The sequence below is a fragment of the Mustela erminea genome, chromosome 11 (assembly GCF_009829155.1).
Source record: "Mustela erminea isolate mMusErm1 chromosome 11, mMusErm1.Pri, whole genome shotgun sequence".
Taxonomy (NCBI): Eukaryota; Metazoa; Chordata; class Mammalia; order Carnivora; family Mustelidae; genus Mustela; species Mustela erminea.
In genome coordinates this window covers 45,983,325-46,086,342 of record NC_045624.1, presented here as the reverse complement: position 1 = coordinate 46,086,342, position 103,018 = coordinate 45,983,325, and the positions used below count along the sequence as shown (strand labels likewise).

Sequence of the window (103,018 nt, the reverse complement as noted above, 5' to 3'; positions counted from 1 at the left end):
GATATCCAAGATCTATAAAGAACTTCTCAAACTCAATACCCAAAGAGCAGATAATCAAGTCAAAAAAATAGGCAGACATGAGCAGACACTTCTCCAAAGACATACAAATGACTAGCAGACAACGTGAAAAAACATTCATCATCATTAGCCATCAGGGAAATTCAAACCAAAACCACACTGAGATACCACCTTACACCAGTCTGAATGGCAAAAATCAACAGAGCAAGAAACAACAAATGTTGGAGAAATTGTAGAGAAAAGGGAACCCTCTTAAGCTGTTGGTGGGAATGCAAATTGGTGCAGCCACTTTGGAAAAAAAAAACAGTGTGGAATTTTCTCAAAAAATTAAAAATAGAGCTACCCTATGACCCAGCAATTGTACTGTTGGTTATTTACTCCAAAGATACAGATGTAGTGAAAAGAAGGGCCATATGCATCCCAATGTTCATAGCAGCAGTGTCCACAATAGCCAAAATGTGGAAAGAGCCAAGATGCCCTTCAACAGATGAATGGATAAAGATGTGGTCCACATACACAACTGAATATTACTCAGCCATCAGAAAGGATGAATTCCCAAGTTTTGCATCAATGTGGATGGGACTGGAGGAGACTTTGCTAAGTGAAATAAGTCAAACAGAGAAAGTCACTTATCATACGATTTCACTTATTTGTGGAACATATGGAATAGTATGGAGGACATTAGGAGAAGGGAAAAATGAAGAAGGAGAAATCAGAGTGGGAGACAAACCATGAGAGACTATGGACTCCAGGGAGCAACCTGAAGATTTCGGGGGGGGGGCAGGGGGATGGGTGAGTCTAGTGATGGATATAAGGAGGGCAGAGATTGCATGGAGCACTGTGTGTTATACGCTAACAATGAATCATGGAACACTACATCAAAAACTAATGATGTACTGTATGGTGACTAACATAACACAATTTAAAAACAAACAAAAAACCCTAGAACAATAGTTGGGAACATCAGTAAAGCTGCTGAGGTACTTGAAGAATTTTTCACAAAACCAATTACTCCCCAAATAAAGTTTATTTTGAAAATATAACATAGTCATATAAATTTAAATAGGACACATCTAGCAATACTAATGAGTCAAATTATATTACAAGTGAGGTTGCCGTTCATGTCTGATTATTCCAGTGAATGGAAAGACACAAAGTTGCAGCTAAACCAAAGGCAGATACTTAAAAGCATCGTAACTTATTCGTATGTTTTCATTTCATACTTGTGACTACATATTCAGATTGGAATAAATGTAAATTCACATGAGATAAAGAAATACACTGCCCAAATAATGAAAATTATTTTTATTTTTCCTGCTCAACCAATCATGTCTATACAAGGTAGCACCCCTTGACAAGCTCGTTCCTTCCCAATGAACACAGCATAAGGCTTTCAGTACTGTGGTTCCTAACTCCTCCAGGTTGAGGAAAACCGCGGTGACAATTTAAGAGTTTTCTACATATAGCTGATTTCATCAGAAAAAGGTGTTATATATGCTCTTCCCAAGATCTTTATGTTTTAGTGAGGAAAATGCAATATATAACTAGTGAAAATAGCCTGTATATGATATAATAATTATTTATAATTCTCTAAAACAAACAAACAAACAAGAAACCTAGAGGTAAACAAGAATGAAAGAACTAAGACGCATATCTCGACCCTCTCACAGTACAGGGTTTTTGAGGCAATTCAGTGCTAACCCCAACAATGAACCCAGAGCCAGTTCTAGATTAGAGGGAGAATTCAAAAGCACCCAAAACAGCCAGTAAACCATCTTCAAAGGATAAGGACCCAAAGACAAAAAACAGCACCAACTGTTGGGAGTACAAATTGAAGAGAAAAAGAGGCCCAGTGAAGTCAAAGGAGGGCAATATAAGATACTGAACTTGGGGACTGCAATCTTGTTGCACAAGTTAGCTGTAGACCTCAGGCAAAACAACCCATCTCCTCGAAGAATAACTTCCTCATCTATTAAATAGGTACACTAAGATCCACCAGCTTTGTTCATAGGCTTCAGAACAACTAAAATCAAAGACAACAATGCACTTGAGATCACTTTACAAACGATAAAGAACTATTCTTAGTAAATGAAGATTTGGAGGCTTTTTCAAAGTAATAAGAATAAAAGCTAATTTCAGGTAAAATTAGAAAATCATCCATTTTTTGACCCAGGACAGATTTCTATGCACTAGTAGCTGCTGTGGGAGTGTGTCATATTTTTTAAGCAGAAATGGGAAATATCAGGAGGGAAATAAATTTCCCTCATGATATAATGTTATTGTAGTATAATACACTAGTTACAGATTTTATTCATTAGTAAATCAGGAAAGGTCATTGGCTAGACTTAAAAACTAAACACTAACTAAACATACTCTTCCTCAGTTACAAAATTTTGACACATTAATACAAAGACCCAGACATAAATAATTTGTCCTACCAACCATTATAGGTTATCAGTCTATAGGAATGGAACCTTATACAGCTAAGTCCTGCGTAGAAGGTTTCAATGTATACATATTTATAAGTCATTAACTTTGTTACTCACTTCAGCATTGCACATCTCCTCAGTAGAGCAGTAACTACTAACAAGGCCAGCTCAACAACCATTTCCTCTTTGCTTAAGCAGACTCAAAGGCAGTCACAGACACACTGTTTCATTATAACGTGAAAATAGTAAGCCCTGGATACTGCACATGGCTTTTCAAATGTTAGTGTCTAACTTGGAGAAAATAGAGGGAAGTAGATAGGGGGAGCTAATTCGTGCTACAACCTGGTCTTAGGTTGGACATGCTCCCAGCTGCGCTATTTTAAAATTACAAGTAAATAAGTAAAACAGAAGGCTTCATGTGTGAAAGTGGAAAATGGTCCAGAAGTCTTCTATTAAAGACAAATTAATTTTTTCTTCCCAATAACTCAGCAGAAAGAAATAGGCACTTAGGAATCTTAAGGGCTTCTTCGAATAATAGTCAGAAAAATATATAAAAATAAAAAACAGAACAAGAACAGCACATTATAAAAAGTAAGACTTTTTAAGAAAAAATGGTTGTCCTGTCTTTAAGGATGCATGCCATATAAAATGGGCACATGTATCTCTATAACTCATCATGTTTATATGTAAATTCTCTGGCAGATATAAATCCATCTTTGTCTTCATCTTCTTTATCAAAAATATCCTCCACCAAAACATCATGATGACTTTCATTCACCACTGCACCATGCTTTTCAAACTCCTTCTTTAAATACACTTTCACCTACAAAATAATGGGTCTCATTAATAATTCTAATTCATAAGATACCCACATCAATCCAGTTAATATCAGAGTGGACTGGTAGTTCATTTGATTATATATAACAATGACTGAACAGCTACCATATATTTCTAATGACAGTAAAAGAATTATAAGGAATTTTCTCCCCTTAAAAACTGTTGCTATAGTGTTACAGTAGAGACAAAGAATATTGCTCAGAGGCAAAGATAAGGCTTATATTATCTGAAAAACACCCAGTGAAAGCATATTATCTATTCTTAATCAGGGTCTAAATAAAGCCAAGCATTTGAAAGGCTGTGGTCTTTCACTCCAATGAATTATCCAGATCTCATTTTCTAACTAGGGTCAGAATTACAGATATTTCTACTAAAATATGATCAAAGGATTAAAGATTAAAGGACATTTTTTAAAGTTATTTTTTAGAATTTTTTTTAAAAAAATTATTTACAAAATATCCAGTATAACACACAGTGTTACTTAGTTTCAGATGTACAATATAGTGAGTGATTCAATAATTCTATACATCACTCAGTGCTCATCATGGTAAGTGTATTTTTAACCCCCTTCAGTTATTTCACCCATCCCCCACTTGCCTCCCCCACTCCTAACAGCATTTTTAATTTAAGTAAGTGTTTGCTAATAGTTCATGTTGTGGACCTGACTATGATCATGCCTTATGACCTCCCAATCTCAGAAATTAAAGCAAAATCCAGCCTTATGAGTGCTTAGATTAAAATTTTCCACTCTCGTTCAGACATTTAAGGATATAAACATAATGCCGCTCTTAATTACTCACTAGCACCATAATGCAGTTCAACCTGCATTTTCATTTTTCATCAGATCTCTAGGACTCCTTCTGTTAGATAAGTAATTTCAAATCCTTCCCCCCTTATGGCCAATATATAAACATATGACATACATTTACTTTTAAGATTCAGGAGATTTAATGAAGTTGCAAAAAAAAAAAAAAAAGGATGAGTAAAGCTACATGGATTAATATAGAATATATCTCTAGGATTCACTGCAAATAAAATAAGATGCCAAATATTATGTATATCATGTTACTTTTTGTGTAAGAAAAGGGGAAATAGGAAAATGTATTCATGTTTGTTTATATTTGCATAAACACTAGAAAGATACATTAGACCCAATAAAACTGCATGCAGAAGGGGAAAGATCACACAGTAGAATAGGATGTGGGTGGGAGAAAGACTTCCTATTAAACACCTTTTTTAATTGGATTGATTTTTTTTGAACCATGTGAATGTGTTGTATACTTAAGATTGTTTTCACCATTTTCTTTTCTAAATTTTTAAATTTTTATAAACATACAACGTATTTTTAGCCCCAGGGGTACAGGTCTGTGAATCGCGAGGTTTACACACTTCACAGCATATTTAAGATTTTTTTTTAATGAAAGGTAACTAAAATTTATCTTGGACATCAAAAAATCCTATGACTGGTAATAATATAAATAATATAAATTGAGTTACTGTAGCTCATGACTCTGTGAGTTCCTAACAACCGTACTTATTTAAGACTTAATCATTTCCTGGACATTAGAGGGAAATTGATCAAAACATAAAAAGGGACCTGATTTCTGACCAGCCAAGGGAAGATGGAGAACATGGGCAAGCAGGAAAACACAGAGCAGATGTCTACCTCCACTTCTTTCCCCACAGCTGCCAGACCAAGACAGGTATGTGTAAAAATGGCTGCAAAAGCCCAAATAAATGTTAGAAGACTTTTTGCTTTCTCCTTACTCAGATATCAGGATTAAGAGGGGGCTGAGAAAGGTCTGGTTCTTCCAGAACAAAACAGCATGTGGGTTGTTTGCGGTTAATTGCTAGGAAATTACAAGTACATTTAACAGCCAGTTTACAGTTCTAAACAGAAACCATCAACATGAGATATTTCTCATGACATCTATGTTTCTTATATAGCAATTCCAAAATGGGAATTGTCTTAGCAAAATGGATCTTTCAAAAACTCAGGGTGAGGGCAAGATACAGTGAACCTTAAATATGGTATGGATGAGGGCAGGTGGGGGCAAAAGAATGAATGATGTTTCCTAAGTCTCAATATATTTCTCTCCAAAACAAGGATTTCCCCTTCTCTGCACAGCCCTGGGTCAGTCACTAATCCCTATGCACTCTGGTCTTCAGATTTTCAGTGAGGCTTATTCCTATCCTCCCTACTTCCCGGTATTGTTTCGAGAATAAGAAGGCAAGAAGGTACTTTCCTATACATTATCGCCTTTAATCCATAAATAGCTGTTAAAAGTCAATATTTTCAGGTGAGGAAATGTAACTCAGGGAATCTGTGATTTTGTTGTTGCTCTGAGTGGTGGAACGGGGACTCTCACTGGGTCTGCCTGATTCAAACGCTCCCCAACCACTGTATTGCTTCCTGGACCCTTTACCAGAGGAGCTGTCATCCCTGAAATGTCCACATGCACAGAAAAGGGTGGAAAAAACCAACCAACCAACCAAACAAACAAAAACAAGGATTTCCTATTTTTTAAAAAAGCGCCAACATTCAAAGCATTAGTATTTTTAAAAAGCTTGTAAATATTTTATCCAAGTAAAAATAAATTTTCATTAAAAATATATTTTTTAAAAAGTGAGAAGAAAGAAAGGAATATGAGGAAGGAAAGATCACCTCAGCTTTAGAGAGTTTCCAGTCATCATTAAGATCCATTTCTTGGAATGACTCATGGGATCTTGGTCCATTCCGAATCTCCAGGAGATCGATGTTGAATATCAGTGTACTCTCTGGGGGAATTTTACCTGACATGAGACCAGAGGGAGGTTAACTTTTATTTAAACAATCTCAGAGTTTTTATGACAGAAAACTTATGACACTGAAAAATATTCTTTTGATTGAATTAAATGAAGAGCCTTCCTAACATTATCACACATAAATTATTTTATAATTATATTTTACTCAAGTAAATAGAATAGAGAAGGAATAATCCAAAGTAGTAGATCAAAAGCAGTCTGTTTCTGACTTTGCAATTACAAACTGTGTTGTGCACACAAACATACACATACGTACAGATATACCCAGTGGCCTGGTATTGTTTCAAATATAATTAATATATTACGTATTACATGCAAGAATGACTTAAAGGGCTTTAGATAATTCAGAGTTAATTATAGTACAAGTGATTTACTAATTTGAGGGTCACCAAAAGTCCTGACCTAGAATATACCGTCCTGCCATTTTGACCACGGGGAGGCAGTATCTAGCTGAGTGAGAACTGGTGTCACACTAGCTGGTATTAAAGCTTACTCCGGCCCTGGTTTAAGCCTATTTCCTCATCTGAAAAATGCAGAATCTGTCGGGAGGATGAAGGAAGATAAATCCATGCAAAATATTTAGCATAATACTTGGTAAATAGTGAACTGTCAGTATATATTAATAAGACAGAATTCTCCTACAGGCTTAAAAACAATACAGAAAGTTTCAACAATTTCAGAAAGTTAGGCAACATCCCCTCTGATATAGAACATTATACCTATTTTGAAGAAATTTCATTAGAGAAGAAATTAAAACAGATTTCTGAGAAGGGAGATAAAAATCTTTAAAAATGAAAAGAGCTTTGCTAAAGTCGCAGGGACCTTAAAAAAAAAAAAAAAACAACTTTCTGGGAAATACAAACAATTTTTTTCAACTTATTTCCTTACAACTATATTTAACATACAGGTCTGGGTAAACATTACAAATATTTCTTAGTCCACCTCCACTCACCCACCCAAATCCCACATATTTTTATGAAAGATCGTTTGTTAAGGATTAAAGAGAACAAAACTTACACTGTGTGCCCAAGCTTACCATTCCAGATCTAGACAGAGAAGGGGCATATACTAGGTCGTTGAAAAAACTGGTGTCTTTCCAGAGGCATGCAAACATGGTACCAAAGGACGACAAAATTAGTGTTAAAAACATATTAGCACAGTTAGTTTCACGGCTCTCAGTTTGGAGGAAATGACTCAAATTTAGATCTCTACCTGTTATAAAGTAAAATTGAGTTAAAGACAGTACGGAGGAAGAATAATGGACTAATACTACCTCTACATTAAAGGTGAGACAATAAAGATACAGTGGGAAGGTAATAGAACACATCTGAACATCAGAGAAACATTTTCTAGATACTTGATTTTCTTCTCTAAAGAGATTATTAAAATAAGAATTGAATTTGGTTAGTAAATCCCATTCTGTGCATAAGATTTATATAGCAAGTTCCATTTTAGAACATACAATGCTTCACAGATGGCACTTACTTTCTTCTCAGGAAACTGGGGCTAGGATTCTCACTTTGTGAATGGTTAAGCTTAGACCTAAGGATACTGTGCAGTCTGTAAAATCACAGTGATTCTATAAAATCTGATTCTATAGAATCAGAGTGGTTCCCTGTCTGGATCTGATGACTACTCAATATATTTGGGGGGCGGGAGTGGGCACCTGGGTGGTTCAGTCCACTAAGAGTCTCATTCTTGGTTTCGGCTCAGGTCATGATCTCCTGGGGCATGAGATCAACTCCTGGGGAGGGCTCCATGCTCCGCTGGGAGTCTGCTTAAGATTTTCTCCCTCTGCCCCTCCCCCTACTCATTCATGCATGTGTACTCTCTCTCTCCCTAAAACAGACAAGTCCTTTAAAAAATATTTTTTCCGTTCATTATGTAATACACTCCCATTGTAGGCAATTTGGAAGAAACAGAACCAGAAATAAAAATAATTCCCAGCCATCCACTGTCACCATTCTTAATTATTTCCTTGTGATTCACTGTATATGCGTATATACTTTTTCCTAATACTTACTCTTGCATATACTATAGCTTTACTTTCCACTTTTACATATAACATTATATCATACACACTTGGATATATTATTTTTTAATCTTTGAAATGCCATTTTAAAATAACTGGGCCCTATTTTATTTAGCTAAAGCCTTCCCATTATCCACTGAAATTGTTTCCAAGTATTTTTGCTATTAGAAACAATGTAGTACTGGACATCACTGTTCATGAATCTTTCTCCTGACACCTGATTATTTCCTTAGGTTAAACTAGAGAGGATAAATAAATTAAAAAAAAAAAAATCTTAAAAAGAAAAAAAAGGAAGTTCTGCCAAACCTCTCTGCCTATCTCTGTTTGTCAAATAAATAAATTTAAAAAAAAAAAAACAACTAGAGAGGAAATACGGGACATGAGCATATCCTATACAGAAAACATCGTTTGGCCTCTTGTAAATAGCCCTTTGGAAAGCCGCACGGCTTCCCACACCAACCATGAGCGTGCATGCCTGCCTGGCAACAAACTAGCACAAAATCTCCTGGAATAAGCTAGCCCATTTGTTTCTGTTTTATTAAACTCATTCTATGTCACTCCATTCATTTTCTTTTTTTTTAAAGATTTTATTTATTTGACAGAGAGAGAGAGATATCACAAGTAGGCAGAGAGGCAGGTAGAAAGAGAGAGAGAGAGGGAAGCAGGCTCTCCACTGAGCAGAGAGCCTGATGCAAGGCTCAATCCCAGGACCCTGAGATCATGACCTGAGCCAAAGGCAGAGGCTTAACCCACTGAGCCACCCAGGTGCTCCCGCACTCCATTAGTTTTTATAAATGAATGTTTAAAAAGTTACAAAACAACTTTAAAACAAGAGTGAAAACAACTTCCAAAAAAACCCAAAAAACCTTTGTTGTATAAAACTTCAGTTGTAAGTCACCAGCAGTCCACATCTAACCCTCATTCAATACCTTAACCATCTACATTTTACATGTTCAACTCATCAAAACATGTCTGTTGAATAATCTTTCTTTTTGCATTGTCAAAATAAGTTGATGAGTTTCAGCTGGAGAGAATGAAAAAGTTTTGGAAGTGGATAGTGGTGATGCTTGTACAACCATGTGAATGTTCATAGTGTCACTGACCTGTACACTTAAAAAATGGTTAAAAGAGTAAACATTACGTTATGGGTACTGTGCCATAATTTAAAAAAACAAACAAACCATTATTTGGGTTAATATGGTGGTTAATTGTTAATGATAGAGTTGAAGGTTCCAGAACTTTTTATCATTAACTCAATTGACTATTAAGATATAATGGATTTAATTTGACCATTTCAAATGATAATCAAGACACAATCACACTTCCAAAAAAAATACACATCCTCTACTTACTTTTAGGGGGAAAAAAAACCCCATATAGTAGTTACTTTGATTTTGGTCTCCTAATCCAGAGAAGAACTCCAATGCTATAGTAAAAAGGTAGAATTGTTATTACCTTTTCCTTCTTTTCCATAGCCCAGGGCAGGAGGAATGGTGAGCTTTCTCTTCTCTCCTACACACATTCCCTTCAAGCCCTGGTCCCAACCTTTGAGAGCCTCCAAGATGCCCAAGGTAAACCAAATGGGCTGACCATTATTATGTTTGTGACTACAACAGAAAACAACAACAACAACAACACATTAGAACTGTTTAGAAACTTTATTGCTGGTATATATTTTTTCTACCCATAAGTGATTAAATTTGGAAATTAACAAAAATAGTTATATACATACACAAAAACCAAGTCAATTTTGTAATTCACTACCCATATTTCTTGATACAAATTTCACACAATTGACTCAGATAGAGAAGGGCAGAGGGAATAATAATAAAACAGTTAATAACTATTTGTGATTTTTTTGTGTACCAGGTATTACCCTAAATGCTTTGCTTCTTTTAACTCTAACAATGACCATAGGAAGTAAGTACCATTATTCCCCCTCCCACCTGCCCATTGTACAGAGGAAGAAACTGAAGTGTGCCAGTATATAATCCAACTCCAAAGTTCAAGGTCTTAACCACAGGGATGCTGTCCCAGGAAAATTGTAAGGGGGCAGAAGAGGGAAAATGGGAGAGTTGGGGAAGGAAGATGAGAAGCCAAGGAGAATTTACTGCCAAGACACATGGGTTCATACCCACACGGACACTGGAGAGTCAGGAGCATAGCACCTTATAGCTTACCCACAAACTGTCCTGATGTACACCCTGGTGATGGCTCTGATAGATGGAAAAGGCTGTTCTTCAACCCTGAACCCCTAGACACTGGCTGCAGGCATCTTCTGTGGGGCTCTGCAGGGAAGCCTGGAGGAGTGGTCCCTCAAAGACTGAGGGAGAACGAAATAGTCAAAGTATCCTGGCTTATGAGCTGGAGAGAGGCCAGCCTAAGAAACCAGCTGGCAAGCTGCTAGGGGGCTTGTGGGCTGAGCAGGACCTGAGCCCCAAATAGCTCCCTTCAGTGTAATAAGGAAAGTGTTCTCAAAGATATTTTAGAGGTGAGAACAAGAAACGACGCTGCTAGGTTTCATGGGCACCAAGGTTAGTTACTAAATCCAGGTAAAGGCCATTACTTCCTCTTTTCCTTAATTTCCCCCTATTACTAAAGAAACAAACTGCCAACGGTAGAACACTTGGGAAGGCTAGAAAAGAATAAAGTAGGAAGAAAACAATCTGCCACCCAGCACTGACTACAGTTTGAACACATTTATTTTCACAGCTAAAGGATTTAAGCTATTACCACAAGGCTATCGTTCTAGAAATGGCAAATGTGCTTTACGGTGGACCATTTCATGGTCACAATGCTCGGGGTGAGCAGTTCCTGACCATTTACACTGAAGCCACATGACAACAGTCCCCTCATCGGATACTATAACTTTAATGGCAAACTGCTAAATAATGTCTTATGGCTACCATCAAAGTCCACATAAGTTCTGAGACCTGAAAGAAATCAGGCTGTGTCAACATCGAACTAAAAATAAACATGTAATAGAAAATTTAAAACACAAACCTTAATATTGTTTAACATTCACTGTGGTATTGGCTTTGTGGATGAGAAGACAGAGGTGTTGCGAATTCTATGGCAAGCCACTGTTTTGAAAGTTTTAGAAGGGCTAACAGAGTTCAAAGAAGGGTGCCATTCACTTCTCTAAAAACAGACCAGGACTGAATGCTCAATGATGGCAGGTCATCAAAAATCAGATCCAGGAAAGGCCACAAAGTTACACTTCTTTAGTTCATGCCATTCTCTACCTGGCATGTCCTCTCTGCCCCCATTCTCCACCAGAAGGAATCTTTCACCCATCTTTCAAGGCCCATCTCAATTATGGTCTCTGAAAAGTCTTTCTCTTTGTCCACCTCTCAGATCATAAATAAGGATCCATTATGCCTTGTGAACATCTGAACATTCTGTACTATATAGCATGAGTTACTGACTTGTCTTCCTCCCCTCTCTGTAGATGATGTTCTGCTGAAGGACAAGGATCCACTCTTAATCATCTTTGCATCCTCAAGGCCTGACTTGTGGGCACTCAACAAGGGTTTGTTAGATGGACAGATAAATGAATGGACAAGGATGGAGAAGCAAAAATTTTTTAATCTCCCTAGTATCAAGCATAAGACCTAACATAAAAGAAATGCTCAATAAACACTTTTGGAATGGAATGAAGAGAATCAATGCTTAATTAGAAATCAGTACACTTGTAAAACTTTTCCATGTTGCAATTTCTTTGTTTATAGAACAGAAATAATGATAGTGTAACCACCTGAAAATCCTTCACTGTAGGTATTGGATTAATCTTCCATAACCACACCCACACCCATCAATGAAGTCTTTGAATTTCTAGAAAGAAACAAATAATGAAACAAATCATGGTACTGTGCCTTGACCAAAATGTTATCTGTAAGTACAAAGATTAAATAGACCAATGGACTGGATTAGCATACCCTACAACAAGCAAATAAATGATTGTGTATACGTCTCATGAAGTCGCTGTGTAAAGTTTTAAGTAAATTTCACTTACACCAAATAAAAAATGGAATTGAGACCTTTTTCTCTCGGGAATGAAGTATGAAAAATAAGAATTCCTTTTTTTTTCTACGTACCGCCTAACTATACATCTAGATATTTCTGCAGTATTTCAAAGATTCTAGCGCGAATTTTTATAATAAAAAATTAACCCCTTATCCTTACCACGTTTCCAATAAGAACTTCACAGGCCCCGTTATATAAGATTGTGGTTAAACAATTTCCTTTCCCAAAGAAGGAAATAATATATCGCCTTTTTTTTTTTTTTTTTTTTTTTTTTTTTTTTTTTTTTGTAAGAGAGGTGAAAACTTGGTGCAGGCTACCTCTCCTGCCCGAGGTCTGGCATATAGGTGGGTGGGTTCTTCACTACTTCGCCTTCAGGGTACAATTACTTACGTGGAGTGAAATAAGGAGCCATCCTTTTCTAAGTAACCTTCATAGTGGACCAACATCAAATCCCCCCCTTTGGTCTTGCGATGGCAGATGAAAGGTTTCTGGAGCACCTCAATTTTCACTTCTGGTTCAGGGATCAGAGCCCCGCTCAAAGAAGTGACCAACAGCGTCAACACCGCGTTGCACAAGAAAAGCCTCATGTTGCTGGAGCTGGAAAGAAGTTCCCACAAAAACAGAGAAAGGACCCCCCACTTCATAGAGCTAGGAATATAGTTGAAGGCGTAAGGACAACGGCCTCTGGCACGTTCATTATTCCCCGATCCTAGCAGACGTGGCACATTCACTACAACTTTCCCACGCTCGGCGAACCCATCTCTAAAGAGTTAAACTCCAAACCCGGGTCTGACTGGCTCACATAGCTCGGCCGCCGGAGAAAGACGACTTCCCATTGGCTTACGGTGCTGTCCGCTGGAGACCCTCAAACCAATGATGCTGCAACAATTACAGCTGGGCGGAGCTGTCCGCGGGTCTGGCTGCGAACCGCGGGGAGTGGTCCTAGAGTTCGGAGGATTAAAGAATTTCACAATGTCGGACTTCTGGGGACCCGGAGACGCGCGGGGCTAACCGGAAACGCCTCCGCCCGATTTACATCTGTAAAATATGCGGGCTCAGCTTCCTGGGAAGAGTACTGGGCCGGGTGAAAGGTTAGCGGTTTCCGGAAACAATAGTTTACTCTCGCAGATGCTGAGAGGCCGCCCCCAGGATTCCACCCTCCTGCTAATGCGATTATTTAATTTACGGTATAGACGATAAAGACTTTAATAGTTCTGTAGGGTTCGCAGAGCGCGTTGCGTTCCCGTGCGTACACACCTCGCAGCACTGCGGGTAAAGCTGGTTCTTTAATCCCAGTTAAAGGATAAGTATATCTGGGCTGGGAGAGGTTAAGGTCCCGTTTAAAGTTGTTCAGCCTCAAAGCAGTTGAGCTCCGCCCTCAAACCCGATCCGTTGCGTTCTACAAAGCCGCGTAATGTTATGGCTGCTAATATTTATCACAAGGTGGTAACCGTAGTGTAGAGGGTCAATGATAGCTTCTAGCGTGGATAAGGAGGCGCAGACCTCCACTTTAAAAAAGAAACAGTCATCACGGTGATGAAATACATGGGCTTATTTTAGTTAAAATTACTTGTTTTACCTTTTTAGCCTAGTTTCAAAAGCAAAACATGTTCGTTATGGTCGATTTGGAAGAGACTGGAAAACACGAAAGTAGCTTTTCCGGTTAAAATACAGGAGTCGAATTAAATATGAATTTCAGAAAATAACGAATCCATTCTGTATTTTACATGCTAAATCTGGCAATCTTATGCTAAAGAAAAAGAGAGAAAAAAAGATCGTCTGTAGCGCCACCATCTACAAATAATCACCTTAACATTTTTGGTGCATGCTTCCCTGACATAAACCTAAAATAATTTGGACCAGATTGTACACTTTGTTTCGTACTCTGCTCTTTCCACTTAATCTGTTGTTAACGTTTTCCCTGGACAAATATCCTTAGCACAGTAATTTCTCACACTTTAATATGCTTAGGAATCCCCCCGAGAATCTTGTTTAAAATGCAGATGTCGACTCAGGAGTCCTGGGCTGGGGGTGAGATCCTGCGGTTTTGACAAACTCGTAGGTGCAGCCAATGCCGCTGTCCGTGGATCACACTTCCAGCAGCGAGGCCTTAGGGTTTAGACAACATGTTTACTAGCCTCACAGTATCCTATTGTGAAATTCCCAGCAACTCTGTAGGCTCTATTGCTGGCTAGGTCGATTTTGTGGGATTAATTACCTTTGAGATAAGAATTGGACCCTGGGAAGTAGGACGCAGGAGGCACCCCAAGGGGTCACATTGACCCCCAAACACAGAGTGGTGGGTTCTTCCCAATCTATGGTACCGTTAACATGATTGTATGCCACACTGATCCTTCGGATCCTCAGACCCTTCGCTTACTCGCAATCCCGCCTCCCAGGACTCAATTTCCCTGCCTGCCCCTCCCGCTACGTCAGCCCTGCCGCCGCCGCCGCCGCCGCCGCGGTTGCTGCCAAACTCCGGAGTGGATTTTGGGAACGTGCGCGCGGACGGCGCCCTGGGCATGCGCAAGCGGGCCCCGGGCCCCGCGGGTCGGGGACTCAGGTAGCTTGCGGTTGCACCGCCTGCGACCCGCTGCCTAGCTAGCGTCAACTTGGAGGCTGCAGCCACCACTCGGGCCCACAGGGTGCCTTGGCCTCCTCGTGGTCAGTGCGCCGGCTCCACCGCGCGGGCCCCCTGGCCAGCCTCTTCCTCCCGTGCCGAGGCAGCCGCAGTGACCCCGCCCCCGGGCCGAGGATGTGAGAGACTGGCCAGGCGTCCCCGCACCGGGCCCGGGCGCCGGGAGTCGGCGGCTCGGCAGCGCTGGGCTATGGCCCTGCTGCCGGTGCTCCTCGCCTCCTGGGGCTTGGGGCAGTGAGGTGCCGGCGGGCGAGGGGAAACGGCCCTGGCGCGGCGGGGACCAAGGGGCCTGGGGCGCCATGGAGGGGGTGCTGTACAAGTGGACCAACTATCTGAGCGGTGAGTGGGGGACGCGCTAGACGCCGGGTCCTTTGTTTGAGCAGCCGGAGGGCGACGTCGGGACGCGAGTCCTGGGGGTCGGGGTCATGGTCCCTCCTGAAACCAGAGGCCTGCATGGCCCGGGAGTATTTACCCAAAGGTATTCTCACAGGACCGTGTCACCCATGCTCTTCGGATACAGACCTCTGTTGGGGCTCGATGAGGGCCTTGGCTGACCTTTCGCTTCAGGAGAAGCTATGAAATACTGAGTTTTGGGGTCACTTGAAAGGCAGGATGCCCTCGGTGTCAGCGGGAGGGGGCCGCTGCCTTCCGCAGTGGGGTCTTCTGGGAGTCTGTCGAATTCTGGCCAAGGAGCTGGTCTCGCCCGGCCAGCAGATAGGTTGGAAGGTTTCAAATGAATGCCGAAGGTGAGCTGGAATTCCGGAGGTAAAAGGTCCTTTTTTCAAACAAAGTCCCCAGTGCAAACACTTTCTTTTTGTCACCTTCGGAGTCAGCTAGGCGGACCAAGGTATCAAGAGTTCCATCTCAACAGTTCGAACGCTCCAAAGTAGGTACACGGTTTTTGCTTTTCTCACTGAGCATTCTTTTTGTTTTACAGACTCACAAATTACCAAAAAATGAAACCGTAGCAACTGTTTTGTTGCACTGCTGAGCAGAATGGCTTAAAAATAGTACCCCGCCCCCTTTCCCATGTGTGGAAGTACTTTATTTCGTATCTTGGAAGGTCATAACTATTCTCCAACTGTGAATATGATTCAGAACTAGCTTTTTTTTTTTTTTCCCATTTGTGCAACCAATGTTTAGTAAAAGCCTTCTGCTTGCTGGAAACTTGTGTTACTCACCTTTTGGGAACTAAACTTTGTTGTGGAAAATGAGCTGGACACTTATTAATTTTTGTAGCACTGTATTTGAAACCAAAAGTATTCCCTGTATCTCTTATAGTGGGACAGATATATTGTCCCACCCGTTCTTTGATAGAACAGTTTTTTTTTTTAAGATTTTATTTATTTATTTGACAGAGAGAGATCACAAGTAGGCAGAGAGGCAGAGAGGAGGAAGCAGACTCCCTGTTGAGCAGAGAGCCCGATTGGGGACTCGATCCCAGGACCCTGAGATCATGACCTGAGCCGAAGGCAGCGGCTTAACCCACTGAGCCACCCAGGCACCCTGATAGAACAGTTTTTAAACGTTGTAATGTGCTGATGCTCTGGGGTGGTTTAAGGACTGATGTGTCTGGGAGGATCAGTTGGCATAATGACTTTGATGAGGTTACATAGCCCAGCCAAAAGTGCACCTGTTGGGTGTACCCAGAATCTCTTCCTTATGCAAACTATGGTTAGGAGTGAGTCCTGTTTATTTTTCTAATAATCATTAGTAGAGGCTGATTGAGGAGAAGTGTTAAAAGATCTTCCCTTTGCTTTTGAGGACTTTCTTTGATGTCAGAGGATTAAACTAGATGTGAATAACTCGTGGCTGGGCTTTGGTGAATGTCCAATGCTGGTTAACACTCTTGTAAGCTAAAGGGAACATGCTTGATCAGGTAATTTTCCTTTGAGGTATCTCCAATTCCTGACATGTGTGGCTCTTATGTCCTAGAGTAATTTTAGTTCCTGGTCTTTCACTCCTTTCCATCACACTTGCTTTTTAACTTTTTTTCTTTCATCCTGAATACTCATCTTTCTTTTCTTCTACCTCCTCTCCCCACCCCACCCCACCCCCTTTTTTTTTTTTTTTTTTTTTTTTTTGCTTCACCTTTCTTCCTCTCCTCATTTATATGGAAAGGTTAATCTCTGGGTACAGTACCTGCTTCCTGTTGTGAAATGCCATTTTTACCACCCCCCCCAACTGTTGTTATGTATCCTTCAATAAATTGAAATTCCTCTAGAAGGATCTTTTGGAATCTTTATCATGTGATGCTTATACCATCTGTCCTGTTGGAAAAGGCTTTTTTTTTTCCCCTGCCCCAAGCAAATTCTGCGAGTGTGCCAGGGTGAAGCCCTAAAAATGGGGGGCTGGAGCCATTGCCAAAGGCAACTGTCCTTATATCGTGCTGCTTGTTCCCTTGAATCAGGTGCCTCCTCATTGTGGTGAAACTGTTCATAGAACCCCATCACACTGCTGGGTACTTTTCCTGAATATACTTATAGTTATGTTTCAGCACATTGTCTTTCATCAGGACAGCAATTTACTTCAGAAAGGAGCAGTATAGCCTAGGAGGAACAAATGCATTCTTGTTTCTTCCACCCTCCTATGTGAGTTAGTCTCCCAAAAGAGCATAGTGTGACTGTTGTTGTTGTTTTTTAAGATTCTGTTCATTCATTTGTTAGAGAGAGCACACAAGCAAAGGGAGCAGGAGAGAGAGAAGCAAGCTACCTACTGAGCAGGAAGCCTGGCATGGGGTGCGACACAGGGCTTTATTCCAGGACCCTGGGATCATGACCTGAGCCACACAGGCACCCCATGAAGCTTGTTTTTAAAAGTAGTATTTTGTCTTAAGGTTTTCCATGTAGTAATTTTAAAATACATATAATCCGAACTCCAGTTTTTGTTCATTCTGAATTTTTCTCTAAATCATACCTGCTTGTGTAATTTTGTCATGCCCACAGCTTGATATGGAAACCTTTTGTCAAAGTTGAGTGGACCAGTTAAGAAATCAGTTTATTCGCTGATCCTTTGACTACTTGGAGGACATTGTTAATTTCATTCAGCACCTGCGGTGTCCTGGGCACTATATTAACCACAGGTCAAGCAACATTGAGGAAGAGACACAATCCCAGCCTTCCTTGAGCTTATAGTCTAGGGGCGAGAAAGACATTCTTTGAATAAATACTTAGAAGCATGTTCCAAGCGTGTGTGATTTGGGGAAATGTGAAGGAGAAAAGCTAGTCTGTGTCATTGGTGAAGGCTTCTCTGAAGAAAAAACACAAGCAGAGCCTGAAGGATAAATAGAAGCTAGTTAGCAAGGCCAGGGCAGAGCTGCAACTGGAGGTTGCGAAGAATTTTTAGGTACAGGGAATGTCCGTATGAAGGCCCCAAAGCAGCATAGAGACAGGCAAGTGAGGAAAGGAAAGAAGACCCAGATGGCTGCAGAGTTTAGAGTGAGGCTGAGGTTCCAGCAAGGCTGCAGGAATCTGTAGGAAGCTCCATAGGCCCCTGCAGGGCTTCTTACACTGGTTTGAACACTGTGGAGTGGTTGGAGTGTGGGAAAGAGAGAGAGATGATGATAAGATTGTTTAAAAGCTTACTTTGATTGCTTTTATTGTATTTTGCTAAATACTGTATTTTATGAGTTTCTCTTGCCTCTTGAAATAAACTGGTAGGTATCAATTACTGTAAGTTGGAAGCATCATCAAGCCCTGAGAATAACATCTAAATTGTTTGCATGAGTATAGTGCTAAAATACAGAAATAGAAGCAGTCCCTTTTCCTAGTATGCTAGGTATTATATTCAGGTACCCTGTGCTCCTTAAAAGGAAAATGAAAAAAAAGAAGAAGAAGAAGAAGAGAGAGAAAGTGAGAGCTTATGTGTATTTTCTTCTTCAACAGCCCTAAACCAGTCCACTTTTTAAGCATCAGAACATTGGACTTTCTGGGATTTAGTGTCAAGTCCTCTCTTCAACTATTAGATTAAACCTAGAATAAAGAGGAAATGGATCAGACATTTCACAAACACCTGTACTGTGTGAGATGCAGAGCTAAGCATTGTATGTTTGTTATTTGTATCTTTCAAGCCCTAAAAGTTGGTCAAGGAATATTACATATGCTCGGTTGTGAATGAATGCTCTACAGTGGAGCTCTAGTTGAGGAGTCCGCTGATATCAGCTCCGGCACTGCCAGCTTCAGAGTCGCTTTTCCATTCTGAGCTTAGCATCTTCCTCTGTAAAAATGATGAGATTTACCAGTTAAAAATTATAAAAATAGTAAAAGACTCAGTAACGTTCCAGGCATTATTCTAAACATTTTACATGGATTAACTCATTTAATCTCCATGGCAATTTTAAGGAGCAGTTGCCTTTATTATTCCCATTTTCCAGATGAAGATACTGAGACACAGAAAGGTGAAGGAACTGGCCCAAGGTCACACAGTTAGTAAGTGGCTTCAGAGTCATTGCTCCATTACATAATACTTTGAAAGGTCCTTCCTGCTTGATCATTATATAATTCTAGCTGATTCATAATGCACCTATATTTAAAGTATGTTGACCTAGAATAGCAGACTCTATCTGGGGGTAGGAGGAAGAGAGGAGCTCAGGACTGAGGAAGACTTTGCTCAGCGTTGTGCATATGTTTTGTCACAAGGAAATTTTCTGAGCTGTGCTGTGAGCATTCTGCTTTGCAGTTTTAGGTCCCTTTCCTGCTCACTCAGCAAACAGGAACACTGCTGCCCTGAGCACTATCCACTGCAGACTTCATGGGTCCAACCAGCAGCTTAGGGCACAAGCATATCGCAGTACTGCCTTCCAGAAATAACAAAAACTTGCATCATGCTGACCAGATGGTTGTCTGAGGAGGTGCTATAATTTTGCTTACTACCTCCCAAACCCAGGTGGAGGAAGGTTACTCTTGCCCATATATGTCTGTGCTGTATAGACAGTGCCAAGAGGACACCTAGAATGTGAGTGATCCAGAGTAAGATTCTCAGGGTCTCATAACCACTGGTCAGCACTTTTTTGTTGTTGTTTTAACATTTTTATTGAGATGATGATTCACTTACCGTAAATTTCACGATTTAAAGTATACTAGTTAATAGTTTTTAGTGCATTTACAGAGTGCAACCATCACCACAATTTTGAAACATTTGCATTATCCCCAAAAGAAACCCAGTTAGCAACCATTCCCACCCCACCCCTTCTTCTCTTTGACAACCACTAATCTTATGTCTGTGTAAACTTGTGTATTCTAAATGTTTCATATAAAGGGAACCATATATTATGTGGTCTTTTGTGACTGACTTCTTTTTGGGGGGGGGGCTTATGAATGTATAACATGCATCAGTACTTCATTGCTTTTTATTACAAATAATATTCCAATATACTGATATACCATTGTTTTGTTTATCTGTTCATCAATTCAAAATTTGAGTTGCTCTATTTGTTTTGATTATTATGAGTAAAGGTGCTGTGAATATTTGTGCCAAGTTTTTATGTGGACATGTTTTCATTTCTCCTGAATATAAACCTAGGAGTCCAATTACTGGATCATACAGTAACTCCGCTGAGTTACTCAGCTCTTTACCAAACTGGCTGTTCCATTTTACATTCTTAACAGTAATGAAAGAATGTTTCTATCTTTCCACATTCTCATCAACATTCATTATCTACCAATTTTAACTTATCCATTCCAGTGAGTGTGAAGTGGTATCTCATTGTGGTTTTGATTTCTGTTTCTCTGATGACTAAGGAAGTTGATCATCTTTTCATGTGCTTATGAGCCATTTGTATATCTTCTTTGGAGAAATGTCTATTTACTGCCTTTGCCCACTTGTTGACAGAGTTATTTTGTTATTATAGAATTGTAATACAGGTTCCTTATCAAATATGACTTGCAAGTATTTTTCCTGTTCTGTAGTTTACCTCTCACTTTCTTTTTTAAAGATTTTATTTATTTATTTGACAGACAGAGATCACAAGTAGCTAGAGAGGCAGGCAGAGAGAGAGGAGGAAGCAGGTTCCCTGCCGAGCAGAGAGCCCGATGTGGGGCTCTATCCCAGGAACCTGGGATCATGACCTGAGCTGAAAGCAGAGGCTTTATCCCACTGAGCCACCCAGGCGCCCCTACCTCTCACTTTCTTAATGGTATCATTTACAGCACAAAAGTTTTTAATTTTGATGCCCAGTTTATCAGTTTTTTTCTTTTATTGCTTGTGCTTTTACTGTCGTATCTTAAGAAACTATTGCCTAACTTAACCCAAAGTCATGAAGATTTACTCCTGTTTTTTTCCTAAGTTTTTATAGTTTGAGCTCCTACATTTAGGTCTGTGGTCCATTTTGTGTATGGTATGAGAGTCAAGGGTCCCCTTTATCCTTCACATTCTCTGTCATATCCAGTGTTCAACTCTTTTTTCATAATTTCAGTGATGAGATCATGGGCCAGTATATTTGAATGTTTTAAATGCAAAGGTTTGAAGTTGGAAAGGCCTGAATTCAAAGTACCGCTTGGCTACTTACTAGTGCTGACACCTTGAGTAAGTTACTTAATCTCCCTGAGCCTCGGTTTTAAGATGACAGCAAGAATAATAGCCATACTAGGTCTGTTATGAAGATGAGATGGGTAACATTATATGAACCTGCCTGGTACATAGTTTGCTTGCTGTTAGGTTAATTTGACAACTGTTTGATTAACGATGCCAGAAAAATTCAGTTGTTAATTTTATCTGTGTGCAAACTCTGGCTCCTCATGGCTTCTGAGAATATTTGTATCCTGAATTCTTTAAATCCTCCTTTTGGGAGTTGGAGTGGTATAATTTATAAAGGAAGATATTCAAATGAACCCTCAGAATCTTGAAATTGATGGAATTGACTCTGTAGTCCTATGACTGTCATTCTTTTGAATGAATGCTGATTACAGATCAAGTTATTTTGTGTATTACTGTACTTTTGCTTCTAGCAAAAATTAATAATCTGGTAAGGAACATAAGACATGTTAGACCATTGCCTCATTGGCACTCCATCAAAGCAGTACCAGTCTTTCCCTTGATTCTCATGTGTGATGTAGTTGGGGATGTTAGGAGTATATGACTGTGGAATCTTATGTCTGTAGACTGAAGAGGTTTGGGGACCATTTTTCTCAGACTGTACTCTCAGCGTTTAATCTCTGCCATTTCCTGTTACCATTACTTCCATCTTATTCAGAATTGAGCAAAAGATAGTTGAATTCCATTAGGAATAGATTTGAGACAGACAAAACAGGCAATGGAGCTCTGTTGTACACAAGACAGATGAATGAGACAATGCGGAGGGTAAGTCCAAGAAAAATTCCATGGTGCTTGGGCGTTTCTCTCCTTAGATCTGTTTTCAAGTTTGTGGAGGGTAGGTATAACAGTACCACGAGAGATGGAAAAATGGCTGACTTCAAGTGTTAGCCAGAGAGGAAACAAAATATCATTTGCTTGAGAATCTATTCCATGCCCTTTAGGTAGAATTGTTCTTGTGTAATCCAAGGCAAGGATAGCTCTGTCTTGGTTTTTAAATACCTGAGGAATGGTTTCAACAATCTACTTTTTAACACAGTCTAATAGCCCCCAGTCAGCCAATCATTCATTCACTAAGAATGAATGGAACAGTAAGTATCTGCTTCTTACTAGACCCTGTGTGTGTGTTAGGGACACTGTTTGAATAAGACATGATCTGTTCTCAAGGAGATCATAGTCTAGTGGATATCCCTCTTAACTATGAAAAATGCCCTTCTAAATTCATGATTTTGACCCTTAAACCTTTACATGGTTGTTTCAAGGCTGTGGCTTGACAGGCCTAGAAGAACCACATTGCATATCACTGATCCCTAGGTGTAGTTAGCTGTTAACTATCAGCCTGTGTCTTTACTGGAATTTTAAAAGCAAATTTGGGGTAACCTTGACAGGCTGGAATGTTAAAGTCTTTGGTTGTCCAAGTTGACATCACACATGTCCTTTTGCTTTTCTGCCTCTACTGGCCATTATATGCAGCTTAGATGGAGACCAGCCCTCCATCTTCTGAGGCCCATATAAGCAGCCTGAAATGATACAGGGAAGAAAGAATATGAGTAAGGTATAAAACTGGTCCAAGGATGGGGCGCCTGGGTGGCTCAGTGGGTTAAAGCCTCTGCTTTCGGCTCAGGTCATGATCGCAGGCTCCTGGGATCGAGCCCCGCATCAGGCTCTCTGCTCCACGAGAAGCCTGCTTCCTCCTCTCTCTGCCTGCCTCTCTGCTTACCTGTGATTTCTCTCTGTCAAATAAATAAATAAAATCTTTAAAAAAATAAAAAGTGCTCATTAAAAAAAAAAAAAACAAACTGGTCCAAGGAAATAGGCATACCTTTGTTAAGAAAAATGTAGGAATCCTAAAAAGAAGGGAGGGAGGAAGAAAGAAAGGCATGGGGGAGGGAGGGAAGGCGGAAGGGGATGGGAAAAGAAAGGAAAATGTAGGAATCCTTTTTCAGAAGTGGTCAGGGAAGACTTCATGGAAGAGGTGGGACCAAGAGGTGGGTGGAATTGACCTGGGCAGAAGGGAAAGGCGAGGGAACAGAAGTGACTCTCAGTAAGGAAACCAGCAGTACTAAAAAGGAGAGTTCTGTCCTGAGAGCAGGAGGAAATACTGGGGTGTTGTTGGGTTAAGCCAAATCAACCCTGATAGTTTTTAATTGGTAGGGAGTTACTTGGAGTTTCTCAACAGGAAGGAAGAACAGGTAAAAACAGTACGTAAGGAAGATTTAGCTGGCTAAAACATAATAAGGAAGGAGAGAAAGCTGAAATACAGGACAAGATGATGATGGAAGGGGAAAAGGGAGGCAGTATCCTCCATTTCACAGATGAATAAACCAAGGCTTTTAAGATAAATAATTAACTTAGAATCACACAGTATGGGGCACCTGAGTGGCATAGTTGGTTGGGTGTTCAGCTCTTGATTTCGGCTCAGATCTGATCTAAGGGTCATGAGATTGAGCTGTGTCCAGCTCTGCACTCAGCAAGAAGTCTGCTCAGGTTTCTCTCTCTCTCTCTCCCTCAAATAAGTAAATCTTAAAAAAAAAAAAAAGAATTTTCACAGCAAATAAATCTTGAGCCAGGTCTGCCTGACTTCATGTCCTTCCCATGATTTTATGCCATATGCCTCAGCATGGGCATGGTATAATGTTGAAGCCAAGAGTGAAAATGAGGGCGGTTGGGAAAGACTTAGAGACTGAACTGGAAGGATGGGGCAGAAGTGGCCCTCAGATGTGGAGCTAGGATAGTAAGAGGATGCTGGGTTTGTTAAAAGTGACATCATAGTCAGAAGAAAGATGACATGTTAAACCTTAGCTATTCTGTTTAGTCCACCTCTTTCATTTATAAATGGGAAAATAATGCCCAGAGGAATTAAGTAATATGCTCAAGATGACACATCTAGATGTTATGAGTCTGGACTTGAACCAGTTTCCTATTTTCTTGATTAAGGTGATGGTCGGACATGTATCAGAAGCATTGCCTAGAACAAGTAAATATAACAAATACACGGTTCCATAGCCCAAAGCACACAGCAGAGGTAACTTACAGCAGGCTCAACAGAAGAGAATATCATTTGTATGATATACTGTAATTACAGGCTCCTCACCATCTGCATGCCTGACTCCCCAGTAGACGATTACTCTTTGAAGTCTGAGATCTTCTTTTCTCTAAATCTCTAAGCTTGGCAAATTATAAGTGCTCAAAAAATGCTTTGTGAATTAATTAATGGTAAATTGAGGAACCTATAATTTAGTTAATGCTTGGTTATTTTCTTTACTATTAGGGATGTCTCTTCCCTTCTTCCCAGCTGCAACAAAGTCTTATGACTGACCTGGCAGAGGAGCCCACAGCCTTGTTATCCACTGTCCAGTCTGAAGCTCCCAGAGGGAAGCCAAGTTTGGGGGGAGGGTTCTGATGAGGTGGAATATGGCTGAGCACCCACCATTGGACATGGAAAACACCAAAACTGTAGAGGTCAGGGGTTAGTAACTGCTTTCCTTCAATGTAAAAATGATAATAGGTTTTCTCACCTTTAACATATCTATAGAACATCCCTAATATACTGTATTGTAACCATCATATAATATGTATGGGTTATGAATACAGCAACCATAATTTATGGTGAATAAATTAAGTCTTGACTCACCATTTCAGAAAGATTGTTACTCCTATAAAAACATTTCGTCTCCCTTTATTTTCTTGACATTAGCTAATTCTCTTGAAGTAGATTCTGCAAAAGAATTGACTTTCCTATTACTTTGACTTAAGATAGAGGTTTATGGGTTTTGAAAGCTGAAAGAGACTGTTAGACTCATTCTGTAATTCTGTAGAAAAGGAAATTAAAGCTGAAAGATGCATTCAGCCTTTTTGCTTCTTTTCTGTTCCTGTTTGATTATGGTCACTAGTGTTTACCTCTTATGGTTGATGAAAAAGCACCTTTCATTAATTTTTTTTCTTTATACTTAGCTTAATTTCCTTTTTTTCCTTTTTTAAAAATGTTATGTATTTGAGAGTAGTGAACAAGAGAGAGAGTAGAGCAGAGGCAGAGGAAGAGGATGTCGACTCCCCACTGAGCAGGGAGCCAGATATGGGGCTGGGTCCCAGGACCCTGGGATCATGACCTGAGTCGAAAACAGGTGCTTAACTGACTGAGCCACCCAGGCGCCCCTTAGCTTAATTTTCGTTAAGAGATTTAAATAGCCCCTTCTTTTGTTTTTCTGCTTTTCTATACAGCAGCATTTCATTATGGATTTTTAGAAGTTTGCAACGTTATTTTTTTTTATTTAATTTTTTCCTGTTAGGCGATAATACTGTAAACTTTTGGTTTCCCATAACACCTAATTGGTAGAAGTTCTGAAGAAACTATGGTGGGTTTATAGGCAGAGTGTAGTACCTTAGCATGAGGTTGACATTTCACTTAGTGGGTTTCCTACTAGTCCTGTTTAAGAGTGTTATTATTGGGCTAAGATGGAGTAAGCTCACTGTAGCCTCTTTCCCACTGAGTACAACTTAAAACAAAACAACGTACTCGCGCAACTACCTGAGAACTCTGAAAAGTAAGTAATAGCAAGCAGACCGGGTAGGGAAGCAAAACCACCACCATGGTAAAGGTGAATACTCTTGAAACAAATGGAAAGGTATAGGTTCTTAGCAGAGAATTATAAAATATTGAAAAGGACTAAATGGACATTTTAGAACTAAAAAGTATAATATAATTTTTAAAAATCAATCAGTAGATGGGCTCAGTAGAATATAGATGGCACAGAAAAGAAACAGTGAGCCTGAGGATAAGTCAATAGAAATTATCCAGTCTTAAGCACAGAAAAAAAAATTGGTATAACTGAAAGGAAAAGTAAATCCACAATTATCTTTGGAAACTTCAACATTCTTCTCTTAGTAATCCATAGAACAAGTAGACAGTAAATCATCCAAAGATACAGAAGATCTGAACGCTCTCCACCAATTTGACCTAACTGACGTTTGTAGAGTAATCCTTCAAACAGCAGCTGAATACTGTATTTTTTTCCCTTTGTAAAAAGATTTATTTATATATTTGAGAGAGAAAGTGAGCATGAGCAGGGGGAGGGACAGAGGGAGAAGCAGCCTACCCTCTGAGCCGGGAGCCGAACCTGGGGCTGGATCCCAGGACCTTGGGACCATGACACCAGCTGAAGGCAGACACTCCACCCACTGAGCCACCCAGGCACCCCTGCTGCATTTTTGTTGTTGTTGTTCAAATGCATGTGGGACATTCACTAAGATCAGTCATGTTCTGGGCTACAGTAGAAACTGTGCCTGATTGAAAAGAATGCCCTTTCTTTAACAAATAAACTAAAAATCAGTGACAGAAAGATCTGGGAAATCCCCAAATGTTAGGAAATTAAACAGTATACTTCTGAGTAACCTGTAGGTCGAAGAGGAAGTCTCCCAAGAAAATTGTGAAATAGTTTCAACTTAAAATGAGGACACAACAGTGGTTGGCCAGGGATAAAATGTGGGAAGAGGGCTTGACCTCAGAGGAGCAGCACAAGAGAATTTTAAGGGGAGGATAATGGAATTTAACTGTATCTTTATTTTTTTTTAATTTCTAATTTCGTTTTAAGATTTTATTTATTTACTTGAAAGAGAGAGAGAGAGAGAGACAGTGAGAGAGAGCATGAGATGGGAGAAGGTCAAAGGGAAAAGCTGGCTCCCTGTGAAGCTGGGAGCCCAATGCAGGACTGGATTCTGGGACTCTGGGATCATAACCTGAGCCAAAGACAGTTGCTTAACCAACCGAGCCACCCAGGCACCCTTTCTGTATCTTTATTTTGGTGGTTGTTCAAAAATTATGCATTTACTGAAACTCAGAACTGTTAACCAAAGAAGAAATTTCACTACATGTAAATTTTAAAATATTTTTAAGAATTTAAGTGTCAGGGTGCCTGGCTGGCTCAGTCAGGTTGTGAGTTCAAGCCCTGTGCTGGGGATGGAGATTACTTAAAAATAAAACCTTGGTAGGGGGGAAAAAAGGAAGTAAAGTGCCTTTTTAAAGGAGTACCCTTTTTTTTTTCCTTTAGTGAAATGTTTGGATGAGTTACTTGTCACAAGGGTACTGAGTAAAAAAAAGAAAGTATTTTTTAGACATGAGTATGACTCACAAATAATCACTTTTTGGTTCGGATCTTTAAAGGAATAAGAACATCTCTAGAAATTCAGATTTGAAAATGTAGTTGTGAAATAAAAAAGGAAGAAAATATAGTATAAATTAACATGAGCTATGCTATTTTAGATCAAAATATATGTACATTTTTATCAAGAAAATTATGCTCATTGAAAAAATATATATTGTTGAACAATTCATTAAGCTGAAAAAAGTGAATTTTGCAAACAGTTTCTGTCAATTAAGTATAGACAGACATTGCACTATGTGAGAAAAGAACAAGCTGGTAACAGTTTGGGAATATTGATATTCAGATTTTCAATTTCTTTGAATAATGTTTTAAATTTTTTAGAGTATAAGTTTTATACTTCTTTTGTTGAGTTTATTCCTAGGTATCTTTTTCTCTTTGATGTTATTATAAAAGGAACTGTCTACTTTCATTTTCAGTTCATTGCAACTGTATACAAATACAATTGATAACCTGTATAGTGGTCTTCTATCTTGCAACTTTGCTGAACTTATTTTAATAGTCTTTTTTATTGGACTCCTTAGGTTTATGCTTTGTTTTGTTTTGAAATATACAAGAGTGTCTGCAAATAAAGGATTTGCTTCTTCCTTTCCAGTCTGAATTGCTTTTATTTCATTTTGAACCCTAATTGCCCTGGCTAGAACCTCCAATAATGTTGAATAGAAGTGGCGAGAGGAAGCATCCATATGTTGTCTCTGGAAAAGCATCCAGTCTTTTGTCATTAAGTATGACTGACTCTAGTTTGGGGTTTTGGGGTTTTTGGTTTTGCCTTTTTGGGGTTTTTTGAGGGGGGTGGTGGCTTTATCAGGATGAAGTTCTCTTCTGTTCCTAGTTGGTTCAGTTTTTGTTATGAAAGGGTGTTAGATTTTGTCAAGTGCTTTTGCTTTTTCTACATTTAGTGAAGTTGATTCATGTGGTATTTAATAATCTTTTATTTAGGGAAAAAACCAACTCAGACTTGAAGGGGAAAAAAAGATATTTATTGGCTCACTTTAAAAAAAAAAATCTCACTTAACTGAAAAGTTCAGTGGATATCTTATCTATGGTTATAACATGGCCTTATTGTGAATGTCAGTCCAGATTTGCATCCTTTTCCTGCTTCCCTCAAATCCTCCTACACCGATTCCCTTCATATGTGAATCATGTTTAGATCTCTGGTGATGGACGAATGACTGGTGGCTGCTCCAGGCAAATATCTTCAAGACCAAAGGAAAAAGAGAGTCTCCATTTCTTTCTGCCTTTGTCCAGACCCAGCAATAGTCCCAAGTTTATCTTTGGTTCACTTGCCTGTTGCAGAGCGTATCATTGAGGACAGGGGATGTGAAGTGCCATTTAAGCCTGAATCACATGTCCCCTCTGGCGCTGGTTAGCCCCACCCAACTACGTGGATAGAGTATGGAGAAGGAGATTTTCAGTAACAGAAATGTGCCGGTTGCCAAAAATAAATATCCACTATGCCTTCTGTAGTGAAATAATCCAGGATAATGTGAAGTGTGTGAAATTGGCATTTAAGTACTTTTATTCCCCTACCCCATCCTTGGCATGGGTAGCTTATATAAGCTAAAACTTTTCTCTGCTCATTGAAGTTTCTTGTCTAATCCTTCCAAGTGGGGGGTTTGGCTGATACCACCACATTCCATCTCCAATAGAGAATGGCTTAAAAAAGCAGTGGGGGTTGGACAGGAAGATTAATCTAATGGTAATCTAAGAGAGCAGGGACCTGTTACACCCACAGTTTTCATTTGCTTTTTTGTTACCTTGAATATTTTATCATTTCCAAGTATGTTAGTGAGGGTTTTCTAGAAAAACAGATCCGATAGGTACAGAATTGTATACGTATTACATGCATACATGTATATGTATGTGTACATATATCATACATGAAGGGTTTTATCCGAGGAGCTCTGGCAGTCATGTATGAGAAGGCCCATGATCTGCTCTAGGCAGGCTGGAGAATTAGGAAAGCTGGTGATGCAAGTTCAGTGTGAGTTCAAGGGCCTGAGAATTGGAGTGGTGGATGGTATAAATCCTGATCTGGGTCTATAATCCAGAGAACCAGGAGCACCGGTGTCCTAAGGCAGGAGAAGATGGATGTCTCAGCACAAAGAGAGAACAAATTCTCCATTTTTCTGCCTTTTGTTCTACTCAGGCCCTCGGTGGCTTGGATGGTGCCCGCCTGCAATGGTGAGGGCAGTCTTTACACAGTCCACTGATGCAGATGCTAATCTCTGCCACTGACACCCTCACAGACAGAACCAGAAACAGCATTTTATCAGCTGCCTGGGCACCCCTCAACCCACCAAGTTGACACATAAAATTAACTATGACATCAGTCAAGGTAACCGCAAATTAATTTAAAACAGGAAATGGATTGATGGCCTCTTCATTCTTGCCTCTTTTCTCATACAGTTATTAGTGAGCTGTATCTGCGTGTCCCAGTCCCACTCCAGACTCTCCATTTCCCTGCCTGTAAATTTCATATAATGGGAATGAGACCTCTGTGATCTTTTAATGTGCTTTCTGAAAAATCCAGTAACTTTATGCTTTAAAGAAAAGTTATTCCTGGTCATGGTTTTTATAGTTACAAACTATAGGATAAAATAATGATATGTAGAACTTCCCCTGGTATAATTAGAACTTCTAGGTAAATGTAGAACCTATTACAGGGAAGGTGGTGTTTCAGTTGCTATTACAGTTTACCAGCTACTTTCAAGACTTAACTGCAGCTGTGCTTCTCATGTGTGTATTGGGGGGGGGACGCTGTTTAACTTTTTTCAGATTACTGGAAGATAAACTTAGTTTAGGGCCACATTTTTTCAATTTGTAGATATTTTTTCACATTTTAACAACTGAAGTTGGGAAGCATCTTAGAATCAGCACCATGTCATTACTTAATGGGCAGGTATTTTTTCCTTGCATTACATAAAATAATGGCATGTCTTAAAATTGATGGTGTGTGATTAATTTTCTGTGTCAGTTTTCCTGCACCCTGGGGTGCCTAGACATTTGGCCAGACATCTTTCTGAGTGTGTTTATGAGGGTATTTCTGGATGGGATTGGTGTTTGAATTGGTAGATTGCCTTTCCTAATATGAATGAGTCTCATCCAATCAGTCAGAGACCTATACAGAATACAAAGTCTAAGAAAGAGGAAACTCCTCCTGCCTGACTACGCTGGGACTTTGGTATTTCCCTGCCTTCTGACCGGGACTGAAGGACAGCTCTTCTTGGGTCTTAAGCTTCTTGATTTGTGTGAAATCAGGCATCAGATATCTATACCTAAGCAGCCCTTACGGTTGTGCTCAAAGCTCCTACAGGCCTCCTCTCTGTCTGCCTCAGCCGCAGAAGAGTCTCATCAGAAAAATGTATCCCTAAAGGGCTATAGCATTTCTGAGAAAGAAAAATATATATCTGACTGAGGACTGTGACAAGGCTTATGCAGAAATAGTCAGAGATGACATTTTAGAAAAGAAGATTGAGCTCAGGCAGTAGCCCAGAAGCAAGAATACAGAAAATAAGTTTGGTGTGTCTAGAATATAGATTGGCTAACAGCACTAGATAAGATGTATATTTCAACCGAATATGGTTTGTCCCCTGAAATTCTCCAAAGTAAATTGAATTGTTTTAAGATTATTTCATTTCAGTGGATCAATATTAAGTGTTAAGTCAAAGTTATCTTCTCCTAGGGCTCAGATGCCCCTACACACAAGCTTATTAGCACTCTGTAACTCTGTGACATTGAAAGGGCTGTAGCCGGGGCACAGTGCAAGAGCCCTGGACTCAGTGGGGAGCCCACACAGACCAGCTTCAGCCACTTGCTGCTGACAGATTCCAAAGACAGAGAGACTGAATGGTGGTGAAACAAGAAAATAATGTATTTCAGTAAGACCAACACTAACAAGTCAGCAGACTGACATCTCTAGGACAGTCTCCAGAGTGCTGAAAGTACTCTTGAGTTTATTCTTTTATTTTTTAATTTTATTTATTTTTATTAACATATAATATATTATTTGTTTCATGGGTACAGGTCTGTGATTCATCAGTCTTACACAATTCACTCCTGGGTTTAGATAAGGAAAATGTGGGACAAATGTCAGTGGGTATGTACGCTGGGCAGTAAAGGTCAGGTCGATCACTGTCTTAGGGTTAATTGTGCAGGGTCTTACTGAAGTCAGGACAGTGGTTTTAATGCTTGAGGGAGTAGTTTCAGTTCCTATCAGGGAATGCTTTGCCTATGTTAAGAGATAAGTGGTGAGAAGAACTTAATCAGGAAGCGGAGACTAGGGTCAAAATGGAGGTGGTTGAAGTCCTCTTTCAGAGCAGTGCGATGTTCTGCCTCATTTCGAAGTTTGGGTTAATTTTTCTTTTTTCTTTTTTTTGGGGGGGGGGTTAATTTTTCTTAACCAGAGGAGAAGAGAGCAGGAGTGTGATAACAATGTTCAGGAAACAATAATCTTTTATCTTCAAAAAATTAAAAACTGGTGATTATTAGTACCATATTAAAGGTAAAGGAAATAAAAATCACCAATAATCCTGTTAACTAGAGAATCATCACTGTGTTCCTGATCCTTGCAGACTTCTACTATTATATTATGTGACTAAAAATATATGCCCCTGTGGGTGTTTGTTTTTAATTTAAAAACGGGATCATGCATACAGGTATTTACTAAGCTACTTCTTTCCGTTAGACTTTCCTCTGGAATTTAAGCTCCTTGGAGGAGCTGGGACCCAGCCTCCTTTGTCAGGTCCCATTGTTGTGTCCTGGGAGGCAGCTTCCAGGTAGGCAGTAACTGAGACCAGGCTCTTGCTTCTCTTTGCAGGTTGGCAGCCTCGGTGGTTCCTTCTCTGTGGGGGGATATTATCCTACTATGATTCTCCTGAAGATGCCTGGAAAGGTTGCAAAGGGAGCATCCAAATGGCGGTCTGTGAAATTCAAGGTGAGAAACCAAGACATTTGCAGGTTTTCTTTTTCTTTCTCCCATAAAATAAAAAAGCACTGGCCTCTGCGTGTCTCTCTCTGACGTTCCTATGGTACAAAGATACATAGTGTTATGTCCCAAAGAAAGACTTGCAAATAAGACCTAAAACTGCAGCCAGTTTTTACAAGGAGATTGTTGAAGAAGTAGTCAAAATAAATGAGAGCAGGGCGCCTGGGTGGCTCAGTGGGTTAAGCCGCTGCCTTCGGCTCAGGTCATGATCTCAGGGTCCTGGGATCAAGTCCCGCATCGGGCTCTCTGCTCAGCAGGGAGTCTGCTTCCCTCTCTCTCTCTCTCTGCCTGCCTCTCCGACTACTTGTGATTTCTCTCTGTCAAATAAATAAATAAAATCTTTAAAAAAAAATAAATGAGAGCAGTGTACTTTACCACATATCTCGTGCTCATTTTTTAATCACTTGCTCACCTAAAGCCAGCAACTATGTGCAAAGCTTAGTTCGTTTTTTTACTGCAGCATCAAATGCTTCTGTGTTTAGATCAGGACGCACGCACACACACCCTCTCACCACTGCTACATACTTAAAACAAGCAAACAGATACAGACCTGCAAATAGCCTTTACTTCTTGGTTTGCGGACGTCTTGAGCCATGCTAAGAAGATGTGGCTCTGAAACAGATTAGAAGAGAAACAGATGAGAAGGGTATTTTGCAGCCAGATGGGAGGTGAGAGTGTGGTTTGCTTATTTCTTCTCCCAAAGGTCTCACACTTTTGTTCCAACTTGTGAAGGACAGTAGAAAAGGGAAAATAATTGTGTTCTTGATTGCTTTCCAGTAAACCCAAGAAGATACAGAGGTGCACCCTTACTTACTGGCATGCAAACCTTTTTGGCCTCAGAGTGCTATTACTTTATACACACAAGCCAAAGAGAGATTCTGTCTCTATTCTGATAAGGAGAATTGAGTGCTTCTTTTTTAGTCTTAGTGATATGTTGGAGCCAGCCAGGGCTTTTCCTCTTCATCAGCAGAGGCATCAAAGAAGAGATAAATAAACTAGGGGAGGTGGTAAGGGCTAGCTAGAATGACTTGTACCAGTTGAGCTCAAGAATTTGGGTGGGGTGGAGGCTACCCAGATAGGGCTCTTCTAGGTTTCTGACCTCCCTCTGCCTTGCTCCCAGTTCATTCCGTAGATAATACACGCATGGACCTGATAATCCCTGGGGAGCAGTATTTCTACCTGAAGGCCAGAAGTGTGGCTGAGAGACAGCGGTGGCTAGTAGCCTTGGGGTCAGCCAAGGCTTGCTTGACTGATAGTAGGACCCAGAAGGAAAAAGGTAAGTATCGATTGTGCTCTGGTCTGGAAACCTTGGGAATCTCCTCTGGCATCTCTGGGTTCTCATATTTGTTATCTTGCTTCTGACCATGTAGCCAGCTTTTTGTATCTTGCAAATGCCATGTACCTCTGGAATTTAAACCACAGCTTGTATCTGACTCTTCTCTCTTAGCATATCATACTAGAGAGAGCACAGGCTTTGGAGCCAGACACAACTGGATTCAAATAATGGCTTTGTAAGTTTCTGGCTTTTTGTCCTTGGCATAGGTTACTTAATCTCTCTAATCCTCAGCTTCCTTATATTTTAAAAAGAGGTAATAACCAGGGTTCGAAGGGCTGCCATGAGGATTAGTAATGATATGAACCTGTTTAGTACCCAGTCTGGCACAAAGTTGATCTTTGGTAAACAAGCCTCAGAGCAGGGTACTTTCTGCAGTAACACCCCACTCCCCCCGCCCCTTCCCTGGGGTGGGATGGATACTTAATTGTTAGGTTGCTACTGCTTAATGCTCATTAACTCAACATCATTAGGTCTCCGGAGAACCCTGGCACAACTTTCTGTGGGGACAGGTTGTGGGGGGGGCAGTAAGTGCCAGGGCTTACTGCCTGAGACCTAGCGTCACCTTCCCAGCCCCTGTCCCCGAAGAGATTGGCAGGGGACAGGGGCCTCTTTCTCATGACAGGTGTGGTAGGTGTGCTTAACTCTTCAAGTAGACACAGGAAAATGGCCTCTTCCTTGGTTGTTTTCTAATGCTAAATTGGGAGCATATTCTAGACACTGTCAGCTTTGACTCAGATCAGGTTGTAAGGTGTAGCTTTTTCATGGGGAGAAAAACAAAAGTGATAATGACTCACTGAGCCCTCAGCGCCAGAGTAGCTGGAGCGCTGTGCTAATGAGGGAGCAGCAGGTGCGCTGGCGGCGTCCTTAGTCTTGATGGGTGGCGTGCTGGACCAGTTCTGTGAATCAGCAAGCCATCTTATTAGTGATAATTGCACGTTACAGAGCAGTTTCCCAGTTTTGGGTACTGTTAACAGGTAGATAGCTATGACCCCATTTTACAGATAGTGAAAACTGTGCAGCAGATGAACCCTTGACTGCTACCAGTTCGGACACGAGGGTTTGAAAAGTATGCTGTATCCTTCTTCCTATACTAGTGATCATTCAGTGTGTTGGCCCAAGAAATAATATAGATTACAAAAGACCAGACATCTCCTTTTTCTGTTTTTCTTGCCCCCATTATCTTCATATTTATTTTATCTGTAACCCATACCATAAACATCTGACTCTACATACAGGTTATAACTTCTACTCTATGGTATGCTCACTAGTCAATTACTTATTCATCCTGATAATTATATTATCATCATTTTGTTATTTAGAGTTTGCTGAAAACACTGAAAACTTGAAAACCAAAATGTCGGAACTGAGACTGTACTGTGACCTCCTTGTTCAGCAAGTGGATAAAACAAAAGAAGTGACCACAACTGGTGTGTCCAATTCTGAGGTAAAATACTACTTGTCTTAGTGACAGGAAAAGTAGCATCAGATGTTGCTTACAGGTATTGATTATTCTCACACAGCCCTTGACTATTTTAGAACTTACTATTTTTCAGAGGAAAAAAGTAATAAAATTCAACAAAGAGAAGAAATGTGTGCATTTCAGCATACGGAAGCATATACTTTTCCGTCATGGAATGAAGTCAGGATTAATTAGTTGGTAACATTTGGAACCTTTAACATTGGTGCCACTAGCCTAGCTGATGTACTAAAATATGTTTTTCCCCACTTTGTATCACTTTATTAATACAGCTTTACCTGTCTAGCATAGCTACTTCTATAGGTGTGGCTACTAACATACCAACATACCAACATCATGTCTGTCAGTAATGTGTACCTGTCATCTTTGATGAGACTGTAACAAGATTTTACTTTATTTATTTATTTATTTTTAAAATAAGTTCTCTACTCAACATGGAGCTTGAACTCACCACCCAGAGATCAAGAATTGCATGCTGGGGCGCCTGGGTGGCTCAGTGGGTTAAGCCTCTGCCTTCAGCTCAGGTTATGATCCCAGGGTCCTGGGATCGAGCCCCACATCAGGCTCTCTGCTCAGCAGGGAGCCTGCTTCCTCCTCTCTCTCTGCCTGCCTCTTTGTCTACTTGTGATCTCTGTCAAATAAATAAATAAAATCTTAAAAAAAAAAAAAAGAATTGCATGCTCTGTGGACTAAGCCAGCCAGGCACTCCTGTAAAAGGGTTTTCTTGGTGACATAGTAACTGTGCTTTAGTATAGACTAGAGCTTTCAAAGATGGAGACACAGCTTTTTTTTCTGCCCATTGTCAGTAAGGATTACAATTTTTAATGTTTATTTATAAAGTTGTCATTTACTCATCCTAATGTATTCAAAGATCTCTCTGGTGTTAGGCTGTGTGTTGAATGGTTCGTACTACCCACGGAGGTCTCTCTCTACTCTCGGAGTAGTTATAATCTGAACAACAATGCCTTCAAAATGAAGAATTGATAGATTCTAGTTAATGGTTTTAGTAGAAGAATATTATGTTGCTGATGGTTATATGCTTTCAGATTTTCTTGTAAGGGTGATTTAACTCACTTTCATTCACTTCCATTTGGGCTTTCTTAGTCATTCTAACAACTGTCTGTTGTGTACAAGACAGTGTGGTGGGAGGCAGGAGGAGAGGGATACCAAAAAAACCTTTCAGTCCTGCTCTTGGGATGCTTACAGTTCAGAGCAGTGATTCTCAGCCCAGAGCAGTTTTGCCCCTTAGGAGAAATTTGCAGCATTTGGAGACATATTTTTGGTCAACACGACTGAAGGAGTGCTATTGGCATCTAGTGTAGGGAGACTAGGATGTTGCTTCACATCCTGCAGTGGGCAGGAGAGCTCCCCCACCAGCTTCCTCCACTCCAAAAATTAGCCCCCCATGTCAGTCATATCACAGTACAGCCCTGGCCTAATGGGGGAGGGAAAATGGGAACTTAGCAAATTTTTAAAATTAACATATTATGTATTATTTGCTTCAGGGGTACAGGTCTGTGAATCATCAGTCTTACACAATTCACAGCACTCACCATAGCACATACCCTCCCCAGTGTCCATAACCCCACCACCCCAACACCCCAGCAACCCTCAGTTTGTTTCCTGAGATTAAGAATCTCTTATGGTTCGGGGCACCTGGGTGGCTCAGTGGTTAAAGCCTCTGCCTTCGGCTCGGGTCATGATCCCAGGGTTCTGGGATCGAGCCTCACATCGGGCTCTCTGCTCAGCAGGGAGCCTGCCTCCTCCTCCTCTCTCTCTCTGCCTACTTCTGATCTGTCTGTCAAATAAATAAAAATCTTTAAAAAAAAAAAAAAGAATCTCTTATGGTTCATCTTTCTCTCTGGTTTCATCTTGTCTCATTTTTCCTTCCTTTCCCCTATGATCCTCTGTTTCGTTTCTCAAATTCCTCATATCAGTGAGAGCATAGGATAATTGTCTCTCTCTGATTGACTTACTTCACTTAGCTTAAATACCCTCTAGTTCCATCCATGTCATTGCAGATGGCAATATTTCATTTTTTGATGGCTGCATAGTATTCCGTTGTATGTATATATGTATGTTGTATCTATATCTATCTATCTATATAGATAGATAGATACACACATGCATACATACATTCATATTATGTCTTCTTTATCCATTCATCTGTTGATGGACATCTAGGTTCTTTCCATAGATTGGCTATTGTGGACATTGTTGCTACAAACATTCAGGTGCACGTGCCCCTTCAGGTCAGTACAATTGTATCTTTAGAGTAAATACCCAATAGTGCAATTGCTGGGTCATAGGGTAGTTATATTTTCAACTTTTTGAGGACCCTCCATACTGTTTGCTGATGTGAGGCTTAGCATGAACAACTCCATCTTGAGCCCAGTCTTGTTTCATTTATACCATTAAGATGTGTTTACTGTACTCTGTAGTCAGGGTGTGACCTCAGTTTCCTGAACAACTTATTAATATCAATATTCAGAGGAAAAACACCCTGAACAAGTAAAATAATGGGAGAAAAGGTGATTAGATATTCAAAAAGATGATTAGATATTCCAGTTGCTAAAAGCTCTTTAAATCATCTGTACCAAAAGCCAAAAACCCATTCTGAAAGTAAATGATGAATGACTTATGGTTTCTAATTCTTCTATTCTAGAACCTCATTTTTACTCAGGCAATGGGAGACATTTTTCCATTGATTCCACTGATCTTTGGTCCATGTGATTCCCTATTTCATGTTAGTAGATAAAGTGGACTCAGTATTTTCCTTTTGTAAATGATGTACATATTTGTCCAGCAAAATAGCTGGGTACATTATTACTACACGGTGGATAAAAACCTCTACAGACATTCCGCCATCAGGCTCTTTCTTTTTTGGCAAGGTAAAGGAGTCTTTCTCTCTTGTTCCATAGGAAGGAATCGATGTGGGAACTCTGCTGAAATCCACCTGCAATACTTTTCTGAAGACTTTGGAAGAATGCATGCAGATAGCAAACGCGGCCTTCACCTCTGAGCTCCTCTATCGCACTCCCCCAGGTTCACCACAGCTGGCCGTGCTCAAGTCCAACAAGGTAAAGCCAGCTCAGCTTGGCAGCAACAGGACATAATGAAAAGCTTAGAAGTTAAAAAGTGATGTAATGAGGGACACCTGGTTGGCTCAGTTGGTTGGACGACTGCCTTCGGCTCAGGTCATGATCCTGGAGTCCCAGGATCGAGTCCCGCATCGGGCTCCCAGCTCCTCAGGGGGTCTGCTTCTCCCTCTGTCCTTCTCCTCGCTCATGCTTTCTCTCACTGTCTCTCTCTCTCTCAAATAAATAAATAAAATCTTTAAAAAAAAAAAAAAAAGTGATGTAATGAACCATGTTAATCATCACCCTTTGGTGATTGAGAAAGACATTTTTTAGTGACCTTCCCTTGATGTCCACTTAAAAATTTCTGCCCTCAGTCCTCCATATCCATTAATTTGTAGCAGTTTTATCACCTAAACCTGCCTTCAATGTAGCTAGTCTCTTTTCATCCTCCTTGTCCAGTGAATCTTGCCAAGATTTGTGGTGACCTTCTACCTAGCTACTTTCAGCCTAACCCTGCAGCCAGTGGTATTTCTGTTCATGAGGTGTAAACTGGACCACTTTACCTAAACCTCTCAGTGCCTCCTTCATTGCCAAAGGTTAATGTCAAAACTTCCAGACCCCCAGCCTCTTACTCTGTCATTACCTGGCTTAACATACTAACTGCATATAGCTCCCCTGACACCTTCACACCATTTCCCAGTGCCAAGCATGCTGTTCTCATTTATCTTCCCCTCGTTAGCCCTTCCCCATCCTTCAGTATTTAATTTCCCCTCCCTAGGAACACCTCTACGCCTACCCCTATTTTAGGGTTATTCTTATTGAAATTACCTTAAGGGTAGGAACCTCCATACTGTTTATCTTTATACTTTTAGTGTTTGAGACAATGCATCATCATCTTTAATGAATATAACTAAAATTATGAGAAAGCCAACCAGCAGGGGTTTGGCTATAGCAATTAGATCCTTCAGAAGAGCCATCTTCCTTTTCCTTAGAAATGTGGGTACACTTATTGGAAAAAATACGAAGTACTGGTTGAGATTAATGACTCCCTTCTTTTGGGAGAAATTGTTCCTGTTGAGTCGGGCAGTTATATTATGGTCATATTTACCACTTTGATATATGATGAAACTTTAAATATGCTCTGTTGAAGTTTAACACGAAGCTTTCTTTTTTTTTTTTTTTTTTTCGCTTCTTTTAAAGATGAAACATCCTATTATACCGATTCATAACTCATTGGAAAGGTACAGTAACTCTTTTGGTTTTTCTTCTTTCTAAAAACAAATAATTTTTTATTGTTTGTTTAAAAAAATATATTTTGATCATCATTTGAGATAATACCAGAAGGAAACAGTATCTGATTTCCCTCTTGGGGGTGATCTTGAAGCAATGCAGGCCTTTCACTCAGCAGAGACTACCTGGGAAGATGTTTGCATCCGCCCCCACCACCCCGGTATGGTTGGGCCTGCCCAGCACCGTAGTAACTTTTAATCGCTCTAGTGTGCTGCGGGTTGGGACCTCTTCTTTTGTGGAGGAGCCGGACATCGACTTCAATGTGCTTTTATCCAGAAAAGACAGTACTATCTTGTTTTATTTAAAAATAAAAATGTTAGGTTGCCTTACAGTTTAAAAAAGAACAACAACTTAATATCGAAATCTAAACTAGTTCTTCCTCTAATTGCTCCTTCAGTTTTAGAAAAAAATACACATTTACATAGTTGTGTTCCTATTATTCGGGGTCTATATTCAGTTAGTATTTTATATAACCATTCCTTTATTTTGACATACTCCATATATTTGTCCTTTCAAATTACTGTTTAACGTTTCAACTCTCTTTGTATGTTATTGTTTGCTTTAGTATAAGGATTGTTCTAGTTTGGTTAACATTTTTACTTTGTTCTACTAGAAAACTTTGTTTTTCACTTTGTTCTACTAGAAAAATTTCTACTAGAAGAATTTCTACTAGAAAAAATTGTAGACTTTTTTCTCATGATAGTTCCTTAATAAACACCTACATTTTAAATTGGTAAGTTGAAATATGGAATTTCTTTAGGGAAAAAATGCTTTTCCTGGAGTCACCGTAGAGCTTGGATCCTTTCCCTTTGTTTTTATTAGGCGAAAATATTTTTGTTCTAATTTGGTTGGATCTAATCACTTAGAAGATGTTGTGATTATTCCTTCAACAGAATTAGCTGTTCCACTTGCATGTTAAAAGAGCCTTTTCTGTTAACCCTGAAGAGCAACAGATCCTCAGGAGGTATCCTGTGTCCTCCTGGGCTTTTTCTGTCAGACTTACTTGGTGGGGCGTATTCTCCCCTAACCACAGCATGTAGCTTCTAGAGGCTTAACTGGTAGGCAAACACGTAGGAGTGGCTAGTGAGTATGAAAGCTAAAGAGAGAGAAAAACTTCCCAGGGAGAAGCTGAGGAAAGTGAGAAAAATGTTAAATGTATCCATATAGAAAGCTGATTGAAAACTAAAGAGCTGTCAATGACTTTTTCCTGTTGCTGGTGGGGAGCAGGAAGTCAGAGTCACCTGAGGGTCCATGAGAAGCCAGGAATGGCTCTTTGATTGCAGAATCTCAGTTGGGAGATGGGCCAGATACGTCTGGGAGGCAGAAGCCTGAGAGGTTTGACTGATGCAACAATACTGGTTTTTAATCACTCTTAGAAGGAGTTGATGCTTGTGAACCCCTCCAGCCTTTCTCCGAGTAAGCTCTACGTAGGCAGTCTATGGAAGATGAAATAATTGGACTTTTTGGTTTTTCTCCTTATAAAAAATTTTCAGGCAAATGGAGTTGAACAGTTGTGAAAATGGATCTTTACATATGGAAATAAATGCTGATGAAGAAATCCTAATGAAAAATAAAAGCTCCTTATATTTAAAACCTGCAGAGATAGATTGCAGCATATCAAGTGAAGAAAATACAGATGATAATATAACAGGTAAAAACAGAAGTGAGGTCTGAAGCAAGCGATTAAACTCAAACCATTGATCTTGGGAGTTTGATTGTTTATCCATGATGTGACACTTGACAGGGATTGGCCTCAAGAGAATATACTAGTAGATCCGAAGGCAGACATTAGCTTGATAACACGGCTCACTTGACCACGTTGTGCCATCCCATCCAACCCAGTGTCGAAAAGGCAGAATGAGGAGGGTTTTTCCCACTCACTGTTCTTATCTGTGATGTCTGTGGGCTGCAGTGAGCAACAGCTGTCTGTGCTGACTTTGTAGAAAATATGAGCGCTTCACTGGCCTTCTACTCTAAGTTCAAGATCCTTTGAACGTAAACTATGATGTCAGACTTAACAGAGTATAAAGGTGTGTCAGTTTAGGTTGCTCTGCTGATTTCTAGTGAGGCCAGAGGATGGCAGAATTCACCAGCCACCCATCAGGTTTTCACCCAGCCTTCTCTGTCCATCAAGCCAGAGTCCCACATTTCAGATAATAGCTTGTGGTTGAAAATGCCAGCCTTTCAAATTTGCTAATTCCATTGACTCTAACCACTAAAACCAGCTTCAGATCAGTCCAAGACAACCATAGTAAGCTTTTATTTATGTTTAAGTGTTTAATATATATTTTGAAAATAAAATTTTAAACAAGTTTCTTGCTCATCTCCCCTGAAATAAAAGACCCTGTTTTTTCCATATGAGTTGTGGGAAAAGAAGATGCATTTCATAGCTGTTAATCTGAGGCAAGGAGTCTTATCCCTTGAATAAATAATAAAGATAGGAGAATTTCTGTGGAAACAGTACTGTTATTTGACCAATAATCTTACTTCTAGGAATTTGTCTCCAGGAACTAGTCAAGTTAAGGACAAATATCTGTGGACAGGGATATTCTTTATGACATTACAATTGATTCTCATTATTCGTGATTGTGTTCTATAAAGTTACTACAGACACTGAATTAGCAAATACTGAACCATTGCTTCTAGGGGAAAAACAGAGTTTGGTTCCTACAAATTGTTGTTCACAATTTGGTCGACTTATCAGTATATAGACTTGTTTTATGTGTGTTTCTGTTTAAAGACACCTTATTTAATATGTACACCTTATTTAATATGTACTGTTGATTCATTAGCATTGATAACTTGTGCCTGAATGAAGTATACCTGACACATGTATTTTCTCCATAAGGCACATCACAGCCTTCTTACATTTAGAAAGAGTAGACATGGGGTACCTGTGTGGCTCAGTCATTAAGCATCTGCCTTTGGCTCAGGTCATGATCCCAGGGTCCTGGGGTTGAGCCCCACATTGGGTTCCCTGCTCAGCAGGAAGCCTGCTTCTTCCTCTCCCACTCCTCCTGCTTATGTTCCCTCTCTCCGTGTCTCTCTCTGTCAAATAAATAAAATCTTAAAAAAAAAAAAAAAGAAACATTAGACAGCACTACACTTGAAGGCACCTGTAAACAGCAAAATCAATAACAAAATGCACAAAGCATCACCCTACATAAACACAGTTGTGTATAGTATAAGAACCAAGCAAGAAGACAGATTGTTACCTTGTTTGACCTTAGCTGGAAGCATGTATGTCAGGCAACTCAAATGTTCACCATCTACACATGTCTAGAAATGACTGTAAACGTGCCACAAGCATTGATTTTTAGGATTACAAATAAAATATTATGAGAAGGCAAATTCACAAATACAGAATATGCTGATAATGAGGATCGACTGTATAACACTAAAATTTTAGAAACCACCTAAGTGCCCTCCACATGAGCTTGATGCAATATATATGGTCATTAAAATCACATTTTAAAAGTATTGAATGATAATGAGAATATTCCTGATAAACTGTTGAGTGAAAACAGTCAGGACACAAACCTACATATATTTAAACCCAATTTTGTTTGTGTGTGTATGTAGCATTTCACCGATTTTTATTTCTGTAAGCTTTTCTGTGTTTTAGAAATATTCAACAAGGAATATATATTAATTTTGTAATATATAAGTAGTAGTTTAGTAATAGGTATTTTCTATGCGCAGTCCAAGGTGAGATCATGAAGGAAGAAGGAGAGGACAGCCTGGCGAATCATGATAGCCGCTTAGCACAGCCTGCTTCCAACTCCTCCAGTAGCTCTCCGGAATCCCACTGGGAAGAAGGCCAAGAAATCATCCCAACTTTTTTTAGTACCATGAATACCAGGTATTCGATACTTTCTAAAATCAGTGACAATTGGATACCAGCTTCCCTTCTAGAAAATCAGGGTGGTGTTCCTTTCAGGTGATGGCATAGTCTTTAACAGAACAGAGGTTAGTATCTGCTTTACCTTTCTGAAGCAGTGAGGAATTGGATTGTGAGACTATATCCTGAGCTTGCTTTGGTAGATTATCTCTGGAAAATGATTTTATTGGACCATAATATACTAGAAGAACAATCACTGAAATCAGGCCAAACGACTTGCTCTTCAGATGGGCAACTGTTTTCATGACTACCTCTGAACTGCAGAGAGTATTAATGTTATATTTTCGATCTTTCTCCTTTTGTATCACCAAATTGTTTAGCTTTAGTGACATCGAACTTCTGGAAGACAGTGGCATTCCCACAGAAGCATTCTTGGAGTCATGTTATGCTGTGGTTCCAGTATTAGGTAAGATTACTGCATTTGTCTTAAATTCATTAGTCTGTAGAATCTGTCCCACTGCTGTTATTTTGTAGCAGAAATATTCTGAACTATATATAGAGTGAAATGACCCTTCTTGGCTACCTCTCCATATCACTAGCCATATGTAGTTAAAACTGTTTGGCTTTGAGCATTATTGCATATTTGCTTTTTATTCCTACTAATGATTAAGTATTGGCCACAGAGTAGTATAAGGAAAAAAGGGAATTTTGTTTTTGAGAAATTATACTTTTAAAAAAAAGTAGTTGCAGAACAGACCTTCAAATCCATTAGTATAATGATACAGTTAAAACATTTTTTCAAAGATTTAAAAATTATATGTATAAATTTAAGTTGAAATATAGAGTCAGTAGAACCAGGCATCACTAATGTGTTCAAATTTGTTTTATGACCTACTTAGCTATGCATCTTTTTTTAATTCATTTTTTTGAAATTGAGATATAACTTAAGTAGAACTTAAGTATTATGATTCAGTAATGTTTGATAAACACATGTACGCCCATGTAATCCATTTCCCTATCAAGATATAAAATGTTTCCATCACACCAGAATGTTCCCTGTGCCAGTCAACCCATGACTATCACCCAGCCCAAGGCAACTATTTTACTGATTTCTGTCACCATAGATTAGTTTTGCATTTTCTAAAGTCCATATAAGAGAATCATAACCATACTATCTACTCTTTTTCATCTGTGTTTTTCTCTCAGTGTAATGTTTTCATCCTTATTGTTACATGTATCCGTAGTTCATTCCTTTTTATTGCAGAATAGTATTCTATTAAATGAATGTGTAATTTGTTTATTCATTCTTCTATTGATGGATGGACATTTGGGTAGCTTCTTATTTGGGGCTATTACCAGTGAAATTGCTCTGATTATTTTTGTGTCTGCCGGCATATTTTTTCATATCTTGAGTAAGTACCTAGGAGTAGAATTGCCAATTCATTGGGTTCATCTGTTTAACTTTATAAAAAGTGGTTACACAGTCATACAGTTCCAACAGCAATGTATGAATATTCTGGTTGCTTCTCATCTTTGCTAACACTTGGTGGTATTGAGGTTTTTGGTCTGGCTATTCCTCTGAGTGTTTAGTGGTATCATTGCGGTTTTAACTTGTGTTGGGGAGGAAGAAATTTACTCTGTCTCAGGGTCCTCTGGCTGGACCAAGAATCACTTTGACATGAGACAGAATAACAGGAGAAAATCAAATTTAATTCCATACATATGGAGAATCCACACAAACATGAAATTACAAAGACAGGGAACATGAGGCTTATATGACTTCCTGCCCAAAGGAAAGGGTTAGGGGCCTGAGGGTGGAGGTACAAAGGGGAGGAAAACCATTAGGAAGATAAGAGGACATGGTTGGAAAACGAAGGCTGCCCAGTTATGCACATAAGTTTATTAAGTAAAGAGAAGTCTGTTAATTGCATTCTTCCTGGGAGAGGCTTTCCTTTCCAATGTAAATTTAAGCAGTCAAAGGGAAGGTAAAGAATTTTTCCTGAATCTGCTGAGATTTGATTGCTGTTAACTCAAAATAATCTTCATGTTCAAGTGGCCCACCTTGGGGTGCCCTTGGTCTCTACACTTTCTCAATGACTAATGATGTTGAACACTTCTTAATGTAATTATCAGCCATTGCTGTCTCCCTCATTGTGAAGTCTTTTCAAATTTTTAACCCATTTTTTCAAGTTGGTTAGTGTTCTTTGTATTGAGTTGTAAGCATTCACTATATATTCTCAAAAGCATTCCATTGTAGACATATGCATTATGAATATTTTCCCCAAGCTATGACTTTCTTTTCTTGATGTCATTGAAGAGCAGCTTTTCATTTTCATGAAATCCATGTATCTATTTTCTTTCTTTCATAGTTAGTACTTTTGGTGCCCTAAGAAATCTGTGTTTACACCCAAGGTCATGAAGATATTCTCATGTGTTTTCTATTCCCTTTAGTCTTGATTTTATGTTTACATTTATACATCTTGGAAGTAATTTTTAATACATGGTGTGAGGTAAGGTTTGAGTTTTGTTTTGTTTTTTTTTTTTCCCTTATGCTGTCTGGTTGTTCAGAGACCATTTCTTAAAAAAAAAAAAAAAATTCCCTTTTATATTATGTTGGCCACTTTGTTGAAAATCAGTGGATCTTTTAGGTGTGGGTCTGTTTCTGGACTGTTTCCTGTCCCAGTGGTCTGCTTATTTTTTTCATGGTAATACTTACATTGTTTTACTGTGCCATTATAAAAAAGCTTGAAATCAGATAATGTAAGTCTTAAAATTTTGTTGTTCTTTTTCAAGATTTTGGCAGTTGTTGGTCCTTTGCATGTCCATATAACTTTTAGCTTTCTAATTTCTACTTTAAAAATATTGGGATTTTGATTAAGATTGTATTGAATCGGTAAACCAATTAGGAGGAAGTTTACATCTTGAACGATTTTGAGTCTTCTAGTCCTAAAGCATGCTGTATCTCTCTATTTACCTATGTCTTCTTTATTTCCAGTGTTTTGTATAGTTTTTAGTGTAGAGATTGATATAGGAAAGATGTTAGGGTTTGAAGCCCATGCCCAAGAATGAATTCTTGAGATGTCTTTGGTGGTTTTATTAAAGCACAGGGACAGAACCTGTAGGCAGAAAGAGCTGCAGTGGGGTCATGAAAAGTGGCCCATTGTATACTTTCAAGTTGGGAGGGGGTTAGGGATAGCATAAATCTCAAAGGAATTTTGGCAGCAAGGTTTCCGGAACCTTGAGGGGGCTAGCTGTTCTTGGGAAAATGTCATTTATTACCATCTAATAAACCCTTAGCCATGAGACCCTTCAGATATATACTGGTGGGATATGCTTGGGGAATGACTGCTAACATGGATCTTGGGGACTTAGAGATAAAGGAAGTTTCCAAAGGAAATTTTGTTTGTTAAAATAGACTTACAGGATCCTGTTGGGGCGGGGTGGGATGGTGGGGTGAGGTGGGGGCAGATTTTGGCTAGGATTGCCTTTTGGAGGCTGAGGCTGATGAGTCCCTAGAGGACTGTCATTCAGCCTGTTGTAAGGACTTTCAGTGGGATCTAGGTAGTAAGGATATTTAATAATTTTTCTTCTGCCTTTGTTTCCCGTACCAGAGGTCATGCACAATTTTTGTTAGGGATACATTTTAAAATCTTAGGACTCTTGATGCTATATAAAGAATATTTATTTTTCCAATTGTTTGTTGATAGCATACAGATAGAGCTGACTTTTGTGTTTGAGTAGTTTTTTATAATCATGAGTGAGTTAATTTCATGAAATGCATTTTTCAGCATTATTGAGATTGTGGGGTTTTTTCCCCTGTACTTTTTAAAAAAAAATTTTTATAAACATATAAGGTATTACTAGCCCCAGGGGTACATACAGGTCTGTGAATCGCCAGGATTACACACTTCACCACACTCACCATAGCACATACCCTCCCCAAGGCCCATAACCCCACCACCCTCTTCCTGTACTTTTGTATATAGTGAATTACATTGTTTGAATGAATTTACATCTGTTATCTTGCTATTTGTTTCTACCATCTTGCTATTTATTTTCTATTTGTCCTATCTGTTCTTTGTTCCTTTTTTATTTTTCTTAAATTCTAGCCATTTAATCAATTATTTTTTATTCTATTTTATTTCCTGTTTTAGGTTTTTAGCTACCTATATTTGTTCCTACCTTCCCCCTGCCTTTTTTCCCCAGTCAATCAAGTATTGTTTAGAATCCATTATTTTTTCTCTTCTGGCTTTTTATCTATACCACTTTGCTATATTTTTAGTTGTTCTTGTCCCACAGAAATATTTGAACATATATGAATTTAAATTTTTGAACATATGTGAATTTAAATTTTCTAGCAGGCCCATCAACTAGTAAAACAAAGCAGATAAAACTATTTTTAAAACTAATTTCAATAATACATTTTATATAATCTAATATATACAGAATATAATTTCAATATATAATCAGTATAAAGGAACAATTAATGAAATAGTTTGCATTCTTTTTTTGATACTGAGTCTTTGAAATCTAGTATTTTGTGATGACCATATCTTAGAAGTCTTTGAAGCTTATGTTTGGAAAGTGATTTAAAAATTAAAAAATAAAAGTTTTGGGAAGAAAAACATGCTAAATTTTTTGTTTTTATAAAAATATTTGCCACTTAGGGACGCCTGGGTAGCACAGTTGGTTAAGCGGCTGCCCTAGGCTCGGGTCATGATCCCAGGGTCCTGGGATCGAGTCCCGCATCAGACTCCTTTCTCAGCAGGGAGCCTGCTTCTCCCTCTGCCTACCACTCTGCCTGCTTGTGCTTGCTTGCTTTCTCTCTGACAAATATATAAATCTTTTAAAATATATATATATATATATATATTTGCCACTTAAGGAAATTGCTTTTTCAAAGATGTTTTCAATCTTTTCTTCTAGACAAACTTGGCCCTACGGTGTTTGCTCCTGTTAAAATGGATCTTGTTGGAAATATTAAGGTGAATATACTAGCCTGTCTCTATGGAGACCATACATTTGGAGGGAGTAGTGCATGAGACCTCATTCAGAAACACTTGTGATTGTTGAGTTTTATAGTCAAGATGAAAAGTATAGGTCAGCTGTGAGAAAAGTTCTTAGGCAGAAAAAAATGCTTTAAAAACAGTATTTTAAAGCTTTGAGACTTTAATGCTAGCCTAAGCCTCCTAAAAATTCTCAAACAAGAACACATTACCTTGAAACATAAGGAAAAATAATAGAGACTTAATTCATTTTGATTTCTTAAAGCCTGTTTGACTAGCTTATCAGTCTCAATACTATACTGGTTTACTTGATAGCTTTAGCATTTTTAACTTAGATCGTTTCCCTGCTTTTCCTGCAGAAAGTAAATCAGAAGTACATAACCAACAAGGAAGAGTTCACCACCCTCCAGAAGATAGTGCTGCATGAAGTGGAGGCTGACGTAGCCCAGGTTAGGAACTCAGCTACAGAAGCCCTCTTGTGGCTAAAGAGGTGAGGCAGCTGGGATGGGGCCACAGTTGAAATCCAGCTCAGTCGAAATGCTACCAGCAAAAAGTGTTATGTTACACAAAGAGTACTTCTGAGTGGAGGATCCAACCCAGTAACCTTTTCTAGAAGGCCTGATGAATAGAACACCAACTCTTTCTTTTCCTCCCTTCTGATGAACACCGTTAATATTAATAGTATATGTAACATAGGAATCCTAAAGGATGATAGAATTGACTGGTTCTCTTTAAATCAGTGGATCACAAACTTTGATAGCATCCAGTCACCTGAAGGGCTTTCTTAAGAATACAGATTGCTCCACTCCAGACTCAGACTTTCTGACTCAGTAAGTCTGGAGTGGGACCCCAAAACTAGCATTTCCAGCAAGTTCCCACTGGTCCCAGGACCACTTTTTGGAAACCACTGTTTAGGTAGATCAGATGAGAAGGGTGTAGAGTAAACTAAAAGGAAATGACAGGGAAGAAAGTCAGAAAAGAATTCCATGTGACTTGACCTGTTTGCTGCTATATTCGAGATATTGAGGAGGACACTGACATCTGCCATTTCTTTATTCCCATTCAATATAAGTGAACTTTGAAAATATTTCTTCCTCTTTTTTGTTTTAGAGGTCTCAAATTTTTGAAGGGATTTTTGACAGAAGTGAAAAACGGAGAAAAGGATATCCAGACAGCCTTGAGTAAGTATCCTTTACATTTTGATGATTCCATTGAATAGAATGTGGAATGGAGACCCCTAGAGGAGGAGGCGGGGTATAGGGGAAATTTCTGCTTCTCTGAGGTGGATTTTGTTTCTTTTCTTTTTTATTATTATTGTTTGTTTCTTATATGCTCTGTTAAAAAAAAAAAATCTTATGAGATTGTGACCTCTTAATGTAGATCTAACTTATTAAAAATCAGTATATCTTGAAGAAGAGCTAAATTAATGGAGAGCCATCTCTTAATAGGAAAGCCTAATATTTTTAAGAAGTGAGCTCTTCCTAAATTAATCTTCAGATACAGTGCAGTTCTCCAAAATCAATGTCCCAAGAGAAGCTAGTTTTAGAGACCTTACCAGGTAGGGTTTGGGGAACCCTAGGAATTTGCTCTGGAGTCAGATAAAGGGGGGGTCATGGTTGTCATCATCATGTACTCCTCAAATGCCTCATGTTTGTAGCTGTAGAGCTGAGACCAGGATGAAGGCCTTGGTCAGAGGTCATTCTGTATCTCCAGCATCTTATAATGCAGGGACTGAAACCCTGTAAGGTGCTTAGTAAACACTGGTGTGGGTAGGTACCTGGATCTGTCAGATCAGTTTTGGAAAACATTAGCTTGGGAACATCCTCATAGTCCTCTTGATGGAATGGCTGAATTCTCACTCTTCATCCAGAAGAAATTCTCCCAGCATGGGCCTTGAGGCATGAGGGGTAAGGAGTGGGTATTGAAATTCCATATTACTTTGAAGTCCTATATTATTGTGATGTAGAGAAGGACATCGGCAAGCTCTAAATAGCCATGATTATAAATAATGAAATGAATGAATTAGATGCTTCTGTTGTGGAAAGGGAGCTAGTATTCGCGGCAGCATTTTGTTGGTTCCTTCTGTTAATCTTCCCTCTGAGCCATGAGTCCTGAGGGATTCTGCCCCCATGTGACTTTTTTAGGCCTTCCTATCTAGAAACTTGCCAGTATGCTGTGAAACAATAAAAACTTTTTTCTGTAACACTTTATGAAGAATTTAGACGACTTAATCCTTATGTCAGTCCATTTTTGCAGGTTAGGAATCCAAAATTCATAGAGATTAAAATAGATGCTAAGGCCACAAAAGATCTGAAGCAGAGTCACTTTGAGCCCCCTGCCTCAAGACTCTTCATTTTGAGGCCCCAGGGCAGCTCAGTCGGTTAAGTGTCTGCCTTCAGCTCAGTGGGACTGAGCCCCACATCATACTCTGCTCAGTGAGGAATCTGCTTCTCCTTGCCGCTACTGCTCCTCCTGCTTGCCTGATTATGCTCTCACAGAATCTCTCTTTCTGTCAAATAAATAGACTCTTAAAAAAAAAAAAAGTCCTCATTTCTCCCACCAAAGGTCTTCAATACCATCCCTGGGCTGTGTATTTTTTGGACTTCTCATACATCCCTGAATTTCTAGGACAGTCTGTTGTACTCTTCCCACATGTCCTGATTTCAGTACTCTAAGTATTTCCACTGTAACTATTCATGCCCCCTAATCAGTATCATGGAACTGTATGACTTGTGGACTGATTAAGATCTTGGGCTCTCTGGATTCCACCATTGATAGCATTGTGCCCTTAAGCAACTTGCTTACCCTTTCTGTTTCTGGTTTCCTCATCTACACAGTGGGAATGATGATACCGTTTTCCTAAAAACATTGTTGTAAAGATTAAATAGGTTCATGCACATAAAAAGATTAGTAAAGTGGTACATAATAAATACTTAATAGAAGTTAGCTTCTCTTGTTTATATTTTCATCATCCTGACATAAGAAGTTGATAACTGGTCAGAAAATGGAGCTTATTGGTCCCAAATCAGAATTGAGAAGTTTACAAAGCTCTGGGGTCAAACCAGACATTTCTCTCCATACTAAGTTCTTAGAGAAATGTCACACAGGGAGGAAGGCTCCTTTACCCCCAGGCAATACAGAAGCTCTGGGACTCAGCAGTGTGCCTGGCGGGCTCCGCTCTGTTACGGCTGTCTGCGTGAGGGCCCAGGCTGGCTGCGGCGCTGACATCCTTCACCCGCCCCTGGAGTGGAGGCGGGAGAGAACCAGCTGCTTACTGGACACACAAGTGAGAAAGGAAAGCTTAGCCCTGGAGGTAGGGAGGAAATTAAGGATATCCCCTTTCTGCCGTAGCTCTGCTCCTAATTCTGTCTTTTTTCTCATCTTCTTTTTGCTTGATTTGGAGTCTGGACCCTTCTGAAGAGAGGAGACTAGAAGGGGAAATGCTGCTTCGAAATCACAATAAGCACAGTCAGTCTCAGCTTTTCCTTCTCTCTCTTCCCCCTTCAGCACTGTTTTCAATGGGAGGGAAACGGGGGCTGTAAACTTGAGATTTTCATCCTGATGTTCAGGATTATTTTAGAGGTTTTCATGACTTAAATCATAGTTTTGCTTGTAGGGGTCCCGAATTTCCTGCTGCTGTTCAGTGTAGAGAAAAGTTCTCCTAACCACCCACCCTCCCCTCCAGTTGTGGACACAACAAGCTCTGTGCAAACAAATACAGCTTTATAAGAAATATTTACACATTAACTACTTAAAGCCCATAGGCTCCTCGATGTAGATTTCTCTGGGTCAACAGCTTCTCTTCTCGTTTTGAAGTCATAGCTTTTATAAGTAGAACTGATACCTTGTCTAAAATGAGGGAGTTTAGGAATGTAGGTAAAAGAAAGGGTTTATACCTATATTTATAAAGGCAAATAGCTTGCATGTTTTAGGTTCTAAAATTGAATTTGAGTTACTGTAATAGCAACTACCATTTATAGAGCACCCAGTGTAGCAATGACACTGGGTTCTTGAGTGACATTTCATTTAATCTTCCAAATTCTCCTTTTGACAGTGAGTAAACTAAGGTCTAGAGAGGATAGATACCTTCCTTATATCTCAAGAACAGTGGTTCTCAAAATGGTCCAAGGAGAACATCCGTTGTTACCTGCAAGCTTACTAGAAATAGAGGCTGCCAGGGCCCACCCAGCACCTGAGGCTAAAAACTCCCTGGAGATGGGACATAGCATCCATGTTAGCAAGTTTTAGGTGATTTTAATCCAGGTCAAGGTTTGGCACCCAGCCAATAGAGCAAGGACGTTGAAGCCAACCTGTCACTAGGCTACATTTTGATTATTTGGGAATTTGGATTCTTCTGAGTGATTAATGAATAAACTGGAATAAAAGCACTGAGATTAGTGCCACAGCATCAGTTCATTTTGCCTCCTTTTCATGACAATTAGCTAGTTCTCCAGTGACAAAAATTTTCCTAACTTAGAAACAAGATAATGGGGATAAATTAAGGATAAAACTTGACTAGCCCTCCCAAATTTAAAAATACTGCTTAAGAAAGGTTTTGAGGTAAATGTTCATAAAACTTATATTATCTTAGTGGCCTTGAAAATGACAGGTGTTAAATAAAAATTCCTATATGAGGGGCGCCTGGGTGGTTCAGTGGGTTAAAGCCTCTACCTTTGGCTTAGGTCATGATCCCAGGGTTCTGGGATTGAACCCCTCACTGGGCTCTCTGCTCAGCGAGGAGCCTGCTTCTTCCTCTCTCTTCCTGCCTCTCCACCTACTTGTGATCTATGTCAAATAAATAAATAAAATCTTTTTAAAAAAAATCCTAAATGACACAATGGAAACCTTGACATCTATTAACTCTCTGGAGAGTATAGGTTTATTCATTGTATTACTGAAGTTCTGTGACCTAGAATGAGTTTTTCCAGCATCTGGAAAGAAGCCTTATGTACTGCCCCCTTTCGCATTTGAACTATCACTTGGATTTTCCATCATGATGGTCAGAGTGGACTGTTTTGGGTGGTCTCATGTCAAGAGCTTCTCTGAATGCTTAAATGTCCTATGGCATTCTCTAAAGTTTATTCTGAGGGAAGAGTTAGGTCCACAAGGCCGATATGTTGAATGGTCTACCCTATAGCTGATGCCACATCAGAAAGAACTTTTGGAAAGCCTCTGTGTAAGCAGATGGCAGAAAAGTTGCTCTGGCCTTTCATATACCACGGTACTTAGTGTTACACACTCTGCACTTTCTACTCAGTGTCAGTAAGCATACACTCACCCAACCAAGATCTCTAGCACAAAATGGGAATATTTATCATAAGATGCTCAGTTAAATGTATTTAATATAAAAGGCTTTCCAAGGCAAAGAGGGCTGTGTAGAGAGCTAAAGTCAGAACTCATGACCTGATATTTACAAACAAATCATAACTTGTCTAGTTATTCTGAAAATACTGTGGAAGAGGAATCAAGTCAGTCCCTCTCCTAAACTATTCACAACATGTGTCTTTCTTGAATGGTAGACTTGGTTTCTAATACATGTTTTTATCTTGATAATGCCTAAAGTTAGCAAAGGGCATCTCTGGGTACTTGCTTCACTTCTGTCCATTGGTTATTGATTTATTGATTTGGCTTTTCTTCGTAAAATTCATTTTACCTGAAGCTTAGTCACTATTAAAGAATTCAGTACTTTCCTAGCTAGCTCAGTTTTTTGTTGTTGTTGTTGATTTTTTGGTTGTTTTATTACAAATATTTCACACATTGAACAAATATCTACCACTTGACCAAATATGTAAAACAGTTCAATACTGTACCCATGTACCACCCTTAACCCCGTTACTCCTTCCATTCTCTAGAGAAGATCTTCACCCTGAATTTGCTTTTTATTATATAATACACGTTTTTATACTTTTACTATACATTTATGTACCTACAAATAGCATCTAGGAGTGTACTACATACTTTAAACTTTTAAATACTTGGTGTAATTATATACATTATTTTTCACCCAGTATTATTTTTCATATTTATTCACTTTCAAACCTCTCCTGGTTCCTAATTCTTGCCAAGGACTGACTGCATAGCTTATTAAGAGCTGAGGTGATTATCATCTCATAAACTCAGTGAATGACTGATTCCACCTTTCCCTGCTTTGCTTACCTACTTCCTAAGTTCTCTTTTAGATTTGTATCTCTCCTTTGTCTTCTCTACAACCTGAAGTGACTTGACAGATTCTTACCAATTACAGATTGACAATAGAGAAACACTGTCATATATACAGTTCCTGGAGAGAACAGTTATCTATCAACAGTAATGGAAAAGTTGTTCTCTCTCACTTACTGTAACAGGTTTAGGCATAATCAATCCCTAACTACCTCAGCAAATATCTGGGGCACCTGGCTGGCTCAGTCAGTGGAGCAGGTGACTCTTGATCTCAGGGTTGTAGGTTCTAGCCCCACATTGGGTGTAGAGATTACTTAAAAATAGAATTTTTTTATACATACATACATACATACATACATATATACCTCAGTCAACACATTTCTGAGTTACCAATAAAGAAATCACATTTCTGTTGTTTCCATTAACAGAATAAGGTTCTAATTCTTGCTGGAAAAGGGACATTTTTCCTTTTTGTTATTTTGTCTCACAAAGAGTAAATATTAGTTTTTTAGAATGGTTTAATGTGAAAAGAATACCCCAGGTTCTCATTGTTTTTAGCTTTGTGACCTTAGCCAAGTCACCATCTCTCGGGGTCTTCTGTTTCTACTTTTATAAAAGGAAGAGAATTGAGCAGGGTGATTGTCAAGCTTCCTACTCAGAAATTTCGATTCAGTCTCTAAGGAACTGACACATCTCAAAGATCTGGGAGAAGGGAATCATTTATGTCTTTCAGAGGCCAAAAATACTTCCAGATTATAGAACATGCATTATGGTAAGAATGGATATTACAGTGAAGATTTATATATTTCATTATCTAATCTTCTCTAGGTAACTAAAATAGGTCACACTTAGACTTCATTTTATTTTAATGCAGCCTCATGTGGCAGGGATATTTGAAGCTGTAGGAGTCAGCTAAGGACTTCTGGCAAATTGCGTTTTTTTTGTGTTTTTGTTTTTGTTTTTGTTTTTAAGGAGTTTTCTCTCATTTGTTGGTTTTAAATATTAAGAGGGGTCTTCCTGGACCTGGGTCGGACCCAGTGCAAATTCTCTTGAATGATTCCCTCTTCTGTTAGACTTGTTGGCCCACATTTTGTACCGTGGCAAAACTCTTCCCTGACAAGGTGCAGGCCCAGCAAGGAATGGCTGCTTCCTCTGGGAGGGTCAGGCAGGAAGACACAGATCATGCTGCTGTACAAACATTTTCCCTTCCATAGACCAGACTGCCTGCCTTATTGAGACTCACAGCACCTTCATTTTCCTGCTCTCCCAAAAAAGGTGGCATAGAGAAGGGTTTCTGGGCTTTTTTGAAAGGTGAATTTAAAGAGCAACGTGTAGGAAAAGTGTAGAGTCCTGCGGCTGGAATAGCACTGGATCCAGAGCCTTTGTAAAGAGGCAGAGTGTCCAGCCAGGAATGCTTTGGAGCTGAGGACTGAGGAACCCAGAAGGCTGCATTTGCTGCATAGCGAACTTCTACCACAGTTCCCAGTCAGAATGATCGTGACTGCTAGATCATGATACAGTCTGTGTAGGAAAAAAGACTAAGAGAATATAACCCCAGAATGCCTACTGTGGCTATCTCTAGGAGGCATGATTATAGGTTTCTTTAGTTCCCTCCTTTTTGTGTTTTCCTTACTTTGAACAATGAGCATGCATTACTTGTGAAATTAGGAAAAAAACAGTTAAGTGTTATATTTTTTAGAAATATCACTGGGTCTCCAGAAGGGATTTCAGAATCCTTGGCATGGCATATGAAGGTCCTCACCACTTGGCCCCAGCCCCAGTGAGCTACTCCCCATTGCTCTGCATGCCCCCGTCTCTCCCAGCTCCTTGGTGCTTGCTGGCTGTAGCCCCAGCCACCACCCTTCTCCCTGCCCTACCCAGCCTTTGAGACTTCTTTGTCCGCATGTCTTCAAGCTAGGTTCGTTTCTGTCGTTTTATTCCTGCAGAAAGCACTGTATACACATTGTTACTCTAGCAGTTATCCATTTACAGAACGCCACTTTGTTAAGTGGCTGGCTCTTATAAGCCCAGGAGCTTCCTGAGGGCAGTGGACTGACTGATTTTAAATCACTCAAGGGTCTCCCCTGCCTTGCACAGTATGGGGTGTGTGATAGACCCTCATTCCATCATGAAGGTCCGCCAGCAGATTTTAAGGTCATTGAATTCCATCTATTTATTTAAAATGTCATTTAATACTTCACCTGGATTAAGATCACAAGAAATACAAAGTATTCCCACTATCTTATCTCTGTGGCTCACTTCATGAGTGAGCACCCATGACCTGTACAGTGTGTTGCCAGCCCAAATGGCTTCTTGGAAAGGATGGGTGGAAAGCTGATCATCTTCCTGATTTACCTCAAAGGCTGTGCTTACTATTTTCTGCCCATCTGCACTGTACACTTAGTGGGCCAGCAACCCTTTCTTCACTAAGGTCTTATACCACCTAAGTGTCCCTAATACCATCTTTCCCCTTAGACAACCAGATAAATTTTAACATTAGAGGACTTACATTATGAGCACACCCTAAGTCTATTCAGACTGTTCTCCTAAGAAAATATGAAATTGAACCTTGAGCTTTGTCCTAAGAAAAAATGAAATTGAACTCTCCTTCAGGCTGTCTGTAAGAGTCTTCTCCATACTTGAACTTATTGGATGCTGGCATCTCCATCTATTCCTAAAACCTTAGATAACGAAAGAAATCTGTTATATTTCAAATGTGTAGTCTTCTTTTATACAAAATACAGATTATATTTTGTGCAAAGTTGAATTATGTACAATTGATAGTGGGGTAAGCTAAAAGTATTAATAAAGCCTCATCCAAATTTTAAAAAGAAAAGTTTAACAAGAATTAGCTAGAGGGAATAAGAAAAGCTAGAGGGCTTGAGTAAATTGTAAAGTGTGTTCAAGCTGCAGCCACAAGGCCAGTAAAATGCAGATACCTGACATCCTTCGGCAGTATTCTGTCAGCCTCACTGTTGTTAACTGCATAAACTTGTGGCTGTGGTTTGGTGTCTGTTTTTCCATTATCTTAACATCTGCTCTTGTGATCATATGAAATATTTCCATATCCTATTATAATGTCACTTAAGCATTGATTGAATGGTGGCGGCACTTGTACTGGTGCTAAAACTAGGACATGAAAATCTTGTTCGGAATAAATTTTTTTTTTTTTAAAGATTATTTTTTTGACAGGGCAGGGGGAGAACATAAGCAGGGGAAGCAGGCAAATGGAGAGGGGGAAGAAGGCTTTCCACTGAGCAGGGAACCCAACACGGGGTTCAATCCCAGGACCCTGAGATCATGACGTGAGCCAAAGGCAGATGCTTAACCGACTGAGCCACCCAGGCACCCCCGGAATAAAGTTTAGAGGTGATAAAGCATGAAGAAGGTTAGATGACCCCTGTGATATCCTATGTTATTACTTAGGAATGAGCACTCTGTAAACACTGGAGGTGCCACTTAGAAATGAAATGGAGCATTGGGACACCTGGGTGGCTCAGTTGGTTAAGCTGCTGCCTTCCGCTTGGGTCATGATCTGGATGTCCTGGGATCGATCGAGTCCCACATCGGGCTCCTTGTCCAGCAGGGAGTCTGCTTCTCTCTCTCTCTGCCTCTGCCTGCCACTCTGCCTGCTTGTGCTAATCTTAAAAAAAAAAAAAAGAAAAGAAAAGAAATGAAATGGAGCATTGATACAAGTACACTGTGGTGATATAGATCTGTGCCTCCAGAAAATGCATTTCTTCCTATGGAAAAATTGGTTTTGAATTTTGCATGTGTTATTCAAAGTCTTTAGGAACACATCCCTTGCATAAAATGCAGTTATTTTGTTCTTGAGATTTTTTTTTTGTAATTAAAATTACTATATGCCAGTTTTTGAATCTCATTTTAAAACACATTGGAACAAAAATTATATGTTTTTATCTTTAAAGTCTAGAATATGAATGAGTTACATTAATAGGTCACACCAAGTACTTTACAACTAGCTTAGTAACTTTAAGCTGTTCTTTCGACAGTAGTTTTAAAGGTTTCTTGGTTTAATACTGTATATCCAGGGTCACAGGGACATCTAAGACAAGCATTTGACATCCTGGAATAGGATGTTAGAATTGAAGAGACTCAGATCAGGTTACAAAGAAGAAAACCAAGAGGACAGCTAAGGGATGGACATTTAGAGACCTGCATTTTTATATTCTTATAGTGTATTTTTCTCCAAATTTCTTCCCTCATTTTTTTATATGGAGGGAATTTTTCCCACTGTGGTAATAAACTGAAGTACAGATACATTTACACAAGGTAAGAGTGGAATTGTCTGTTTTTCTTTAAAAAAAAAAAATGGGGGGACATAATCTATTAATTAGACTTTTCTCGTCAGCTCGTAGTACCAGTAGGATCATGCTACCATGTACTTGAGGAAGGAGGTGCTACAAATAGCACATCAGATTCTGGTGAAATCGGGGCTCATGGAGTTTTTCTTCTTTTCAAGATAACGCATATGGTAAAACATTACGGCAACACCACGGCTGGGTGGTTCGAGGAGTTTTTGCGGTAAGTAATCCTCCTGCCTTCCAGTGTTCTGATGGTCCCAGCAAGATGTTTTGTTTGTTTCGTGTGCATGGCGTTTCTTTTGCTTTGTTTTCAAGAATAAGAACACAGTGTTGCCTATTTAAGTCTGAAGGTCTTTGTTGTATGGAAATGTTGGCAATAAAAAATGTTTAGACTGGAAAAGACTGTTAGCAAGCAAGCTTTTCCCTGGCCAGCTCCTGTGACTTTCGAAGATTATGTTTGCCTCTCTGATCAGTGCAGAGATAAGCAGGAAGCTGCCGAAAATTCTGCAGTGATGGGAGGCCCGTGTGGTGCCTTCAAGCTCATAGCTCCCTCTGCTTCCCGTTGTATTTGGTCCTGTTAATTCTCGGGTTTTAAATTGATTTTGTCTTCCATTTAGTCAAATTTTGGTTTTGAATATTAACTCAACTGGGCATGCCAGCAGCCAGGGCTTCTTCGAAACCTCTTCTTACTCAGTTTTTTGTTTGTTTGTTTGTTTCATTGTTGAATGTGTTTGTCTTCCACCTGTTTTGGCTCCTGTTACCCCGCTCCTCCTTCCTTCCCAGCATGTTGACCTAAGAAGACACACACCTGGGCATCAGTATCCCCTGCACAAAACAGTTAGCCTGCTTTTTTTACCAGGCGTAGAGGGCGCCTTTATGCCAGCAGTAATGCTCTGTGATTCTCCCAGCATCTCAGGAGAGGTCAGCCTTAGGTACAGCTGTGAAAAGGTAGAGCCTTGTGTAGCGGACACTAGCAAACACCGCCCAAGGTGAGTGTTCCGTGGCCGGTCATAAGGTAGAAATAACCTTGCACATGTCTTTCACTAATTTAAAGGATAAGAGACATTATTTGCCTGCAGTGAGAACTGTTTAGGTTATGATTTATTAGGGGATAGGTAAAGAACGGGTGAAGAATTGACAGTGGAAGAAGTAAGTTGTAGTGACCTGAGATGTGTTTTGAGGGCGTGGCAATGACTAGCTCCACACCCCGGCGCTCACTCAGCCAGAGCCAGCGCAGAAGCTGCGGAGTGTCACGCTTGCCTTCCGTGCGCCAGTCAGAATCCTCACCAGAGCTGCCACTTGGCTGGCCCTATTCACAAGAAACTTAAATGTGGTGTTGTAGCTGTTGTTGTGGTCTAGAAGTCAGAGTTTAATCCTCAAATAGTAATGATCCAAGAGATGTTGCCTACAAGAATGCAAGTGTAGCAGAATATTCAACATAACCAAGAGTCTCTAAGAGGACTTTTCAATTCATAGCATTTTCCCCAGTATATAATAATCTAGACTCATTTAAAAAATATAGAAATCATGGACGAATAAAAGAAAAAATTAAAATGTCCATAGTCTCACCACTCCATAATAACCATTTTAAACATTTTTGTGTTTTGCCTTCTTAGCTTTTATTTTTATATATATTGACATATTCTTTTAATATTGTTCTATTTAATTTTATATATTTATCTAAATATATATCTCTTTATAGGTGTTTATATTTTTATACCTATATGTTACATTTGTAAAATTATTTTGCATACTCTGTATGTGTATGTACTTTTTTTATATTTACCTCGTAGTACAATTTTGTATTATTTTCCCCCCACTTAAAGATTCTATCATGGGCCATTTTTAAATGCCATAACGTCTTGGAAAATCATTATTTTTAGTGACTGGATAATATTTCCCTAGTATGGAGGTACCATGATTTATTTGCCAGGCCTCTGTGCTAGAAGTTTAAGCTGTTTCCAAGTCTGTTGTTACAAATACAACAGCATTCATTTACATGCATTTTTTACTAAAACTCTTTATTTCCTAAAAATAGGTTCCTAGAAGTGGAATTGTTATGTCTAATACCAAGAACTATTAGAACTTAGAATTTTGAGCACTTACCATGCACCAGCTGTGTTTTAAGTGCTTTATGTACGATTAGTAATCTCATAGTTGCAAAGTGTGTTCTCTTACTTACCCTGTCATAGACAAAGAAACTTTAACCGAAAGTTAAAAAGGAAGAACATTCTGAAGGCTCTTGATATTATTGCCAATAATTTTTAATAGTTGCTGGTTTCTAAGAAAATAGATTAGGTTGAGCATTTGCCAACAGCCATATTCATAGAAGAGCTAGATTGGCCCTTCCAGCCCCTCTCCTGTTATTCTGCAAGCCATTCCTACTGTAGAAAGTGTACTGTTTCCCAGTGTGCTAAGTGATCAGCAGGGGGCAGAGTCATTAACTGCTTTCAGTTGCTCAGGGAAACATCTTTTTCACTCCAGGAATTTGAGTCATTTACCAGCCAAAAAGTGAACTTTTATCTTCAGGCCGTTGTAATTCACAGGACAGTTGCAGTGCACAGGATGGAAGCCCAGGCCAGGCTCTAACTCTGGCATGAGTCCTAACCATTTGTCGTTTGACCTTTTTGGTTTCCTCCTCAGTTGAGTTCAATCACTGGTTCCCAAGTAGGCTTGGCTGCATCACAGACCCCTAGGAACCTTTGAGAAATACTTTTTGAGAAAAGTTTTCACAGATTATATTGTACCTAAATACATGTGCAGAGAGCTTGATTTGTTTTTTTAATCAAAAAGTTCAAAAAGGTTTTAACAAAAAATAGCCGTCCCTACCTTCTGTCCATACCTTCCCAGATTCACTCCAACGAGGCTGCCACTTTCAACTACTGTGACTGTTTCTCCAGTACCTCCAAAATCCTAACAATGTTTGCTGTTCTTTTTGGCCTTACCCATTTTAGTCATTAAGATTGACTTTCTGTTATTATTAGAATTTAGCTTTCTTTGACCTCACTATCACTATCTCCCTTCCCCTGGCTCTACCTTCCCAATGTAATTATATCACAAGTTAACATGATGAAGATGAGCCAAAATTCTATGGGTCTTTTTTTCCTATACAGGTTTTGTATTTTCCCCTGCATTATCAAATCTCTCAAATCACCATCATTCGGAACCCATAGATGTATAATGTTATCTGTGTTGCTTTTTTTTTTTTCTTGAAGACTTCCCTTCCAGAACTTTCTAAACTCAATGCCAATCTTAATTAGCTCTTCAGGCCTGTTGTACTGCTATGCATTAAACTCTCCTTTACAAGCTTTCCTGTGCTGAATCTCTATCTCACACTAACTTCCCAGGTTCTGTTACTTTCCTATTTCTTGATCCTCTCCCTTGTTTTAGTTGTGTCTTCTAGTTGCTTCCTAGAAGTGGTACAAGGGAGCTAAACTTCTGAGTTCTTACATACCTTAAAATGTCTTTATTCTGCACTTTTCTAGAGTGATGCTTTGGTTTGTATAGAATTCTAGGTTAATAATAATTTTCCTTCAATTTTGAAGGCATTCCTCTGTTGTCCTTTAGCTTCTACTGTTGCTACCGTAGACTCTAATGACATTCTAGTTCCTGTTCCATTGTATATAAACTGCCCCCAAATCCCCTTCTGGCTGCTTCCAGGATCTTTGTCCCTATATTCTAAAATTTCATGATATTCTCCTTTTAGTCTTTATCATTCATTTTGCTGAGCACTGGGTAGGTCTTTAAATCTGAAGACTGATATCCTTCAGTTCTAGGAAATTTTGTCATATTATTCTTTACATAATCGCCTTCCTTTCATTCTCTGCTCTCTCCCATGTACTTCTACCATTATTTGAGTATTTGGTACATGTCATAAAGTGGGCTGAATATGTGATACATATTCCATTAATCTTTCAAATAAGAAAATTGATACCAACCCTTTTCTACAGATGAGGAAATGGAGGTTTTAAGAGGTTAAGGAGCTTGTTTAAATTTCTCAGGCTAACATGGGAAAAGTTTGGGATTCAAGTCCAGGTCTCCTTCATCCAAGCCTGTGCTTTGACCACTGCCAGATCATGCCAGGCACTCTCCAGCTGCAAAAAGGGGGTGTGGCTCGATTCTCAAAGACTTTTAAAGAATAAGGAAGCTTAAGAAAGAGTGTGGAGTAATTAATTCAAGATTCCATAGTCTCCAGCACTGTCAGCAGCGCCAGTCCGGTGGATCCCAGACAGCAGATTTTGGCAGGCTTAGGGGAGAGCTGGCCTACAAAGGGAAGAGAGCTATCCAGAGTCTAGGAGCCGTTCCATCAGGGAAGTGGGTTGGTGTGGCAACGTGGTGGAAAAACACAGAGTCGCTCCTAAGTTCAGATCCTGGTCCTGACAGTCATTAGCTGTATAATGTTCATCTGTAAAAGGGGGATATCAGCTGCACAGGGTCCTTATACACATTAACTGGGGCCAAATATGCCACAGCATCGGTGCACTGGCAAACAACAAATGTGAGCTCCCTTCCGTTTTAGAAGATATTCAAGGGTGCAGAGGAAATATTATCCATGCAGGGAGAAAGAGAGATAGGCAAAGAAGCCTATCTGGAGGAGGGACACAAATGAGATGCCCAGGAAGCCTGGCCACGTGGGAACACGACTGCGGGAGCAACATGTATGCAGGTGGATTCTGAGGACGCAAAGAGAATAGTCTGGATCACACCATGCATGAGGAGGGGGCTTTTCTCAAACTCTTCTTTCTCTCAGCGTTCCCTGATTTGTTGGCGTCGCTCATCCCCAGGATGGCCCAAGTATGCGCTTGCTTCTTCCGGCCTTAGAATCGGTTGTGTTGGTGTTTGAAATATGCATGGATTGGAAGGGTGTATTCCTGCTGTTTTCCTCTTGCTGTGCTCTCTCTGTGTACGTGTGAGTGTGTGTGCATGTGTGCACTTGGGCGATAGCGAGAGCCATGCAGCGAGATTCTCATGGGCAGCTCTTTTGCAGTTAGCTCTGAGGGCAGCTCCATCCTATGAAGACTTTGTCGCCGCATTAACCATAAAGGAAGGCGACCACCAGAAAGCAGCCTTCAGTGTTGGGATGCAGAGGGACCTCAGCCTCTACCTCCCCGCCATGGAAAAGCAGCTGGCGATTCTGGACACTTTATACGAGGTCCACGGACTGGAGTCTGACGAGGTGGTATGACGTCTGCAGGACCGCGCCGCCTCCTAACTTCAGGGAATAAAGTCTGCTAAAGTGTTTTGTTGCCCTGCTTAATTTCCAGCAGCAGCTTCAGCTCTCTCCAACCCCTTCCTCGGGATGGAGAGAAGGAGGCAAAGCCTAGTGCTTTTATATATAATTTTTTTAAATGCATATGTCTTTTGTGTGTTTAAAAATCAAGGTGCTATATATTTCAGTTCAAAGGGCCTCCTGGAAACCAAATCATAGCTGTTATATTAGACTTGAACAGCAAGTGTAAGAGCAGATTTAACAAATTAATTTGTTGGTATTGTGTTTTATTTTTACCCTTTAGTTCTAATGGGCCTCCCAAACCCAAGCTGAAAATGAGCAAATACTGTATCAAGGACTACAACACATAGCCAGTGCTTCAGTCAACTTAGACTAAAAACTGGGGGGAAGCTAAGTCACTTTGTGGAAGCTATTGAAATGTGGAGTCTGGTATTCCTAGACATTCAGAGAATCCTCTTCTTCATGGTTCTGTCAGCAAGAAGAGCCTGTGTCGTCCAGGTGTTCGCGGCACTGGTGTGGGCCTGTCCATATGGGAGGAGGAAGACACAAGGAGCGCCATCCCTATTTATCTGAGGGGAGACTGCAGCTCCTATACCCAACCCCACGGTGGAGGACAGCATGGCAGTGACGCAGCTTGTCACCCGAGATGACCCCTATTCAGTGCTTTGCCAGCGTGATTTCCCAGGCATCATCTGACTTGGACATTACAGTGAAACTGACATCCAAGCTTATTGTCCATTTCAGAAGTAAGGTTGGGAAGTTGAGGGATGCGGGTCACTCCAGAGTGTGATCTGGACCACCTCTGCATCATTATCACATGGAGTGCTTCTTCAAAAAGCAAATTCCCCATTATATGTTTATAAAAAAATTTAAAAATTAAAAAAAAAAGAAAGCAAATTTCCAGGCTTTACCCCCACCTGAAGGACCAGAGTAGCGGGGGTGGGACTTAGGAATCTGCATTTGAATAAAATATAGTGATTCTTTTGCACCCAGGGTTGAAGAACCCCAAGATTAAATTCTAGTTTAAATTCTAGTTCACAGGACTCCCCATCTTCCACATGAACTAAATGATAGGTCACTTTTTTCCCCCCAAAATGGAAATTGTATTTCCATTGAAATACAATAGTTAAAGGGAGAGCGAGAAATGGAGCAAGTTTGCTCACAGTTTTCTTGATTGAACTGGTCTCAGCGCCCAGCTAGCAGGCTTCGGCATCACATTCGGAGACCACAGTTCCGAATGTGCAAAACGATCAATCCTGGTATAGCCGCCAGTAGCGCACAGCAAGCCTAAGACAGTTGCTCATCAATCTCAAAAGCTTTGGGACTGTGTCCAGATTTAAAGGTGGGATTTAAACTTGGATCCAGCAACCCTGGGTAGGCATTCTCCTGAAAAGTGTGTGATACCAGGAATCTCTAGTAGGCCAAGGTGCCAAGAGTGGGCATGGGTGGGAAGTCATGGTGGCTTCCCCACCGGGGGCTGCTTCCTTCTAGTAGCTAGAGGAAAAGTTCCAGCAGGAGGTAGTGCCCCAGAGTAGAACGTGAGTTCCTTCAAAGGACGCAGGTGAATGCTACCTGAGCAGCCCCTAAGATGATACTTTTCCTAGGGCAAAGAGAACCCACTCTTTAGGCAGAGACTGACATAGAGAGGGGTTTTGATTTTGTCTTTTGTTTGTCCTTAAACAAATTGGCATTCACTTAGCTCAGGTTAATGAAACAGGTACTCCACTTACTAAGGACCTTTGGAAAATGCTTAAACTTAGAAAAATGAATGTTTTAAGGCTGGGGAAAACAGTGCTAAAATAATATTGATTCTTTTGTATTTTAGCACTTGCTGTTGACAACTGCTGATGGGGGTATGTCATTTCCCCCCACTCCCACGAGTAGTTAGTGTGGATATCCTCTGGTTAGTGTGAGTATGATGGCAGAACTAGAGGATAACTTAGACTTCCTGTCCTTGACCTAGCCTTCTAAAAGGAAAAAAAGAAAAAAAACAGCCAGTCTTTGCTTGAACCTTGAATGAGGACACTTTAGGCATTATGCTGTTGGGAGAGGATGTCCCCAGGAGACTATAAGTGTCCATCCTGAGCAACTGCTGCTGCCCCCCCATCACCTCAAGTAAACTCTGTGGGCTCTTAGAAAAGGGGCAGGCACACAAAACCACCGCAGATTGGCCACCGAGGCTCCCGGTACACACAGAAAGCAAGCTGCTCAGCATCATCCTTTCACATGTATTTAGGTACTGCCTTGGTTTATAGACTTCCGTTTTCTGGGGAAGAAGAGTTTAGTATTATCTAGGATCCTTGGGAACCCAGATCAGGGTAGCTTCAATAACTTGAATAGGTTATATTTTGTACTCCCTCTTTTCCTACCCCTATAGAAAGGTTTTTGATAGGTATATTCCTCGCTGGAGTGTGTTCAGTTTGCCTGAGATGTATAAAGCTTGGAGGGTCCTAAATAACAGCTTAGATTAGGTGATATACTAGGTGATAAATTCAACTTGGCCTGAAGTTTGGCACAGTCAGAGCTTCCTCCTGGAGCTATGGCATTAGCTTCTAGTTCAAGTACTAATCTGCAGTATCGCCTAAGATGGGAACAAAGAGAAAAGATAGTTAAGACCTTTTCTGCATGATCCTCCACGGTTTCTGGAACATCTCAGCGTTCTTCCCCCCAGACAGTGAGAGGAGATGAAAACACTAGTCTGCCTGTGGACAGAGGAATCCCCTTGCTTTCGTTCCTCGAAACATTTTTAGGAGTCCTTTTTTAGAGTAACCTTTAGAGAGATCTGGAAGAAAAAGGTTAATTTGTCTTCTAGGAATTAGTAGAAGCTAATAAGTAACATTTGGATAATCCTTACAAAGTGCTTGCAAAGACATAAATTTTATCATATGCGCACTTCTTCCCACAGGAGAAGCCAGACTTTACATGTAGGAGGGATCGACGTGTAGTTGTCCAGTGGAACAAAATCCTTTCAGCGATGGCAAGTTTTTTGTCCTTTGAAAGTAAATTTGATTCGTTATAGCTAATCCTGATGAAAAATGTTAAGTGAGAGGGATACCTTTTGGGGACAAAACCAACTTATGACTCTGAGGTGGAGATGGTTCTCTCGTCAGCTCTTGATTCGGCCCGGTAGGGGTTCTGGAAGCAGGGCTCTCAGGATGTGGAACATCTCCGTCCCCACGGACTGGACTTGGAAAGGCAGTGTTCATTAGGATGTGTAAGTGGTGGCTTGGGGCACCTTGTCATCATTCTTTGCATGTCATTCTGAACATAAAGCTTCCTCAAATGTCAGTTTGCACACAAAGGGGTATCTGAACTCCAGAATTCAGCCTCATTGCTTCCCTCCCCTGTTTTCTCTTATGAAGGATTGCCTGCAGAGCCCCCTCCGAGCACCAGATCCGAGCACCAAATCCATGCCCCGTCTTAGCTATTCCACCCCAGCCCTGCTGCAGCATCCCCAAATATGTATGCGGGGCACCCACTACAGACCTAGCCCAGGGTGAGGTGTCAGTAAGTGCGGGTTCTGTTCCTCTCTTGGACTTCGGGAGCTTCTCTAAAGACCCTCCATTCCCACACGTAGCTGGGAAGCAGGTAGCACCATGTGCAGCAAATGCCCTCTCCTCCGTTGAGCGCTGCTGGGAAAGTATTTGGGCTTCTCTTTTTGACTCTTAATTGGACATATGTAGATGTCCCAAAAGTTAGTGCTTTCAACTTTACATTTCGCAACAGTGCTTTTAACTAAGAAAAATGCATGGTAGGAACCAGTATTTCTTAAGTAAGAGGCATCGTATTAAAGAGACTTAGTCTAATGATGAAAGTCATGTATGTGAAGAAACGTCATTTAAGCAGTGAGTCAGATGGTCACGAACAATATAAGGTGATGTGAGGCGACTTTCAGAAAGAAAATTATTTTTATGGTTTTTTCTATTTAAACGACTACATCCCACAAGCAGTTGGTTACTTAATGGTGCATTTCTGAATCATTGATTAAAATCAGTTGCTTCTGGTTTTAGTCCTGGGTTTTACAACTCTTCAGCTTCCTATTCTGATGTTTTGTGTGTGTGTGTGTGTTTTTGTTTTTTTTTTAAGGTAGACGACCAACCTTTTTTACATTTTTAGATTTAGAATTTGTAAGTAAAGTATATTTTAAGCTATCATTCTGTGAGCTTAACTGATGTGATTGGTCGTAGAGGGCCTGACATCAGATGCTCTCTGTGATGTGGCATGGTCTGTACATCAGCATCAGCGTGTATGGTAAATCTGTCCGTGTGAGGTGTCTACAGAGGGCTTTATTTGGAAATACGTTCTGCTTCTGGACGTCCCTTTGTAACCTGCAGTTGCTTACTCAGGGCTTTCATAATAATGACATAAAAAGATATTCAGTAGCTGTCTAACAGTATTTTAAGACTGCTTATCAATTACAAGGTTGTTAGGGATCATTCAACAATTCCACGAACATACTGTTCACCAGACCATCTCTGTAAACACTCCTGGTCCCCTCCCGTCACAGCCAGTAGTCGTGTGTACAGAGACCATTTGCATGATTTCTTGTTGCACTGCTGCACTAAGGCACTCCAGGGCATGGTTCAGTGATCAGCGCCGGTATGGTTGACGCATGCATTGATCTTTCTCCCCCACTGTTTTTATATAGCCTTTCATTAAAAGGAACAACAACAACAACAACAAAAAAAAAACTACGACTCTGTAATGCAAAAGTTTGCAAGATTTTTCTGGTTACCCTTTTTAATCACTTCTCTTTCAGAATGAACAGGTGTTTTCTGCTAAGCTATATGAGAACCCAAGAAAGAGATCCTGCTTGTTTTAAGCACCATTCTTTCTAGTACATAGGTTTTAAAGTGTGGTTAGTATTTCTTCCCTGAACTTTATAAACAGCAACCACCCTGGGATGGCTGGCACCCCTTGCGAAACGGATGAGGTCACAGACTCCTGTGTATGTATCTCTCCAAAGGTGTGTGTGGATTCAGGGATGACAAGAAGGGTGATAGAAGTATTCTGTCGCTTCCAGAAGGCTAATGAGCCAGTGTCGTGGCATGTTTGGTGTCTGAGTCCCCAGTGTCATGACAGTTTCACTAGAATGTCAGTAAACAGCCCAACTACCTCACGTGAAATTGGCTGTGGACAATCTGTGTCAGATGAGACATGCATTTAAGGTTGACTTAATCTGGTTAGTAGATTGGACAAAATGATGTCTCTTTAAAGAAGAAAAACATTAGACCAGATGCCAAAGGCTACAATGTACATAGATTTCCTTGGATTAATTTTGTAAGTCAGTGTTGAATTCCAACCCCAGTATTCTTATCGCGAGTGTTTGTGGTCTCATAGATCTGTGCACTTTGAATACCTGTCACATGCAGTCTGTGTTAACTGTCCTTGTCCTAAAGCATTTTGAATGAGCAGCATAATGACAGTAGAAAGCAAGTGTCAAGTAGTTTATTGGTTTGTTAATTTTAATGGGCCTTTATTTAGAATAATGTATTGGAGCCATTGGGGACCAACCAGTGAATGAGAATTTCATGTTTAGTTTTCATGTAAAACTCTGTCCGAGTCCTTACTCTATATCTTGTGGGGAGGGTTTTACTTTTTTGGCAAAAATGTTTGAAAACATCTGTCAGATTTTATATTCGTTAGTTATAATAAACTTATTTTTAAAGTATTTTATCAAGTGCTTCTCTTAAAGACATTTGTGTGCATTTCTGCTTAATTGAATACGCCAATGATAAGTATCATTTGTGGAACGCATACTGTTTGCTGGGCATCATTTTAAGCCCTTTACAATATTAACACACTTAATCGTCCTACTCACTCTGTAAGGCCAGTCCTGTTTTTATCCTCAAATCATAGATGAGAACACTCAGGTGCAGACTGAGGGAAGCCCCTTGCCTAAGATCCCACAGCTGTTAGGGAGGAAGTCAGGCTACAAACTCAAGCCGCCTTGCTCCAAAATCTATATAAAACTGGTTAAAACTGAGCGCTTAGGTGGCTCAATCAGTTAAGTGTCCAACTCTTGGTTTCGGCTCAGGTCATGATCTCAGGATTGTGGATCAAGCCCCGTGTCAGGCTCTGTGTAACAGAAATCTGCTTGGATTTTCTCTTCCTCTGCCCCTCCCCCCACTCTTGCTTGCTATCTCTCTTTCTCTCTCTCTCTCTGTCTTTCTCTGTAACTCAAATAAATAAATCTTTTTTAAAAGCTGGTTGGAACCTAAACAAAAATTAATTTTGAAACACAAAAAGACCACTAATGGCATTGCCGTGGACGTTCCTATTCTAGAAAGACTAGCTCCTTTCATGGTGGCTGTGTTCTTTGGTCTGGTTTAACTGTTTTCAGAGAAACCACAAATGCAGTTGATGAGAAAGATGAATTTGTTATACATAACATTTGCGTGGTTTTGTGATTAATTTTACATTCAGTAGTTGGTACTTTGGGGCCTAAATCACTTGATGCCAAAGTAGGGTTGAACCTGTTGGGTTTTTTTCTGTCTTGTGTGCTTGTCGGTGGGTGTTAAGATACGTGCAGATAGATCTGCGTGGCTGGAGTTGGGGTGCTCCCTGTCCACCCGTGTATCGCCCACATGAGGCCTTCTCTCCGGCCACCTCTTTAAATACATGAGCCGAGCCAATTAGATGTGGAGGAAACAGGATGGAAGGAAGGGGAGAAAGTGAAGAAGTGAAGTGTGGTAGGTGCTTGAGCACAAGAAGTCAGCTGGAGTGGCCATTTTGAGCCACATGCAAGAGAAGCAAGTCCCACTGAGGAACTGTGTAGTCTCCAGGACACTCACAGACTTTCTCTGAAGGCCAGCTTTCCTTTCTGGAGGCCTCCTTCCCTGGGGAAACCTGGACCTTTACCTCACAGCCCCCAACCCTTTTGCTTACACTGCCTCTGGTGGGCTTCTGTCCTTTGAAACAGTCATTATAATGAGCATCTGTGTCTTTGTTCCACACCCAATATGGGCAAATGTTAAAGAAAAAACAAAGTGACATTCATTGAAGAACCACCACCACTGTCCTCCTTGCTATATAAAATGTGAGTGCCTGTCCGTACCCGAAGGCAGTCTGGACGAGCTCTTCTTGTTCTAAGTTATAGATACGTTCCCCCACAGAACTCTAGGAGCTTTTTTGTAATGGCTTTGTTCTTAGAAATCTTAAACATCCGTGCTGCCAGAGATGGCTGTGGGAGGACCTGCTCACTCTCCTGCCTTCACTACATCTACCAGGAGCAGCACATTCAGCTCCCCACTCGGGAGTACTTGGGAGCCATGAAAAGAGAAGCTTCTTGGAGGTTGAACCAAAGTGTGTTCGAAAAGGGACCACGCTTGACTGTCTGTCCTGAGTTCCAGGGGGTAGGAGAGTAGAGCAGCCTCATGATCATGAGGGACCATGTACAGAGAGGCCACCTCTTCTGCTTGCCATTCTAGAACCTGAATACTGGTGCATTTTCTGCCTGATCTAATGTTCTGCAATAACATGGGTTCACCTGGAAAATCTGTGCTTAGTGGCCGTGATGGAGAAACCAAAAGAGCAATTAGGACTGGTGCCATCCTAGAGGTGATATTTTTATTTATTCTTACATTCGCATGTGTCCGTCAGCTGTCTGAGACCTTTTATACAAGCACACGTCACATGTGTATGTGCATTTTCATGCACACACACACACACCCTGACCCTCACCGTCACCATCCGACTTTTCAGAGGCACAAAGTTGAGATGAAATGCCGTCTTTGGAGCAGGGTGGTTTGGGTGGATAGAGAATTGATGAGTGCGTATGGTCTGACATCAGAGCACTGGGGACACAAACCACCTTTGGGCAGTTTGCTGGGGAATCACATCTCCTTTTTCAGAGTACAGAATTGTCACACCATTGCTAACACTGAGTGTGTGGCCAATTTTAGGGCTTTTCGCTTTGGTTTGACAGTCTAAGTTGTCATAACGTTTTTAGATGTTTTAAAAGTGAGATCTTGCTTCAGGGTTCAACATTCCCCCGACCTTTCCCCTGACCATTACATGTCACTGACCAAACCTTCCCCTGGGTTTTGTGAATCACAGGGACAAGTGGGGTGACTTTCTGCCTGGTTCCTCCTGATTGAGACCTGGCTCTCACTTCCTTTCCTGAAAACATGCTAAATGTATTCATCTCCAGCAAGCAGCTTCCTTGTAGACAATCCTTAAATTACACTTCAGGTGTAGGTCACTCACCTGGGCTGTGGTCTTATCTCCACAAGAACCCCATGCCTCCTGATCTTCCACCCTTGGGTGTCCTACCTTCCTCTGAAAGCCCAGGTCCAAACTTCGTTGCCATTTAAGTCAGTAGTGTCACTGTAATGCCAGTCTTGGGCATGAAATTCTGACGCCCCGAGCTCCTGCTCAAATCCACTCTCTCCACCTACCTGGTTATGAAGACCTGTCTCAGCCTCCAAACTCAGTGGCTACAGCCTTGACCTCTGAATTTGGTGATCTTTCAACTGATCTACCACTGCCTTCCAAATCTGAAAACTCTATAACTCCATGCCATGGTTCAGGTTCCTGAACTTTGAGTGCCTTTCCCCTGGGCCCTTCCTCAAAGCCCAGACTGAACCTCTCCTCAGAAACTACCCCACACAATAAATCCCAGCCATCAGTTTCACCTCATCACCTCCTATATTTGTAAACAATACTGCATGAATTAGAGCTTAGGGATGGGAAGCATGACTCCAGGGGAATCAGACTAATTTTTTGATGTCTCTTTTTGCTTATTGGTTGTAGCACCTTACTCACTAAATCATGAACTTCACCTTGTCCAAGTCAGAGCACCAGCACCCGCCAGTGCCTGCCTTCCCCATGGGAGGATTCTAAAACTGTCTTAGAGGTTGGGCATTAACTCACAGGGTGTTCCCTGGTTCCTTCAGATGTGTTAGTTCCATTATCCAGCTAGATAAAAAATATCTGAAGCAAAACCACACACATCTCTTCTTTCCTGCTTCCTTTGCTACTCAAAAAATACTCTGAGTGCCTCACCACTCAGAGAATAAATAATTTGTGGTTTTTACATTTTGCCTTTGTTAATACCGATAAAAAAATGTTTTTTGAATGGTGCTTATGTGTATCAAATTATGAACAATTAGAAGGCAAAGTCCAGCTCATGGTTTTCAGCTTTGCTTGTATGTTTAAGTAAATCACTAGAAAATTAAAAAATAAAAAATAAAAAACACCAATGTCTAAGCTTCTCCTGATCACTTTAATCTGGCTCTGAAATGCAGCTTGTCACTTGTATTGGTAAAATCTCCCCAGTGTTCTGATTTGCAGCCCAGACTGAGAACCCAGAGCTGCTGGTTTAGACGTTTAAAATTGTGCTTTGTGGGGGCACCTGGCTGGCTCACTCAGTAGGGCATGTGACTCCTAATCTCAGAGCCCTGAGTTTAAGCCCCATGTTGGACATGGAGCCTAGATTTAAAAAATTTAAAGATTTATTTATTTATTTTAGATTGAGAGAGTTGGTGGGGAGGGGCAGAGTAAGAGGGAGAGAAAGAATCTGGAGCAGACTCCCTGCTGAACAGAGAGTCCAACGCTAGGCTCAATTGCATGACCCTGAGATCATGACCTGAGCCAAAATCAAGAGTTAGATGCTTAACCAACTGAGTACCCAGGCGCCTTTAAAATTTTTTTTAATCTTTTTAAAAATTAATAAAATTGTGCTTTGGGTTTTTTTTAAGGCCACATCACAGAATCTCTATCCCCTAGAACCTGACAAAATGAACTACCAAAATAAGTAAGAAGTTTTAAAGGTGAAAATCAGTTTGAAAAAATATATATATATACATATATTTTTCTGTTCCTTCTGTTGGTGAAAAAAAAAAAATATATATATATATATATACATATATATATATGTATATATATATGTATACTGAAGGAACCCAACCTTGTCATTAAGCCCTAAACTTCAAAAGATGAACACCAAAGAAAAAGACCAGATTTCCTGGCAAGAATGAAAAGAGCTCCCAATCCTGCCACCCCCACTGGGGGAATTTGCAAAATCTAGAATTCTCATTAAAATCTCAGATTTTGAAAAGAAACTAATTGGAGAGTTGGGTCAGGATGAGTAGACCTCTCTTCCTTTCTCTGAGAGGGGCTGGCGTGTGTGTGTGTGTTGGGAGGAGGGGGTGTTGCTGGAGAAAGATGGGTGAAACAAAGGATAGGAACAAGCAGCCCATCCCTGAATTAAGAGAAAAAAAACACACCCCAATGGTCTCCTGTCCTGTGATACAGTAGATTGCCTCCTCACCATACGGAATTTACTCTGGGATAGGACTTGAAGCTAGTATCAGAAGACAAAGCAGAGTCCAATCCCCCCAACAAAAATGTGTACTCACAGCTCGTCCCTTCTCCCTCATACAGACACAGACACAGATAAGCAGGTTGGTTTGGCTGGTCCACCCTAGTGGGCTGCCCTGGTCATTAAAATATCAACATACTTCCATACTAGGAGGGGAATGACCACTAGCTGAAGTGTTTCACGCTGCTCTGGCCACCGCAGCCCCTCTCACAAGAAGCCCCCCAACTCCAGACCCCCTTGCAATCTGGCAACTGAAGAACTAACACATGGCCCACTACGGAGCCTTCGGGGGGCCCTTGCCCCAGAGCTGTGGATAACCTCTGTTCTGCTTGCTCACTGTCTGTGTCATGCCAGCTGTTAAGGACTTTGATTATCATTCATGCCAGTAAGGACACAGAACAGAAGCCCACAGAAGAGAAATCGTTGTCAGATAAGATGGGAAGTGTGCCAACAGATGGAAATATGCCAACAGTATACCAAAGCAAACGAGTGGTCTGAACAGAGCTACTACCTTACATGTGAGCAAATGTAAATAAAACGACCCGGTGACTACATAAATACACAGCCAGCAAAAGGAGTGATGGGGGAACAGATGAAACCAACTGGGAAGAAAAACTAACCTAAAAAACAAAAGTTCCTACAGGTGTACTGTGTTCTCAAAAGAATTCAAAAGAACGTGAATTCAATAAGACGAGATCTGATATATGAGCTGATTAAACAACAGAATGTTATAAAAAGGCAGACTGCAGAGCTAAGAAAACAACTTGGCCAAAATAACACTATTCTAGAACAAATAAGTGAATTAGAAATAGCAAGAAGCGTGGTTGCAAACGGGAAAACAAAGGGGAAAAGGCTTGAGAAGGCTGCAAAGACCAAAATAATTCTTGAGAGGATAATTGTAGGAAGACAAAGCTACTCTAGCATGTATATGCATAATTGGTGACCAAGAAAAGGCATGAAGAAAGTACTGAAAGAATTCAGGAAAGTTCTCCTGAAATGAAGGAATGAGTCTTCAGATTGAAAAAGTGTCCTGTATTCTAGGAAACCTGACAGAAAGCCCTTGATTCCAAAACATAACCTGATGGAGCTAATGAACTTCAAGAATGGAAAAAAATGAAAAAAATTGAAAAAGCAAGTCATCAAAGGGTGTTAAACTTCTTACCACAAGATTCAGTGCCAGAGGTAACAGAGAAATGTCTCCAAAATTCTAAGTAGGAAAAAGAGTGACTAAGTATGTGGTCACCAGCCAAGTTGTCAAATACAATGTCAAGTACTCAGGCACACAAGAGCTCAGGGAATACAACATCTGTGAGCCCTTTTTTTTGAGAGAGAGAGAGTGCACAAGCAAGCATGAACTCAGGGAGAGGCAGAGGGAGAGGGAGAAGCAGGCTCCACACTGAGCATGGAGCCTGATGGGGGACTCGATCCCAGGACCTTGGTTGGGATCATTGGGATCATGACTGGAGCAGAAACCAAATGCTTAACTGACTGATCCACCCAGGTGCCCCCCGCAAACCTTTCTTAAAGAAACCTTTTGATAGAGTCTAACCAAATAACTCAATAATGGAGGAGCTTGTAGCAAAAGGCTGGTGGTGAGCACTGAATTTGTATAAAGAACCAAGACCAAACTGGGAATGATACAGGTTGCACATATTATAAGCCTTGATAATATAATATAATATAATATAATATAATATAATATATAACTAATAAACTAAAATTTAAAAATAATAATATAATAAATTGGGGGTGGCGAAGGGAAGTATAAGTGTCAATCTCTTATTTTCATAGCAGAGAGTTGATACTGTCTAAAAAAAGAAAAAATACGACTAATCTCTTTGTTGGTGACCTTTTAAAAAAATAAGCTTGAATAGATTTTTAAATAGCTGTTCGGGGGAAAAATTTAAATTTAGTAATTGCTTCAGTTTACTTTGGTTTCTTGTCTTAAATGCAAGCCAATTAGCTGAGTGCTATTCTTTTAAATAAATGTAATTAGAAATAAACATGATAAATTAAAATGAGCATACATCTGTGTTTATAAAAAGATCCTGTATCCTTTTATTTCTATCTGTGTAAAAAAATAAGTCAGAAATGATATCCAACTAAACATACTCCATGACGATTATTGTTAGCTGGGTATTGATTTTGTTTTACTCTCTTTTTGTCCTTTATTATATTGCTTGATTTTTATTTGAGAACCATGCTTTTTATTTTAAAATAAAGGGAAGGTATTTTTAAAACAAGTTTAAAAGCACTGTGTAGTGTAGACAGACGCCTGGTGTATGCTGCTCCTTATAATGACATTTACTTCATAACGCCCAACAAGATAACTTTAAGTTTTTAACTCAATCTCACCACACTTCCTTTTTTTGCATGGGTTATTTTTCACTCATGAGCCACTATCCCTTTAGGCACACCAAGATCTTACTCATCTAAAACTCCCGTTTTATGCAACTCGTAAGTGTTGTGTTCTTTTGGGGCTAACCGGAAAAACTAACCACCAGGATGATACCCAGTGACTCGCCCAGTACATCTGAAACAAATGAGAAGATGGAAAAAGACCATTTGGAGCGGCTGACAGTAACTCTCACGAGAGAAAGCCAGAAAGTCTCAGCAACGTAGGAATTCTGCACATGCCTTGGCTGCAGTCCATCAGAGGAGCCGAGCGGTTTCTATCTTTGTGCCTCTGTGAGTCTGGACATAAAATGTCAGCCCCTTCCCCACCCGAGTGAAATTGCTGGGCAGTAGAGCTAGGCCAGGCCAGCAGAGGGGCCATGTGGCACCCCGACCTTGGGCCTCCAGCACTGGCATCAATAAACGTCTGTTGTTGGAGCCGCGCAGACTGTGGCATTTGGTAATAGCAGCCCAGACTGATGAAGACAGTCCCTTTTCCCTCGGGTTACAAACTGGGATGGCACGAGAATGACTCATCCGCAGCCTGCCCTCCCTGGGCTGGGAGGAGGTCTGCACTGGGAGGAGATGAGGGCAACGGAGCTGAGAGATGGCAGAGAGATGGCAGAGAGCAAGAGCGAAAGAGAATGTGGGGTGCTGGATCAGACCGTGCCTGAGGCCAGCCAACAAGTAACACCTCCCCAAATTAGAATTAACCTCTGTCACTTGTAATTGAGAGAAGCTTGAGAAACTCTTTTTTTTTTTTTAAAGATTTTTTTTTTATTTACTTATTTGACAGAGAGAGATCACAAGCAGGCAGAGAGGCAGGCAGAGAGAGAGAAGGAAGCAGGCTCCCGGTTGAGCAGAGAGCCCGATGCGGGGCTCGATCCCAGGACCCTGCGATCATGACCTGAGCTGAATGCAGCGGCTTAACCTACTGAGCCACCCAGGCGCCCCGAGAAACTCTTTTTTTTTTAAATTAAAGATTTTTGTTTATTTATTCGACAGACAGAGATCACAAGTAGGCAGAGAGAGTGGAAGAAACAGGCTCCCCGCTGAGCAGAGAGCCCGATGTGGGGCTCGATCCCAGGACCCTGAGATCATGACCCAGGGCCAAAAGCAGAGGCTCTAACCCACTGAACCACTCAGGCACCCCAGCTTGAGAAACTTAAATAAGTCCGAGACCTTTGCCTTTGGCCAGATAACCATTCTTCTCTCCCAAAGCGTTCCACCTCCACAGAACATATGGATGTGTTCTTTTGTGTTTAAGAGAAGAAAATTGAGCATCATGCTAAAACGGGGGCCGCCTGGGGGTCTGATCCGGTCCGAAGGATTTGGTACGGCCGCAGCACCAGGACGCCAGTTGAGGCTCTGGTTTCTGTTAGGCTTTCCCCTCTTCCTAAATACCAATGAGAGTGACGAATACTTCTGTACTACCCAGGACTGTGTGAGGAATGTCAGATAGTGAATCTGAGAGAACCATCTAGCCTCTTGAGTCTGGTTTCCTCATCTGTAAGACTGAGATGGTGTTGTCAGGAGCATTGTGGAGGAGAGTGTATTTCTAGTACAGGGCACTGTGCTGGCGAGTTCTGGTTCAGAGATGATGGTGGAGTGGTTCGAGAAGGTCTGTTTTTCCTTCTCAGCTCACGCCAGATGCCCCTGGACACTGAGGAAATTACGTCCTCAGGAGGGACAATTTTAAACTGTTCATCAGCGCCATCACTTATATTGCACTTCAGGCTTCTTCTTTTAAGTTCCTTTTTGTTGATTTGATTTGATCTTATTCAGGATTAGCAGGAGAGGAAGTTTCCAGCAAAAGAATATTATTTTTAAAATCTCGCATTTTAGAAAATAAGGTACTTAATCAGACACCAAAACAGCGATCTCTGTCTAATCATACAGCTCCCTGCCAGTCCCCACATCGTAAAACTGACTTATGTCTGCAGAAGCGTTTCCATGCCTGGGCAAAAAACCAAAATGCTACAAGCAAATGAATACCCAGGGTATGCAGGCATTGTGATAGGTGCCTTGCAGACAGGCATGACTCAGATCCACTTCCTGCTGTCCAGGAATTTGTAATCTAGGAATGGAGATAAGATGTGTTCTTGAATAACTGTGCCATAAAAAAGAACGTAATATACGCTCCACAAGCAGTGTAAACAGGGCGCCTGGCAGGCTCCATCCATAGAGCGTGTGACTCTTGACCTAGGGGTTGTGAGTTCAAGCCCCTGTTGGGCATAGAGCTTACTAAAAAGAAAAAAAAATCATAAATAAAAGACTTTAGGAGCCCAGAGCAAGGAGTACGTCTTTTTAGATGAGGGCATAGGACAAAGTCTTCCTAGAGAGGTTGGCCGTGAAGTTGGGGACTAGGAATGGTGTGTCAGTTCGCATTCTTTTGATTGCGAGTGAGTGATTGGAGACCAGACAAACACTATTGGCCAAAACTCACCTTACGGATGTGTGCCGAACACAGCATCTGTTTGCAGAATACACATTCTTTTCAAGTACACGTGGGACATCCGCCAAGTTGAGCCCATGGGCTGGACCCTAAACCATTTAAAGGCCCTGATTTGAAGAAATATTCTGGGAAGATAGGAGTATAATAGTTCAGTCTCCGAACTCCCACGTAAGAACAGAATGACGAGACAGCAAAACCAAAAGCTCACGCACAGCTACAAAATGAGGTGTATTCATTACCCTAGAGCAGTGTCAAGTCACCACAAACATAGCAGCTTGAGAGGGCAGTCACTTTTCTCTCTGTTCTGGAGGCTAGATGCCCCAAATCAAGGGTTTAGGTGGGCCATGCTCCCTCTCCAGGCTCTAGGGAAGACTCGTTCTTTACCTCTTGCTGGCTTCGGATACTTTTCCGCAGTCCTTGGAGTGCCCTGGCTTGTGGCAGTGTAACTCCGATGTCTACTTCTATCTTCACATGGCTGTCTGTTCCCTGTGTCTCCAAATCCCTCTCCTTGTAAGAATACCAGTCATTGGATTTAGGGCCCACCCTTATTCTGTATGACCTCATCTTAACTTGCTTGTGTATCTGCAAAGACTCTATTTCCAAATGAAATCCCATTCACAGGTACCAGGAATTAGAATTTAACTCTCCTTTGGAGGGACACAATTCAACCTGTAACACTAGGTGGCATTATACCTAAGGATATGGTAAGGAAGGCTTTGCGGCAAGATCAGGAACAAGGTAGGGATGTTTGTGGTCAGCACACCACTCCTAGTCATGATTGAAGTTGAGTTCCTAGCAATACAGAAAGGAAAGAAAAGAAAACATATACAGCTCGAAAAGGAAGAAATGAAGCCTTTCATCTGCAAGTGATATATGTAGAAAACCCTAACTCTAAAAAGACTAGTAGAGTTAATAGCCAAACTTAGGATGCTTGTAGGACACAAGATCAGTACAGAAAAAGAAATTCTATTTCTACATACTAGCAAAAAACAGAAAATGCAAGGTAAAAAATAATACCATTTAATATATTATGAAATCTATAAGATAATCAGGAATAAATTTTATAAAATTGGTACCAAACCCCTACACTGAAAATTTTAAGACCTATCTAAGACCTCAAATAAAATTTTTAAAGGTATAACGTGTTCCTGGGTTAGAATATCTGGTAACGATAGGAAGTCTCTGATATTTTGGTTTATTGTTTTTTTCACTCCACCAAGCAATTCTCTAACAGCAGCTGGGTGTCCTACAATTCAATTTTGCTACTCTCTACCCACAGGAAGCATCAGTTTCCACCAGGTAAGGGCTCAGTCCTATAGGACTGCCAAACCCCCTTCAGATGCACTCACAAGTCTGGGTTGTGTTACCTGTCCAGCTGTAGCTCAGAGGTTCCCACAACCTTCCTCTTGAGTTTGACTAGTTTGCTAGAGTGAGTCACAGAACTTGGAGAAACATCTGCTTACACTAAACAGCTTGTTATAAAAGGATACGACTTGGGAAGAGCTAGGTGGAAGTGAAGCATAGGGCAAAGTACACAGGTCGGTGCAAAGATCGCCGGTGTCCTCTCCAAGTGCACCTTCTCCCAGCACTCCCTTGTGTTCAGTGCAAAAGGTCTCTGAACCCCATCCTTTTGGGTCTTTTATGGAGCTTTGTCACTGATGAAATCATTGGCCATCGGTAATTGAACTCCATCTCCACCCCCTCTTGCCTTTCTGGAGATCAGGGGCAGGGACTGAAAGTTCCAGCCTTCTAACACAGAGTTGGCTCCCTGGCAGGGAGCCCCTATCCTTAAGTGCTTTCCCAAAGTCCTCTCATTAAGATAAAATCAGGCATGGTTGAAAGGAGTTTGTTATTAAAATACCAGTATCACTCTTAAATTTTAGGAAATTCCATGGACTTCTGTGCCAGAAACAGAAGACCAAATATAAATTTTTTCTAAATCATAGTATCACAATGTCATTTATTCCAAAATTCATCTAAAAATTCCGTGCAATCCCAGTAAAAATACCAGCACATGGATGATACCAAAGGCACAAGCAACAAAAGAACAAAGAGATAAATTGGGCTTCATCAAAATCTAAAACTTTTGTATGTCAAAGACATTGACAAGAAAGTGAAAAAAAAAAACTATAGAATGGGAGAAAATATTTATAATTTCTATAGCTGACAAGGGACTCATATCCAGAAAATACAAAGAACACTAACTCAACAACAAAAAAGACTAATAATCCAATTAAAAAATAGAAGAGAAATTCTCCAAAGAAGGTGTACAATGGCCGTTAAGCCCATGAAAAGATGCTCCACATCATTAGTCATTAGAGAAAAGCGAATCGAAGCAACAATGAGATCCCCCTTCACACCTACTAGAAGGACGATTGTGATAAACAAAACAGAAAATAACAAGTGTTGGCGAGAATACGAGACACTGGAACCTGTACGATGCTGGTGGAAATGTAAACCAGGGCAGCTGCTATGGAAACAGCTTGGCAGTTTCTCCAAAGCTAAACAAAGAACTGCGGTAAGACCCCGCAGTTCTACTCTCCAGCATAGACCCAAGGGAGTTGAAAGCAGGGCCTTGAAGAGGCACTCATATGCCAATATTTACTGCAGATTATTCACAATAGCCAAAACGTAGAAGTAACCCAAGTGTCTATCAACAGATCCATTGATAAACAAAATGCATGTCTATGAAAAGAGTGGATTATTCAGCTATAAAAAAGAAAAGATGTTCTGAGATAGCCTATCACAGGGACGAATCTTGGCTCAGCAGGCTTCTTGCTTGGTTTCCTCTCCTTCTACCGCACCCGCTGTGCTCTCTCACTCTCCCTGTCAAATAAATAAATAAAATCTTAAAAAAGAAGAAGAAGAAAGAATCCAGATACAAAGAATGTATACTGTATGGTTACACTTACTTGAAATATCTAGAATAAGCAAATTCATAGAGAGTTAAAGTCCATTAGAAACTACCATGGTCTGGGAGGAGGAAAAATGGAGAGTTACTGCATACCAGCTAGAGAATTTCTGTTCAGGGTGATGAAAATGCTCCAGAATTAGATATTGATGATGTACATACTATGTTGTGAATGTACTTAATGCTGCTGATTGTTTACTTAAAAACTATTAAAATGGCAAGTCTGTTACATTTATTTTACACATCTTTAAAAATTAATAAGGTAGATGGGTATTAAGGAGGGCATGTATTGCATGGAACACTGGGCATTATACGCAGATAATGAATCATGGAACACTACATCAAAAACTAACAATGTACTGTATGGTGACTAACATAACATAATAAAAAAAATTAGTTGGACAAAATTTTTTTAAAAAATAAAGTAATATGTCAAAACTCTCTTGTGAATTGTATAATTTGGATTGTATACTTTCATTTTAAACTTGTACACTTTAAATGGGTAAATTGGTTTTTATCTCAATAAAACTGTTAGGAGAAAAAAAAACACTGTAGGATTTTGTAGAAAGTGATGAACTAATCCTAATATTTATATGAAAATGTTAAGGACCTAGAATAACCGAACAATCTTGGAAGTTAACAGGTTGGAGGACTTACATTAGCTAATTACATGATTTTCTATAAAGATGTAGTAATCAAGATGGTATGGTATATAGATCCGTGAACAAGAGAGAGTTCAAAAAAATATTATTTTTAATTATACAGTCAAATAATTTTCGGTCAAAATACCAAAGTAATTCAGTGGTGAAAGAAAGATCTTTAAGCAAAAGGCTGACAGGAAAAAATGCCTATCTGTATGGGGAATAAATGAACCTGGACCCGTGTCTCACACCATGCAAAAAATAATTAGAAGTAGATCATATAATCAAGTATAAATGTAAAAAGTCTAAAGATTCTACAAGGAAACGTAGGGCAATATCTTTGTGAATTTGGGATATACAAGATTTCTTAGGACACAAAAGCACTGATTATAAATGTATGTAAACCAGGTTCAGATTCTAAAATTTAAGTAAAAATCATGTTTTTAACAGTGTTAAAAACAGCAAGGCCAACACTGCAAGGTAGAGTAGCCAGATCAAAATAGGGAGTTCAAAAAAAGTATTCCCACATATCAGTTAGGAAATACACAAACACCGTAGGGAAAGTTACAAAGGATCTTACCAGGTAACTCACAAATGAGAAAATACAAACTGGATTAATAAAGGGGGGTGACTCAGCCCCTGGGTGGCTCAGTCGATTGAGCATCTTGGTTTCAGCTCAGGTCATGATCTCATGGTTCTGGGAGTGAGCCCCATATCGGGCCTCCACCCTCCACACCCAGTCAGCTAGAGAATTCTCTCCTTCTCCTTCTGCCCCTCCCCCAGCTGTCAACTAAATAACTAACTAACTAACTAACTCTCTGTGGCACCTGGGTGGTTCAGTTGTTGAGCGTCTGCCTTCAGCCCAGGTCAAGATCTCAGAGTCCTGAGATCGAGTCCCACATCAGGCTCCCTGCTCAGCGGGGAAAGCTCCCTCTCCCATTCCCCCTGCTTGTGTTCCCGCCCTCCCTGTGTTTCTCTCAAAGAAATAAATAAAATCTTAGTCAATCAATCAATCTGTAAAAAGGGGGTGGTGGTGAGCATGGTCTCTTATGTTCATGGCCATTCAGGGTTTTCCCTCTGGGTATCACTGATAGTGATACTGGTCATCATTTTCCTCTTGGATTGTTGCTTTTCTTTTGAATTCTAATTATACTGGTTATATGAGCAGCAAATATCTTCTCTTGGATAGTGGCTTGTCTTTTGATTTTGTATCTCATGACTTTCGTTATAAAACAGGTTTTTAGTTTTATATAATCAAATGTATCAGTGTTTCCTTTATGATTAGGGCTTGTTGCCCTAATTTGGTTTGGTTTGGACATTTAGTTTGGCTTAGAAAATAATTCTGTATGCAAATGTCACTAAAATGTCATGTGATATTTTTCCCAATAATTTTATACATTTTCACCTTTAGGTCTTTAAACCGTCTGGAAGTTATTTGTGTATGCAGTGGATTAATTTTGTCTTTTCTTTGTGGACAGCCACTTGTCTCAGCACCGTTAGGGCTGTCCTTTTCCTATAAGTAAAATGCCACTACTGCCATATGTAAATGAGTTTAATTCTAGACTCTGTTCCATTCCATTTGCCTAATTGTCTCTGTCTGGGCCAATACCGCACTATTATTTAAAGAAATTGCTATCTGTTTGGAATCCGTTTCCTCCATTCCACTCACACACCTCTTGTGTTTTCTCTTAAAAAGAGTTTTTATTATTCTTCACCCTTTAATTTTCTGTATGAATTTATGGACCATCTTGTCACATTCTCAAACATACCTTGTTGGAATGTTTACTATAATTATACTAAATTTATTAGACCAATTTAGGGGTTTACAAGTTGTTACTCTTATTATAAAATTGCATCTCCCCATCAGTAATATGGTTTATATTTTCATCTGTTTAGCTATTCTATAATATTCCTCAATAAAGTTCTATAGTTTTATTTATAAAAGTCTTGTACATCTCTTGTTATATTTATTCCTAGGTACCTTATACTTTATTGTTGTCTTGAAAAATATATCTCTTTTAAAAGTCACATTTTAAGGTGCCTGGGTGGCTGGGTGGGTTGAGCCTCCGCCTTCGGCTCAGGTCATGATCCCAGAGTCCTGGGATCGAGTCCCGCATCGGGTTCTCTGCTCAGCAGGGAGCCTGCTTCCCCCTCTCTCTGCCTACCTCTCTGCCTACTTGTGATCTCTCTGTGTGTGTCAAATAAATAAATAAAATCTTTTTAAAAATCTTTAAAAAATAAAATTTAACAATCACGTTTTATAATTTGTGCTGCTGGTGAATAGCAATATAGCTGATTTTACATATCTGCTTTACAGTCAACAACCTTGATAAACTCTTATTTCTAATAGTTTGTAGATTCTTTTTATTTTAAAATTTTTTCCTTTCTAATCTTTATAGCTTTTATTTCCTTTTTCTTGTCTTATCACACTAGTGAAATGCTCTGGTACAATGTTGAATAGAAGTGATGGTAGAACAAATCATTTGTGTCCCTGATAGCCAAGGGAATACTTTCAACATTTCACAATTATATATGATTTTTGCTATATAATTTTGAAAATTGCTATAATTTTGGTAGCTACCATTTACCAGGCTAAGGAAGCTCCTTTTCTAGTTTGCTATGAATATTAATTATGAAAGTGTTCCATATTATTAAAAGGTTTTCAACATTTATTGAGATAACCATATGGTTTTCTCCTTTAACCAGTTAATATGGTAAATCTCACTAATAAACTTTCTAATTTGAGCCATCTGTGCATTCCTAGGATGAATCCAACTTAGTAATGATGTATTTTTATTTAATAGGCATTTCTGGATTCAGTTGACTAAGGTTTTTATTTAGGATTTTTGCATCTCTGTTTAGAAGTGAGATTAGCCTGTAATAATTAGTTTCTTAATCTGTCCTTATCTAATTTTGCCATTAGGATTATTTTTACTTCATAGAATGAAGTGGGCAGTGTTCCCTCATTTTAAATTCACTGGAACAGTTTGTTTAAGATAATGATTAAATGTCCTTTGAAGTTTGGGTCTGACTGGTAAAATCTTCTAAGCTTAATGGGTTGTTTTATTTTCTCTTTCCTTCTTTCTTTACTTACTTTCCTTCTTTTCTTTCTTTCTTTCTTTTTTCCTTCCTTCCTTCCTTTCTTTTTCTTTTTTTGAGGAAAGTAGGTGGATTTTAAAACTTCTGATTCCAGTTAAAATGTAACTGAAATTCTTTTTCTTCTTGAATGGTTTTATTAAGTTACATTTTTCTTAAAACTGCATTTTTTGAGTGTTGTCAAGTTACTGATTAGGAATATCAGGTAGAATTGTGCACAAATGACCCTGAGAGCTTGTTCTGGGTAGACCGGACAAGAAGCTGGTTTGTCCTGGTCCTGCCTTCTCCTAGAGGGAGAGGCTGCACCCAAATTCAGCTACCCACAGGACGAGGCACCCCCTTCCTTTGGCTTCCCACAGTACCCGCCCCCAGGTCTCCAGGTGCTGGGCAACTGTTTTTCTCAGCAACTGTTTTAAATGTCGCTCTGCTGAGCAGTCTGTTTGCCTCCCATGGACAAGCTCATCACCCAGGTCCTGACATGACTCCTTACCGTGACAGGAGGACCCACATACCTTGTCTGTCTTGCTGGCCCTTGTGTTGTCATTTCCCCCCAACAGAGTCTGTTCCTTATCTCAAACTGTGTCACATTGTGGAATTCATCCTGAGACCAGATACCTGATAGGTGGTGACCGTGAAGGAACCTACCTTGCACAGCATTGGTACGTAATGTCCTTGGTATCATATCTCCACTGTTTTGTGATTTATATCCCATGTGTCAGTTCTAATTGTTTATCTGTGGCTCCTCACTCCCTTCCTCTCTTTCTCTCTGCCTCACTGCATCAAGTACACTAAAGGTTTGCCATGGGGGGGTCTTTAACTTTTCTTCTAGAGTAAATTAAGATTTACAGAAAAGTTGCAGAGATAATCCGGAGTTCCTGTTTAACCTTCAACTCATCTTCCCTAACGTTAGCCACTCACCTAACTATGAACATTTGGTAAGAACTTAACATCAGTACAATTACCTTAGTACAACACTATTAATTACAGTACAAACATTATTCAGACTTTTACAAGTTTTTTCACTAATGCCTCTTTTCTGTTCCAAGACCCAATCTGGAATACCACATTGCATTTAATGTCATCTGACTTAATTTTTCAAAATGCAATTGTATTGGGTAAAATTTACACACTATAAAATTTACCCATTTAAAGTGTACAGTTCAATGGTTTTTATCATATTTACAAAGTTGTACCATCCCGACCACAGTCTAACTTTAGAACATATGCATCACCCCCAAAAAGAAGCCCTGTACCCACTAAGCAGTCATTACCCATTCCTCTCTCCTCCAACCCTGGGCAACCACTGATCTGCTTTCTGTCTCTATGAATTTTACTATATTGGGCTTTTTGCATAAATGGAATCATATACTATGTGGTCTTTTATGACTGGCGTCTTTGACAGTCTGTTCTTGAGGTTCATCTGTATTGTAGTGAAAGTCAGTATCTCATTCTGCTTTATTGCTGAGAAGTATTCTGTTGCATGGATATACATTTTGTTGGCCCATTCATCAGTGGTTGGACATTTGGATTGTTTCCATTTGGGGCTATTATGAATAAAGCTGCTATGAATATTCATGTACCCGTCTTTGTGTGGCACATACGTTTTCATTTCTCTTGGGTGTATACGTAGGAGCAGAGCTGTTTGGTCCTATGGTAACTCCATGTTTAACATTTTGAGGAACTGTCAAACTGTTTCCTAAAGTGGTCTCACCTTTTAAATCCACTAGTGTGTGAGGGTTCACATTTCTCCACATTCTCACCAGGACTTGTTACTACCTGGATGTCTTCTTTTTTTAATTATTATAGATATTTTCATGGGTGTGAAGTGGTATCTTGTGGTTTTGATGTGCATTTCCCTAATGACTAATGATGTTGAGCTCCTGACCAAGTGATGATTGGCCATTTGTGGGTCTTCAAAAGAGAAATGTCTTGTTCAAATCCTTTACCCAATTTTTTGAGTTATTTGTTTTCATATTATTGAGTTGTAAGAGTTCTTTGTATATTCTGGATACAAGTCCCTTTTCAGATATCTGAATTGCTTTTTTTTTAAAAATATTTTATTTATCGGGGCGCCTGGGTGGCTCAGTGGGTTAAGCTACTGCCTTCGGCTCAGGTCATGATCTCAGGGTCCTGGGATCGAGTCCCGCATCGGGCTCTCTGCTCAGCAGAGAGCCTACTTCCCTCTCTCTCTCTGTCTGCCTGCCTCTCCATCTACTTGTGATTTCTCTCTGTCAAATAAATAAATAAATAAATAAAATATTTTATTTATCTACTTGACACAGAGAGAGATCACAACTAAGCAGAGAGGCAGGCAGAGAGGGGGGGAAGCAGGCTCCCTGCCGAGCAGAGAGCCAGATCCGGGTCTCAATCCCAGGACCATGAGATCATGACCTGAGCCAAAGGCAGAGGCTTAACCCACTGAGCCACCCAGGCGCCTCAGATATCTGAGTTTTAAATATTTTCTCATAGTCTGTGGGTTGTCTTTTCACTTTTTTGATGATATACTTTGAAGCATACATTTTTTTTTAATTTTGATGAAGACCAATTGATCAAATTTTTTATTTTATTCCTTGGGCTTTTTAAATTGTATCTAAGATCATGAAGATTTACTCCTGTGTTTCCTTCTAAAGGTATTATAGTTTTAGACATATAATCCATTTTGAGTTAATTTTTATATATGATGTGAGACAGGGGTCCAATTTCATCCTTTTGCTTTTGGATATCTAGTTGTCCCGGCACCATTTGTAGAAAAGACTATTCATTCCCCATTAAGTTTTCTTGGCATGTTTGCCAAAATTCAGTTAACCATTAATGTAACAGTTTATTAATGCCACACTGTCTTGATTTCTGTTGCTTTGTCGTAGATTTTGAGGTTGGAAAGTCTAAGTCCTCCAATTTCACTCTTTTTCAAGATATTTCTGGCTATTCTAGGTCATCTTATTTTCACTTTTTTTTTAAAGTCTTGTGGTTTTTCTCTATTGCTTCTTCCTTCTTAGTTTTCTACTTTATTAATTCCTATATTTGTTTCTATATGTATTTATGCATTATTTCCCAGCTTCTACTTTTCCTGGGTTTGCCATATTTGTTTTATAATTGGAAAATGGACACTTCTCTTACTGTTTTCCAGGCTTTCTTCTTTTCTAACATGCAGTTAAGGCCGTGAATGACTCAAGTCCTACTTTGACTCCATCCCATATGCTTGACTCTGTATTGTTGTCGTTGTCTTTTGATACTGAGTACAGACTCACTTCCATTAAGGGTTCTTCTTTGATGCATGAACTCCTTAGAAATGAGTTTTTGTGTTTTTTGAGGGGTTATCTTTTCATTAGCTAATTTCAAATGGTAGTACATTATAGCCAGAACACCTTAGCTTTTCTGGTACACACTGAGTGAGGTAAATTATGTTGTTCAGATCTTCCCTATTCTGTTTTTGTCTGCCACATTCTGAGTGTGACTATGTCTGTTTTACTTTCTCAGTCTTGCAATTATGCTATGTGATTTGGTGCCTAGAACAGGGGAATGTTTGGGTATTTCTGGAAAATACATCGTGTTTTCATTTTGCATCTTCTTACCCCTAAAAATTTTTAAATTGTCATCTTTTTTCTCAAATATCAACATAATTACGTAATTTACTGTCTTCTGGCTTCTGCTGTGGCTACTGCTGTGGCTACTGCATCATGTGCTGCCAGTTTTTAAAAATGTGTATTTATGGTCTAATTTTTCTGCCATTCCATTATTTTCAGTCTTTCTGAGTCATTAGATTTTAAGTGTGTCTCGTGTGAACAGCTTGTGGTTGGGGTTTTGTGTCTGATATTTGAGAGCCTATCTTAATAACTAACTTAATGAAGTGAGAGCATACATACATACATGTGTGTGGGTGTGTGTTATGTATTGTTTCTGCTGACTCTTATGGAGGGTATTTTCTTCTGCATCTCACCATTATTGCTTGTGAGCTCATGTTTACAGTTTTTTCTGTGAGCAGCCCCTGTGGCCTGAGTTTTGGGTGTATCCGCAAAAGCTCTTTTGCTCTGCTTTATTCAGCGACCCTGCACCCGGCACCACCTGCAGCAGCGTCTCATACCCTAGCCCTTGCTTTCCTCTTTGTTGCTGATATTCATGGCCTTCCTTTCTCTCTTGCCAATTCATTCACACATTTCAAATAATGTTTGCTGTATGGTAGCAAGCATTTCTAGCCAATGTGTCAGGAGAGTTTTTAGATTTTTTTTTCCCTCTCATCTTATCTTATGAGAATTGGAAGTTTCATTTCACTCTTTCAAAAAATATGATGTTAATCCTAATTTTCTAAGAATAATAAAAAATCAATGACATATATATATAAAAGTGTTAGGAAGAGGGGCGCTGGGTGGCTCGGTCAGTTAAGCATCTGCCTTGAGCTCAGCTCATGATCTCAGGGTCCTGGGATCAAGTCCTGCATCAGTCTCCCAGCTCAGCAGGGGGTCTGCTGCTCCTTCTGCCCCTCACCCACCCACTTAAGTTTTCTCTCTCTCTCTCTCTCTCAAATAAATAAATAAAATCTTTTAAAAAAAAAGTGTTAGGAGGAAAATGTAAGCTACTCATAATACCATCATGTAGGAGTGACCACTATGTAACACATGTGGTTAGATATACATAGATATATATGTATATGTGCGTATGTTCATATTACATAGCTATAGTCATATGTGTCCATCTGTTTATTACTTTTTTTTCACCTGGTATTGCATTAGATTTTTATTATATCATTAAAATTAACTAAACTTACTTTTTTATAGCCTTCCACCTAGAAATGAAAACCGGGATCCCTACTTTAAGAGCCCTATAATCCTAATTCACTTTATGCCACTGACAAATGCTTTGCATTTAAAGCAAGGTAACGTACCTCTCCCGCAGAACTGATTTTCCTTGACTCTTCTGAATAACTAGTTATATTTGAATATATTTGTTGCCATCCAGTCTTAGAAGCTCCCCCTTCTAAGTTTCCTGTTGAAATTACTCTCAGTGAAGGCTGGAATGTCCGAAGCGGCTCCCCAATGCAGTTGCTGTTTATTACTAGCCAGACTCTCCCTGGGCCAGGGTATAATGATGACCTGAAACCCAAGTTGGGGAATGACAAGTATGCTTGATGGAATGCCATTCCCGTCCTCTCCTTCCAAAAGTACTCTGGTTTCGGGAGACCCGGCCTTGTGTTCCACTTGGCCTTGCAAATGTAGGTCTAAGTTTGGCGGAGCCTTTCCATCCGCCCTCCCGGCATGTATGCCCCAGCTGACATGATTGTGGAAGGCAGGCTGCACATGACGGAGGAGAAAGTCCTAAGGGGCAGGCGGGGTCAAAGGACGGAAAGCATTCTTGGGAGATTGGGGTTTCCACCTCCCAGCAATCAAGAAATCAACTGAGACTCATGCAGCAGGAAGAAATAAGCATTTCCTGGGCCCTCCCCAGTTCAGTCACTGCTATGCCGTGTCTCCGCTAAATGGATTTCAGTTCCAAATTAGCTTCTTGAAACTTAAACTAGTTCTAAGTTAGATTTGTAGTATTTACAGTAGAAATGGTAGTTTTAAAACCCAACACGTTTGATTTCCAACAGCCAGGATTTATGAGGGGGGAAAAAAAGCATTTCTGGTTTCAAAATGCTGTCCCCTAAAAAGACCAGTGTACAAAGTCTTTGTGGTAAACAAGATATTAGAAAGAACTTAGAATAATAATTGCAGATTAAAGATTGCCCAGACTTAAGTAAAAAATACCTTTTTATTAAAATATATATATATATATGCAAAAGACTCCAATGCTGGTGAGTTCCTAAAAGAGGCACAAAAACGTCTGTCAGTGGCCGAAGAGCTGTGGAGGGGGGTCATACAGAAGAAGGTGGGTAGAGGGCTGCCTGCCAGGACATGGAGAGCGGGGGAGCGGGGCAGACTGGACTTCATCATGTCTCAGCCACACCTCTCTCCAGCCGGATGGGCACAGACTAAATGCTTCCCCTGAAGCCGAGGTGTGACAATACGGAGAGCCGGAAATATGTGACAAGATCCTGAATTGAGTGAAAGCGAAAAGGCCTGGAAAATGCCCAAATGCCCGAGCCTACCTGGAGCTTCCTGATTGCTTTTCTGCCAGCAGGTGGAATGAGGGCTCAAACGGAATTGTGTGACAGGAAAATAAAGTTCAATCGCTTGTGCATTGAGTTTGTGAGCTATGAAAGTCTTGTCCCCCAAACATTGAGGGAATTGATGATAAGCATGCATGTGGGCGTCTCATGGAATTCAAGGGGCAAGTGTGACCTGGACTCAGAAAGGGCTAGAAATGGGAACTGGCAAGTCATCAAGGTCCTTTCTCAGCTCCCATTCTGCCTCTCTCTGCATATCTACTTCCTTCTTGTCTCTTTGAGCATCAGCAGTCTCCAATACTCTCGTCTATATGCCAGAATACAGTGGCCTCTTGATCTTAAATTATGTGGCGGTTCTAGTCACACAGAGACTCTAACTTTGTGTCTGTCTCTTGGTCTCAATTCCAAATTCTTGCACAAGAACCTGAATGGCCCACTTTAGCCCCATGTCTGTCTCCCTCAATTCAATCAACAGTGACCCAAGGGGCAGTGGCCAGTAGTACAGGGATGACTGACGGGATCCATCACCCTGATTCAGACCTCAGTCCCCGGGGAGCCAGAGATGGTTGGGAGCTGGAAAGGCACCCCAAAAGATGATGACTTCTCATTCACTGTGAGGCTCATGTCTCACATTCCCCATCTATAAAATAAGAGGAAGAATATCCGTAACATCCCTACTTCTAGAGAAGGCAAAGGGAACCAACGTGTTCTCTTCATGTACTGGCCACTGCAGTACGTTAACCAGTTATCCTAGCCGCTCCTGAAAACAGCCCTGGGAGATGGGCATTTTATTTCTGTTTGTAGATAAGGGAACTGATGCTCACTGAGGTTAAATCTGCTCGCTGGTCAGTTGCAGAGTTCAGCTGCGAACCGAGACACCGCCAGGGCAACAATGGGGGAAAGGCTGTCAGTAAGATTGAGAAGACATCTGGGAGCTGTGCATTACATTCCCAGCTATTAATAAACTGCATGGGACAGTGTCTTGCACGTCGTAACTGCTCAGGACTAAAAGTCTCATTAACGAGAGTACCCAACCTTTCAGTTACAGCAGAAGTCTTATCATCATGGAGTGTTCCGCTTGCATTTATCTACCAAACACTTCTGGGAAGTGGGCACCCATCTGCCTTAAGAGGCTTCTGCCAAGACCCATTTGATTAAAAATGAAAAGAGGGATGAAAACAGCAGCAGATACCTGTTTTAACTGTAACCGATGTTCAGCAGCCATTTGGTGCAACGGATCAGAGAGGTTCTAAAGCTTCCGTTGCAGCTCCTCAGTGAGGTGTGAATTGCCCAGCTTCCCGGCCTGTTTTCACAGCCTTTAGAATGTGCTCTGAGCTGCTGACCTCCTGAAGCTAAATATAACTCTTTTTGATGGGTGCTGAGCAGATACACAGAGCTCAGGCTCTCTTTGTGAATGTTTGCCGAACGAAAGGTTTGTAACAGGCAATGAGTAATCACCTACTGTATTCTCAACTCTGAGACTCTTAAACCTCTAAGATAATAGTCCATGCCTCTGAGAACAAACATTTTTCTCTGTGCAATTAAAAACAAAACAAAACAAAACAAAACAAAAAAACCCTAAGAACCTAAGTAATAGGGAAACGCAAATCAAAACCACAATGGATACCTCTTCTTACTCACTAGAATGACTATACTCAAAAAAAAAAGGGGGGGGGTAATAAGTATTGGCAAGGATGTAGAGAAATTGGAACCCTCATACGTTGCTGGTGAGAGTGTAAAACGGTACAGCCGCTGTGGAAAATTGTCTGGCAGTTCCTTAATAAGTTAAACATAGGATTACCATGTGACCCAGCAATTCCACTCCCAACCCAGGTACACACCCAAAAGAACTGAAAACAGGGGTTCAAATAAGAGCTCACATACGGATATTTTTTAAAAAGATTTTTATTCATTTATTTGACGAGAGAGAGGGGGGCGGAGAGCACAGGCAGGGGGGACAGCAGGCAGAGTGAGAGAGAAGCAGGCTTTCCGCTGAGCAGGGAGCCTGGGATGTGGGACTCAATCCCTGAACCCCAGGATTATGACCCAAGCCGAAGGCAGATGCCTAACTAACTGAGCCACCCAGGTGCCCTCACATACAGATATCCAGAGCACCACTATTCACAATAGATAACAACTGGAAACATCCCAAATGTCCATCGGCTGAGGAATCAATAAACAAAACATGGTTTTATTTATGTATACTATGGAATATTATTCAGCCATAAAAAATCATGTAGTATGGATACATGATACAACATGGACAAAAATGCTGTGCTAATTGAGAAAAGTATCTACAAAAGACCACATGTTCTCTGATTCTATTTCCATGAAATGTCCAGATTTATTTCTTTATATACATAATATATACATTTATATTTTTGTATTGAGAAATGTAAAAGCTATGACCAGGGATGAGAAAGTCAATGTCAAACGCCTTGTGGTTCTCCCTGGGGATTCTATCAGATGGTCTTTCTTCTAGGAGGTAGAATCAGAAAATGTGAGCCTGGAGCTGCTGTTGGAAATTGGTGCACCTGCTTATTCTAATTGAGTTCAGAAAAGAAATACCACCAGATCCATATGTTGATATATCAGTAATGTCATTGCCAAAAATATACATAAATCTTACAAGACCCTAAAACTATTTATGTGTTAATACTTTGGGTTGCACTTCCCACTGTGTTTTTTTAAATGCTATAATTATGACTCATGTTCAGTTTCTTATACTCTGTGAACCCACCCCCTCCAAGAAGATTGTTTAATCATGTTCATCTACCTATAAGCTTTATAGTTAGGAAGTTCTTTTTTTTTCTTCTTTTTTATTATTAAGGTATAAGTGATAGATTACCTTATATCAATTTCAAGTACATAACATAATGATTTGATATTTGGATGTATTGCAAAATGATCATCACAGTATGTCTAGTTAACATCTATCACCACACATAGTTACAAATTTTTTTGTGATGAGAACTTTAAGATCTATTGTTTTAGCAACTTTCAAGTGTACAATATACAGTATTATTAACTGTAGTCACCATGTTGTACATTGTATCCCCAGCACCTAATTATTTCATAACTGCAAGTTTGTACTGCCTTTTTTTTTAAGATTTTATTTATTTATTTGTTTATTCACTTATTTATTTTAGAGTTAGAGAGAGACTGGGAGGAGGAGCAGAGAGAGAGAGACAAGCAGACTCCATGCTGAACACAAACCCTGACACGGGGCTTGATCCCACCACCTAAGATCATGACCTGAGCGGAAATCCAGACCCAGACACCCAGCGGACTGAGCCCTTCCAGGGCCCCTGGAAGTTTGCACTTCTGATCACCTTCACCCATTTCACCCACTTCCCCGCCCCTGCCTCAGGCTAACACCGATCTGTTCTCTACGAGTTCAGTTTTGGGGAGGGGGTATTGATTCCACATATAAGTGAGATCATATGGAATTTGTCGTTTTCTGTATGACTTATTTCACTTAGCATAATGCCTGCAAGGACTATCCATGTTGTCACAAATGACAAGATTTTCTTCTTTTTTTTTTTTATGGCTGAATAATATACCACATCTTCTTTATCTATTCATCCATCAAGGGACACAGTTTCCTTCCATGCCTTCCTGGCTATTATAGATAACGCTGCAATGAACATGGAGGTGCAGGTAGCTTTTCAAGTTAGTGTTTGGTGGGCTTTTTTCTTTTCCGATAAATACTCAAAAGTGGAATTGCTGGATCATAGGGATGTTCTCTCTCTCTCTCTCTTTTTTTTTTAAAGTTTTTATTTACTTATTTATTTGACAGAGAAAGCAAGAGAGCACAAGCAGGGGGAGCAGCAGAAGGGGAGGGAGAATCAGACTCTCTCCTAAGCAGGGACTCCCACATGGCGCTCAGTGCCAGGGTTCTGGGATCACAACCTCAGCTGAAGGCAGACGCTTAACCAACTGAGCCACCCAGGTACATAGGGCAGTTCTCTTTTTAATTTTGAAGGAACCTCCATACTGTTTTCCATGGTGGCCGCACCAATTTACATTCCTACCAACGCATGCGCACATCCCTTCTCTCCACATCCGCACCAACACTTGTTATTTCTTGTCAAGTTCTTCTTTCTTAGTGATTGTTTCCTGCACTTGTCTGTATAAAAAAAAATTACCCTGACTGTTGAAATAGATACTTTGGGGGAGTGTCTTCCCAGCTCAATAACCCCCTTTCATTGAGAGTATCTCTGTCTCCGTGAGACAACCCTGTCTGTGATTGATAACCTCACTTTGCTGGCCATGAATGGACACCCGACCCCAGGTGAAGCAAGCAGACTGCAGTGGGCATTCGGAGATGAATGATTGCCTTTCATGTGAATGCGGGTTATGGAAAGTGCTAAGCAGTAATCATGGAAAGCCATTCTCATCCACATGTCAGAAGTGGAGAAGTGAACATTTAAAGAGAAGAAGGGGGGGCGCCTGGGTGGCTCAGTGGGTTAAGCCGCTGCCTTCGGCTCGGGTCATGATCTCAGGGTCCTGGGATCGAGCCCCGCATCGGGCTCTCTGCTCAGCAGGGAGCCTGCTTCCTCCTCTCTCTCTGCCTGCCTCTCTGCCTACTTGTGATCTCTCTCTCTGTCCAATAAATAAATAAAATCTTTTAAAAAAAAATAAATAAAGAGAAGAAGGGATCAGGATTCCTGGGTGGCTCAGTCGGTTAAGTGTCTGCCTTCAGCTCAGGTCGTGAGTTCAGGGTGCTGAAATCAAATCCCACACCAGACTCCTTGCTCAGTGGGGGGCCTTCTTCTCCCTCTGCCTTGCTGCTCCCCTGCTCCCCTGCTTGTGCAGGGAGGAAGGCGGTGGGTTGGGGAGGAAGAGAGAAATTAATAGTTCCTGGTAGCTTTCCAGTTCCTGGTTCTGGGCTGTCATGAGATACACTCCTGCCCTTGGGTTCTGTGGGATTCTCTGGATTTTTATCAAAGTTCTCTTGACATTTTATTCTGTTGCCTAAACTAGTATGAATGAGTTTCTGTTATTGATGAACAGAAGACCATTGACTAAGACTGCTTGCTAGAACCTACTTCTCTATCTTGTTCTGAGTCCCAAAACAAAAGAATAGACCTTGACTCTTTCTGAATTAATGAAACGCAGTTATAGACTCTCAGACCTGGAATCATCTAACGCAAACCATGTATTTTCTAGATGAAATAGTAATGTGTGATGAAGTGAGATCACCCAGAACTTTCCACTGCATCATGAATCTCAGCGGCGTTCTGTTTAACAGCTACTTTCCCTGCATCGTAGCTGAGGACACACACATCCTCCCAGGCCAGGCTGGGCCACAGCGCTACCGTGCTATCATCATCCGATCATTGTATCTCCTAAGAGGTCTGTCTGCTGATAAGATGATAACAGCTTCTGGCTTAGCAAATTACCTAGATACATGCCTTTTCCCAGAGGAAATCCACACCCTCATAGGACCCCTGGAGTAATGGTCTTGGGACCCCTCTGTAGAAGATAATCTAATCTAACGGGTCCTAACAAGCTTCAACAGACAAAATAGAAGTAGAACTACAATCTTTATCAGAGAGGGAGAAGAGAAAAATGTTAAAATAACTGTCTTGCCACCTTAAAGTCTGTGTTTCTCCCTCAGCAGCACCAGTGAGATATTGCCGAAAAGGAAGTTTTGTGTGTTTTACTAAAGAAAAACACAAATGCTTAGAAATAGGGGGTATGAGAAAACATTTTAGTTAAAGGTAAGGGCAAGGCGGGGAATGATTGAATGACATAGAATATTGAATTCTTTTGTTTTGTATTGAAATAGAAAGCTTTGGGGAAAAAAACTTTAAAAATAACCTCAAACTATTTGTTTCTTTGACATCTATAAAGGAAAATATCTACCAGGTGAGTTTGATCAGATAGACTTGTTCTGAAGGCAAATGTAGCCAAATTGTGTGACCCAGAGCTTCCTCAAATTTTAGATGTACACTTTTTAGAGGAACAACAACAACAACAACAAAACGTGATTTGGTAAACATTTAAGACTGACAGATTCAGAAAAAAATTTGGAATGAATTTTTCTGGCCAGAGGGCAGGAATGCTGGAATAAATCTTTCTCCTGAGCCTGACAGGATATTTGGGTCACAATGACTCATTTATGTAGATTTTTAATTTTGGGTGATCTTCCAATTTAAAATTTTTTTTTTTTTCAAACTCTAGTTGCAATGAAACAGACTTTGGCCCACATATGTCTACCCTCCTTCCTCCCTACCCTGCTGCCCAGGTGTCCCTTTTCCTGAGTGTCTTGGGAGAGATTGGGGATAAGTTCATCCTTCCTGTGTCCCCCTCTCAGATGTTGCTTTTCCAGAACCTGGGCTCCTTTACCTCCCCCACATTACAGCAGTGACACACACACATTTGTCTACTGACCACCACCTCTGGCCCTTGGGGTCGACTGTTCCTCTGGATATCCTGAGACTACCGTGGGCTCCCAGCGTGCATGGGCAACCAGCCCCATTCCCCTCTCTGCCTGATTCCTCATAGCATAGAACCAAAGGCTGAGTGGATGAAGCATATTTGCTAGCGGGGAGGGCTCCTTAAATGGACTTACACTGCGGGAGGAAAGAGAAGGTAGAATTATATGGCAAAGTCAGCCTTACTCACACTAGAGTAAAAGCCACAGAAGATTTAGAACAGGGGTAGGTGGAAGAGTCTGCTTGAGCAGGAGAATCTAGGGTGTGCTTGGCAACTCCAGATTGGGCTCCTGAGACCTCCAGCCAGCATGGGGTTTGCATAAGCCTTCTCCTCTTACCAGCACACACCTCCCAAAGACAAACAGGGGTTCAGAGATTGAAGCTGAACTCTGAGCTCCACGTAAAGAAGAGAAACATTTATCTGCATGCAGTGAGTGCTACACAACTCTCCACCCACCAATGGGGATATGCTTTCTTCACCTTCCTTCTGTTTCTAGAGGGAGAACAATGAGGGGGCTTCACGAGGCCCTAATGAAAGATCTGGCTGGAGTTCCGGAAAGACCACGGTCCTGTACCTGGAGCGTGAATACACCTCCACACGGGAGGCCTCCCAGGACTCTGTCGGGACGGGACGGAGCAGAGTGATTTATCATCTTCCTGTCCAAGCAACTGACTTTCCAAGTTGGTTGAGGGAAACTGAGGTTTAAGCGACTTGTGTAGATGCACCTTCCAGAACTGATTTCCACTGCTTTATATGCACACCCCTTCTGTTAGTTAATAATAATGCTTGCTTCAGCCTTGTGCAAAACGTTCCTCTCTAAATCAGTAGTTCTCAAAAAGGGGCAGTTGTGCCCTCCAAGAAACATTTGGTGATATCTGGAGGCATTTTCAGTTATCATAGGCTGGGGGTGGGGTGGTCTGGGGGGGAGAAGTTGCTGGCATCTCCGGATAGAGGCCAGGGATGCTGCTGAATATTGTATGACACAGAAGGCCACTGTCCATGAGAAAGAATTATCCAGCTCCAAATACCCATAGTGATGCTATTGAGAAATTCTGTTCTAAGTGCTTGGAAAGAATAAGGTTTTCCTTCATCTATGACCAGTATTCACTAGCTTCTCACTCTCATGTCACTCCTGAATTTTACTTTGAAAATTCATCAGCCAGGGCCACCTGGGTGGCTTGGTTAAACATCAGACTCTTGATTTTGGCTCAGTACAATCTCAGGGTTGTGAGTTCAAGTCCTGTGTCAGGCTCCCTATTCCGCGGGGAGTCTGCTGTTTCTTCTCCTTCTACCCCTCCGCCATGGTCATGCTCTATCTCTCTCAGATAAATAAATAAAATCTTTTTAAAAATTCATCAACCAATCTTCCTACAAATCCTCTTCCAGAAGCAGAGTTAAAGTAATAATGGCATTTACTGAGTTCTTCCTGTGTGCCACGTTCTGGAACAAGGGGTTTACATACTTTTGTCACTATTCCCCATTTTTCAGAAGAGAAAATTGAGGCTCCAGGCAGTTAAGTAGGTTGCAAATGTCCATAAAACTTAAAATCTCAGGGGGAATCAATCCAGAATTCCAAAGTTTCTGCTCTTTAACTCAGTGCCTTTCTCTTGCTTTCTTTCTCTCTCTCTCTCTCTCTTTCTTTCTTTTTAAAATAAGCTCTATGCACACTGTGGAGCTTGAACTCACAACCGCAAGATCAAGTCACATGCTCCACTGATTGAACCAGCCAGGTGCCCTCACTCAATGACTTTCTAAGGAAACCAACAGTGTTCAATTCATTAAGCAATTGTTTTACACTGAGAATGCTATTTTTCCATCGTGAGAATTTTTCATCTTCTGACAAAAAATATTTGTTACATAAATATGACTTTGTAATTATGGTCATCCATCACTTAGAACAAACTTTATAGATAGATTTAAAAACACATTTTTTAAATTCCCTCCTTTCCATGAAAAGCTATGTACTTTATATATATGTTTTTTAAGATTTTATTTATTTAGGGGTGCCTGGGTGGCTCAGTCATTAAGTGTCTGCCTTTGGCTCCGGTCATGATCCTGGGGTCCTGGGATCGAGCCCTGCATCGGGCTCCCTGCTCAGCCGGAAGCCTGCTTTCCTTCTCCTACTCCCCCTGCTTGTGTTCCTGTTCTCGCTGTCTCTCTCTCTCTCTCTGTCAAATAAATAAATAAAATCTTTTTTAAAGATCTTTTTTAAAGATTTTATCTATTTATTTTTGTGTGTGCGTGAGAGAGAGAGAGAGAGAGAGACCGCATGAGAGCATGAGCAGGGAGAGTAGCAGAGGGGGAAGCAGATACCCAGCTGAGCAGGGAGAACCACACCAGGCTCAATCCCTGGACCCTGGGATCATGACCTGATCTGAAGGCAGAGGCTTAACGGACTGAGCCATCCAGGCGCCCTGTAGTCTATATATTTTAGACTCAAATTTAAGGAATCTTTTCATTTGGGGAACTTTCAGACTAATGCATATAATGCTTTCAATGGCAGAACCAGAAGCTTGCTTTATCCTGAGGTGCCCGTACTAAGAAACATGAAGGAAAACAAGCAACACTCTGTAACATTTACAAGAGCATATTGAATTTTTTTTTATTCAGGTGCCTCCTCCATTGTCTTGTGTATTCGTTTTCTAATGCTACATAGCAAATTAAACAACTTAAGAAGCTGCCATTTATTAGCTTACAAGTCTGTTAAGTCAGGACTTCGGGCAAAGCCACTACCTAACTGAATTCTCTGCTCAGGGTCTCTCAAGGCTTACATCATGGTATCAGTCAGGCTGACTTCTCCTCTGGAGACTGCAGGAACCCAGCTTTCAAACTCATTGAGGTTATTGGCAGAATTCAGTTCCTTGAAGTCGTAAGAGTGAAGTCTCATTTCCTTGTTGTCTGTTGGTCAGGGTTTGCTCTCAGCTCCTGGATTTGGCTGCCTGTCCTTGCCAGATGGCCCCTTCCTTCTCCAGCGTCATTAGTGGAGAATCTCCCTGATGATGAATCTACCTTATGCTTCGAATCTCTCTTCAGGAAAAGCCCAGTCCCTTTTAATGTCTCCCCTGATTAGGCCAGGCCCACTAAGGACAATCTCCCTATCTTAAGGTCAATTGATTTGAAATCTTATTTACCTCTGTAAAATCCCTCACAGCAATACCTAGATTAGTGTTTGAATAATTGGGAGAAGGTATGTGTATATTAAGCAGGCATGGAGCTTGGAGATCAACTTAGAACCCTGCCTAGTTTATAGTCTGTAGGTTCCTTGGTGGCAAAAATTGGGCCTCGTATATGTGGTACCCAATAGATGATCCATAAATGTTCATTAAACTAAATTGTTTTAAAGGAATTGGGAAATTCTGAAGTCAGGAAATGGTTACATGGGAGCATTAACTTACAGGTGAAGACGAGCTCCCCACAGGGAAAAGATAATAGGTAGTGCTGAGAATGCCTTTGCGCTGATCACCATCCTGCCCTCTGCCTCTACGAAAAGATTAAGGGGAGTTTCTACTTTCAGTGTGGGAATGTAGCTGTGATTTATTTATTTTCATTTTTAAAATTTTTATTTATTTATTTATTTTATATAATGTATTACTTGTTTCAGGGGTACAGGTCTGTGAATCATCAGTCTTACACAATTCACAGCCCTCACCATAGTACATACCCTTCCCAATGTCCATCGCCCAGTCAGCCCATCTCTTTCTCCCACCCACTCCATTTCAGCAACCCTCGTTTTATTTCCTGAGATTAAGAGTCTCTTATGGTTTGTCTCCCTTTCTGGTTTTGTTTCATTTTTTCCTTTCTTCCCCTATGCTCCTCTGTCTTGTTTCTCAAATTCCACATATCAGTGAGATCATATGGTAACTGTGTTTCTCTGAACGACTTACTTCACTTAACATAACACCCTTTAGTTCCATCCACATTTGTGCAAATGGCAAGGTTTCATTTTTTCATGGCCGCATAATATTCATATATATATATATATATATATATGCACAACACATCTTTATTCATTCATCTGTTATCTGTTGATGGACATCTGGGCTCTTTCCATAGTTGGCTGGTGTGGACATTGTGCAGCTGTGATTTAGTAAGGGAAATCAAGGGGGAAAGAATCCATATCCCTGAAATGTGCAATAGACCAATTTTCTAGAATCACACCCATTCTATTGAGTAAAGGGTGTGTTCAGAGGCTTGATGGTGTCCTGAGCTTCCCTTGGCTAGCCTGTCATCCCTTTCAGGGTGGAACTACACTTTGTTCATATTTATATCCCTAGGGCTAGCACAGTGCCCAGTTCAAAAGATCAACTTTAAAGACAAAAGCTGATCGAATGTTTGTAGAATGAATGCTATTTAACGTGTCTCTGCTAGTAGGCATTCAGTTCTTATGGGCGAGGGCTCTTCCAATGCATTTTTTGCAATCCGGCAATGCCTATCCCATTCCTGGCAACCAG

At 40.3% G+C, this 103,018-nt stretch overlaps 2 protein-coding genes across 3 annotated transcripts; one reads left to right on the top strand and one right to left on the bottom strand.

Annotated features, from left to right (window-relative positions):
• Positions 1–746: 746 nt before the first annotated feature.
• FKBP14 (FKBP prolyl isomerase 14) lies at positions 747–13,527 on the bottom strand. Its single transcript, XM_032304355.1, has 5 exons — positions 13,405–13,527; positions 12,538–13,089; positions 9,577–9,728; positions 5,950–6,077; positions 747–3,270 (listed from the first exon to the last, which is right to left on the bottom strand). The coding sequence occupies exons 2-5, from the start codon at positions 12,789–12,791 to the stop codon at positions 3,112–3,114; spliced, it is 693 nt and encodes a 230-aa protein (XP_032160246.1). The 5' UTR covers positions 12,792–13,089; positions 13,405–13,527; the 3' UTR covers positions 747–3,111.
• Positions 13,528–14,639: 1,112 nt separating this feature from the next.
• PLEKHA8 (pleckstrin homology domain containing A8) lies at positions 14,640–73,399 on the top strand. 2 transcript variants are annotated; one of them, XM_032304354.1, is made up of 14 exons: positions 14,640–15,124; positions 32,291–32,407; positions 33,579–33,734; positions 35,114–35,238; positions 38,193–38,351; positions 39,552–39,592; positions 41,135–41,292; positions 43,344–43,503; positions 43,863–43,948; positions 48,409–48,467; positions 48,848–48,978; positions 49,599–49,669; positions 59,131–59,192; positions 71,432–73,399. In XM_032304354.1, exons 1-14 carry the CDS (start codon positions 15,085–15,087, stop codon positions 71,567–71,569), a joined length of 1,503 nt encoding a protein of 500 aa, XP_032160245.1. In that variant the 5' UTR covers positions 14,640–15,084; the 3' UTR covers positions 71,570–73,399. The 2 variants fall into 2 exon arrangements, with proteins under 2 accessions (XP_032160245.1, XP_032160244.1); XM_032304353.1 differs by lacking the exon at positions 71,432–73,399 and adding an exon at positions 63,960–69,873 and having other exon boundaries at positions 14,642–15,124.
• Positions 73,400–103,018: the final 29,619 nt, after the last annotated feature.

What these genes read in the sequence shown, in the direction of transcription:
- FKBP14 (XM_032304355.1), bottom strand. Translation starts at nt 12,791, where the DNA reads ATGAAGTGGGGGGTCCTTTCTCTGTTTTTGTGGGAACTTCTTTCCAGC. An exon ending in CTATGGAAAAGAAGGAAAAG is followed by an intron (nt 6,078 to 9,576) that starts GTAATAACAATT and finishes GTCTCATGTCAG; the next exon opens with GTAAAATTCCCCCAGAGAGT. An exon ending in GGAAACTCTCTAAAGCTGAG is followed by an intron (nt 3,271 to 5,949) that starts GTGATCTTTCCT and finishes ATTATTTTGTAG; the next exon opens with GTGAAAGTGTATTTAAAGAA.
- PLEKHA8 (XM_032304353.1), top strand. Translation starts at nt 15,085, where the DNA reads ATGGAGGGGGTGCTGTACAAGTGGACCAACTATCTGAGCG. An exon ending in TAGGACCCAGAAGGAAAAAG is followed by an intron (nt 33,735 to 35,113) that starts GTAAGTATCGAT and finishes TTTGTTATTTAG; the next exon opens with AGTTTGCTGAAAACACTGAA. An exon ending in CTGGTGTGTCCAATTCTGAG is followed by an intron (nt 35,239 to 38,192) that starts GTAAAATACTAC and finishes CTTGTTCCATAG; the next exon opens with GAAGGAATCGATGTGGGAAC.